Raw genomic sequence first — 144,179 nt, 5'->3', positions numbered from 1 at the left:
CATGAACAAAAGCCCTTTGGGGTCCTCAACAACTTTTAAATGCATAAAGAGGTCAGAAGACCATGAAGGAAGACCCACTGCTCTTTCGGATTTCCAGAACAACTGATACCAACCACACTGACTACAGCTATTGCTGCCCACCTCCTGTTAGGGAGGAGGATGCTGGAGCTCAGAGACAGGGCGACAGCCACCTGGGCTCACACAGCTGGTGAGTGGCGCAGCTGGAATTTGAATCCAGGCTGTCTGGCACCAAAGCACAAGCCCCCCACACACCCCCATCGCCTGTGCAGCAGGAATCCAGGGGAACAGTGAATGATGGCACAGCATCTGGCTTCTGTCACCTTCGAGGAGGAGGGAAGATGACGGGGATTGATTGATCTCAATGATCAGCTATAAATGGTCCCTACATGTGGCCATGTTAATCAGCTTCTACCAGCCAGGATCTGACCAGTTTGAAAGGTTTATAGCAACAATGTGGTGCTGATTTATTTCTCCTTAATAAAAAAGTGATCAAGTGAAACCTGCATCTATCATTCTATTTATCACCCAGGGTGATTTATTAACTAATTACACTTGCAGTGGCCGCTGGCTCTAAGTATGGGCGGCGTGGGGAGGTGGGGTCAGTGTGGCCATTGGTGCTGCCCCGGACATGCCCACCGCCCTCTGCTTCCGGCCTTGCCACTCACACACAAGCAAGACGCAGCTCACGAACGCGGGTGTCAAGGCTCCGAGAGGAGGAGGGGGAGAAAGGGAGAGGGGAGAAATGAAGGGGCTGCCTGGTCCCAGCCATTTACTCCTTGTCCCTGGAGAAGACAGTGCAGCAAGCAGATCTGCTTCCCCATCTTCCTCCTGGCTCTCTGGCAGGAATGGGAGCCTTCGGGCAAGATTCGGAGGGTACTGATGGTTTGGGAAGAGGAAAGATGAAAAGCCAACAGCTCAAAGAGGAGATCTCAGGCTAGTGGGAAGCTGCCAGAGGGCCCACCCCTCCTCCTCGCTTGCTGCCATGGGTGGGGTTGCAGGTAAATCATAAATCTGAATGAATGGGGCAGCCCCGGTGGCGCAGTGGTTTAGCACTGCCTGCAGCCCAGGGCGTGATCTGGAGACCCTGGATCGAGTCCCATGTCAGGCTCTCTGCATGGAGCCTGCTTCTCCCTCTGCCTGTGTCTCTGCCTCTCTCTCTCTCTCTCTGCATCTCTATGAATAAATAAATAATAAAATCTAAAAAAAAAATCTGAATGAATGTCCCAAAAAGTGGGGCACCTGGGTGGCTCAGTGGTTGGGCATCTGCCTTTGGCTCAGGTTGTGATCCCGGGGTCCTGAGATCGAGTCCCACATCAGGCTTCCCTCAGGAAGCCTGCTTCTCCCTCTACCTATGTTTCTGCCTCTCTCTGTGTGTCTCTCATGAATAAATAAAATCATTAAAAAAAAAAGAATGTCCCAAAAACATTCTGGATGTTCATGGATGTTCTGCAAAATCTGGCAGGCCCATCCCCAGGGCTTTGAGGGAGCCAGTAGGCTGTGCAGCTGACTAGACCTGCAAGAAATCCCAGGGTCAAGGGGCACCTTGATGGCTCAATCAGCTGAGTATCAACTCTTGGTTTCAACTCAGGTCATGACAGGGTTTTAGGATCAGGCCCTGTGTCAGGCTCTGCCCTCAGAGGGGAATCTGCTTGTCCCTCTCCCTCTGCTCCTCCCCCAGCTCTCTCTCTCTCTCTCTCTCTCTCTCTCTTTCTCTCTCTCTCTCTCTAATAGATAAATAAAGTCTTTAAAAAAAATCCAAGTGCCCAAAACCATGGCCAGCCTCATTCTGCCTACCTGTTCTCTGCTTGCATGTGTCCCTGGGGCCTGAGGGCCTTCCCCTGGGATCTCCAGAAGGCCATGACTTCCCAGAGCCAGTGGGCAAACCGTTCAAGCTTGCCAAGCCTTCTCTCTAAAATGGGGTCCCTCATCCAGCCCTGTCCTTCCCCAGGGGCTACACAGAGCTGGTGGGGCAGATGAGTCTGAACAGCTATGCTATGAGGGTCCATGGCAGCGGTGGGGCTGTCATGGGGCTGTCATGGGTAGGCTCCCACCCACTCTGAAAGGGACAAGTTCCTTTTAGTCCCCTTGGAGAAATAACAGCTATAACTCCAAACTGTTTCATCTTTTTTAAGATTTTTTAAAATTTATTTGAGAGAGAATGAGAGCAGGGGGAGGGGGAGGGACAGAGGGAGAAGCAGACTCTCCACTGAGCAGGGAGCCGGATACGGGACTCAATCCCAGGACCCCGGGATCATAACCTGAGCCAAAGGCAGATGCTTCACCAACTGAGCCACTCAGGTGCCCTCAAACTTTTCTTTTTCTTATCTTACCTGAAACTTTGGGTTTGTAGTGGGAAAAGTCAGAAGCTAAGTTGGCACAGCCTTTGTGGAAGAACATGGTGTAGTATTAAAACTGAAAATAAAATTAAAATTGAAGTGTAAGCCACGCGTAAAATACTGCCCAGCACAGAAGTCTCCGGTGAGTACTTGGAAGTCTATCAACCAACAACCAGCACTTTGGCTAAGCCATCACCCTCCCAGCTTCCAAAAAAAGGAATCATTCCACTCACACATGCTCTTGAACAAGGGCGCTCCATTAATCAAAAAAAAAAAAAAAAAAAGAAAGAAAGAAAGAAAGAAAGAAAGAAAGAAAGAAAGAAAGAAAGAAAGAAAAATTCAGAAGCTCTCTGAAAGCTGTCAAGATAGAATTGGGGAAGTGGACAGTGAGGTCATCAGACTTTGCTGAAGTAAAAAGAGAAAGAAAGACTCTACTAACCTGCCAAGATGCACACAATACATTGTTTTTAGAAGAAAACTACGTTGAGGAACATTCTAGAGCAAGGATTCTCAACCTCACCACTACTGACATTTGGGGCCAGATAACTCCCTGGTGTGGGGCCAGTCTGCGTGCTGCAGGATGTGAGGTGGCATCCTTGGTCTCCATCACATGGATGCCAGTAGCAGCTGCCCTGTATGTCATGATGACAAAAATGTCTCCAGATGCTGCCAAAGGTCCCCCAGGAGGCAAAGTCACCCCCTAGTGAGAACCACTGGTCTAGACAGCATCAGGAATGTTTCTGTGAACAAAAGCAAACACCTAAACTAGTATCTCTACAGAAATTTAGATAAGTTTCTGAGAATATACAGGAAAGTCTGGATGGCAAATTTCTGGAGCTGGATTTGCCTCTAGGGACTGGGGAAGGGGAGATCAAGGAGGATGTCACAGGATGCACATTTGTCCATCACAGGAGAGGAGAGAAGGAAAGGGAAGGTGAAGGGGGGGGGAAGAGAAGATGGGAAAGGAAGGGAGGCGGGGGAGGGAGGGAACCCCAGAAGCCAGGTCTGGCCGGGGGGGCTGTGGGACACCCTGTGCTGCTTGTCCTCTCTGAGGTCCTCTGTGTCCTCAAAGTGAAATGAAGAGCTGCAAAAACCCCCTGGCCCTCTTCAGCCAGCAAGCCCCAAGGTGACCCAGGCCCCTCCCTCCCGCACCCCCAGCAGTTTTCACAAAAGAAGCCTGAGGTCTGGCTCCCTCTCAGCAGCTCTAACTGATTGCACCTCCTGGGGGAGGCGGGGAGGACGGGGTCTGGTCAGCCACCCAGCTCCATGCTGAGGACTTGATCGGGCTTGATTAAATAATTATACAGAGCCCACTGAGTAATCACGCCGTCTCAAGAAGCGAGGAGCACCTTCGGAGGGAGGCCCCATTAGTGATGTGGGGGCGTGTGAGTTAGCATGTCTGTCTCTTGCCTATGATAAAATTATCATCATAAGACCTCATTTGCAAAATGCATCCATCTCCCCCATCTCATCGATTGCCTCCCAAACCCAGGGGTAGGGTGTAATCCCCATTTGACACACAGCTAAGGAAACTGAGGCTCAGAGGGGTTTGGGGCTGGCTGAAGAGCCCAAGGAGGGGTGGGACAGGGTGGGGGGCGAGGTCAGCTCCCGTGACCCAGGGCGCTGTGCCAAAGGCGATCATACTCCAGGAAGTCCGTGCAGAGCCAGCCTAGAGCTCAGGACTGGAAGATCCTAAGAGAGGTTTGGGTTTTGTTTGTCACTGTTTTTGTTTTGGTTTGTTTTGTTTCCCCACTAGGATTATTTCTCTCCTCTCAATTTTGGAAAACAAATCCCAAACCATGTGAGCCATGTGAGCCTTCCTAAAATCTGTTGCTGCCAAGAAAACCGCCCAGAGTCGTGGGGTGAGAGGAGGAACCCCACTGCAGTTGCCCACGCGCCCCCACTGGGGGGCAGAGAGGGGACTGCTGGATGGTGGGGGAGTCCAGGCCGGTCTGGGGGCTCTGCTCTCAGGCTGGGATCTCCCGGTCTCTGGGAGTCACTCCTTCTCTGGTATGGAGGCCACCAGCAGGCGTGGGCGGGGGAGACAGCCATTAGGACTCCAGCACCCTTTCCAGTCAAGGGTCTGGTTTAACTAGGAAGAGAAGCAAAGACCTAAAGCAAAGAGAGGTTACTTTCTTGGGTTCTCTGGCCCAAAGGGAGATGCCCACCGCCTACCCCTTGCTCCTCCGGCTACGTACCACCAGCCCCATTGGCTCATTTACACTGGAGCAGCCCAAATTCATTAATAATGATTACTCTCTCCTTGCAAAAGAAGTGTGCAATCAAAGGGCCATTAAAATTAAGTGCTGGAGGAGCAGGGCGGGAGCAGGGGACCGGGAAGGGGGAGGGGGTAAAGGAGGGGGGATGGGTAGGTGGAGTTGGGCAGGAATCTCCACTGGACTCCGGCATCTCCTTGCTGCAAGACCTTGGTTGGGTCACGTCTCACCTTACCACTGAGACTCAGTTTCCCCATCTCTGAAATGGAGGGGCAGTTGTGACTCTGATGTCAGTGATAATGAGCATGGAGGCACCGGGTAGAGAGGCATAAACGTTGGCTGACGGTGACATGAGGCTCAGGGCACTATGACATTGTTGGGGAGTTAGTGGAAGGAGAAGGATGACGTCACCTGTGAGGCCAGAGCCCTGAGCCGCCCCTTCTCACTGTCCAGCTGCCCTCACTCTCGTCCTGGGCACCACACACTGCCCACCTCACCCAGTCCCGACAGCCCAGGGCCTGGTCCCGGCTCTGTCCCTTCTTCTGGTCTCTGGATAAGCAGCAGAGGCATCCAGGGCATCAGGAGAGAGGAGGGAAGAGGAGGGGATACAGGGGGAGCCAGGACATCCCTCCCCAGCCGTTGGCAGGCAGTCGGCCCTTCGCTCCCCACCAGCCCTCTGGTTTCTGGGGAGGCCTCAGGTGCAGAGAGGAAGCCCAGGCACCCCTCACCTCCCAAACGACTCTCAGAGTGTCCTGGGTGACCAGAGAGCAGACACAGCCCTTGGAGGGACACCAGGGCATCCAACAAAGAGCCCCCCACAGGGCAGCTGGGAAACACACCCTTCTTTCTCAAGGAACAAAGAAAGGAAGCAAAAGAAGTAGCCTCTCGGGTCCACGCCTTCCTTGGGAGAAGGCAAGATGCCAAAACTCCAGATGTGCTGATCCCTGGGTTTGTGTGGACTTCTGATTCCTCTTGAGGACAGGAAATGAGATTTTACAAAGACCCCTCTCATGTGCCAAGCACTCAACCTTGTTACTTCACATCACAACCACAAGGACACCGCAAGGATGGTATTAGTCATTCCTGTTTTACAAAGGAAAAGCTCAGAAAGGCGTGCCTGAGCCCCTGCGTCTGGGACAGCTACGGTGCCAAAGCCGAGATTCAAGGCCAGTAGCATCACGACATCTGAATTGCTTCTTCTTCCCCTCTGCCCTAGACAGCCAGGCACCCCGCTCCAGGGGTCAGGGTGGCATGGATTGGAGGTAGCTTCGCATGGGGACACTGCCCCCACCTTTCCCCATGCGCCAGGCCGTGGTTCTCATAGGCTCAAGTCACACCATCCTCCCCAAAATCCCCAGGAAGCCAGGGCTCTCATACCCATACTCCAAGGTCTAGGGTGTCCTAGGGATATGGGACTGAACTTGACAGCCTGCAAACTTCACAGGGGCAGGGCGGGGTCTGGCCTTGCCACCCCACCAGGCCCCACTGGCACAGCGCTGGGACAGAGAGACCAATCAATAAATATATGATGGACGGAAAGGGGACTCGGTCACAGGAGGAAGGGATGACAGGTTACATAGCAGCGGAGGCTTGTCAAGAGGCTGCATCCACGGCCAAACTGCCAGGACTCAGATCCCAGCTTTGCCACTTTCTATGGGCAAGTTATATGTGTCCCTGTGTCGATTTTCTTACCTGAAAATGACAATAATCATAGTTCTTATCAGCTAAGCTCTTCAGAGCAGCAAGTGAGTCACTTACAGCCTGGCACCTTGCGAGCGCTCTATACCACCGTGGATGAGCGGAGGGCAGGCCGCACCGAGGCTCCGGAACGACCCACAGCACAGCCCCCAGGCGACCTCATGAGGCCACCAGCAGTGGTGAGACTCCACACATGCACAAGCCCAAGAGTGAGCCCCTCCTTCAACTTTGCACCCCTGGCATCTGATCTGTCTCACCCTAGTCCCCACCCCCATCTGTCCACCATGCATCTGAGCTCCCCAGTCCCCTCAGGTCTAGCGGTCCGCGCCCAGAGGACAGGGTCTTTCAGAGAGCCCCCCTGCAAGGGTCTCCAGCCTGGGGATAGTGAGCTCCTCATCACTGAGAGGTGACAGCAAAGGCCACCTGGAAACCTACAAACAGAATTCCCCCTGGAAAGCACGTTGCATCTTTGCGAATGATCGCAGCTCCACCTGGTGGTGATACGGGGGATGGCCCAGCAGGCCCCGAGGGCAGAGCGCCCTAGGGGCAGGGGAGGACCCACCCCCCATCCACCCCAACCCCCACACTTTGATGAGTTCTTTTCATAGCCTCAACTTCTCATAACACTCCAGAGACGGGATTGTTATCCTTTTGACAGATGAAGACGCTGAGGCCCAGAGACACAGAGTTACTTGCCCAAAGTCACACAGCTCGCAAGTGGCAGAGCCAGGATTTGAGCTTTACATGCCACAGCCTTCCCTCAGGGGTTCAATGAGAGAGAAAACAGATACATACAAGCCCCAACCCACCCCCCACCCCCAAATGTCGTGAAGCTTACAGCCTCACTGGGGAAGAGAAGTCACAAATTCATTTCTTAGGTGCCCTGTGGGTACTTGGTGCTGAGCTAGGTGCTGGGGATGCCATGGTGAAGAAGGTGGCCAGGGTCCCTGCCACCATCAACTTTGTGGGGCAGATGAATGCTAATCAGATGATCACACAAATAAATACACACCAGTGACAAAAGATGTGAAGGAATAGGTATAGGTTCTGAGACCAGATATCGGGTGCCTACCTGGTTTGGGGGAGTCTTCCCTGGAAAAGTGAGCTGAGATCTGAAAGATGGCCAGGCCTTAGCCAGGCAAAGAAGCAGTCTTTTTTTTTTTTTTTTTTTTTGCAAAGGAATGTGTTGTTTTCACTTTTTGCTACACATATATCAACCCATGACTAATATACTGAGTATATGCTTTTGCAACTTTCTAACTCCTTATTCCTCTTCAGATGTGTGCCTAACAAAACATAGATCCATTTGCTTTAACTAAGAAGGTGGTCATGCCATTGACATCGGCCACACGCACCACAATTTATTTACCCATGTCCTGCTGATGACACCTGAGTGGTTTCCAAATTTTCACTCCTACAAACAGCCAACATCCTCCGAGTGCGTGCGTCTCAAAGTGCGTGCATGTTTGAGCTCCCCTGCGGTATGTGACCGTATCTTTTTCAAAGACATTTCAACACCATTTTGATAGGATGGAGGAGAAGACAAGTTTCTATTAATGAAAAACGTAGACACAAATTCATTTACTACTTCATTTAGCCTGACTAAAGCCAAGTAAAGGTTCTGGAAAACATTGGCCAAAACATTTCTCATGTTTCTGTAGACCTCATTCTTTCTTCCCTTTCTTTCTATATTTTGTCCAAAACAGATAACTGCTTGGAGACATACTTACGGGTTTCAAATAATTTTTTAAGTCATTTGTTTCATAAACAGGATAACCTTTGTAAGCCTGAGTTCAAGATTTCAGCTGAGTACTGTGGCTTTCAGGTTGGCTGGTCTCAGGGTTGGTAGCACCTTCCTCCCCCACCTGCCCCTGCACCCCCCCCACTCCCCACCCTCTGCCGTGGCTGTACCACACGGCCTGCCCTCGGTGTAATACCTAGAGATAGGCAGTGCCTGAGAGGAGGGGCTAATGAATGGAAATTCCAGCATCTGCGTGTTGGACCAGTTTGCACAGTGCCCAGTCTGTAGGCAGGTACAGGAGAAAACCGGAGTTAACCGGCACCATACTTCCCCTTGATCCCCATCATGTGTTATGTCCCTTATGCGTGGCTCCAGGTGCCTGCATAAACTCCACATTGGAGGCTTCTAGAGTGTCAGGTGGGAGGGAGACCCTGAGACCATGGTGGTGAGGAGCGGGGTGGGGGTGGGGGGCAAAAGGGGGCGGGTAAGGGATGAGAGAGGACAGCCCCTTTTCTGCAATTGCCCCTGATTCTCAGAGCTGTGGTGCATCTGGGACAATATCAGACTATAGGGAAGGGTGGAGGAGATTCTGTGCTTAGGCCTTGCCACCTCCCCTGCCACATTCATTCTCTGGGCACTGGACTGTCTATTCTGTCAAGAGCTCGGCTCAGCTCCGCTGGGCAGGGCTGAACAGAAAGTCACGCCCCAGGAGACAGGACTTCTGATCCAGAAGCAGTTTCAAAACCTGCCACCAGGTGGAAGCACAGTTCCTGGTCCCGGACCTCTCACTGGCTGGGGGTCCACTGGGACTCTCAAATCTGCCCCCAGACCCTGCCTTGTGGTTCCACTGCCTGTCTCAGCTGTGTCATTCATTCTGGATCCCCCTGGCTCCATCACAAAAACCCTTCAGCTGAATAAGATACTACAGTCAGTTGAAGCACAGAGAGTCTTCTGTGTCCCTGAGAGCCTGTTCCAAAGGAGCCTGTTCTGATCCATCCCTTTGGAAGCATTGGGCAGGGCTCCCAGACAGCCCAGGAAAACCCAAGAGGCAACATGAGGAGGCTCACACCAGTGTGAAGCAGAGAGAGGACTTCCAGAGCCCAATAAAGTATCCCCTCTCCCTGCCCCAGGTTCTGTCCCTTAACCTGTGTCCATAAGGACTTAAATCTGGCTTGACTTCACTTTCACAAACAGTGGTGGTCTTCCCTGTGGCCCAGCCCAGGACCTGGCAGCCCAGCCTTGGGAGGTAGACAGAAGCCTAGAGGTCAGTTGTCTGTAAGCAGGTACAGGAGAAAACCTGAGTTAACCACATTCTGAGGCCTGCCTTCTTCTCTGCCCCTATCCCAGGCAGCTCTGATCTCACTGGCCTTAGACCCCTCCACCCAATGCACCAGCACAGAAGGGCCCATGAGAGGCTGTCTAGATTTCTGAATCAGCACAGATTCATCTGATGGCCACTGGGATCCTGTCTCTGGCTTCGCTTCCAGCCCTTGGCACCCCATTCCCCAGTCAGGCAGACTAGCCTGTATGGAAAGGTGAACAAGGGCTAGCCACAACCTGGAGAGGCTGGCCCAAAGCCTGACGTTGGGCAGGTTCGCAGCTGCCTGCATAATCCCTTCCTCATGTGCATGGTGATTATAATTCCATGACATGTATGCTTGTGTGATCTTTTACTGTCCTGTACCCTCCTAACCCATAAACTCCTTAAAAAAAATAAAAATAAATTTAAAAAAATAAAAAAAGGACCATGTTCACCTCTATAAGCCCTGCACTGAGCACAGTGCCTGGAACATAGCAGGTGCTCAGAAACTGTGAAATAAGTAAAAGAATCGATAGATGGGCACCCAGGTGGCTCAGTCAGTTAAACGTCTTCCTTCAGTTCAGGTCATGATCAAACCCCACAAATCCCTGCTCAGTGGGGAGTCGGCTTCTCCCTCTCCCTCAGCCCCTTCCCCCACTCATGGTCTATCTCTCTCAAGTAAATAAATAAAATCGTTTTAAAAAATAATAATAAATGGATATCTTCCCAGAAGGTAGCCCATATTTCCCACAGTGATCTCATCTCATTCTCCCCACCAACCTACTATGTAGGTGCTGTAACCACCCCCATGTTACAGTGTATTCATTCTCTATGGCTGCAAGGACAAATTATCACAAACTTAGTGGCTAAAACAACACAACTTTATAGTCTTACAACTCTGGAGGTCAGGAGCCCAACACAGGTACCAAGGGCTGATACCGAGGTGTCAGCAGGGCTTTGTTCCTTCTGGAAGCTCCAGGGGAGAAGCCACTTGCTTGCCTCTTCCAGTTTCTAGGGGATGCCCACATGCCTTGACTCCTGGCCCCTTTCTTCCATCTTCAAACCCAGCAACGTCCCGATGCCCTGGCTGAAGCCAGGAAAGATTCTCTGCTTTTAATGACTCGTGGGATTAGATCGGGCCCACCAGGATAATTTAGGATCGTCTCCCAATCTCAGCGCATCTGCAAAGTTATTTTTTTCCACGTGAGATAACATATTCACAGGTCCCAGGGATTAGGACACGGACATCAATTTGGGGGGCGGGGGTGCAGAGGGCGTTATCACTCCTAGCACACACAGGTTCAAAACCACAGGTGAATGAACTTGTCCACCCCCCTCCAGTTCGTGACTGGTGAAGTTGGGTTCAAATCCAAGTCTTTCGGGAGCTCCTTCTCCCCTTGTTGACTTTCTATGAAACCACCCAGTGTCTCTGAACTCCTTTTCAGGAACCAAAAGTGCAGGACACATCAGCCCAGCCCCTTGGAATAAATATGCATTTTTATTTATGGGTTGTTGTTGTTGAAGTCATGTTTGTCTAGGCATTGGGAGCATGTGTAAAAACTTTCGTTTTATTTCCCTTTATTGTCATCGTGTTAATATAAATATTTATTTTTTCATCTAGGGGAAGAAAGGATTGACCTACCTTATTGGCTGGGGTTGGGGGTTGGGCATGACCCTCCCACCACTGAATTTAAAGCGGCTTTGCAATTAAACAAATGGCCAGCAGATGGCGAGGAAGGCCCACAGCTGACTTCTCAGTCGCCAGGACCATTCCTTTTATGGGGTGCGGGGGGTGGCGGGACGGCGGGAGAGGGGCAGCTAGTTTACAGGACTTTTAAGATAGCCAGGTACCCTACATACTTACATACACATTTATTATTTCATCTCATCTTCCCTGTGGCCCAGCTTGGAACCTGGCATTAAAAATAGTGGACTGGCTGGGGAGATAGCAGCAATGCCAGCATCATTTTTGAATCTTTCCAAATTCCCACGTAAAAATAAGCAGGGCAGGGGTGCCCCCGGCTGGCTCAGTCAGTGGAGCATGTGATTCTTGGTCTCAGCGCTGTGAGTTCAAGCCCCACATTGGGCGTGGAGCCTACTTAAAGAAAAAAAAAAGTAGAGCAAATTAGGAAAAGCAAAACCCACAAACATTGACTCCAAAATTAGGTGGCAAAAGTGTCCCCATGAACACCAGAAGATGAGTGGGGGAGCACAAGCCCCCAGTAGCTGCCCTCATGTTATCAAGTTCCTCCGGGTTGGGGGTGGGGGTGGGGAGTGGGGGGTGGGGGGGTCGTTCCAGGTTTGGCCTCTGGCCCTTAGCTCTCCATCTGCTGGCCAGGGAGTATTTGATAGACCCAAGAAGATCATTAAAGGATGGTCTGAGAGCAACCAGGATTGCCAGGGGTTTTGCCCCGTCCTGCAGTAGGTGAGGTCACGAGTCCTCCAAAAGAAAAAAAAAATTTTTTTTAATTAAAATTAAAATTTTAAAAATTAAAAAAGAGTCCTCCAAAAGGACTGAGGGGCTGGAGCTCTTCAGCCCTATAAGCTGACCCACTTAGGTTCCCTTCCAGGACAGGGTCCCATACTGAGGGAAAATTGCTTGGAGAGGGATCAAAATGGAGGGGTATCAATCAACACAATCAAGAGAAAGGAAGGAGAAGATCTAGTTAAAAGTGGCAGAAGGAGATTGAGCTGGAAATTTCAGAATGCCAGCCACCATATGTGTGCACATCACGTAAAAATGAGGGAGCTCATGAGGTTAGAAATGCCAACCTGCGGGGCACTAGGTGGCTCAGTGGTTGAGTGTCTGCCTTTGGCTCAGGGCGTGATCCTGGGATTCTGGGATTGAGTCCCACATCAGGTTCCCTGCATGGGGCCTGTTTCTCCCTCTGCCTATGTCTCTGCCTCCCTCTTTTTTTTTTTTTTTCTGCCTCTTTCTCTATGTCTCTCATGAATAAATAAATAAAATCTTAAAAAAAAAAAAAAGAAAAGATGTCGACCTGAACATCTTCAAGTTTGGGAAGACTAATTTCACACAAGAGTAAACAACAGAGTAGTCTGTGTTCAGATCCCATACAAACTAAGTTTAAGCAAAAGAAGAATCATGAACAAGATGGCATCTCTACAAAGAATAAATGCATTCCAGTCAGACATTGCTTGGGAACAGATCAAAACCATAACCTTCCATTTCAAAATGACCTAAAAGGCCCTTTTTAATTATGCAAGAGATGAAAGGACAACATAAAACGGAATTAGGAAAATCTTATAAAGTGGCAAAAGTCAAGGAAGGAGCAGCCCTGGTGGCTCAGTGGTTTAGCGCCTGCCTTCAGCCCAGGGTGTGATCCTGGAGACCCGGGACCAAGTCCCACGTCAGGCTCCTGCATGGAGCCTGCTTCTCCCTCTGCCTGTGTCTCTGCCTCTCTCTCTGTGTCTCTCATGAATAAATAAATAATTTTTTTAAAAAGTCAAGGAATAATTAGAAATACAAGGAAATATACCTTTTAAAAACAAAGTCTAAAATAGAAAGACACAAGAGCAAATTAACTCACCCTTAAGATAATGACATTTACAAAGGTGAAACAGGAATATTTGAATCAACAAGAAATAAAGAAAGAGATGCTCTTAAATATTTGAGAGAAAGGGACAAATATTGAAATCAGGCAAAGAGGGATCCCTGGGTGGCGCAGCGGTTTGGCGCCTGCCCTTGGCCCAGGGCGCGATCCTGGAGACCCGGGATCGAATCCCATGTCGGGCTTCCGGTGCATGGAGCCTGCTTCTCCCTCTGCCTGTGTCTCTGCCTCTCTCTCTCTCTGTGACTATCATAAATAAATAAAAAATTTAAAAAAAAAAGAAACAGGCAAAGAAGTTCCAACAAATAAGGAGTCTCTGAAGAGAAAATCAAAGCAAGAGAACAATTACTAAAAACTATAATTCAAGAAAACTTACCAAAATGTTCAAAAAATTGAAATTACACTTTGGAAGAACATACTGCATCCTTGAAAATACCAACCCAAAATAATCAGACATATTCAAGACATTTTAATAAAATTACTGTACTCTGAGGAAAGAGATAAAAAAAATCTTTCAGTCATCTAGGCAAAAATACTACTACTACTACAAACTGACTTATAAGGAAAATAAATTAGATTGTTATCAAGTTTTTCAAGAGTAACGCTTTATACCAAAAGAAAATGAAGTAATGTATTTAAGATATTCAAAACAGGAAAATGTATGTTAATCATTTTATGTCCATCAAAACTGACTTGTCAGTATAATAGACTCAGACAAATTGTTAGACTCAGGGAATATTGTTTCCATCAGGCTTTAAAAAAAAAGATTTTATTAATTTGGAAGAGGGGGGAAAGAGAGAGAGCATAAGCCAGGGGAAAGGGAGCAGGAAAAGCAGACTCCCCACTGAGTGTGGAGCTCAATGTGGAGCTTGATCTCACAACCCTGATATCATGACCCAAGCCGAAATCAAGAGTTGGCTGCTAATTGAATGAGCCACCCAGGTGCTCCTCTCATGAGCCTTTCCTGAAGAATATACTGGAGAACAAGCTTCAGACAGCCTAATGACTAGAAAGACAAAGAGGGGGTGCACTGAATGTGAAATATAGTTACTGGCAAAACTAAAGCTAAACTGCGATAGAAAGAAGGTAATGGTTAGGTGCTCTAAGATGTAGCTACAAGACTACTATTGAAACACAGAGAGCAGGAATACCTGGGTGGCTCAGTGGTTGAGCGTCTGCCTTCAGCTCAGGGTGTGATCCTGGGGTCCCGGGATTGATTCCCACATCGGGCTTCCTGTGTGGAACCTGCTTCTCCCTCTGCCTGTGTCTCTGTCTCTCATGAATGAATAAAATCTTTAAAAAATAAAAATATTGGGATCCCTGGGTGGCGCAGCGGTTTGGCGCCTGCCTTTGGCCCAGGGCGCGATCCTGGAGACCCGGGATCGAATCCCACGTCGAGCTCCCGGTGCATGGAGCCTGCTTCTCCCTCTGCCTGTGTCTCTGCCTCTCTCTCTCTCTCTGTGTGTGACTATCATAAGTGAATAAAAAAAAATTTAAAAAAATAATAAAAATAAAAATATTATTTTTAAAATATTTATTTTTATTAATAATAAAATCTTTTTAAAATAATAAAATAAAATACAGAGAGCAGGGATACCTGGGTGGGTCTATCATGATTCCAGGGCCCTGGAACCAGCCCCACATTGATCCCAGGACCTGTGTCGATCCCAGGATCCCCACGTTGATCCCTGGGAGCCTGCTTCTCCTTCTCCCTCTGTCACCCCCCATGCTTGCATGCGTGCTCTCTCTCTCTCTCTCTCTCTCTCTCAAATAGATAAATAAAATCTTTTTTAAAAAATAGAGAACATGGAGCACCTGGGTGGCTCATTCAGTTGAATGTCTGACCCTTGATTTCTGCTCAGGTTATGATCTCAAGGTCCTGGGATCAGGCTCCATGCTCAGCAGGGCATCTGCTTGACAATTCTCTCCCTCTCCCTCTCCCTCTGCCTCTCCCCCTGCTCTCTCTCTCTTTCTCTCTCAAATAAATAAATAAATAAATAAATAAATAAATAAATAAATCTCTTTTTAAAAAAATACAGAGAGCATAGACCAAAAAAAAAAAAAAAACGTTTTTAACTGCTACCAGTAATTAGGTTGGTGGTGGTATTACTTTTGTAGTTTTGAGACTATCGTGTGTGTAATATAGGATAAAGCAAATAAGCAATTATGAGATATTCTAATTCTATTATCCCTAATACCCGAGAGCCCAATTCTCAGGATGGAAGAAAGGAGAGATGTAATACAAAAGACATTAAGTAAAACTCCTAAATCTGAACTGGAACTATCAGTATGAACATAGGGTTCTGTCCTCTGGGTTTCTGGCTGAAAGGTGTGTGTGGTCAAATATATTTCTTCATAACCAAATTATTAACAATATACATCTCTGGCACCAGGAGAGTGGTTGTGACATATCATTTTCCATTTCAAAAGTAACAATAAACAACCTTCTTGAAGAAAAAAACTGATTCCAGGTCTGGAGCAGAAAATGTCCAAGATAAGTCTGGTACATCCTTTGGTATAGAAAGCAAGGCAGCTCTCAGAGACAATAGGGTTATTTTCAAAGGACTCAAGAGCCACCTCGAAGAGGCTCTGCTGGCACAGTACAATGGAATGGGAACATTTGAGCTTCAAAAAGAATAATACTTGTAGTTGATTACAACCATCAAGTGTGTGTAAGTCCTAGAATTCATAATGATATTGAAAAGAAATCAATTGGTCTCCTTTGGAGGATGATAAAGAACTAATTTGTTCTCTTGAAAACTGATAAATAAAGGGAAAGAAAGAAGCACGTGCCCTGCCTCGCATGCCCTCTAAACTATACCATGGAGTAACAAAGAGTAAATGAGGGGAAGCATCTCTTTTCCAACAATCCCTTTCCAACAGATAAATGAAAAAGAAAGGATAAGACTGGAATGTTGCCACTTGCAACCCTCAATGAATTAATGGGCTAACTGATAATGAGCATCAACACCTGCCAAAACAGAAAGAGGACCACCCAACATTCTGTGCCATCAGATGAAAGAACACAAGGCCACTGAGAATCTAGCCAAAGGGATTGAACATGAGTCTGCTGAAGCCTCTGGGTCCAGCCGCCAACTTGCAGGAAGCACAGAGGATGGAAGAACATATTGAACTGCATGGTGAGGACCAAGTCAATAAAATCCAGACTGTGGGAAACTCTACAAGTCAGATAGAAGTCCTTCAACAAATAGCCTATAACGGAAAAATAAAATCAAAAGGAGTGGCCTGTGGATTAAAAGGCCTTAAAGATATATTGTTTTCTTTTCCTCTTTTTTTTTAGAGATTTATTTATTTATTTGAGGGGGAGAACACAAGTATGAATGTGCATGTGAGAGATTCTCAAGCAGACCCTCCTCCCATTGAGCGCAGAGCCCAATGAGGGGCCAATCCCACGACCCCGAGATCATGACCTGATCTGAAACCAAGAGTCAGATGCTCAACTGATTGAGCCACTCAGGTGCCCCTAGTTTTATTTTTTTCTTTTCTTTTTTTTAATATTTTATTTATTCATGAGAGACACAGAGAGAGACAGGGACATAGGCAGAGGGAGAAGCAAGCTCCATGCAAAGAGCCCGATGTGGGACTTGATCCCAGGAATCCAGGATCCTGCCCTGAGCCAAAGGCAGATGCTCAACCGCTGAGCCACCCAGGGGTCCCTAGTTTTCTTTTGTTTAAACAATAGTATCTAGGGATACGCACTTAGGTGATAAAACAAAGTACTGCAAGAAAATCAGTACAAAGTCAGGCTACTAGTTAATTGGAGGTGGAGGGGATGATAAAAGGGCTCCAATGGGGAAGAGGTATCTTGAGGGAGTGCTTGCAAAGTTCTATTTAGTAACTTGGGTCACAGTTACGAAGATGTTTGCTGGGAGATTATCTCATTAAGCCATATGTTTGTTCTATGTGATTTCCCGTGCCCATGTTTACTTTACAATAAAGAATTAAAGCAAAAACAAAAAGACCTAAATGACTGACTGAATGAACAATTCTGGAAGGTCTCACTGTTCTCTTTTGATGGATGACAAAGGGAAAACTCACAAGGGAAAGAGGTTTGCCAAAGACCACACAGCAGCCAAGCTGCGCAGCTGGGCTCCAAACCCCAGATAGTTTCACCTGTGCATTGACAGTTACAGACATTTGCTGAGTTGATTGCAAACAGCTGAGTAAAACAGCTGGCCTTGAGGTTCATCCCTTCTGCAAGGGAGCCAGCGAGGGAGGGAGTAGGTGTAGGGAATGCTGCTGGTCCTGGCACCTCGCTGGGTACAGTGGCAGCAGGCCCCAGGCCCCTCCCCTGTGCAGGGCCCACCTCCTCTCCTTCCAGTCTCTGAACAGGGAAATGGACATCAAATGTACCATCTGATGAAGTTTCACTTCTATTTCTCAACCCCTCCCAGGTAGGTCTGTCCCCTGGAGAGGAAGGTGGGTCTGGGAAAGATCCTGGCCTGAAACTAAGAGGTCAGCTTGACCTCTCCTTGATATCTCCTCTGGGGAGAGGGCCCCCAATGAGGTGGAGCCAAGGGGGAGAAGAAGAAACTATGCCTTCAGCTCTGCAAACTACATCCCCTCCCTTATCTCCCAGGCATTTAGCACTTGGTGTCAGAGAAAGCAGGAGCACAGGGTTGCCTGGGTGGCTCAGTCGTTTAAGCGTCCAACTCTTAACTTCAGCTCAGGTCATGATCTCAGGGTTGAGAGGTTCGGCTCCGTGCTGAATATGGGGTCTGCTTGAGATTCTCTCTCTCCTTCTGCCCATCCCCCCTCAAATTAAAAAAAAAACAGCACAGTACATGTTTGTTGAATGAGTGAATGAAGAATAAATTTGATAAATCACTTTTTATTTATTGCACACAGAATCCAATGCTCAACTACTACTTTTAAAATATATCATCTGGGGCAGCCCTGGTGGCGCAGCGGTTTGGTGCCGCCTGCAGCCTGGGGTGTGATCCTGGAGACCTGGGATCAAGTCCCACGTCAGGCTCCCTGCATGGAGCCTGCTTCTCCCTCTCTCTGTCTCTGCCTCTCTCTGTGTGTCTATGAATAAATAAATAAAATCTTTAAAAAATAAAAAATAAATAAAATATATCATCTTTCACTGTAAAGCCTACCCCAAGGGTCATTGGGAAGATTGAATCAATTAAAGAATGTAAAACCCTTAGACTAGTAGCTGAGTCTTCAAGACTAGTATCTGGTTTTCAATAACTTATTGTAAAATGAGAGAAGTTTAAGGTTAGGATACAGCCAATATGGGATTAGCCATCAGTATGGGACCAGGGTCAGAGGCCAGAAGGTGGAGAGAGCTAGTTTAGTATGAGGTTAGGATTAAAGGATTACTGTGGCCAGTAGGTGGTCAGATTTTTAAGTTAGCCATCTATTTGTTTATTTATCCCCACATTGTTCCAGAAGGACTTGCGACAATGTAAGGAACATGGACTAACAAATAAGGAGAGAGAGAGAAAGAAGTGATGATCCTGACCTGGGGTGTTCATGCTGGCACCCAGGGCCCTTTCAGCAGTGACCCACGACCAAGTGACTAAATTCTAAGACCCTCTGGCCACTCTGAGGTCCACACGGACAGCCTGGGGTTGAGCAGAGCCAGCCTCTCAGAGATCTGGTGAGAATCCCCTGAGTTAACCCATGCAATGTACTGGCACATAGAAAGTTCTGCATAAATGTTTGCTATTATGGTCAGACCCAGAGGGCCTATTTGGAGTGTGTAGTGAGCAGTGGGGAAGGCCACCCCAGCACGCCATTTCCCATGAAGAGCCCCCACCCACCAGCTCAGAGCCAGAAGAAGATGTTCAAAGGCACCAGGCTGAGCTGGCCCATCCACTGCATCAGAGCTGCCCTGAATAGCAGCGCCAGGGATGACGGAAGTCCGTCGGCTCTGACCCCCTCTCCCTAGAATGTAGCCATATGGGCTCTGCCAGAGAAACCCCAGCCCCCAGAGCACCTCTTTTCTGCATACTGCTGAATATACTCAACCAGATAAGAACTCCACGAGACATACTTAGTTTTTAAGATTTTGTTTATTCAGGGGAGACACAGAGGGGCAGAGATACAGGCAGAGGGAGAACCAGGTTCCTCATAGGAGCCTGTTGTGGGACTAGATCCCAGGACCCTGGGATCAGGACATGAGCGAAGGCAGATGCTCAACCACTGAGCCACCCAGGCATCCCCACGAGACATATTTGAAATGTTGAATGTGTGTGTTCCTGTGCACACACAGGGACCCATGCACATACACAAGCATACCTGGGTGTGTTTGGGGTCATATTAGTTTTCTGTGTCTATCATAACAATTTCATCTTAAACAACACACAGTATCCTATAGTCTGCAAGTCAGGCCTAACCTAAAATCAAGGTGTCAGCAGAACTGTGTTCCTTTTAGAGGCTGAAGGGGAGAATCTCTTCCTTGCTTCTAGCAGCTGCCTGCACCCCGTGGCTCATGGTTCTCATCAGTCTTTAAGCCTGCAATCACAACACGTGATTCTGATTCCTGTTTTCACATCCTCTTCTCTGACTTTGACCCTGTCTCCCTCTTATCAGAACCTTGCGATTATATTGGGCCCACCTGGATAATGCAGGCGACTCTTCCCATCTCAAAATCCTTAATTTAGGGGCAGCCCCAGTGGCATAGCAGTTTGGCGCCGCCTGCAGCCCAGGGCGTGATCCTGGAGACCCTGGATCAAGTCCCACACTGGGCTCCTTGCATGGAGTCTCTCTCTACTTCTCTCTCTCTCTCTCTCTCTGTGCCTCTATGAATGAATAAAAAAAATCCTTAATTTAATCACAAAGTGCCATTTGCATGTGAGGTAACATATCCACAGGTTCTGAAGATTAGGATGGGGACATCTTGGGAGGGGGGACACTTTTTGCTGCCTAGCACAGAAGCCTAGTGTTATAAACTACTAGGAAGCTGTGAAGCCCCTACTCTCTGCTCTATAGAGAGGGGGACTTTGGAACCAGGAGAGAAAAAAAGCCCTGCTTCTCAGTTCAAAGAAATGTTAGTAAAATATTCCATCAGAAGATTTATTTTTGTAAAGATTTTGTTTATTCATGAGACACACACACACACACACACACACACAGAGAGGCAGAGACATAGAGGGAGAAGCAGGCTCCTTGGAGGGAGCCCGATAAGGGACTCGATCTCTGGACCCAAGATCCCACCCTGAGCCAAACAAAGGCAGACGCGCAACCACTGAGCCACCCAGGTGTCCCCCATAAAAAGATTTAAAAGGGGAGGGTATGAATCCTCTATTTGGATCCTTCTAGAGTTTGAACAAAACATTATCCTCACTCCTGTGGTCCCAACATTCACTTGTGACACCAGCCAAGAGGCAAGAGTAAAGAACAGCAACCCAATATCAGTTTCCATCTGCTAGGGGAAGTCCAGGCTATGAAAGACTTCTCTGCACTTGTTGGCTCACTTACAGTTAGAAACATCAGTTCTTTACCAAATGACATGGCCCAAAGAAGCAATGGCCCAGGAACCATTCTGAGGCTACTTTCCAGCTCTGCAGAAAATGTAAACAAGGGACATCTGGGTGGCTCAGTGGGTGAGCATCTGCCTTTGGCTCAGGGTGTGATCCTGGGGTCCTGGGACAGAGTCCTGCATCAGGGTCCCCCATCCTGCTTCTCCCTCTGCCTCTGTCTCTGCCTCTTCTCTGTGTCTCTCATGAATAAATAAATAAAATCTTTTAAAGACAGAAAATATAAACCAGACCCAAACAAAGAAAGTACTGGCGTGCCTAGGGTCCCTGATCCATGTCCCATGTCATCTGACTTGCTGGCTCTGACTCTGATCTCCAAGTCACAGAGACAGTGAAGGACTGATGAGGCAGAGATGCTCAGGAGACCCTCCAGCCCCTAGGCTGTGAAAGCCACCACAGCCGGGAACAAATGAAGTATCCCTCTTGCAAAAATGGTCCTTTTAGTCACAAGTCATACATCTCCTCTTGTTAAAATGACAGGTTGATTGTTGCCTTTGCTTGCAGGGCACACATACATAGGAAGGTCAACCTTCACAGTCTGAAGGGGATAGTTGATCAAGTACCAAGATCAGAACCAAGTCTATTAATCACTGGTCAGGAGTGGGGAGAGAAGGCCATGCTGAGGAATGGAGACTCCCCCCACACCCCAGGACTCAGACCCAGGTTACAATCAAGTGTCATGCCTTGAAACAGTCCTGTCTCTACCTGGAAGGCTTGTACTCTGCTCCAAACAGATGGGGTTGACCCCTGCATGCAACTCTCAAGGAAAATCTCATTAGTCTCACTTTGGTGTTCATAAGGTGGCCACTTCACTGTATCCCTCAAGAACTGACAATTCAAGAGTAAAAGTTAAAAAAGGAAAAAAAGGGAAGGTGAAGAAATAGGAACAAAAGGGAAATAGGAAAAAGAAAATGAAGAGCAACTGGGGTGAGGTTAGTGCAGACAACACAGCTTAGAGTCCTAGTCACTTAGAAGGCGTGGGCCACAAATGTGACTCTGAGCTTCCTAGCAATCATTGTGAAAAGAGAAACAAGATCCATCACATGATTCATTAGACCTGTCAGCTAAAAGCAAAATTGTTCCCTCTTCCCCAAGGAAAATCTCTATTCCTATTATTAAAATAGAAAAGAAATTTATTCTGGAGTTCTCATGGAGAGGCCACTGTGGACAAAGTGAACACTGTCCTCAGCAAGATCCTCACAGTAAATCCAACAACTGTTTTCCTAGAACTGTTTCTTATAACTCTCCTTGATGAAGGTTTACAGCATAAAGCTGAAGCCCCATTTAGCAAAAACAGTACTTCCTGGTCCATCCTCTAAGGTAAAGGGCTACAGAAAACCTGTTCAGGTAAGGGTTGCTAAGAACAAGCAGTTAAGTGATGGAAGTGGCCCATTATAAGTTTACAAGTTTGGGAAATGTATAAATTTTTGCCTCCATGTTTTCTGCACATTGACAACTGGAACCAGAGGCTTGATCAGACTTAGGTTCAATCCCCTTGACTACATTCTCAGTGGGCTTGCAAAACACTAAACACAGATGTCTATCAACTATCAACAACCACCCATGGAAATATGGATAAATTTCACCAACTAATGTTGAGCAAAAGAAACCAGACACCAAAAGTATATGATATCAAGTACATAGAAGTGCAAAAGCTGACAAAGCTAAAATATACTGCTAGAGGTCAGGAGAGCAGGTAACCTTGGCAAGTAGTGACAGGAAGAGTATGTGAGAGCCTCAGGGAAACTGATAGTGTTTGATATTTAGAGATGCTTAGTTTGTGAAAAATCTTATGATATGGGCACTTTTCTCAACGTATGTTACAATTTCATAAGTTTTTGAAAGTGGTATCAGGTCATTACAGCACAAATTTAAAATCAGGGGTGCTGTTTTGGGGGGGACAGGGCCTCAGTCTGTGCCCAAGGTTTAGAGCTCATTCTAGGGCTGAAATCTAGGCTCAGCTGTGGTCAGGTTTAGCGTGGATCCAGGATCAAGACCCATCGACAGCTGGCTCAGGTGTCACATCCTAACCCAACTCTTCACTCCGTCTTTAACTTGACCACTGCCATTCCAGGGTCTGACCACTGGATGTCTCCACTTGACAGATTGCTAAATGAGGAGATGGGGCAGGACCGAGCTGCCTCGACTCATAATGACCCTGAGTTGGGAGAGGTTGGAGGCCCAAGCGCAGAGAATGCCTGGGAAACACCGGGAAATGCATCCAAGTCGAGCAGAGCTAGCCAGTCTAGGCCTGGGGTCCAGGTCCCATGGAACAGTGGGCAGCAATAGAGGCGACCACAGAGGCAACGCCAGCTCAGCAGGTCCCAGCTTTGTCCCCTACCTCAGTCAACATTATTTCATTCATTCATTCGTTCATTCATTCATTTACCATTATTAAGCTCCTGCTCTGGGCCAGGCATGAGGATTCAAGGAGACCAAATGTGCCATAGTCCCCGTCATCACAAAGCTCACAGGATACTCACACCTCCTCTCTCCTTTCCTGGTCTCTCTGAGCGCGGCTCCCTGCAGAGAACCCACAGTACCCTCCAAGTCCAGAAGAACTCCTAATATTAGCATCCACCTGCCAACCAGCTTCTCAGCTCCAACTACCCTCTTCTCTTCCTGTTTGTTGTGGGTCTATCCTATTGGGATACATGTCCAAAGGGCCGCGGCCTCATCTGTCTTATAGACAGACCCCCGTGTTCTCAGAGCCTGGCCAGGAGTAGATGATCGATAGATACTTGTTGAATGGAAATGATTTGGATGGTTTCCTGTGGAACCAAGCAGAACAGAGCAGGGGGGCCTCCTCTGGTCTTGGGCACCAAGCTCCTCCAGCCTGTGATTCTGGAGGAAGTCTCTGATAGAACTGTTTGTGGGGTGGGTACGAGCACCTGAACAGAAACGAGAGCTGGAGGTTTTAGGGCTGGGAGGGCCGCAGGAGAATAGTGCTGTCAGCCTAGCTCACGGACCCCTAGGGCAGTTCCACTTCCCCTTTTTCAAAAGTAAACATGGTGGGGGAGGGAAGAGACAGGCTTCCGTACCTCCTCTTGATAGGCCCAGAGACCAGGCTACAGGAACAGGAAATATGAGCTAGCAGAGATTAAGTAGGAGCCAGCTGGGGGTGCTCTGCCTCCCTCCACCTCTCGGGCAGCCTCCCAGACACTTGAATGCAGCCTCGGCAGATGATAAAGGGCAAATTGACCAGCTGGATTGGCGCCTGCGAGGATCCTGGAGAATGAGGCAGGGCATGACTTCAGGGGAAACAGGCCAGAGGGAAGGGGATGAAGAGCTGGAGCTGTAGGCAGATGCTCCCTGAAAGAGGGGGGAGGAAGTGAGGGCCTGAGACACAACCTTGGATGGCCGCATGGAAGTGGGCAGCTACTCTGCACCTCCAGATGGCCAGTTTGTGCCTGTTTCCCTGGGCATCGGAGATGGGGGCACGAGCATGGGGCCTCTAGCACCAGGGTCTTTATTCTACTGCCCCACACCCATCCAATCACATTTGCACATGGTGCTCCACGGGGGCTAGAGTCGGCCAGCACCACCCAATGATGAGCTTTTTGCAGTGATGGAAATGTTCTATAGCTAGGCTCTCCGGCATGATAGCCTCTAGCTGCACGGACCAGGGGCTACTGCACTGGCCAGCATCACTCTACACTGCGTGTAAGATAAGCAAAGCCATCTTTCTTCCTTCCCCCTGATTTCATTCTCACATTCGACTCTTTCTCTTGTGCCTCAAGCTCTTAATAACTATGTTATAATGGGTTTGAATTTCACAGGCCATGAGCAAAAACAAACATATGAAATAGTTTTCAATAATTGAACGTAATGGCTATCCAGTATCCATTCAGGCTAAATGCACTCAAGTGAGGGCTTCCTCCCTCTTTTCTCTGAGAGTACATCTCAGTGTCAGGGCAGGACAGAGCATATAGGTGGCATTCAAACCCCAGGAGGTGGGGAGGGGCGCACTTGGAGCCTGCAAGGCCCCTATCCATGCTGGCATCCACCTTCTAGTCCATGTATCATTCATTCAATCTGTTCTTTAATCTCCAGACTTCATCTCTGGGTTCTACTATCCCTACCACTGCTGCAGGGGCATGAGAGGCAGGTAGATGCATCCCAGCATCTAACCCAACTGTTCCTACCTGCCCGCACACTCTGGTACTTCCTATCCCTTGTTAAGGGTGATTGAACACCTCCTATATACCAGGCACATTCTAAGTACATCAAAGTATTTTCCCAGCAACTCTGGAAGGTAAATACTGTTATCATTCCCATTTTGCAGGTGAGAAACTGAGGCACAGACAGGTAGTATGGAAGAGCTCACGCAGAAAGTATTCTCGGTCTAGGACTTCAAAACCAAAATCCCAGATACACTTACCCAAAGACACTACTTCTAGGAATAGATCCCAAAAATACACTGGCAAAAACTTGAGAGTAACTAGGCATGCGACAGTTTGTTATAGCACTCTTTGTAATAGGAAATGTTTAGGAACTACCCACATGTTCATCAACAGAAGTGTAGGCAAATAAATCATGGTGCATTTACACAAGAAATACTTTGTGGCTGTAAAAAGAAATGAGAGTTATCTCTATATACTGTTATAGAGTGAACTTCAGAATGCAGTGTAATTAAATAAAAGAAGTGTATATGATATGCTACAAGTTTTGTAAGAAGGGGAGATATAAATATATGTATATATATTTTTTAATTAAAGAAAATAAAAACTTTAAAAAAGTGATTACCAGGGGATCCCTGGGTGGCGCAGCGGTTTAGCACCTGCCTTTGGCCCAGGGAGCGGTCCTGGAGACCCGGGATCGAATCCCACGTCGGGCTCCCGGTGCATGGAGCCTGTTTGTGTCTCTGCCTCTCTCTCTCTCTCTCTTTCTGTATGTGTGTGACTATCATAAATAAATAAATAAATAAATAAATGTTTTTTAAAAAGTGATTACCAGGAGAGCCTGGGTGGTGCAGTAAGTTAAGTGTCCGTCTCTTGGTTTTGGCTCAGGTCATGATCTCGGGGCCTTGGGATCAAGCCCCAGGATGGGCTCCCTGCTAGCTTGCAGTCGGCTTGAGATTCTCCCTCCCCACCCCTCCCTCCCCTGCTCCAGTTTCCACACTCTTACTCTCTCTCTCTTTCAATATAAACAAATCTTTTCAAAAAATAACTACCAGTAGGAGAGGAAGAGACTAGAGGAGAGGGAACAGGTATAGAAGCTACATTTACTTGAATATACTTTATTTTGAAGACTTGGCTGTGGAATGGTAAAAATGTTCTACATATTTTTTTTAAGATTTTATTTATTTATTCATGAGAGACAGAGAGAGAGAGAGAGGCAGAGACACAGGTAGAGGGAGAAGCAGGCTTCATGCAGGAAGCCTGACGTGGGACTCAATCCCAGGACCCCAGGATCACGCCCTGGGCCGAAGGCAGGCACTAAACCACTGAGCCACCCGGGGATACCCTACATAACTATTGAAGCCAAATAGATTTTTATTTTTTAAGATTTTATTTATTTATTCACGAGAGACACACAGAGAGAGGCAGAGACCGGCAGAGGGAAAGGGAGAGGCAGGCTCCTCACAGGGAGCCCAATGTGGGACTTCATCCAGGACTCCTGGATCATGCCCTGAGGCAAAAGCAGACATTCAACTGCTGAGCCACCCAGGGATCCTGAGGCCAAATAGAATTTTAAATAAAGGAACCCCTAAAACTTAAAAACAAAATGAAACAGATGTACCAAACTATGGTTTAAACTCATAGTATAAACACTTAGAGAAAAATTATTTCAAATAACTTTAGACACAGTAATTTGACTGTTGTCTATTCCCATCAGGATATACTCAAAGGACACAAATAATAGCAAAAAAGGAGGGGTATTTACTCTTCAAATGTTTTCAGTTATCATATTGTTTATTAATAAAAATTGTTATTTTATACATCAGAGGATAAACCAAATAAATCTTTTTTTTAATTTATTCATGAGAGACACACAGAGAGAGAGAGAGAGGCACAGACACAGGTAGAGGGAGAAGCAGGCTCCATGCAGGGAGCCCAACGTGGGATTTGATCCCGGGTCTCCAGGATCACACCCTGGGCTGAAGGCAGCGCTAAACCGCTGAGCCATCCGGGCTGCCCTAAAGCAAATAAATCTAATGTTATTGCCATTAGAAACCAAATTCTCTGGGCCTAGGAAAAAAGAAATACAAATATAAAGTGGAGGTGGTAAAAAAAAAAAAAAAAACCTCTAATCTAAATTGAAAAAAGAAATAAATAGTGTGAATTTAAGATCTCTTTTAAAAAATGTCTGTAGTCACTGAAAAGGCCTAGAAATAATTACCAATACAGTAGCTATGAGCAACCCTAGAGAAAAGAGTGAGTATGCAGGATCAAAATACTGTTTCCCATAAAAGAACCAGGGCTCCTTAGAGGAATGACTGACCAAAGTCTGGGGCAAAGAAATGTACAAGATAAACCTAGAACATCTTGTCATTGCAGAAAGCAAAGAAGCTATAAGGCCATGTCATAGGGCTCAGAAACCAATCGGAAAAGACTGTCACTGGCCAAAGATGAGACAATTTGAGCAACAATGTGGTTTAAAATCAAACAGATTTAAAATCCATAAATTCATACTGATACTCACCTGCCCCCCAAAAAAGAAGAAAGAAAACCTCATTGGATTTCTTTTGAACATGTTAACATGTCAAACTCATCATTTGAAAATTGGTAAAGAGGGATCCCTGGGTGGCGCAGCGGTTTAGCGCCTGCCTTTGGCCCAGGGCGTGATCCTGGAGACCCGGGATCGAATCCCACATCGGGCTCCCGGTGCATGGAGCCTGCTTCTCCCTCTGCCTGTGTCTCTGCCTCTCTCTCTCTCTCTCTGTGTGACTATCATAAATAATAAAATAAAAATTATAAAAAAAAGAAAATTGGTAAAGGGAAAGAATCAAGCATTTTTCCTACTTTTCCTATGTGCACTGAATCTCATTGCAACCAAATAATTGGTTAAAGAAAATTTCTCTAATCAAGGTGTTTCTGCTACTAAATGAAAACAAGATTTTAGGAATTAGAATTTTGTATTTTGCAACATTTAGCAAAACAGTGGACTTGGGCCATGCTCATCAATCACTAGGAATTTCAGCGAAAGACAAATATGTATTGTGTCTCCTGACAGAGGTATAAAATGTCACCTGTGACAAATTTTTGCTAAAATAAAAAAAAAAATTAACCTGACCCTATCAAGAGGCTGGTCACATGAAATAAAGAGGTTAGGGAGTATGTTACATGATACCACAGGGATGCAATTAGCAAAATCCAGAACTTGGGAAATACCAAAAGACAAATACCTGATTTATTCAATAAGTAAACTGAAGACAAAAGGAGACTCTCTCAGGGTCCTGTCTATTTCATTCCCACATATTCCACTTTAAAAAGAGAGAGAGGGAAGGAAAACCTATAGATTGAAAAGAGACTTAAGAGATATCAAGCAATGTAATGTATGTTGCAATGCATCATGTTTCAAACTTAGGCAACAATTGGGTATATTTCGACACTGACTGGATGCTTGATAATATGAAGAATTTGCTGTTGATTTTTTAAGTGATAATGGTGTTGTGGTTACATGTTCAAAGTTCTTCTCTTTTAGACATAGGAAATGTTTACAGATGATATGATGTCTGATACTTGCATCCAAATAACCCAAGACAGGAGAATAGATGTGCATCTAAGTTTCTCTCTGGGTTGTTAACTGTTGAACTGGGTAATGAGTCCCTGGAGGTTCATCACCTTCTTTTCCCTATTGTTGTATATACTTAAAATTTTCTGTAATAAAATGTTTTTGTTTGTTTGTTTGTTTGTTTGTTTGAGAGAGAGAGAGAGAGAGAGAGAGCACACTCAAGCAGGGAGAGAGGCAGAGGGACAAGCAGATTCCCTGCTGAGTAGAGAGCCTGAGTGGGACTTGATCCCAGGACCATGAGATCATGACCTGAGCCAAAGGCAGATGCTCAACAGACTGAGCCACCAGGTGCCCCCTAAAATAAAAAGTTCTAAGGAAAAAAAAAGTAACATTAATTTAAGTTTATTCTCTCTGGATTTCTTCTGTCAAAACTATATCCAAGGCCAAAGGAACTAGTCTGAACCTGAGAAAAGTAAAGAAATAAGAAACTTTATACAAAAAAAAGAAAGAAAGAAAGAAAGAAAGAAAGAAAGAAAGAAAGAAAGAAAGAAAGAAAGAAAGAAAGAAAGAAAAAGAAAGAAAGATACTGGTTAATGCTCCAAACTATTTTTTAAATTGAGGTGGAGTTCACTCAAGATACAATGAACCAGGGCCCGGGTGGCTCAGTGGTTTAGCACCTCCTTTAGCCCAGGGCATGATCCTGGAGACCCAGGATCGAGTCTGGTGTCAGGCTTCCTGCATGGAGCCTGCTTCTCCCTCTGCCTGTGTCTCTGCCTCTCTCTCTCTCTCTCTCTCTCTCTCTCTCTCTGTGTGTGTGTCTCATGAATGAATAAATAAATAATTTTTTTAAAAAAATACAATGAACCATTTAAAAATAGGCAGTTCAGGGGCACCTGAGTGGCTCAGTTGGTTAAGCATCTTAACTCTTGATTTCCACTCAGGTCAAGATCTCAGAGTCTTGAAACTGACCCCCACACTCTGCACTCAGCAGGGAGTCTGCTTGAGATTCTCTCTCCCTCTGCTCCTCCCACCACTGGCACGTTCTATAAATAAATACATACATATATACAAACTACATACATGAATCTATCTTAAATATATATATATATATATATATATATATATATATATATATATATATATATAATTAAGCAGCATTTAGTATATTCACAATCTCATACAACCATCATATCAATTTCCAAAATATTTCAGCCCCAAAAGGACACATTCACTAGGCAGTCCCTCATTTCCTCCCTCCCCTCAGCCATTGGCAACAAACTGTTTTCTGTCTCTGTGGATTTACCTATTACCTATTCTGGGTATTTCATATACATGGAAATATATATGACCTTTTTATTTGAAACTGTGTCCAGCCACACATTTCCTGAGCTCTATTATGGACCAGGCACTAGCCAAGCACTAAAAATAAGAGGGTGGTGAAGACAGACATGACCTCTGCCTTCGTGGGGCTTACCAGACAGCCATTACTCAAGTAAATACAGTTAACTGTCTCACTAAAAATGTGCAAATGCTGCAGAGTTGAAAAACAGAATCTATGGGGCTGGTAAAATGACAGGGACTGATCTACTTTGAGGGATGAAAGAAAGCTTCTCAGAAGTGGCATTTACACTGTGCTCCCAAAAGTAGCAGGGAATAAGCCAGGGGGCAGGAGGACCAAACCTTTGTAGGCCAGATTGGAAGGGCAAACATTGGAAAATCTAAACACAGGAGTCATGGGGCACCTCGGTGGTACAGTGGCTGAGCATCTGCCTTTGGCTCAGGGCATGATCCCAGGCAGGGTCAGGGATCGAATCCTGCATCAGACTCCTTGCAGGGAACCTGCTTCTCCCTCTGCCTATATCTCTGTCTCTCTCTGTGTGTCTCTCATGAATAAATAAATAAAAGCTAAAATAAAATAAACAGAAGAGACATGAAACTTGATGTGTCTGTTTTTGTGGGGGTTTTTATGGGCTAAAGTCCATGCCGTACATTCAGGTCCACTCTGCATTATATAGTTTGTTGAGTTTTGACCAATGTGTAACAATACAGGTTCAGCATTACAATATCATTCAGAACAGTTTTACTGCCCTAAAAATACTCTGTGCTTGACCTATCCATCCCTCTCCTGCCCCTCCCCCCACATCCTCCCTCTCACTGCCCCCACAGTCTAGCCTTTTCCAGAATGTCATATAATTAGAATCAGATAGTATGTAACCTACTGAGACTGGTTTCTTTCACTTAGCAATATGCATTTAAGGTTCCTACTTGTTTTTCCATGGTTTGGAAATTTATTCTTTTGTGTGTGAGGGGGGGTATAAAATACACATAACAAAGTTTATCATTTTAACCATTTCTACATGTACAATTCAGTGGAATTAAGTATATCGACATTGTTGTGCAACCATCACCATCATCTATCTCCAGAACTTAACTGACTCTTCTTTTTTAAAGTAGGAACCAACGCAGGGTTCGAACTCATGACCCTGAGATCAAGACCTGAGCTGAGATCAAGAGTTGGACACTTAACTAACTGAGCCACCCAGGTGCCCCATAACTCACTCCTTTTTATAGCTGAACGATATTTCATCGTATGGTTGTGCCACAGTTTGTTTAATGTTTCATTTATTAGAGAGATATTTTGTTTTTAAATAAGACCACTGACTGCCACGTGGATGACTGGCTGGAGGAGGCTAAGAATGGAGACAGCATTGGTCCATTAACCAGAGCTCCACTAACCAGAAATGGTTAATGCTGTCATCCAAGCGAGAGATGGTAGTGGTTTCCACTGGGATAATCTCCATGGAAGTGGAAAGAAGTGGACAGATCTGAGAGAGTGAGCAGGGTAGAAGTGGAAAGACTTGAGGATGGATTGACTGTGGGGGTTTAGGGAGAGGGAGGAGTTAGGGATGAGGTCCAGCCTACCAGTTTGGGTGACTGGGTAGGAGGGGGATTGAGATAGGGAAATGAAAAAGAAAAGGATGGGTTCAGGAGAAGATCAGGAGTTCAGCTTTGGGGCTGATATTTTGAGTTCCAAGTGTCTGCTAGATTCCAAGTAGAAATGTGAAGTTCCCCATTGAACACGTGAGTCTAGAGCTCAGACTTCTTTCCTCTCCCTTACCAAACAATACAGCCAACTGGCCTTAATTCTATTGTTGAAGAGGCCAAGATTCCTCCAGCCTCAGGACCATGGTGTTGCTGCTATTCCCTCTGCCTAGAACACTTCCCCCGAAATGGCCCTACAACTAGCTCCTTCTCAACATTCCCATCTCAGGTCAAGTATTACCCAGTCAGAGAATCCTTCCTCGGATCCAAGCTAAAGTCAGAGTGAGGAGTGAGCTAGGTATCCACATCGGCCAGGTTTTGGTGCAACAATGCTCCACAAAAAAACAGCTTCCAGAAACTCAATGTACTCTGAGAAACATTCTTCTCTCACCCAGGGGTCTGCAGGTCAGCCGGGGTTCATGAGGGCTCCCTTGGCTGAGTTGAGCTGGGCTCTAGGCTGCTTCACGTGTCTTCTCATTCTGAATCCAGGCTGGAGTAGCTGCCAGTACCTGGGACTCACAGTTCTCATGGCCGAGGACAGTTGCTCAAGATGGGCAAATGGAAATACTCGGTGTCTTGGGGCTAGCCTCTTCCACACATACTCTTTTAGCCAAAATAAGTCACGTGGCCAAGTCCAACATCAACAGAGTGCGGAAGTATAATCTTCCCACTCTGAGGACGGCTGGAGGAAGTAAATATTTGCTGAACAGTAACACAATCTACGTAGGACTCAACTCTTTTTCCCCCTAGATGGCCATGTTTACTGAGTAATCCCCTCACACTCTTAGAAAATAAGAGGGTGTATAAATGAATAAACCATTGAATGAATGGATGAAGAAAGTACCTTTCAAGGCAGGAAGAGTCTCCTTATTCGGTGAGGAACCTGAGGCGCAGAGAAGGGAAGTAATTTGCCCAAGGTCACAGAAACTGCCTGTGGTAAGACCAGCCCGCCTGGCTCCCTAGGCTCAGTTCCCCAAACAGAGGGAGTATGGTCTTCTCAGGGGCATGGGTGGTATTACCCATTCTGCCCTCTTGCCAACTCTTGCCCGACAGGAACAGAATCAGGGGGCAGATACGCCAGAGGGTCTTGCAGATTCAATCTCAGTTCTCTCTCTGAAGCCAACTAGGACCTTGATTCGTCATTTCCGGATCTCAGAGCACCGAATGTTAAATGCGTGCTAAGAGAATGAGTCATGGGTACAATGGTGGCTTTAATTGCTGATTAAGTGTTCCATGAAATTCTGTGGCCCGCCCCAACTGTGCCCGCCCCTAAGGTACAGACAATCATCTCCATTCTGCGGGGGCCCTGCAGTGTCTAACATGGAATAGAGTGGGCCCCACAGCAGAGCTCAAAAACTAGGCGTAGGCATAGGAAAAGTCTGGAAGGACATGCCTCAGATAAACACTAGGCACCCCTTTTGAAGCAGGATTCCTTAGGACTTTTAACCCTTCTGCCTTATATCTTTATGTAACATTTGAAGAGGCCACAGTGAGAATAAGTTTCTTCTACAATGAGAGAGAGAAAAAAAAGAGTCTGGAAATATTTTAAGTGTGCACTAGCGTGCAAAAAGCCATCACTTGCCGGTTGGTTGGGAAACTCCTGAAAATCATCTTCCTTCGGAATCCTATTCCCACACGTTGTCAGAAGCCTGTTTTCAGAAACACTGAGTCAATTCCCAAGCACTCCTCCTGTCGGCATGCCAGTAAGCGCCCACCACACGTGGAGGGCTGAGCGAGCCCCCAGGGCGACTGGTGGGTGACAGGCTGGGGAACAGGTGGCAGCCAGAGTCAACGAGCTCTGTGTCCATGCCTCCCGTAGCTGACATGGATGGAGCTGGCCCATGGGCCAAGCACTGTGCTAAGTGTTCCACATGGATTATCACATTTAATCTGCACAACAAGTCGATGTGGTAGAAGCTATTATTAACCTGTTTTACAGCTGTGGAAAGTAAAATGCAGAGAGGTGAAGAAACTCACCCAAGGTCATATAACAAGCAGATGGAGGAACTGACATTTAATTCCAGAGCCTGTGCTCTGAACCACTACCCCACCCGGCCTCTCACTAGGAACCTGCCCAAATTCCACAGGCAGCAAGTGGCAGAGTCAGAATCCAAACCAACGGAGTTCAGTCAGCCTCCAAAAGATATGCTCTTTTTTATTTTTTAAAGTTTATTTACGTAATCTCTACAGCCAATGTAGGACTTGAACCCATGATCCCAAGATCAAGAAACCACCCTCCTCCAATAGAGCCAGCCAGGTGCCCCAAAAGATATGCTCTTTATTGTTAGGATGTCCTTTCTTTCCTCCATCTTTCCCCATTTCTGGATCCAACGCCAATACATTGAGTGACTTGGGTCACCGCCCTGAGCCTCAGTTTCCACAGCTGGAAACGGGAAGAACATTGCTTACCCTGGGGGTATGGAGAGTCTTGTGTGACAGGACAGTTTTTTCTGGGGAACATTGTGGTAGGCACTTAGTAAAGATATATCTGTGCTGGTCCTGCTTTCCAGGAGTTTGATGCAGTTGGCCAAGAGGGCACAGGAGCAAGCCCGTCCCATGAGCTTCATGACCAAAGGGTGCATTTGATGCTCTGGGGCCAGAGGCTGGGCACTGGATGAAAAGTCAAGGGTTACTGTGTGTTCAGAAAACTCAGCTGAGGAAAAACTGGAATAAACAAGCCCCAGAAGGAGGGGGGTTTAGTTCGTCATCCTTCCTGTTTTCCCAGCCTGGCCCAGTCCCAAAGCCTCTTCTTAATCTTGTCAGGATTTTGGCCCTTTGCCCCAGGAAGGAGCCGCCAGGAGGCCCACAGTGAGCCAAATCTTCAAGGAAGTGATGTCTTCTGTGGGTCAAGAGAAGGAAAGAGGCTTTCTGGGAGCAAGAAGGCAGATACAGAACCAGAGGAGGGGCCAGCTGATAGGCTTCTCCTTGAACCCATAAAGAAACTGGAACTTAGCATACAGCAAGGTTTATTGGTTTGCTGGGCAGGGTGGGGGCCAGAAGCCAGTACAGAGTCTTCATTTCACACAACTGACTGCTCAGTCCCTTACAACTCTAGGGCTACCCAGGGAGGGCAAGCTACCTTCACTCCCTATGTCCCCAACTTTTTCCAGCAACTTTTTCTATCACTAGCATTGAAAACTTCAAAAACTCGGGTGCAGGCCCGCGGGTACTGGAGAGCAAAACGATAGCTACAAAGTCCTGATGGGCTGGATCCTGTAGGAAATGGGGATGATGGACCATCTGAAACAAAGAACCAATATTCTCTAAACACTTCCTGTGAGACTGTGCAGTACCAGGCACATTCAACACACTACATCATCTGCTCATCACACTATGAGAAGTGGATCACATCCCCAGTTTGCAGATAAGGAACCTGAGGCTCATAGAGGAGATGTTTCTTGTCACCCTCCTTCACCATGAAACTGTCTTCTGAGCTCAGACCTGGAAATCCACTTTGCCTTGAGCATGCCCATCTGTATACCCCATATGCTTCCCAAACCCAATGGAATGATCCTAAACTCACCACCCTCCCTTCCCACAGACTTCTGTGCCCCATCGCAGCCTTACTACTCAGAAACTAGAATATCATCCTTGACTCCATCCTCTCCCCTGGTCCCATCAAGTAGCAGCCTGGACCATGGTCCCAACTCTGACCCTCCCTCCCAGACACTGGGTTTCCGTAATTCCAGGATTTGTAGCATTGTCCAGACCGTTATTGTGTCCTTCCTAGATAACTCCAATAACTTCAGAATCAGCCATTCTGCCTCCAGTTCTATCTCTATACCCATCTATGTCCCATCCTAACATCAGGGGGATCGTTCTAAAATGCAAATCTGCCTAGCGTCACCCAACCGAAAATCCTCAGTGGCTTCTCAGTATCCTCAAAAGAAATCTCTTACTTAAGCTTTCCAGCCACCCCGCCCCCAACAAATCTTGGCCCTCGCTGCCCTCTCTGGTCTCATATTGGGTCAGTCCCTACCCTCTGCCCCCATGCCTCAGATGTCCTGGAATACCCACAGTTCTTCTTTCACTTCAAGGTCTTGGCACATGCTATTTTTGCTGCCTTCCCCAGGCTAACTCCTTCTCATCTTTCAGGTCTCAGCTTAGTCACCACTTCCTGACCACCCCCCTTAGGCTTCATGAGCTGCCCCTTCAATGAATTCCCACAGTTCCCCTGTACTTCCTCCATGACGCCACCAGCCCCTCCCCTGCATGTGCCCCCGTGTAGGCCAAGTTAACCTTAATGACAGGCAGAGAAGGCTGGGGCAGCATTCTCCAATGGAAATATAATGCATGCCGCATGGATAACTACACATTTTCTAGTAATCCCATTTTCAAAAGGAAAAAGAAACATATGAAATTAATTTTAATAATACATTTCAACCTGGTATTTAAAAAATACTCTTGGGGCAGCCCAGGTGGCTCAGCAGTTTAGCGCCGCCTTCAGTCCAGGGTGTGATCCTGGAGACCCAGGATCGAATCCCACATCAGGCTCCCTGCCAGGAGCCTGCTTCTCCCTCTGCTTGTGTTTCTGCCCTTTTTCTCTCTGTGTATCTCATGAATAAATAAATACAATCTTTAAAAAAAAAAAAAAAAAGAAGCCCATTTCTTTAAAAAAAATTAAATTAAAAATAAATAAATAAAAGTCTTTAAAAAATAAAATAAAAAAATAAAAATAGTCTTCTTCCCCCATATAATCAATTTAAAGTTATGGATGTTTAATTTTCTTTTTGTACTAAGACTTCAAAATCTGTATATTTTACATTCACAGCACGTCTCTGTTTGGACTAGCCACATTTCAAGTGTTTGATATCCCCACGTGCTGGTGGCTGCCAGATTGGACAGTGCAGTTTTTGGAGGATGCCTAAAGCTAATTGGCCTGTGTCCTGTTCTATGGGACACTAATCCTGAGAAATATTCATAGGCATTCTATAGAAAAAGGATTCTAAGTCAAATAAGTCTTGAAAACATTGACAAAGTGAAATAGGATTTCTATGCTTCAGAACCTCCCAGAGTCTTATCCGAGCTAAAGTAAGATGTGATATGAGAAACAGACCAAAGAGTATATAGAATTTACCCAACTCATTTGAGCTCAGAGCTCTATTTTCATAAAGTATTTCTGGGGATTAGCATCCACTAGAATGTTCTTTGGTAAATGTTAGTTTAGCCACCTCCCTGACTCAATAAATCCCAGGGTCCCTACAGAAAGAATTCAGGATGCTGGAAGCCCACCTCATGCGCCTCTGAGCCTGGCACAGAGAAACCACCCAAAGCCTGATTATTGAATTAACTAACTCTGGGAGGCTACAGAAGACAGGGCTAGAATCCATGATCAAAAATTTATAGCATATTTGAGCTCAAACAAGAAAGTTTTCCAGGTGTGTGTGTGTGTGTGTGTGTGTGTGTGTGTGTGTGTTTAAATAGTTTAAAAACTAATTTGTCCGGGGGCACCTGAGTAGCTCAGTGGGTTGGGTGTCTGCCTTTGGCTCAGGTCGTGATCCTAGGGTTCTGGGATCGAGTACCACATTGGGCTTCCCTCGAGGAGTCTGCTTCTCCCTCTGCCTATGTCTCTGCCTCTCTCTGTGTGTCTCTCATGAATAAATAAATAAATAAAATCTAAAAAACAAAACCTAATTTGTCTGATCTGCCTGGAAAAAATAGTTTTAGGAGATCATGATTTCTCCACCACTAGGAGTGATCAAGGCTGGAGTTCTGGAGCACAGAGTGTTTTCTAGAGTCTCTAATTTCACTCCTTCACAACTAAACAGAAAAAAAGAAAAAGAATAGCAGTGGACATGAGAATTTGAACTATAGAGAAAGTGATCAGATGTACATGCAGACATGTGTTGGGCCCTTTGTTAAGAACATACTTTGAGATTCCAGAGCCCCAATAGAAGGTCAGTTTATAGCTAAAGGCCCTTAGAGGCTACAGGCCCTTGGTTCAATTCAGAAGATTCTTTTTTTTTTTTTAAGATTGATTGATTGATTGATTGATTTATAGGGGATGGGAGAGGCAGAGAGAAAGGGAGAGAGAGAATCCCAAGCAGACTCCCTGCTAAGTGTGAAGTACAATGCAGGGCTTCACTGCACAACTCTGAAATCATGAACTGAGCCGGAATCAAGAATCACATGCTTACCTGACTGAGCCACCCAGGTGCCCCTCAATTCAGAAGATTCTTGATCCATTTGGCATATAGTTGACATCTGGTCAGTCACTAACTGAATTGATCAATCCTCAATCAATCAAAATATGTGCTGCAGGGTAAACAAGAAGATGGTCCACTTCTTTTAAAATTGCTTTTGGGGGGATCCCTGGGTGGCGCAGCGGTTTAGCGCCTGCCTTTGGCCCAGGGCGCGATCCTGGAGACCCGGGATCAAATCCCACATCGGGCTCCCGGTGCATGGAGCCTGCTTCTCCCTCTGCCTATGTCTCTGCCTCTCTCTCTCTCTGTGACTATCATAAATAAATAAAAATTAAAAAAAAATAAAAAAATTAAAAAAAAATAAAATTGCTTTTGGGGGAAAAATTAAAAAATAAAATAAAATTGCTTTTGGGGGATCCCTGGGTGGCTCAGCAATTTAGTGCCTGCCTTTGGCCCAGGGTGGTCCTGGAGTCCCTGGATTGGGTCCCTCCTTGGGCTCCCTGCATGGAGCCTGCTTCTCCCTCTGCCTGTGTCTCTGCCTCTCTCTCTCTCTCTCTCTGTCTCTCTCTATGTGTCTCTCATGAATAAATAAATAAAATCTTTAAAAATAAATAAATAAAATTGCTTTTGTGTGGGACTCCTGGGTGGCTCAGTTAGTTAAGTATCTGACTCTTTTTTTAAAAATTTTTATTTATTTATGATAGTCACACACACAGAGAGAGAGAGAGGCAGAGACATAGTCAGAGGGAGAAGCAGGCTCCATGCACCGGGAGCCTGACATGGGATTCGATCCCGGGTCTCCAGGATCGCGCCCTGGGCCAAAGGCAGGCGCTAAACCGCTGCGCCACCCAGGGATCCCAGTATCTGACTCTTGATTACAGCTCAGGTCACGATCTCAGGGTTGTGAGATCAAGCCCTGCATCGGGCTCTGAACTCAGTGTGGTGTCTGCTTGAGATTCTCTCCTTCTCCTGCCTATCCCTACCCCCTACCCCCGTGCACGCTCTCATTCTCTCTCTCTCAAATAAATAAACAAAATCTAAAAAATACGATTGCTTTTGTAGACAAAACCAGGCAAGACCAATGTGTGCTATTAGAAGTCATCAGGACAGTGGTTACCTTAGGGTAATGATAGGAAAGGAAGCACTAAGGGGGTGTGGGGTGCTAGCAAATTGTTTCTTGATTAGGTGGAGGTTACACAGATGTTCAGTCAGTGAAAATTCAGCCAAGCTGCATAGTTTTGATATGTGCATTTATTTGTATGTAGACTGCATTTTGATGAACAGTTTTAGAAATTGCTTTTGTGATGATATACTACTTTATCACACTAAGAACAAAAGTGTGACTATGATTAACACAACTAAAATTATCCAGCTGTTCTAAGATTTGAGCTGAGGAGGAAGATGTTAATCAACAGCCAGGTGTTTCTCGGATAGGGTCTGAACAACATTTTTGCTGGCTCAGCTGGCAGCTGGATGCTAGCCATGCTGGAGACTCTTAGCCATCCATAGACAGGTAGCAGATGGATTCAGATCAATCATCTTAAAGTCTCCAGGTTGCTATCAATAGGATACCTGGAAGAACCTGGAAGCTAGGGCCTTTATAGATTGGGTTCAGTGTCCCCATGCCAAGCACGGGCCTGGTACAATGTTGGTGATCAACTACATATGCCCTCCCTTCCTCTTACCTGGATTTTGGGTGTGGCAGTCCCAGAAGAGCCAAGGCCTTCTGTCAGAAGTGGTTGTAGTGTCCCATTTAGGGCCAGCAAAGATCACAGAGACTGGCACAGCTGGGCTGAGAGTGGGAGGGGAAATGAAACTTTTTTCATGGCTCACATGTGCTCAAACAACTGCAAAAAAGCCACCTGTGGTCAGTTGAAGCCGTGGATGGATAGGGGAGAGAGAGGGAGTTTCAGAGGATTGGGGGAAGTGATAAAAAAAAAAAAAAGTGGAGTAAAAAAAAAGTGCTGGTAAAGATGTGGAGGTAAAAAACCAGAAACCAAAACTAACCATGCAGCAGTTAACAAAAACATGCAACACATCATGGGGTGGGGGGTGGAGGTAGGCTTCATATGGTGGAAATAGGAGAGGTCAAAGTAAAGAGCAGTTTATAACAAATAGGAAACACCATGGGGCAGAGGAAAGAAACCATAGACTTAGAGCTGGGGGCGGGGGGAGATTGGCAAACCATAAGACCAAGCAATTCTCTCATCTGGAAAGATAGGACAATAATAGTTCCTTCCCCTTGGGGTTGTTGAGAGGGTGAAATTGGGTGATGCGTGAAAAATGTTCAAATCTTGTAGCTGCTGTTAATAACAATAATGGTATTGATAATAATATGGTAAGGAGAAGTTTCTGCTTCTGAAAGGAGACTGGGTAGATTGATTTGGAAGCCAGCGACAACCAGAAATCTAGAGGGGAGGGGAGAAGGAAAAAGAGATCATCTAAAGGAGGAGTTCTTAATTGGGATGTACTTGAACACCCATACAAAATGCTGCATTTAGGAATATACGTGTTTTTTGGAAGGAGAGAGCCTATAGCCTACATCAGTTTCTTTTTTTTTTAAGATTTTATTTATTTATTCATGAGAGACACAGAGAATGAAGCAGAGACATAGACAGAGGGAAAAGCGGGCTCCATGCAGGAAGCCTGATGTGGGACTCAATCCTGGGACTCCAGGATCACACCCTGAGCCAAAGGCAGATGCTCAACTACTGAGCTACCCAGGCGTCCCCCACATCAGTTTCTGAAAGGTGTCTATGACACCTCCCCCACATTTGTTTAAGAATTACTGATCTTAGGAACACCTGGGTGGCCCTGTGGTTTGGCGCCTGCCTTCGGCCCAGGGCGTAATTCTGGAGACCCGGGATGGAGTCCCGCGTTGGGCTCCCTGCATGGAGAACTGCTTCTCTCTCTCTGCCTGTGTCTCTGCCTCTCTCTCTGTATCTCTCATGAATAAATAAATAAAATCTTTAAAAAATATATATCTTCTTTAAAAAAAAAGAATTACTGATCTTAGAGAATGGGAAGCATGTGGGAGAAGAAGCCCACAATCATCCACGGATGGAGCGAGTCATCTCCATGAAGCTAAGACATGGGTTTGGGGGATGGAGGAGAGTCTAGAAAGAAGAGGCAAAGGAGAGACTCAGAGAAAACCTACTGAACTCACAGTGGGGTGGGGGTAGGGTAGGTAGTTGGCTCAATTACCCCCGTGGCCTGGAGAAGGTTTGCAGAGGCTGTTGGCTAAAGGCTGGGTGAGTGGATGGATGGGCAGGCAGCCCAACCCAGCAGCTGAAGTTGGGGAAAATTGTGTGGCAGACTGCAGATGTAGAGGGTAGGAGGTGGAACAAAGAGAGCTTGACCATGTGTCTAGGGAACTGCAGAGGGATTGAGTGGAGAAATACTTTCCATTTGCCTGGTGTGATGGGGAAAAACTGTCAGCTAGTGTACAGTGTTCTCCATCTGAAATACTTCTAGTTCTGTGGTTAAGGATGTACAAGACAGGCACTCTTCCATGGGAAGGGAACTTAGCTGTTCTGTAGCTGTCTTAGGAATATCCCAGGGTAGAGTGGGGTGAGTAGAGACCTTGCGATCTGACAGTTGAGGGTTTGTGTCCTGATTTCATTCATTCATTGATTCATGCATTCATGCAACAAATATTTCTTAAGCATCTACTATGTGCCCAGCGCTCTACTAGGTGCTAGAGATGCAAAAATGATTAAGAGATGGTCCTTGACCTCCAATGCCTTACATCTGTCCAAGGAAATGGTCCAAGACAGTGCAGAATGATAGTACTAGGGACATGCACAGGTTGCTATGGGAACAGGGAGGAAGGACACTCATACTTCTCCAAGCTTCTGTCTCCTTATCTGCAAAATGATAATCATGTTGCTCACTACAAGGAGTTTCCTGGCACATTCCAGGCCCCTGTTTGACATGTGCCAGGAGCTCATTGCAGCCCAGGATTAATTAATTTATTCAACAAATATTAATTGAGTACCCTATGTGTGCCAGGCACTGCTATAGATGCTAGACATTCAGTACTAAATTACACAAACAAAAAATCCCTGCCTTTGTCAAGATTATATTCTAGGAGGAAAAAACAATAAGCAAATGAGTAAAATATTTGGTAGTTTAAATGGTGACAAGTGCCTTGGTAATAAAGAAAGTAGAGATTAAAAGTGAGGAAGTGATGAGAGGAGGGGGTTGTGATTTTAAACAGAGTAGTCAGAAAAAGTCTCACTGAAAAGGAAATTCGTTACTAAGGATCTGAAAGAGGTGGGCAGTAGGCCGTGGAGATTTCTGGGGGAAGGATGTTGAGAGCAGAAAGATCCTCAACTGCACAGGTGCTGAGGTGGGAGGGTGAGTAGTATGTGATAGGTGTTGCAAGCAGGCCAGTGTGCCTGGAGAGGGATGGTCAAGGTGAAGGGCACTAGCGGATGTGGTCAGGGGGCGATGGAGGGAGGCAGGCAGGGTAGGGCATTGGGGGCCAATGTAAGGTTTTTGGCTTCTATCCAGAGATGGGAGCCACTGGAGAGGTTTGAGCTTTGCAATGACAGGCTCTCACATTTTAAGAGAATCTTTGATCTGAGGATGTTCCACGGAAAGACAATGTGGAGGCTGGGAAACCAGTTTGGAGGCTCTGGCACTAAGCCAGGTGGTGATGACGAAGGTTCAGCTAAAGTGGAAGCAGAGGGAATGGGGAGAGATGTGTAGCATCTGGATATTTGAAGGGAGTGTCCACTCGATTTGCTGACAGATCAGCGATGGGAGTAGGTGGGTAAGAGAAAGTCAAGGGTGACTCCGAAGGCTTGGTCTGAACCATTAACTGTGATGAGGGAGACCCAGGGTGGGACAAATGTGGGAAGAAAGATAGGAGTTGGATTTGAGGTGTGGGTTTAAGAAGCCCATTGGAAATCCAAACAGCGATGCTGGGTATGCTGCTGGATAGGCAAGTCCAAGGTGGGGCGGGGCGTAAGGTCCTGATTACAGGTATGAACTTAGGACTTCTCTGTAGGTAATTTCTATTTAAAGCCAAAGGAATGGGTGAGATAGTGAGAGAAGGAAGGGAAGAGGTGTGAGGATCAAGTTCAGGGGTCTTTCAACATTCAGCAAGGGTGGCCTCTCTCGATTTTAAGGTGAGGGTTCCAAGGCTAGACTTGGACATTCTGTAAGGTTTTATGCAAATATTTTCCTGACATTCTGCCTCTCAGTTCTGAAGACACATGCTCCCCAGAAATGGAAAAGTCTGAAGAGGAAAAAAAAAATCAGTTTGAAATAGATTATGTTGCCATTTCCCCCCAGGCTCAGGGTTGGTAGAGACAGTAGAGCTTTCTGCTAGTTTCTGCCAATCAAACCTTTGAGGTGGGGCTCCCATGGAAGAGTCTACCTGGCTTCCCAGCGCCAAGGACCACCTTATAAAGCTCCCAGAACACTATCTTGTGATTGATGCTTTATTTACACATCTCCTCTTGACTGTGCTTCCTCTAGGCCATCACAGAACTACCAGAGCCTAGCACCAAACAGGTACCTGGAAAACTTAGTAGAACTTAATGGCATCATCATAGAAACAGAGAAGCAACAGTCCATCCCCTGAGCTGTGGGTATCTTTCTCTAGCTCTATCACCAGAGCTCCTATCCAGCAGACCACTTCCTCAGTACCTGCAACAGAGTCCTGGAAAGGTAGAGATAGATCATGCACGACTGGACCCTGCCCGTTGGGAGGAGAATATCCCCAGGGGCTTGGATGAGCCATCCTGAAAAACGAGTTCTCTGAGTCAATCCTCCTGTGAGTTCTGGTGGGAATGGCTCCAGAATATTGAAGGTGAGGTTTGAAGCAGCCTATAGCTTCTGAGAGGCAAAAAGAGGTGTCTCCTCCAAAGGGACCTGCCTCCTTATCTCACCCAGAAAGATAAGGAGGCATATCAGTTTCACTTGTGCTAGCACTTTGTCAAAGGGGTTGGGAATGATTCAAAAGACCCTGAACTGGAAACCAACAGACTCTTTTATTAGTTATGAGTATGTAGTGCGCATCATAAAACAGACTAACAGGGGCATCTGTGTGGCTCAGTTGGTTAAGCGTTCAACTCTTGGTTTCTGCTCAGGTCATGATCTCAGGGTCCTGAGACTGAGCCCCGTGTTGGGCTCAGCACAGTCATCTTGAGTTTCTTTCCTCCTCCTGTTCCCTCCCTCTTTGCTCCTCCCCCTGTGCTTTCTCAAACAATCAAATAAACAAAAAAAAAAAAACAAACAAAACCCCTCTTAACCTCAGGTTATTCTAATTACTGCATTAGGTTCCTCCTCCGGTTTATAGCTAAACCTCTTGAACAACTTGTCTAAACTTGCCATGCTCTACTTCCTCATCTTCTATTCACTTCCTAACTCAGGCACATCCCTAAAATAAGGCTTTTCTTCTAGGCCCTTCCTGGCCCTCCCAGATGATCTCATCTAGTCTAATGACCTCAGGTATCATCTCTATGCTGACACTCTTCTGAATTCCAAACCCATATATCCAAACGCCTACTAGACATCTTGACTTGGTTAACCTTAGAGTGAATGTACAAAGCTGAACTCATCATCTTTCTCCCAAACCATTTCACCCCCAAGTGTTCCCTGCCTTTGTGAATGACATCTCCATCCATATCCTTGATATACCCCCTCTGCCTTTCTCTTACATATAGTCAATTGTTGATACAGCAATCCTCTGTCATGAATATCCCTCAAATACATACACTTCTCTTTGTCCTCACGGCCTTTTGGATGGGAACATCATCAACATCATTTTTGCCTATATGACAATATCAACCTTCTTACTATGGTTTTAAAAGCCTCCAATCTTGACTACTTCAAATCCATTTAAAAAAATTATTTATTTATTCATGAGAGACAGAGAGAGAGACAGAGAGAGAGAGAGAGAGAGAGAGAGAGAGAGAGGCAGACATAGGCAGAGGGAAAAGTAGGCTCCCTGCAGGGAGGCCGATGTGGGATTCAATCCAGGGACTCCAGGATCACACCCTGAGCCAAAGGCAAGTGCTCAACTGCTAAGCACCCAGGCATCCCTCAAATCCATTTTTTATATTGTAGGTAATATTTCCTATAATGCACATTGACTATGTCCCTCTGTTGCTTGAAACTCATCAGTGATTCCCCATAGCTCTCAGGATAAATTCCAAACTCCTTAACCAACACAAAACCCCCTGCATGAGTTGGGCCTTGCTTACACCTCCAGTCCCATCTCTCATCACTCTGCCAGACTCTGTTCCTCAGCCACCCTGAATCATCAAAAGCTCCTCCAGTGAACCATACTCTGCCTAATTTCCAAGTCTTTGCCCACCTGTTCCTCAGTCTCTAGTGCTTATCTCCACTTGCCTTTTTTATCCTCCCTAACCTTCACTTGATCAACTTCTGTTCCCACCTTCAGGCCTCAGTTTAAATGTTTCCACTGAGAAGCCTTGCCTGTTTCCTCAATACTGGGATGACAACTCCTCTAAAGGGCTCCTAGAGCAAACATACTGTACTTTAACCCCAAAGCACTTATTGTAGTAGATGGCAATTACTTGGCCTCTTGTCTGTCCCACTTACCAGGCCCTGAGGGCAGGGACTACATTGTCTAGTTCATGGCTAAATCTCTAGCAGTAGGCAAAGGAACTGACTTGTAGTTGGAGTGTGTGTGTGTGTGTGTGTGTGTGTGTGTGAGAGAGAGAGAGAGAGAGAGACAGAGAGACAGAGAGAGAGACAGAGACAGAGATGAAGTGAAGGGGCAGGTGACATGAGGATCGTGGGGAATGAGAGACAAATAATTATAGGTCTTGGCCAATTCTCAGAGGTTGTTTGTAGTCATTAATGGGATGTGGAGGACAGTATCAATTCAAGAGGCTCCCAGGCTTTGAGCCTGTACAAGTGGGAGCAGGTGGAACTATTTCACCAAGCAGTGACCATAGAAGGGAAAGGTAGGTTCAGGGAAAAGTTGAACTCAGGAGCAGGGGACTGTGAGGGCTATCCAGCATGCAATAGGCAGATGGGCAGATTTTTCTGTAGCTCCGAAAAGAAGTCAAGGCTAGAGATACCCACTTGAGAGGCTATCTACAGAAGTCGATATGGAATCTGTAAAGCTTCTAGGAGAAGGGTGTAGGAGAGAGAAGTTTGATAGCACAAGCCTTGGGGATGTTTACAACGCACTGGGTGATGAGGAAGAGGTCAGAAAGTGGCATTTGCAGAGGTAGGAGGACAACCAAGAGAATTCGTGGTTACTGGAGCCAGAGGGAATGGGCCCAGAGAATGGGCCCATCCATTTCACTGAGTGCTGCAGTCTCTCTGTGACTCTCTGTGACCGCTGTGCCACCCAGGGATCCCTGATCTGCCATGATTAATGAAGCTTCTGAAGCACCTGCATCGGGCTCACCTGGCCTCCCGACTTGACTGTCTCCAGGGCCAGCTCTGCCAGACTGTCCCCACTCTGCTGCCCCTGGTTGTTCTCATGCCTGCTCATTCTGAAGTGGCTCTGCAGTCACTGGGAGAGGCCTCTCCACCTTCCCAGCCTCCTCCCCTGGTGTATTTCATGTGCACCTTTTGCTTCATTCTGACCACAGCTACTCTCAGGCCTATGACTCTCTACCTCTGCATAGCTTGCTTTTCTGGCTGCAATACCTTCCCTTCTATTCCACAGGCCAGTCCCTCCTTCCCCTTCCCCTCATCTTTCAGGAATGGCACACAACTGGAAGCCTTTCATAACATTACCCCTACCACCATCCTGGTGAGGTGGATGTGCTTCCCCCACCCCAGCATCCCCATAGCAACTGGTGCCTGGCCCCCCTCTTCCTTGTTCTTCCCTGTACCTTATGGTAACAGTTGGGGAATATGTCTGTCTCATTATCAGACTAGGATCTCCTCCAAAATGAGGATTAGGTCTTATTAATATCTTTATTCCCAGGGTATAGTGAATTCCTATCTACTACGAAGTCCCTACTCCTACATTCTCCATGGCGTAGTGGTTGAATGCATAAATGTCCTCATCACAGAATGGATGTCTTCTAGAGGAAGATAAAGGGAGTACGTGAAAGCGGACTCTCCTCTTCATCCCGAGCCACATGGCCAGGCTCCTACATTCTTATTGCTGTCCTATCATTCTGTGGCTCAAGGGTTGCCAGTTTTCCTGTTAGTTCTTTTCTTTTTATTCCACAAATCTCGACCTTTGCTGAGCCTCTACCAGCAGGCAGAGGTGTTTCTGGTTGGTACTGGGACTGCTAGCCTAAGTCTCCTTTCTGGGAGATTGTTAAGCAGACTCTTTTCTGAGGGTGTCCAAATTTCAAAAGGGTAGCAGGGCCTTAGACAAGGTGCCACAGGCAGGGAGGACTTCCAGAAGATACTGCTGCCTAAGAATTGGTGGAGTTGAGACTATGCCAACTTCCAGGGTCAAAATGCTGGGAAGGGTGTCCAGGTGCCATAACATCAGGGATCCAGAGCTGGGGCCAAAGGATGACAGAAGCCTTGACAGTGCCCAGAAGTTGAATGTAGGTTAGGACTGAGTATTACTCAGGGTTCTTGATTTTAAGTGACTTATTGGAGCCTAACTGAGCAAAAGGGGGAATTTATTCAAAAGTGCAGGTATGGAAAAAAAAAAAAAAGTACAGGTATGGGAGTAAAATGAGGCCTGAGGAGATAGGAGGAACCAGAGTCCTGAACTCCATCAGGGTCTTCTCCTCCTCCTTTTCTTCCCCTTCCCGGGGTTTCTCTGGCCCTCTTGATAGAAAATACCACCAGGACACCTCCCCAATGTATATACTATAGATCCATCCGTAAGAACAGAGACCAAACCATTCTCTCCCTCCCAGTTCCAAAGTCCCAAGGAAGTTTATCAGAGTGACTCATCTTGAGTCAGCTGGGTCAAACAATTGTAGCCAGAGGGACAGCAGCATATTTATACATATGTGTACAATGTGCAGAAGGATGGTTCCCTGAAAAGCAGAGGTTGTTCAGACAATCCTATGGGTGTTCAGTTCTGGAAGCCAAGAGTTGGGGCCGAGGTGATAAGAACAATCCCAAGAGACTCAGAAGCAAATGAATGCAGGCTGGATCTTGGGTGACAACCTAGATCAGGTGGCCTGAAGTCTGGTCATTCCGAAGAGCCATGTCTCAAAATGTAGTGTGGAAGAAAGGGTTTCTGAGCCTACATACATTTTGGAAATGTTGCATGCCATGTCCTTCTCTTTAAGATTTACATATATATTGCGCATATTGAACAAATCTGAGAAGTCCTATGGGAAAAGGCCCGTTTCACTTTAAATCATAACGATTTATGTATTTGTGTATAGAGCCTTTCTTTTATTGGAATATCTATAAATCATCCACCTTTCACAGTGCATACTTTGGAAACAGGCCTACAACATCAGCTGTCATCTGCTAGTTATTTTTATAGGGGTTGGGGTGGTCCGTGATCGAGCAGTCTTGATCTAAAAGAGTGTTTCCCAAGCCTCATTTATTTGCCTATGACCTTCCTGGAGTTTGTCTTATATGTTCCCTCTGTGCTGTTGATATTTTTATTTAAATCAGATGACCAACTTTTTTTTTTTATTGGTGTTCAATTTGCCAACATATAGAATAACACCCAGTGCTCATCCCTTCAAGTGCCCCCTTCAGTGCCCGTCACCCAGTCACCCCCACCCTCCGCCCACCTCCCTTTCTACCACCCCTTGTTCGTTTCCCATAGTTAGGAGTCTCTCATGTTCTGTCTCCCTTTCTGGTATTTCCCACTCATTTTTTCTCCTTTCCCCTTTATCCCCTTTCACTATGTTTTATATTCCCCAAATGAATGAGACCATATAATGTTTGTCCTTCTCCAATTGATTGACTTATTTCACTCAGCATAATACCCTCCTGTTCCATGCAGGAATTGACCAACTTTTTAAAAGCCTCATCTTAAATAGTTATATCCTTAAAATCATGGATTTGATGTGGTGATTAAATATTTTTTCCTCATATACATGGAAATATATATGCAACGATCAAAGTAAAAGTGTTTGTTCATGTACTACCTATAGTCTTCTCAAGTACTAGGGGTAGATGGACTACATTTCTAGGACACTGGTTTGAGACATTCAGAGTCAGAGTGAGCTAAACGGGAGCTAAACCATGTGGGCTTGGGTAAGTCAACCAACCTCTGTGCACTGCCAGCCACACATGCTGGCAGAGAAATTCAGCCTGTGATAAGATGCCTGCACACCTACAGGTTTGAGTAGGTTTTGAGACCACACTTGCTATGCCAATTTGGTCTGTGACCTGTTTTTATTCCTACCCAGATTCATCCTTGGTGGGACCTGGAAATTAAATGCAGATTCTCTCTGGGCTTTGGGGGCTGGCAGTAGAGTAGTGCTAGGAGTCCCTGTTATTCCTTAAGGCAGTCCTTGAATTCTCTTGGCCTAACTGCAACAAACAGATAGGATCAAAATGCCTCACTTGGTAGCCTGGGACTGATTCTGAGATGGGAAATCTATCAAAAGACAGTATTATTAGCAAGGTGAAACTGGTTCTGGCAGATTGCTTCAGAGAAAGAACATAGCGTTGGAGTCAGGGAGACCTGAGTTTAAATCCAGAATTCTGTACTTACTGGCTGTGTGTTCTCAAAGACACACATGGCCCTGTGTTTCTTTGATAGTCTAATAACATTACACCATTATCATCATTGTCCAGAGGAGGAACCAGGCTCAGAGAAGTTAAGCAACTTGCCTGAGATTACACAGCTAATAAATAGCTAAGCAGAATTCACACGTAGGTTATTTTGACTTCATATGTGCGCTAACCACTGTATTATCCTGCTTTCATTGATTGATTGATTGCATCCCTCTTCTGTAACTATCTGTTGCTGGGTGCTGGAGGTGAAGCATCAATGGAGATAAGCCTTGGGTTCAACAGAGGAGACAGACATAAAATCACTGACTACTTCCCTTAGATCTGGGTGAGGAAAGGAGTCAGAGAATGTGGGGATGGGGGTCACTTTGAGAAAGCAATATTAAGATTGAACTTTGAAGGATTCACAAGAAGTAACGCCAAGATGTTTACGACTAGATATGACAAGAGACAGTTTCAATGGTCCATGGGTGGACACTTTCCATACTTATTTGTAAATGATTTCACAGACATTGTTATTTTATAGATATTATTACTTAGGAGGAAGCTAAATAAAGTAGGGGATTCGTTAAAATATTAAGTAAAGGGCAGCCCCGGTGGCCCAGCGGTTTAGCGCCGCCTTCAGCCCGGGGTATGATCCTGGAGACCCGGGATTGAGTCCCACGTCGGGCTCCCTGCATGGAGCCTGCTTCTCTCTGTGTGTGTCATGAATAAATAAATAAAATCTTAAAATAAAATACGAAGTAAAGTAGTGGAAGTGGTAATAGATATGACAAAATTCACAAAGATCACACTTGAATGATGCGGGTTATGTAGCAGGGCTCCCGTAGGTACTTTAAGAATCGTGCACTTTACACCGAGAGTGAAGGGGATGTTAGACGGCGTGTTGAAAGGGCACTCGGGCTACTTTTGGCTAGCAGCTCGTGAGAGGGCCAGAATGGAAGCAGGGGCCGTTGTTAGGAGTGCATTGTGATAATCCACGCAAGAGATAATGCAGACTTCGACAGATGCGTGGGCAGAGGAGGTAGATGGGTTGAACAGACGCAATCAACTGGACTAATTAGAAAGGAAGGAGGAAGATGTCCAGGGTGGAGCTTTTCTAGCTGGGTGGAGGTGTTCTCTGAATCCACACCACAGCTCCGTGGAGGCTATTTTATCAAACTGTGTCAGGGTAAGTGACCTACAACCTCCTGCCTGACATCTACATCCGAAGAACTAAAATCTTAGAGATCAGAGCACACAACACAGTCGGCGCCCCATTAACGGCAGTTCTTTTGCCCTGTTTATCCCCAAGGTCCCATTTCCTTTGGCCCTTTGCCACCACCGTTTTTTTCAGCGTGATTCCTGGTTTACGGGAGATGCTCAATGTTACGTTCATCGAACGAACGAATGAAATTAGGGCTCTTGTGACCGGGACTACACGTACCCGGCAGAAAACGGGAGCTAAACCAGACCTTTGGTTGGTTAAAAAATTTTTTTTTTTTTTTTTTTTTAAGAAGCGGAGTGAAATAATCCAGCACGTTGGAAGGCCTAGACAAAGGCTAGGGCGGGAGCTCCTGCCTGCAAGGCGGCATCGGGGTCCGCTTCACGAGCGAAAAAGCGCCGGCGAAAGGTCTGGGGCCCCGAGCGCCCCAAGTATTTGCAGCGGCGAGCGGGCGGCAGCAGGGCGGCAGCTCGGCCACGGGCTCCCGCGGTCCCGCCGCGGTCCCGCCGCGGTCCCGCCGCGGCCTTTAAAGGCCCACCACGTGGCCCGCGCCGCCGGCCGGGGTCCGGGGGCGGCGTCCGGGCTGCGCCTGCGCACTGCCTCTCAGAGGCGTACGGGGTTCCGAGAAACCGCGCGGGGAGAGCAAGGCAAGAGAGCCCCGGGGGGCGGCCGTGGGCGGAGTCGGCTGCTCATGCAAATCACGGCGGCGCGCAGGGGCTTGGGGGCGGGGCTTGCGATGCAAAGCCGGGTCCGCCTTGGGAAGCGCAGGAGGGCGGGGGGGGCGGGGGGGGCGGGGGGGGGGGCGGGCCGCGCAACCCTCGGCCTCTTTCCGCGAGTCTCTGACGTCGCCGACGTCTCGTTTAAAAGCGGCCGCGCAGGCGCAGTGAGGCGAAATGCGAACTTAGGCTGTTACACAACTGCTGGGGTCCGCTCTCGCCGCCCGCCCGGCAGTCAGTCCGCGTCGCCGTCGCCGCCGCCGCCGCCGCCGCTGCCGCCGCCGCCGCCGCCGCCTCAGCCGTTCGGGGAGCGTCAGGCCCGCAGCCGCCGCCGCTTCTCCGCGCCTCCGGGAGCCTCCGGGGGCCCCCGTCCGCCCGCACAGGCCGGCCCCGACCGTCTGCGTCTCCTCGGCGCCCCTCGCCGCCCGCCGCGCTCGCCGCTCCGGCCGACATGAGTGGGGACCATCTGCACAACGATTCCCAGGTACGGCTCGGCCGGGTCCTCCTGGCGCCCCGGCCCCGCCCCGCGACCCCCGCGACCCCCGGCGCGGGCCCGGCCGCTTTGACAGGCCGGAGCCCCCGGCCAGGGGCGGGCGGCCGGCGGGGCTGGGCGCGCTATAGGCCGCGGGCGGAAGCCGCGAAGTTAGGGACGGCGGGGGGCTGCCCCTTACGGCCGACCCCGGGGCCCCTCCCTCCTCCTCATCCTCGGGCGCGGGCTGGGCTAGGCCCCCGGCCCCGCGCGCTCGCCGCCCGCGGGCCGGGGGGAGCCTGTTTGTTCATACTGCCTCCTTTTCTCCCTCCAGATTGAAGCGGATTTCCGACTGAATGGTGAGTGTGGCCCCGGCCCCGGCCCCGACCCCGGGGTCCCCGCCGCCGGCCGCCCAGCCCGCGCCGGGCCGGAGCCGGGCAGAGGACAGACATGGCGTCCCAGAGACTAAGTCCCGGCTCCTCGCTCACCGGCCCCATTGTTCCCATCGGGCCGCCTCTGGACCCCCTTTCCGGGGACCCCAGCCCCCCCAGATCGCGGCCTTCCCAAGAGGGGGCAACGGAGACCCGGGGTCGCCCGCCGCCGGGCTTCGGGCAGCCTTTGTCGGCCCGGATTCCTCCCGGGAAAGTCGCCTTGTCGACAGTCGGGACTTAGTCTCTGCGCCATTTTCTTTTTCTCCTCTCCTTTCTGTGCCTGTGTGTCTCTTTCTCTCCCTCCCTCGGCTCCTTCCTTGAGCTGCCCAGAAAGAGCTTTCTGCAGAGCAAAGCCGTGGAAATCACAGACCTCACCGGGGAGGGAAGGGTGGGAGACTGAATGGTTACTATTTTTTTTCCCCAAGGAGAACTTTATTTTGGGGGGTTATTGCCTTTCTGCTTCTCGTGTGTTTCCTTTTCTGTTTCCAGAATGAAAGATACCCTTCGGCAACTGTTGATTTGGGGGGCGGAGGTGGTGGTGCTGGCGGCGGTGGTGGTGGGGGGGGGGAGAAGGTGAAGGGTGGGGGTGTAAGAATTTTATGATGGGAATTACGGTCCTAAAACTAAAGCCACCCTTTGTGGAGTTTCTCATATTTTGAGGTTGTTTATCCCCCAAGTTGTGTTCTTTGCAAAGGTAGTACTAGTACCTCCCTTCACAAAGTTTGCAAGTTCTCCGTGGGCCCCTCCAATGTAAACGTTGGACTCGGGCATATAGATTCAAAAAAAAATTTTTTTAAAGTATTTCTGACTAGAACTTTTCGTGGTGGCTGAGGTTCCTAATGCAGTGTTTTGTTTCTGTTTTCTTGGTTTTTGTTGTTGGGTTTTTTTTTTTTTTTGGCTTTTTTTGTTTTTATTTTATTTTACTTATTTGTTTTTTTTTAAGGACCTCAGTTTAGTGTACTTGTCAGGAGAAAAGGTTGTGGAGCATCTCATCTGGACCTGGTGTGTTGGCCTTTTCTTTCAGGCCATGGGAAAGAAAAAAAGATTTTATTTACTGAAACAAAGAGTAGTCCGCATCCACCCTTGTTTCCTGTTCTTTTTTCAGGAGCCGCTGTTTTTCAGGAACCAAGAGCTAGCTTGCTTTTCCTAGATCTTTATGCTTTTGACCCCTTTTCAGCCATATCAAGGCATTTATTCTTTGAGTATTTCCACTTCAGTTATTCAATGAAGATTCCCCCAATAAAAAGCTCACCCCTGCGGGCTTTTCAACAATCTTATTGAAGGAGAAGGTACCCTCTGTTGTGTGCTGGGAATTCCCACTGATTCTGATGGTACATAATCCTGCTCAATTGAGTTCGGGTTCCGGGAACCTCTCCAATGGGAGAAGCTGATGAGTAGATTTTCTGATGTTGTAATCAGCAGTCCATCGTGTTAGCCTGCTCTATTGAGAGCAGCCTTATGTTCAGATTTGTAGTGGGGCATCTAGCAAGAGATGTGATTCTGCAAGGAAGGGTTGTAGGTTAAATTAAAGTAGCATTTCTTGAGCACCTAATATGTGCCAAACACTGTGTAATGCTAGAGCTGAACCTTGGGTCACAATGCTTCTCTCGCCCTCAATTCCGTCTGCTGGGAGAGACATAATTAGTTAATTATAAGGTAGGTGCTGAGGTATATGTATACTCAAAATGCTTTGAGAAACTAGGAGAATTAATTTTGTCTGGGGGTGGGGAAATTTCTTAGAGGAGGTGACTTCTGAGCTGAGTGTTGTGCAAGACTAGGTGCTGAGTGTCAGGGGTTGGAGTATTTCTTAACTAGTGTTTAGCTAACCTATCAGGATTTTGAAGGGGCGATGAGTCCTCTGCAGTTCAGAAAACCGCAGAGGTATAAATGTTTCCTTGGGATGTGGAAGCAAAGAATGGATGTGGCAGATGAGGATGTAAGGAGTCCTTTTGACCTCTCTTGGAGGAAGGTAGGTAGGAGCTTAACACAGAAAAAGTGTTCTTTTGACTTTAATATTGGGCTGAGTAGGTTGTGTATTTAGCAGTGAAGCAAAGTTTAGTTCTTTCTCCTCAGAAAGTTAATCTCCATGGATCTCACTTAAATTATGCAAAGGAACGATTGAATATGTGATGATTGTGGGCTGGGTAAATTATTGATCTTTAATCCCATTTTTATAGAGACCAAAGGAAACTGAGTATATTGACTTTTATTTTGTTTTATTTTTATTTTTTAAAGATTTTATTTATTCATGAGAATACACAGAGAGGAGAGAGAAAGAGGCAGAGACACAGGCAGAGGGAGAAGCAGGCTTCATGCAGGGAGGGAGCCTGACGTGGGACTCGATCCAGGGTCTCCAGGATCACACCCTGGACTGCAGGCAGCACTAAACCGCTGAGCCACCAGGGCTGCCCGTATATTGACTTTTAGAATGTGATCACTTGTGATTGCAGTTATTTATTGAATGCTTACTGTCTGCCTGGCATGTGACAAATCTCAGCTCTTTTCATGGATCATCTAATTTAATTCATGGAAGAACCCTATGAGTTAAGGTACTATTATCTCCATTTTATAGATGAGGAAACTGAGGCTTAGGTATGTTTACTAGCTTGCCCACAGGCAGTGAGTCTAGCATTCCAAAGCTTCCAAGCTTAAGTATGCTATATATATGATTGCAGTATGACAAAATTAAAAACTGCACATCTCTACTTTCTTACCGAGATGAAAAATGTGGGAGGGAAGGATTTGATAGTTTGTCATTTGCTTACTTTTTAACTAAACCTACTCCTTCAAGAGAAAAAGCACTTTAACTGCCTCCTCACCATCCTAAGTGTCTGACACTGCAGTAATTATCTTTGTAAATATTGTCTAGAAGAAAGATGTAGCGTTAGTAACTGTGTGCTTGTTCTATTAAGTAATAGCCTGGTAACTAGTGATTGATTTATTTAACTATGAAAGACAGGTTTTAAAAAACAAAAATCAGTGTTTAATTATACTTGGACATATTGTTATTGATCTTTGTATTAAGAAGAGTTTGCTTAAGCATGATCTTAAGTGGACTTAACCCGACTTACAGATTAACTGTACAAATTCATATATACAAACCTCCCTCATTCTACCTGCCTTCATTCCTTAAGATCTAAAAGATTTTTTGCCCTTTGAAGCTCTTTCTTTACAATAGTTAAAACTGTTGGTGTTCATTGGGAATTTAAAATGTTCTGGCCCATATGCAACTGCTGGGGAAATCTTATTTGTGAAGTGCATTTATACTTGAAATACTGGTGATGAGCTGGGAGTTTCAGGAGCAGAAACCATAACCTTTTTCCTAATGTTTTACTTACCTCTTTCCTTTCTAAGTGTTGGTAGCACTAACTATAGTGGGGCTGAGTCATTTTTACAGTACTGTGCAGACTGCCAAGCTATCTGTAGAGTTGATAATGGTAATGTCACTTTGGGGGTTAGTGATCTTCTGCTGTTTCAAGGACTTGAAGTTTTTGCCTATCTACTTTGGATTTGTGGGGTTCCTCCCTCCCTGGGATGAGCAGAGTATCAGAGTATAATGCTTGATCCTATCAGTGACTGATTAGTCTTAAGTAATGTTGTATGGGGTCGTAGTTTGACATCTTGTCCTGTTGATTGGTTTAGCTTAATGGATACAGATTGTATGGGGGATTTATTTATTTAAAATTTTTTATTTATGTATTCATGAGAGACAGAAAGAGGCAGAGACACAGGCAGAGGGAGGAGGAGGCTCCATGCAAGGAGCCTGATGTGGGACGGGATCCCAGGACTCCAGGATCACGTCCTGGGCCGAAGGAAGGAAGGCAGGACGGCGCTGAGCCACCCAGGGATCCCCTGTATGGGGGAATTATATATATAATTGTTTCTGATGCTAACAGAGTTGTATTTCTATGCTTTAGTTGCAAGTTGAGGTGGGTGGTGCTAAGACTGATGGTATGGCTATCTGGAAATACCCCTCACGTTTTAAAACTGGAAACTGATGGCACCTTCAAATGAAATCTGGTGCATATACCTGCTCAATCCAGAAACACTTAAAGCATTGGACTCTGGTGTTTTCTTTCCTTCTCCTACAACCAAACTCCTTGGGGCACCTTTTCAGAATTAGTGACTACTGTGGAATCTTTATATTACACTTAGACACAAAACAAAGTTGCTTTTTAGGCTACTAGCATATCAGAACTCCCAAACAAATTTTAGATTCTACTGTTTCTGATAAAACTAGAAAATCCAGGAGTTATTAAAGGAATCAGAAATACTAAATAGTTTGAAAGGTGAAAACTAGGTAATATTGACCATCTCTAGCTCATAATTTTCTTTGGTAAGTAGATAAAATGGAAAACAAACCCAGAGTCAGTCCCCAAATCTCACTTTAGCCAATAGTAGCAAAAACAAAAAAAAAAAAAAAAAGAGAGAGAGAGAGAGATTGTCTTGCTTTTTTCCTTTAACATCAGCATAAAAATGAGGAATTGTGAGAGCTTGAAAGAGTGATTCATTAATTTGTTCTGGGTCTTAGTGAATTTGTATCAATATACAGAGCCAAGAATTCTTAACATGTGTTAAATCTTATATTCCAAAATTAGGCCATTGGGGTTTCTGCCTGTTTTCAGTATGGGAGGGAGTGAAAAAACTGAGCCTTTTAAATCTGTAGATATGTTTGGGAAAGCTTTGTGTGATATCTTAATTATAGTAACAGTTATCTTCTGCTGCTAACAGTATGAGAAATGATTCTATTGTACTTTATGGATAGATTTCATTTTAGAGGCCTTTGGATTATAATGAAATTGTGCATGTTATTTCATATTAGTTGGGTATGAATGCATATGTATGTTACAGATCTTTAACAATATTTGCCATAGTTTAAGTGCGAAATAAAACTAATTTTCTTCAAACACCTCCTTTCCCCAGAGGTGTATTTTTGTGAGAGATTTCATACTTCTCATATGAAACTCTGTTGAACTCCAGTGAAGTTCTAGCTTTCTTTGGAAAAAATGGATTCAAATGTAATTGTTTATTTTTAAATGAGGTTATGGAAATGCTTTAAATGAATATTTGATGTGGGACCTGGAGGGTTAAAAAAAAAATAAAAAGGCCCTCTTGAAAGAATAGTAAAATACAGTCAGTTCATTGCATTTGTCTGTGGGAGAGTGACTTGAGTGACTTTTCTGTGTCCTATGGTTTAGATAATCTCCTTAATTATTTTGAACCATTAACTTTGCATAATGGCTTTTGGGCAAACTGTTGAGAATTTGGCTTCTAAAAAAAAAGATGGGAATGGGAGAAGTTCCTGGCTGGCCCTTAAAAGGTGAATGAGGTATTGTGTTTAAAGGAGATTGTGTTTAGAGTAGTAATCCTTGGAACAAGTCTTTTCTCTGTATTTCCATGACTTGTAAATGAAGTTTGAGATGCAGCTTTCCATCCCTATGGCTGCAGTCCAGTCGCTGATGTGGGAAATCTACCAGCCCCTGCCCTTGCCCCACAACCTGCCTATCTAGGTGTGTGTTGTATGCTCTGTGTTGATAGCACCAGTGCCTGGGTACTGTAGAGGGGGATAAAGATGGGAAGGAGGGTGGGTATCATGGTAGTGTAGACTTTATTATTAAGTGGGAAAAAGTTTATAGAATATGCTAGATATCATTGGTATTTTCAGTAGGGCTATAGGAAATGACAGTATGCTGAAATAAGAGCAAATAGATATTGCCATTTATTTATTTATTTATTTATCTTATTTATTTATTTATCTTATTTATTTATTTATTTATTTATTTATTTATTTATTTATTTATTTATTTATTTATGATAGAGAGGCAGAGACACAGGCAGAGGGCGAAGCAGGCTTCATGCACCGGGAGCCCGATGTGGGATTCGATCCTGGGTCTCCAGGATCACGCCCTGGGCCAAACCACTTCGCCACTCAGTGATCCCTAGATATTGTTTAACATGATTTTTATTCTGTATATTCAGAAAAGACAAGCATTTTTCATATTAGAAGAGAAAGGGCAGCCCAGGTGGCTCAGCGGTTTAGCGCCGCCTTCAGCCCAGGGCCTGATTATGGAGCCTGCTTCTCCCTCTGCCTATGTCTCTGCCCCTCCCTCCCTCCCTCCCTCCCATAAATAAATAAATAAATAAATAAATAAATAAATAAATAAATAAATAATCAATCTTTGGGGGAAAAAAAGAGAAGTGATCTTGCTAATTATCTCAAGTATATCTTAGGGTATATAATTTGTAATATAATCAAGCTAGAACTGTATTGTCTTTATCTGTCATCTCTAGGATTTAGTAGAAACTAAGGGAGAGAGGCAACTTTTTTAAAATTTCTCTGTTGGACGATACTCATTTTATTTTATTTTTATTTTTATTTTTTATTTTTTTATTTTTTTTTGATACTCATTTTCAATTTGTTGGCTTAAGTTTTTATATCCGCTCAGTTATCTCCCTGCCACCTTTACCTTTGTGTACTGCTCTTGAGAATTTTTCTGAGATTTATAGTAGATATTTTTGTTTATATCTCCTTCTTGCCCTCTTCATTAGATTTTTTTAAAATTATTTATTTGTTTGTTTGTTTATTAATTAATTTATTTATTTATGATAGTCACAGAGAGAGAGGGGCAGAGACACAGGCAGAGGGAGAAGCAGGCTCCATGCACCGGGAGCCCGATGTGGGATTTGATCCCGGGTCTCCAGGATCGCGCCCTGGGCCAAAGGCAGGCGCCAAACCGCTGCGCCACCCAGGGATCCCCCTCTTCATTAGATTTAGGGTAGAGGTAATCTCTATGGGGCTGTAATTCCTCTCTAAGCCTTTGAAGTTAATTTTGTTTTTGTGGATTTAAGGAACCCAAAACTCCTTCATTAGCATTCCTGTGATACACCTAGATAGGCTCCAACAAAAGGTGTTAAAGCAATCAGCATTATTGGGGACTTTAATTTTCTTGTCTTTGTTGTTGATGTTGTTGAGAACAAGTTTCATAGATCACTGGGTATTTTGACTTTTTTTAATATTTTTAGAACAAAAGTCTGCCAACTTTTGGTCTCAGTATTCTTTGTATTTTTCTTAGCACAGCCTAGCAAAAATAGAAGTCTGGGATCTTTCTTGGAGGAGATATTCTTGGCTATTTGGAGTTTACCTGCCCCCTAAAAAAGTTTTAGGTTGAAGGTTAGTCCTTCACTAGAGTACACTAGAAATGCACCCTTTTGCCTCTTCTTAAAAGCCCAGATTTTAATCTTGTTGCTATATATATGAATGCCCAGATTTATAAAGGTTTCTGAACAGAATACTGGGTGGGCAGAAGACTTATTAAACCTAGCAGGTTTCCGAATCAGTGGATTAGGGGATCTCATTTGCTAAGACTCCTTTCTTTACCAAACCAACTCTGGTGAAGTAGCCTCTTCATTGGTAGTCCATTATCTGAGCTCTTACTAAGCAGTAGAAGGGGAAGTGGGAGGAAAGGAACAAATGTTGTGGGCTTAGTAAACATCACATTTTTATATTCATGAAATCTGAATTTAATGGAATAGTACAGATTGCGTAGGTTTATAAGGGAGAACCTGAGACCAAGAACCTGAAAACTTGGCCTTTTACATCTTCTCAACTCTCCTATTTAGTAGCTTACTGCCTGGTCTAGATTCCAGAAATCCCAGACTGTAATTGGTAATTTTTTAATACAGATGTTACAGCCTGCCCTTTTTTTTTTTTTTTTTAAGATTTTTAAAAAAATTTATTCATGAGAGACACAGAGGGGCAGGCTCCCTCTGGGGAGCCTGATGCACACAGCCTGCCTATAATTATGTCTTGGTAGAGATAGCTTAGACCTCTTAAACATCTGGAGGGGTAGGTCTTAAAGAGATGCTTTGGTTTAAGGCTGGAACCAGGTTGATACTAAAGGATATACGTGAAAGGGAGGCTGTGGGGATATAACATTCTTGAACATCTGTGGTAAAGTAGAAAATTGGAGTAGAAAAATCTAAGTCCCTATTCTTAGTATGAAACTTAACCCTGGCTGTGAAACCTTGTTTTGTCATCTATAGATGGAGATGATATTTCTATGCTTTACAAACTATTGCGGATTAAATAAATATACAGAGTCCCTCTTTGCCTACATTTTAAAGTTTAAACTTTGGTCAGGGGCATCCCGGGTGGCTCAGCGGTTTAGCGCCAACCTTCGGCCCAGGGAGTGATCCTGGAGACCCGGGATCGAGTCTCACATTGGGCTCCCTGCGTGGAGCCTGCTTCTCCCTCTGCCTGTGTCTCTGCCTCTCTCTGTGTGTGTGTGTCTCTCATGAATAAATAAATTAAAAAAAAAAAACTTTGGTCAGACAGCTTAAGATGTTATTTATTTATTTATTCATGAGAGACACAAAGAGATAGACAGGCAGAGACACAGGCAGAGGGAGAAGCAGGCTCCACGCAGGGAGCCCAATGTGAGACTCGATCCCGGGTCTCCAGGATCACTCCCTGGGCCGAAGGTTGGCGCTAAACCGCTGAGCCACCCAGCTGTCCAGACAGCTTCTATTCTAAAATAGATCCTTATTTTAAATATTAGGTTTCAGGTACTGATGTTGGTGATTCCTTCCTTTGCTGGTATTCCCTGATAACCTTTTAAATCTTTTGACATTTACACAGTGAACGGTAGCATATAACTAGAGTCGGTTAAGTCTTTACCTCACTAAATTTCACAGCCTATATTGATCTCTTCTTTCTATTAAGAAACCACTGGAAAATGAAAGGTAGTGTATCTGTATCTAGGTTTGGGCTAAGTAAGAGCCAAATGTGTATCTGGTTCCTGCTTTTCCAAGAATAAGGCAAGATTGTCATTTCTGAAAGAACTTTTTCAGGGGAAGGTGGGCTTAGAAATGAAGAAAATATATTGCTGTGACTAATTTCTCAGCCCTTTAATAGAACTATGGGTTTTCTATTAAAGATACCCAGAACTTAAATGTCAGTTAAATCTCAATTTTTAGAAAAGGTACCCAGAGCTTTGTCTTTATTAGATGCATTTAGTAAGTGAAATGCCAAGGTCATTATTGGTGTGTGTGTGTGTTTTAAACAACAAAACTCAGTATGTCTTGTGTCAGCATTTTTTTTTTTTTAAGATTTTATTTATTCATGAGAGACAGAGCGAGAGAGAGGCAGAGACACAGGCAGAGGGAGAAGCAGGCTCCATGCAGGGAGCCTGATGTGGGACTTGATCCCGGGACTCCAGGATCACACCCTGGGCCAAACGCAGGCGCCAAACTGCTGAGCCACCCAGGGATCCCTCCAAAACATGTTTAAACTGAGAAGACGCAAAGCATCGGAGAGTTAACTTTAATTTTTCATTTATTCATATATTGCTTAAAGGGACCAACTCAACTTCCTGTGAACTAGGAATTCTTGACAACAAGAATGCCTTAAATAATAAAGCTTAGGATTGAGAATTTAAGTAGGAAACTCCATATTAAAAGATATGCATGAGTATAGGCATTTGGGAGATTTCAGGAAAAAATTTAGTAAGCAGAAATTTCAATAATGGCTCATAAGTCTAGCTAAGGCTGATTATTGAATTGCCTTGAATTTGTTATTTGGAAAGTGCAACTCAAACCAAAATCAGTTGCGGATATGTTTACTAATACCATTAGGTTAAGCCCGGTGGATCTTAGTAGATATACCACTGATCAAAAGGATTATCACAGAAGCATCACAACAGGAGCAAACTTCAAACATCTATTCATTTAAAGATGGGCTAGAGAAAATAATTTTATAGGAGATGAATTACAAAAATTGGGTCTAATTTTAAAGAGTCTTCAAAGATAAAGTTTTCAAAAGATAAATGTCTCAGGAACGTATGGTTTGTAAAGTACATGAAAAAAAATCCTGTGGGAAAGTGAATATTTATGAATACTGTGTGGCTAATTGCCCTCAGTGAGAATGTCGAAAATTGGACTTAAAATCTTGAAAGCTTAGAAAAATAAATAAAAATCTTCAAAGCTTGCATCTCTTTCTCTTACCTTTTTTCTCTGATTCAGAATGTGAATAGTTGTGTGTGTGTGTGTGTGTGTGTGTGTGTGTCCTGGCCAAATCAACCATGATAGAGTAGAAAGGACAGATTGAGTCAAGGGGATTTGAATTTGAGTTCTTATGCTTCTGCTCAATAGCAAGGTCTTTGAACATGTTAATCTCTAAGCCTTAGTTCTTTACCTGTAAACTAGACCTAATACTTTACTCACAAGATTGAGGATTAAAGAGCATGTGAGCATCACTCTAGGAAAGGTGAAGCTTAGTACAGAATTTTTAGTTCCTTGCCAATTCTTTAAAAAAAAAAAAAAAGAAACACAAAAAACCTTTTTCTGAGATTGCTTTTTTAGTGTTTTGTATAAAGGAAACATCTTTAAGGGCAGCCTGGGTGGCTCAGCAGTTTAGCGCTGCCTTCGGCCCAGGGCGTGATCCTGAAGACCTGGGATCGAGTGTCACGTTGGGCTCCCTGCATGGAGCCTGCCTCTCCCTCTGCCTGTGTCTCTGCCTCTCTCTCTCTGTTTTTCATGAATAAATAAATAAAATCTTTTTTTTTTTTTTAAAAAAAAAAAAGAAACATCTTTAAGTTTTAAATTTGGGTATTGTGAGATTTTACCCAAGGGGGAGGGTCACTAGGGAACCTTGAATATGATACTGTTGCTGTGGGTCCAGATAGGTGAGACCCAGGATGGGTAAGACTTTGTGACTGTACAAACCACTCTGTTTCTCATAGTTAAATTATAGTTTAAGAATCTTTGGCAGGCAGTAACTTTTCCCCCTTTGCATTTGGGATGGTGCAATATTTATAGATCCACTCAGGAAACTAAAAGTTTCATGTTTAATTGCAAATGGAAAATTTAAGCTGTCATATTCATTCAAACATTGAGAAAGTAAATACCAGTAACGACTATACACAGATGAACAAGACAAATCCATATGGTTCTCAGAACGAACATTTTGAAGTTAGTACTTGTAGGTCTGTACACTCACTTCCTCTGTTGAGATTCCATATTTTTCATTGGGCTTCAGTACAGAGGCTCCTGACATACCAGGTAGAATGGGGATGGAAGGTACTTTTTGGCAGTTAATACTTTACTGTCAGTGAAAGAGTGATGTTGCCATTTATTTCTGATCTGAAAGGGTTTTTTTTCCTCCTTGCAAAAATTGGAAACCTAGGACCTTATTACAACTCCAAAGATGTCCAAACTCCTAACTGTTCTAGAAAAAAGATTTTTTTTTTTTTAGGATACCTGTAAGCTTATTAAATCATTTCACATGGAATAGAAAAAGTTTCAAGTTCTGTATATTTTTGATGATCCTTCTGTATCAGACAACAATATTGTATGAATTTTAGAAAAGTGATTTTCAGGTTTCCCTGAATAGGTAGATTTGTCAGTGACTAGCAATGTTCACAATCTGTGTGAGAGATCATGTGACAATAGCCAGTTCGAGTGTTTGCTGGAAATAGTTTAAGTCCTTGAGCTGAATTGCCTGAAATAAGGAGTGTAAGATCATCATCTTCATAAATTTGAAGAACTAAAATCTTAGAGATTAGATTCAGTACTTACAATCCTGGGAAACTAATTTTGTGAAGCAGTTTAACTATATTACTCCAATCCATGAAGTGTCTTGGTATGAGAACTACTAAAGTTAGAGGAAGGCTCAGAGTAGGTAGTGATATTCCAGTGATTTGAATATGGAAGAGTGATTGAAACAAAATGTTAGAATGAACATACCTTACTCTTTATTAAAGATTCATTCATTCATTCATTCATTCATTCATTCATTCATGAGAGACAGAGAGAGAGAGGCAGGCTCCTTGCAGGGAGCCCGATATGGGACTTGATCCTGGGTCTCCAGGATCGCACCCTTGGCCGCAGGCAGGCACCAAACCGCTGAGCCACCCAAGCGTCCCAGAACATGGTTTATTCTTATAATCAGTGGTTTTTCACAAGAATAAATGCAATGTCTCTAGTTCTTGCTATTTAACATCAGAAAGGAAGAAACAAGAGTCTCTCAGGGAATTGATCATCCCTCAGGATCTATTTCTTAATTTTACATGGTTTCAGTTAACCAGGAAACAAGCAGTGAGGAGGAACATAAGTTGTCTAGTCTTTGTAACTACTGGCTTGTTACAGTTCCAAGCAGAAAGCTCATCAAGGCCAGACCCCCAGCTCTGAGAGGTCTCCCAGTTAGTGCCCTCTGTGCATGCATGTTCAGCTGGTGGTTGTTTGACAATAATTACTACTTTTTTCCCCTTAAAAATCAAATCACCTCCTTTCTTCCTTGAATGCAGTGTGATATAAAAATAGGCGCTTCAGCAGAACTTTATAGTCCTTTACAGGTGTTGAGCACCTTCCTAATCTCAAGAGTGTCAGGAAAATTGTCTTTTAGCAGGAGTATGCTTGTTTTTGCTCAGTAGAAAAACGGATTCTTGTTGGGCACAGAAGAAGCCAAAAATTTTCCTTTTAAAGTCTTGAAAAAGCTATAGAAATTCTTTAGGATTGGAACTAATCTGTGGAATTTAGGTAGCATACAGTGTTTGTATTGAGCTCAAGTTTTTAGGGCAATAAAGTTACAGTACATTATGATTCAATTGGGTCCATAAATGACTGAAAACAACCGAAGTGTTGTTATAAGACTACCAGAATCCATACTGATGGCACATATGCAAATAGGCATACCAGTAGGTGCTAAAAAATTATTTTGTTAAGTGTACTTACTGAACTTGATTTAAAAAAGAAGGTCCAGGGGTGCATGGTTGGCTCAGTTGATTAAGCATCTGCCTTTAGCTCAGGTCTTGATCCCAGGGTCCTGGGATTTAGCCCCAGATTGGGCTCCCTGCTCAGTGGGAAGCCTGCTTCTCCTGCCTCTGACCCTCGCTCTACTCCTGCTCTCTCTCAAATAAAATTTTTATTTAAAGGTCCTTCTGCAGTAACTCTATTTCCAAGAAGTAAAGTTTGGTGTGTCTCTTCTTCTCCCACAAGTCTGTAGTCATTTTTTTTAATTTTTAATTTATTTATGATAGTCACACAGAGAGAGAGAGAGAGAGAGAGGCAGAGACATAGGCAGAGGGAGAAGCAGGCTCCATGCACCGGGAGCCTGACGTGGGATTCGATCCCGGGTCTCCAGGATCGCGCCCTGGGCCAAAGGCAGGCGCTAAACCGCTGCGCCACCCAGGGATCCCTGTTTTTTCTTTTTGTATTGCTTTTTACCCTGGAGTACTGCTTAGTCTTTAGAATTTGGTACAGTTTGGGTAACTATACTCAGTACTTCTCCATTTAACTATCTATTTAGGAAAATGCTAAGTATTGTAAACTCCTTGGGAGTTAGCAACATCTCAGAGCCTATTTCAGTACTGAAGGCATAGTTACGGATATCCCCCTTCCATTTTCATGTAGTCTGTCTGCAATCACCACTTAATCACAAGTCAGAAGCAACCTCTTTTCTCTGGCTTTGAGTTTCTCTTGTCCTCTTCTAATTTTTCATTCTGGACTGGAGAAATTTAAATGTTTTGCTTACTAGGAAGTGTGCAAGAGCAATATCTCATCCTGTATGGATACTACAGATGCATTCAACAAATGTTTAAATTGTGAAATGGGAACCCCTCTCTCTTCTAGCTCATTAACTGGTTGAAAATCAAGTGAGAAAAAATGAGAGCTTTATACTAAGTTTTCCTTTTCTTTTTTTAAGATTTTATTTTTAAGCAATTGCCATATCCAACATGGGAGCTTAAGAATCACCTGGGAGTACTAGGTCTACACCTTAAGTTGATTCTGTAGTGGCAAAGGCCGAGAAATCTGCACTTTTTTTTTTTTTAATTTTTTTAAAAGAGAGCAAGAGGGGCACCTGGGTGGCTCAATTGGTTAAGTGTTCTGCTCAGGTCATGATCCTGGGGTCCTGAGATTGAGCCTTGTATTGGGCTCCCGCTCAGTGGAGAGCCTGCTTCTCCCTCTCCCTCCCGCTCTGCCTACTTGGGTGTGCTCTCTCTTTCTGTCAAATAAGTAAATTAAAAAAAAAAAAAAAAAAAAAAAGCATGTGTGGAGGCAGGGGAGGGGAAAAGGGCAGAAGGGGAGAGAAAGAATTTTAAGCAGGTTCCTTGCCCAGCTCAGAGCCAGAAGGGCTTGATCTGATACCATGACCCACGCTGAAATCAAGAGTGGGACATTAAACCAACTGAGCCACCCAGGTGCTCCAGAAATCTGCATTTTAAATATATATTTAACAATCCTGGATGATCTGATTAATATAGGTGACCACAGATCAGCTTTGGAGAAACTGATCTATCTGGACTTTACTATTTTACTTGACTAAGATGTGTGTTTTGCTTTGTGTAAGGTACTCCATTGGTTAAGCTATTAAGTTTATGGTTTTTGTTGTTGTTGTTGTTTTTTTAAGGACCAAAACGGTATTTTTCAGTATATGTTAAAAGAAGCTTGGGCAGCCTAGGTGGCTCAGCGGTTTAGCGCTGCCTTCAGCCCAGGGTGTGATCCTGGAGGCCCAGGGTCAAGTCCCATGTCGGGCTTCCTGCATGGAGCCTGTTTCTCCCTCTGCCAGTGTCTCTGCGTCTCTCTCTCTCTCTCTGTCTCTCTCTCTCTGTCTCATGAATAAGTAAATAAAATCTTAAATAAATAAATAAATAAATAAATAAAGCATGTTTATCCTCAATATCTACCTTTCAATGAGCATTTACCTAAATAGTAGAGATAGTTAACCGCCTTTGCAACTATTTTACCATATATCTCATCAGATTTCTAATCCTTTCTCCTCCTTCCATGTTTAACAAGCCATTATTTGATTCTGATGTCATCTTTTAGGATTGGATAACTAAGCAGAGCACAAAGAGCAAGTGGTTGTTTTAATTCTGATATCCCTAGAATGGTTAAGGCAGAGTATTAGAAGGTAAGTGGAGGTATTGGCACAGTTTAATGGTATGCTAAAGATCTTCTCTATGAAGGTCCCTACCTTGAGATTAAATTAGGGGTCTTTAGCTACTGATGGCACTGATGGACATGGGAGGATTTGAATGGAGCAGTGTTTTTTTTTTTTTTTTTTTTTAAGATTTTATTTATTTATTCATGAGAGACACAGAGAGAAAGAGAGTGCCAGAGACATAGACAGAGGGAGAAGTAGGCTCCGTGCTGGGAGCCCGATGCAGGACTTGATCCCGGGACTCCAGGATCACGTCCTGGGCCAAAGGCAGGTGCTAAACCGCTGAGCCACCCAGGGATCCCCTAGAACTAGTTCTGTAGTAATTCAGTCTCTTAAGCAATATTCCTTGTTTTTGTTTTGTTTTACAAGGTCCATGATTAGGCCTCAGTACTTGTTCAATTAACTTATATACTTCCTTATAGTTTTGAAGTTGGAGTAATTCATAATTGGAGCATAAAAAGGAACCTGTAAAAAAAAATAAAAAAAGGAACCTGTTAAATGATCAGCACCAAAAAGGCTTCTGAAGAACATATACATGTTTGGGCTTACTCTTTCTCCTGCTAGTTGCCCAGAGAATGGCCCATGCATTTCAAGCACTGTCAGTAGTGATAACTCTAGATGAAGAGGGCCCCTTAGTTGAATTACTAATAGGATGCATGAAACTGCATCAACACGTTTGACTCCTATATGGCCAGACAAGGTGTAGACTTTGGGGACATTTGAGGCCCATGCTTTGTTGAAAGCAAGGACAGCTTAGGCTGAGCTGTGGGTTTCTATGTAGCATAGACAAGAGATTTGTAGTCACTTTCACTATTTCCCAGGGATTAAGGGCTCACTTAATAGAAGCAAAGGAGGACAAGCTGGCAGGAATGGGCCTGTCCTAATTGAGCTGGCCTGAGAAGGTACATTTTCAGGTTAGACCAGTCCTTTTTCCCTTTTAAGTTCTGCCTCCTGGGAAAGAAGCGTTTTCAGTGCAGGGATGTCCTTGTGAACATGAGTCACTGCAGAAGAGTATATGAAATATAAATGCCCATTTTAAGGTCTTGTAACTGGCTAATTACTACAAGAGGCAGGAGTAAAACATTCTAACTTTGTCTTCTATTTAGGAACAAAGGTGAGTTGGTTAAATGGGATTTGTTTGCCATACTCATGACGCTTATGGTAATTGCTCTATCTGGGTTTGACTTATACCTCAGTGGACTAATATCTTGGCTGCAGTGTTCTCTGGGAAGTACTCCTTGAGGCTCTGATTCTCTAGGGACTGCAGAAGTGGTCTGCTTTTGAGATGGCCATTTTAGCCCGGAACTAAAGGCCTTAAGGAACTACACAATATAGTGCCTTGCCATGTAGGGAAAAGGCCCCTGACTGGCCTCTAGCAGGGAATTGGTGGTGAGGTGGAGAATCAGGACAAGAGGAGTCTTAATCTTGGCTTTGCCAGTTGTGGCCAGAGTGAATCATACAACATGATGCCTTATGTTCTCCCTATCAGTAAAAGGAAGATGTTGACCTGGTTCCAAACTTTTCAATCAGCACTGTCTTGGTAGAACTTTCTATCATGATGGGAATGAACTTTCTATCATGAATGGTAAAATAAATACACATATAATACATATATAAATATCACTCCCAATCTATTACAATCTAACAATCCCCATATTAATCTATCCCTCCAACAAAAACAAAACCAACCCTAATACCATTCACTAACATTTCCCACACCTAACTCACCCAAACTTTCAATTTAACTCTTAAAACTCTCCTCAACCTCCTTTTCTATACATTCTCTTTCACCTCTACCCATCCACTATTACATACTTTCTCAATCAAAACAATCCTATATACACCATCCCCCCCCAACACATAACCACAATTCAACACACAAACAAACCCCAACCCTATTCACATCTCCCCTCTCAAATTTAAACTAAATATTCCAAATTTCCCTAATTTTCCAAGTACCTACCACACCACCCTCACTCTTATATATCAAACTATCTAAATACTAAACCTATTAACCATATACATATCAACACCATTAATAACTTCATAATTTATTAAACACTTTCACAAACAACATAACTCCCTCTTTATATACCATAACTACATCTATGTCAAAATATCTCAAGCACATACATCACCCAATTTCCCTATTACCCATAAATATTCATCACAAGAGCTTAGTAACATATATAATTACCTTTTATTGCAATACTCATTTTCTCTATCCGCAGGCCCCCTCGGATAAAAAATATCATATCACCCTTTTCTGTCACCACTTGGCACACCAAACACTCCCCAAAATCTAACCCATTCCTCTATCGTACATACCCCATTAAGGAATAAAAAACCATTTTACCAATGAAATCGACATTATCATCATTTGCGAATTATGCAAAATTAAGAGTGGTGTAACCCCTTCTTAGTCTCTAACGAGGGTTAATTCGTATTCATCAAATTACAGTCAGTAATAAGTCTGATTATATGTGGTAGAAATGTCTGATTATAAGTGGTAGAAAATCTAAAATTGTATTAGGCAGGCGTGCCTGGCTGGTTCAGTGGGTAGAGCCTGTGACTTGATAATGGTGTTGTAAGTTTGAGCCCCGTGTTGAGGGTAGAGTTTATTCAAAAAAACAAAAAGAAAAAAAATTATATAGGCACACAAACAGCACCAAGAAGTTAACTCATCCAAATGTTGCTTACAGTAAAAGCAGATCAGAACTGAGTTTCTACAACTTATCTGGGGTCATCCTCTCATTTTCCTGCTCATGGTGAATGTAGACTGCATCTCACTTGTAAGTACTCTGGTCCATAATTAGCCAGATAGTATTAGTCTGGTGGCCTAAAATGGGACTGTAGCCTTGGCTGCTATGAGGACAACTGTCACAGTGGATATGGAAGTCTCAGAGAACAACTTGGGTGAATTGCTTAAAGACCAGGAACAGATCCATTTTCCTCCAGTTTTAAATTATGGTCATTTATTTTAGGAGTAGGAAGAGGAAATGGACTAAGGATGAAAAAATAGCAGATAATATGAACATTTACTATTTCCAGTTTACTTTTGAAGAAACTGAGACTTCAGGCTTTGTAGTTTGTATGAAAACCACAGAGCTGGGAGACTAATCTAATCTAGGCCTATCATGCCATATCCTGAGTTCTTAAAGGTAACCTAAAACAAGGTAAAGGGAAACCTGGATGACTCAATGGTATCCTAGGAATTCTGGGCTATAGAAGAGCTACTCCTATAGTATCTGACTAAGGGCTCTCAGAGCACTCACCTTCGTTAACAGTGGATCTTTACCAGACTAGTATTATTGATTAGTAGGCTCTGCTGAAACTTAAAGTAATGTGTAATCCTTTCCCTATTAAGGAAAGTCTGCCTGTCTGTGTAAAAAAAAGACCCCAGAGTAATTTATTTATTTTTATTTTTTTTAAAGATTATTGATTTCACAGAGAGAGAGAGAAAGATTGCATATGCAGGAGTGTGGTGGAGGGAGGAGCAGAGCGAGAGAGAGCAGCAGACTCCCTCCTGAGCCAGGTGCCCCATGGCCACTCAACCCCAGGAGCTAGGATCATTACCTGAGCCTGAAGGCTGACGATTAACCTACTGAGCCACCCCAGTGCACCAGGAGTAATTTATTTTTCAGCAATTCAGCTTGTACTTGGAGCCAGTTATTCGAGAAATCAGTAAAACTTCTTTTTATCTGAGTACTCAAGAAAAAGGATCTTCTGGTTAACTAAGGATTAACTAGACCCTCCCACCTCTTTATTTTAAAAGGATCTCTGAAGTCTGCTTATTTACAAAGGAAATTTCATCAGAGTTGGTTAGCGGTATGTGAACAAGTAAGATGTTGTTCCCACCTCAAGGGGATAAATAACAAATTTAGCTTGCTGCTTAAGAAGCAGAATTAGCAGTGGGTTCAGCATTGGCCTCCACTTCAGAGTTCTCATTCATGCGATTTACTTTATCTAGTTAAGCAGAGCAGAAGTAGATTTTAACTACTTTTAACTTATGTTGATTAATGACCATTCACGGCTTCTTTGAAGGAAGGAGAATGGTGGGAGCTGGTCTTAGTGTGAATATCATTTAGGAGAAAAGCTTAGGAATTAGGAGTCATAGGTAAAGGTAAAGCAGGGAGGGTATTCTTCACTTACACACTACACTGACCTTGAGAAAGCTGCCTATCTTCACGGAGTATATTGGGGATAGTTTCAAAAAGAATGTTACTAAATACAGCAGAAACTACTGTTACATGTCAGTTAAAGGTTATTTTTTGACACAGGAAAATTATATGAAATTCAAATTTCAGTATCCATAACTAAAATTTTATTGCAGGGTGGCTATGCTCATTCCTTTACATATAATCTGTGGCTGCTTTTGTGCTACAGTGGCAGTTGAGTACCTGCTGCTACCATTCAAATTATGAATGGGCTGTAAAAACTAAACTACCTACTACCTATCCCTTTACAGAAAAATGTTGCTGACCCTTGGATTGGTGAGTAGTGCCAGTTGCTTACCTGACTGAGTGGTATTTGTATGTATCACAGGAAGCTCTCAAGACTCTATATTACTTGGTAGCCTCTAGCTCCCAAAGGAATCTGTATAAGCCAAGTGTCAAAAGTTTACTGTGAGCTTGCAGTTTCATTGAGTCTTAATCTATTTTTTTCTTACTCATTTTCCCAACAGAATCCTACTGGCCAGACTCAAATTACCTGTCTCTCTAAGTATGGCTCTACCCACTGATGTCCAAACAACAAAGAAAATTTGTATTCTAAAGAACTTGACTACCCTGCTCGTTATCTAAGCTGTGTTACCCCTCATGTAGCTCGTTATTCTTTCTCTCAAATAGGGGCTGGGTGAGTAGCAGATGAAAACAACCTCTTTACTTCCTCAATTGTAGAGACTCAACATTCTCAGCTATTTAAAAAAAAAAAAAAAAAAAGTCCCCAGGGACTGACTCAGCACCAAGTGCCTGCCTTTTAAAGGAACAGAGACCCAGTTGAAATAGAAACTGGAAATAAAATCAGTAGCCTGTCCATTTTTGGAGATGGCTGGTATTTCATATTAATTTTTTTTAGAGATTTTATTTATTTATTTATTCATGAGAGACCCCGAGAGAGGGGCAGAGATATAGGCAGAGGAGAAACAGGCTCCCTGTGGGGAGCCGGTTGCGAGACTCGATCCCAGGACCTTGGGATCACAACCTGAGCCAAAAGCAGACGCTCAACCATTGAACCACCCACGTGCCCCTATTTGGTTATTATTGGTTAAAGGACCAAGAAACAACAAGACAGAGTTTTTCAAAAGACGATTCTGGACAGTGTAGTTTATGGTCACCTGGAAAGTTTTGTGTTAAAATACAGATATCTGGGGATGATCTAAGTCCCAGGTGTCAGGAAAGCTTGAGAACCACTGGTCTCAGGAATTTAATTTTTTTCTTTTTAGTTTAACCATTTTAACTTTGACCTAGAACAATTTTTTTTTCTAAAGATTTTTATTTGAGAAGGGGTGGTGCAGAGGGAGAGAATTCTCAAGCAGATCCTCGATGAGCCCAGAACCCATTATGGGCAAAGATTGATTTTATTTTGTTTGTTTAATTTATGGAGCGGGAGCAGGGGGAGGAGCAAAGGGGGAATGAAAGGGAGTGAAAATCTGAAGCTGACTCCACACTGAGGGTGGAGCCTGATGCAGGGCTCCATCCTGCCATCTGAAGATCATGACTTGAGCTGAAACGAAGAGCCAGATGCTTAACTGACTGAGCCACTCAGGCACCCCTGAGTAAAACAATTTATAAAGTTGAATTCTTTTGACTAGAAGTGTAGGTGTCCATAGAGGTCATTTTATGGATTGGAAAACAGACCAGAGCAGAGAAATAAATTAACTAAGAACCCCATCAGATCATTGCATAAAAGACTCAGAGTTGCTCTAAGGAATTGACTTTTAAAATATGTCGTTTAGTTCTGGCATGATAATATAACAGTGAGCAGCCTGTGCTGAACCCTAATAGTGTGTACAAACTATAGCTCAGATGACCTGATATTTATAAACTAACATTTTTTTGAAGACAATTTGGTGGTCTCATCCCTGAAATCTGAGTTCTTTAAAATTTTTTTATTTTTTTTTATTTTTTATTTATTTATGATAGTCACACAAGAGAGAGAGAGAGAGAGAGAGAGAGAGAGGCAGAGACATAGGCAGAGGGAGAAGCAGGCTCCATGCACTGGGAGCCTGATGTGGGATTCGATCCTGGGTCTCCAGGATCGCGCCCTGGGCCAAAGGCAGGCGCCAAACCGCTGCGCCACCCAGGGATCCCTCTTTAAAAATTTTTAATGTAATTAGTCCCTGGGAATGAGAACCAAGGGAAGGGAGGAAGATGAACTTGAATTTAAGAGCATAATGGAGTAGGATGAGAGAGAGGATTGTAAAATAAGTTAAAATAGGGTGCGTAGACAGGAAGAGGCTGAATGAAAAGACAGATTAAGGTAATTGTAGTGTTGTAAAAGCATAAAAGGAGTCCAAGAAATTTAAATGCGGAAGTAGACTGACTGGAAGAGAAAACATCCTCTGACCATTAACCCTTTTTTTGTGTGTGTGGGCCAGTTACCTAAAGTAAACTGGTTGGCTGCTTCATTTATGTCTTTTCATCACAAGCTCCTTAGAGACCACTATCCCAGAATTGCTGATGCTTAAGAACCATGGTAGGTTCTCTTAAGGGATGCCAATTTGTAGCATTTCTTTCTTTTTTTTTTTTTTAAAGATTGATTGATGGATTAGAGAGAGAGAGAGAGGCAGAGACACAGGCAGAGGAAGAAGGAGGCTCCATGCAGGGAGCCCGACGTGGGGCTCGATCCCGAGACTCCAGGATCGCGCCCTGGGCCAAAAGCAGACTCCAAACCGCTGAGCCACCCAGGGATCCCCTAGTTTGTAGCATTTTTTCTGAACATGTAGACACTTGGACAATGTGACAGGTTTAGAGATTTGAAGTTGTGTTGTAGAGCTGATAAAAAAAAAATTGAAAATGCTGGGCTTCTATTTTTGAGCAACTTTGAGTTTTTTTTTTTAATGTAGTGTACCTACAAGTTTCTGATGATGAAGTCTTTATGAAGTTTTGAATATTGAGGAGAAAGACTCAAGCAATTTGCAAAATAATTGTCAAGTTTCATTCGATTAAGTTTGACCCTTTCTTTTCACTTGGCCTCCATAACTTCTTATGAGGTCTTCTCTGGAACTTCACAGAGCCAAGTACAGGGAAACCTGGGCTGTGAGGGAGACCCTTTTACCTCCTCTCTTTCCACAGTGACTCATTTAACAGCTGTTGCTGTTGGGAAGGGTTAAAGTGTTTATTATACTCTTCATGGAACTTTACGAGGGCAGAGACTTGGTATTGTTCGCTGTTGTATTCCCATACCTAGAACAATGCCTGACACAGAGTTGATAATAAATATTCAAATGAATGAAAATTGTAAGCCCCAACTTCCTTAAGGAGTGAAGAAGAAATACACTTCCAGCTGTCATCTTCTCAGCTGGAATTGGGTTTTATCAGCTTAAGAGTACTAGGTCTAGGTCCCTAAGGGGGGAGCCCTATTATTTTCGATATTAAATGAGTCTGTTGCTTATATACGGTACACATTTGGAGAGAACAAATGATAATTTTGTCTTTAAAAATTGGAAATGTTACTAGTCCCTTCCCTCATTCTTGATTTTCTTTAGAACTGAATCCTCCCAACATTTTTCTTTTAAATTCCAGAGCTCTTTGAGCTTTTAGCCAGAACACCATCTGTCCTGCTTACTTTGAAAGGCTCTTAACTATGACCTGGAATTTTGGAAATGTGCTCATTGAGAATTGCTGTAAAATAGTGATAAGGACTCTTCTGTGGGCTACAGATTGAAATCGGCCGCTATTAGTATGGATCATGGTTTCCTAGATTGAAACCGATCACCATTGGTAAAGTCCGAATTTAGACAGCTGTGGTGGGAGAGAGGGAAGGGTAGAATTCCTGTACCCTTCAATCAATTTCCCTTCCAGTATTGGGCTTTCAGGCTTCTAACTGCTTTTAGTTTGGCATTGAGTTCCTGGGGAGATTCACACACCCCTGGTACTGACCACATTCCCGGATGCTAGTCTTTTATCACCAAAACCAGCTTGGTATCTGTCCTAGACAAAAACAGCCTTCTTTAAAGTGTTAGAGCATACTGAGGGGGCTCCTGAATGGCTCAGTCAGTTAAGCATCTGCCTTTGGCTCAGGTCATGGTCTCCGGGTCCTGAGATGGAGCCCCATGTTGGGCTCCCTGCTGAGCGTGGAGTTGGCTTCTTTCTCTGCCCATCCCCCACCCATTTGTGCTCTCTAATAATCTTTTAAAAAAAATACTTGGTATACAGTGTTAAGTAGAAGTGTTGATTTTGTTCAAACTCCAGCTTCTGGGAATCTGGTATTCATGGGTTTGAAAGTCAGGGAGCAACGGAAGACACAAGAATTTATCCCAGTAAATATGTTTTAATAAATGAGCAGCAGGTGATGAATATCTTTTTTTAGAAAATTAATTTCTTCACCTAGCGCTTTCACCCGAATGGTACCTGTGCCCACCTTACTAATGTAGTAGTTGTGTATTTATGTGTCAGAGATGAGCAGAAGTTATCTTTGACAAAGTTGCCTCCTTGGGGAAGGCTGCTTTTGATGGATAACTATTCCTTATCCCCATCCTTCATATACTTGATGACTGTCTTTGAAGGAGGAGCCTATCATATACAGCTGTTTTAAGTCTCCAAACTGGTCATCACAGGTCACTGTAAGTGAGGTCTGGCTCAAAACATGGCAAAGAGCTCTTTTATATCAGAAAAGTCTCTGCATTTGTTTACAAAGAAGCAGGGGGTTCTTCTCTCATGCTCTGATCTGATTACCCTAATAGTTTGGGAGAGTGGTGGAGTGGCAGAAGATCATGGAGTAGGTGATAAAATGGTCAGTAATCTTGGCCAATTCCATAGCCTGTCCTCAAAGTGTAAATGTTTATGCTTGGATTGAATAGCAATTGCATTAGAGACCCTGAGTAGAATAAGCTTGGCAATACTGTTAACCACTTACTGATTGCTGCTAAACTAATGCAAATGTTTCTTGGGGCAGGGTGCTGACTGTTACCAGTGCATCCCTTGAAACTTGTTTTTTAAGGCTTCTGAGTATAAAGATCATTAGAAGCAAGCCAGTTCCACTTATAAGTGCTTTTTCTTCTGTATCTGCAAACAGGTAAGAATATCAGATAGGCTTTTATTCGTCATTGGCTTGTTGGGCGAAGTGAATTGGCATGGTTGCTGCTTTAAATGCGTGTGTGGAACCTGAACCTGGAGTTATTTAGAATGATTGGGTAGGGTTGATCTTTTTTGTATGTAAATTAAACATGAAGAGAGTTCAGTAATAGTTGTACTTTATTGACAGTTTGTAATTTTGTGAAGGTTAGCTGGGAATTCCAATACAACTACACACAAGGAATTTGACTTTTGAAATAAAATTCTTTACGATCACTTAAATATTCTCTTTTCCTTTTAAAAAAGATTTTATTTATTCATGAGAGACACGCAGAGAGAGGCAGAGACACAGGAAGAGGGAGAAGCAGGCTCCCTGTGAGGAGCCTGATGTGAGACTCCATTCCTGGATCCCGGGATCACGACCTGAGCCAAAGGCAGATGCACATGCCCAGCCACTGAGCAACCCAGGTGCCCCAGTCACTTAAATATTCTGAGCCTAGGACGCCTGGGTGGCTCAGTGGTTGAGCGTCTGTCTTCCGCCCAGGGCATGATCTGGAGTCCCAGGATTGAGTCCCACATCGGGGTCCCTGCATAGAGCCTGCTTCTCTCTCAGCCTGTGTCTCTGCCTCTCTTTTTCTTTCTCTTTGTGTCTCTCATGAATAAATACATAAAATCTTAAAATATATATATATATATATATATATTCTGAGCCCTAGTTTCTTCATCTATAAGAGAGGTGAGTTTACTGAGGTCACAAATATCTTAAATTAATGAACATAGATTGAAGCTCTTAATCACTGATCTGTGCCTTCTTATTGACCCAGTAGTTAAGTGACTTTTACCCAAGGTCATACAGTAAGTGAACAAGAATTTGAATCAGGTATTTTTCACTCTCTTGAAGCAGTCTGCTTCCACCAGCTTCCTTCAGAAGCCTTTCCAGCATTCTTTGCTAATCTGTGATGTCTGTAATCAGTCATAGGATTTAGCCATGATCTTTTGTGCTAACTGCATCATTCTTGAACATATTTAACAAAGTGTTTGGTTTCTTTTTTCATATGATATGTGTGTGTGTCTGGTGTCCCTAATGGGAAATGAATTCTTCATCTTATGCCTGGTTTGACACTGATTTGGCTACTTGGAGGACTCTAGACCTGGTTTCCAAACCTGCAGCTTCATTGTGAGCCTGGGATTAAGCCAGGTTTCAGGGACTTCATAACAATTGGATTGAGTTTTGCTGGATTTATTTGATAGTTTTTTATTCTTTGGAGTTTTGCTTCTCTTCTAAGTAGAGAATTACGACTCTAAAGCTTCATTCAAGGAGTGGATCTATATCTTTTTTTTAAGAATCTGCTTTTGGGATACATGGCTTTAGAAAGTCTAATTATAACTTTGGGATCTTATTTTTTTTAATGTATCCCTTACAAGCATTAACACTACCATTTCCTAGCTGGCAGAAAGTATATATCACTTAATTTTACTCAATTGTGAGAAGATGAATTTTTCAGCAAAAAAAAAATCAGTAATAATTGACGGTTTAATTGCTCATCTGCCAAGAATGCCCTCTCTTCTACTTTGCTAACTCTTGCTTTTGATAAGACTTAGTTTTTTTTTTTTTTTTTTTTTGCTAAGACTTAGCTTAAACACTACCTCCTTCAGGGAGCCTGTGTTCACTCCTCACTGACCTCTTGGATCTAGGCTTTTAATTTCTTGTTTTCTGGTGGAATCAGTCTGTTTCCCCTCATCATTTTACTTTTTACTTGGAAACAAAGGAAGCATTAAGCTTAAATTATTTTTAGTCTTTTCATAATGTCCATAAATTAAGTAATTACACTGTTTTACTACCCTTACAGAAAAATAGCAAATGGACAGAAAAGTAGAAAATTCTGCTATCATGTAAGAGATGGAGGTCATGACACCCATATGTTTCATGTGTAGACACCTGGGGAAAATATTACCTTTATAAAAAGTTTGTGTAGTTTCTGAATATAAGAGCATCATGATGCAATAAAAACATTGTTACTTTAATGTTAATCATTTGACATTTAAGATTTTGGGGCTAGGAGAGGAATATTAATCCATTTGAGCAAGTCCAAACTTAAAAAGATTTCTTCTCGGGATGCCTGGGTGGCTCAGTGGTTGAATGTCTGCCTTCAGCTCTGGGCATGATCGAGTCCTGTATTGGACTCCTTGCTGGGAGCCTGCTTCTCCCTCTGCCTATGTCTCTCTGTGTGTCTCATGAATAAATAGATAAAATCTTAAAAAAAAAAAAAGATTTCTTCTCTGTTGACTTAATTTTTCTCTACCTTCACATATACATACATGGAGCAGCATAAATTTTCTGCCTTGGAAGTATATCTTCAGGCTGAGTTCCTACGTGTGGATTGCTGGGTCAAAAGAGATTGTGTTTGTTAGTTTTGCTAGACTTTGCTAGTTTTGCTAGACTAGTTTGCCCAATTCCCTCTCCACAGGGGTTGTATGAACTATATGAACTTTGTCAAGATACATTAAAAGAGGCAAAAATGTGTCTCGGATTTGATGAAATGGGCACCACCCAGAGTTGTGGAAACCAGATACCCATTGACACATACTACATTGTGCAAAGTATGCACTATTAGTAGGAGATAGCTGTTACTATTGTCTTTTTGTGAAATAGTGATATTTCTTTATCATATGAGTGGTAAGAAAATTAAATAAGACAGCATTTTTAAGTAGTCCAGCATGGTTCTAGCACATACATTAGTGCCCCTTTTCTCTTGAGCACCTTGGGGCATGGCTGTTTGGTTTCATAGCTTATTTACTTTTCTGGATTGTAAACTCTGAGGGCTGAGTTCACGTCTGATGAGTCTTTAGCAGGGCACTCTAGATTTAAGAAGCTGTTAAAAATGATTGTAAACTGAGTCAACCCTAAGCATATAATTCTGAATCCAAGTAGTAAAAGATTTCCTTTTCTTTCGTACATTAACCATCAAGTCCTTATGTTATGCTAGCCAGCATCTTTTCCTCAGAATATATCCTCAGGAAATACAGATACTTTCCTCTCTTGTCATTTGGAAGTTTATTATTTTTTAAAAGATTATTTATTTATGAGAGACACAAAGAGAGAAGCAGAGACATAGGGATAGGTAGAGGCAAGCTCCCTGCAGGGAGCCTGATGTGGGACTTGATCCCAGGATCATGACCTGAGCCGAAGGCAAACCCTCAACCACTGAGGCACCCAGGTGTCCCTGGAAGTTTCTTTTCTTAAAATTTTTATCAACCTCAAGGAACACTTTAGATGATAGTGACAAAACATGTTGAAATCCTATTCAAGCTATTTATCTACTTAACCTGTCCTTATGGAATAACTTCAGTTAGAGTCAAAGAAATTAGTTGTTACATGTCTTCTGTTTTCTCAAGGCTGCCTTATTTCAGGGGTCTTCCTCCCATGTCTTCATCTCAGATTTTTTAATGCATGCATTTGGAACAGTTGTCAGGTTATTAGGTGACCTGAATTCACAATGAATGAGGTTTTCTGATGATTTTATATGCAGTGGTGTGCATCTTTCATTTCTAATCTATCAGTTAAGTTCAACACAGTTCTTTTTGAATTAATAGATGCTTGAAGTAGCAAGATCCTTTCTCCAAAAACATTTTAACAGTCTATTTTTAGATAAATTCCAGTTAAGAGGAAAGGGTACATACTTACTTGAAGTAATCTTTTAAGGCCATTAGTCTTCTGTCTATAAATATTTTTACCATAAGAGTTATAGATCAGTTTGCTCTTACTGGCTTCACTTTCTCACTTACTGGCTTCTCTTCTGACCATCTTTATTAGATATTCTGCTGTTCCTTTAAGTATAATATATGACTTCAGTTAGTTTCATCATTTCTCCATCCCCCTCCCCCCCACGCTTACAATCTTTATTTTGCTCAGATTTCCTGAGTCTGAAAGAACCTTGTTCTGCTAATCACTTGGACCCAAAGGCTTTGAGTCGTCTTTGATTCTTCCTCTCTATTTATTATACACAGCCAGTTTATGAAGTTTCCTGGAAGACTGCTTAGAAAACCACTAGCTAGGGATCCCTGGGTGGCGCAGTGGTTTGGCGCCTGCCTTTGGCCCAGGGCGCGATCCTGGAGACCCGGGATCGAATCCCACGTCAGGCTCCCGGTGCATGGAGCCTGCTTCTCCCTCTGCCTGTGTCTCTGCCTCTCTCTCTCTCTCTGTGACTATCATAACTAAATAAAAAAATTTAAAAAAAAAAAAAAAAAGAAAACCACTAGCTAGTTACTTTACTTTTACCTTTTTACTCATATTGTCCTTCCATTAATCTTAAGTATGGCTTTTACTTTGTTCCTTTTCTGTTTGCTGTGGCTCCCTGTCATCCTTAGAGTTGGCTCCTTGGGTTATTGTTATCTATCAAAATTTTTCTCTCCCTTACTGCTTTTTCTTTTTTTTTCCTTTTTAAAGATTTTACTTATTTATTCGTGAGAGGCACAGAGAGAAAGGCAGAGGGAGCAGGAGGCTCCCTGTAGGGAGCCCAATGTGGGACTTGATCCCAGGATCATGACCCGAGCCAAAGGCAGACGCTCAACCACTGAACCACCCAGGCATCTCATCTCTTACTGCTCCTTAACACAAATACTCTCTTGGACTAAGCTGTATCCTTATGTAGTAAGAAAAAATAGAAATTGGAAGGGAAGAAGCTTAAAGATAGTGTTTAACTTTTGTTATTAAAAGTTTCAAATATGAACAAGAGCAGAGAGAGTAGTATAATGAACTCCCCTTATATCTTATACCCCCATTTCTGTAACTGTCAACTTTTTGCCAATCTTGTTTTATCTTTCCCCTTATTCCCTGGATTTTTTTTAGGGGGGGTGGTGGTGCTGAGGTTATTTTAAAAGCAAATTCCAGACATCATTCATCTGGAGGTACTTTTGTATGCATCTGTAGAGGTTATTTAGTGTAGATCATTTCTACATTTCTTTATCAGGTGATAATTTCATTTGTTTATACAATATTGGTGTTCTGTAGGCATCCATTTTGTTTTACCTGTCATTTTTTTCTTAGAGAGCCCAGCGTGCTGTGTGGAGATATACTACGGGCATTCAAGTATTTGGAGTTGTCATATATTAAACTTTTGGGGGCCTGTCACACCACACATAGCACAATTTGAGTGTATGATAGACATGTATTAATTTCTTTTGAAATTAAGGGCACCTGGGATTCAGATTTTTGACAGGTCTTATTTGTATTACTGGAATTACTTAGCTCTCCAGCCATAAGTTTGTTACCAGATGTTTTGGTTTGAGGTTTTAGATTCACAATTGCTTAAAAGACTTGGGGATCTCTCTCTCTCTCTCGCTCTCTCTCTCTCTCTGTCTCTCATGAATAAATAAATAAAATATTAAACAAAAAGAAAGACTTGGAGGCCTGGCTCTAAAATCAGTTTTGAAGTTTTGTGTCCTTAAAAAGATAATGTTAAGAAAAATAATAGGGATGCCTGGGTGGCTTATTTAAACACCTACCTTCATCTCAGGTTATGATCTTAGTGTACTAATGTACTAAGATCGAGCCCCACGTCAGGTTCCTGTTTCTCCCTTTCCCTTTCCCTCTCCCTCTTCCTCTTCCTGCCACTCCCTCTGCTTGTGCGGGCATGCACAGTCTCTCTCTCTTGTCAAATAAATAAATGAAATCTTTTTTTAAAAACTTAAAAAAAAAAAAGATGTTCTTGGCAGACTAGTTATCCGAAACCTAGAATTACTCTTAATTCATCACTTAATTTCCCTTTTCTTTAAATTTAATGCTTTTTAGTGAATTAAATCACCTTTTCCTTGTGTACACAAGTGTTTGCAAACACTTGTCAAATTTTGGTAATTTTTAAATTTTTTAAAAAATATTTTATTTATTAATTAATAGAGAGAGAGAGGCGCAGAGATACAGGCAGAGGGAGAAGCAGGCTCCATGCAGGGAGCCTGACGTGGGACTCGATCCTGGGACTCCAGGATCAGGCCCTGGGCTGAAGGTGGTGCTAAACCCCTGAACCACCAGGGCTGCCCTTAAATATTGTTTGTTTTAAAGATTTTATTTATTTATTTGAGAGAGAGCACCAGAACTCGAACAGGGGGCAGAGGGAGAGGGAGAAGCAAATATCTCAGGTTGTTCATAAATTTACCACTCACAGATAACTACTTTTAACACTTGGATATTTATCTTCTAGTCTTTTTCAGTTTATATGTTTGCTGAATTATGCACAGAGCAATTAAAAAAAAATACTATGTCCCTGCCATACTCTTGGGTCATAATAGCACATCCTAATGTTATGTTTCTTATTTGTTAATTATGACCTATAAACAAATTCAAATAACATGGACTTCATTCCAGGTTGTGGTGCTGGTGGCATGTGTTTTGTTATTATTATGGTTTTGATCTAAGTCCTTAGTTTGGAGCAGATGTAATGTGGGTATTTATTACTGTTGAGTGAATAGGGGCCGCCACTTCTGTGTATTAGATTGACTTAGCATTTTATAATTCTAGACTTGAGACTTTCATAGAGGTTTTATATGCTACATGGAAGATTGGGTGTAAGTCTACTTTTTTTTTTTTTTTTTTTTTTTTTTTTTTACACCATATGATTTTATTTTTCCCATCTCTGTGGGATGAGAATTTCTTATGGCTAGGGACATGGTCCTCAAGTTTTTGTTTCTCTGGGGTCGGTCTGGCACAGAATAATAGATGTTGAGTGGATTATGTCAAATGTGGCTTTTTTTTTTTTCCTTGTGAGTCAGGAGTGGGATGAGCACATACATTACCTAAACATTTTTTAAATTAGTTCACTGTTGCACAGAATGTGTTACTCCAAAGTTTACAGCTTGAAACAACAAACATTTGTTTTCTCATATAGTTTCTGTGAGCCAGGAATCCAGGAGCAGCTTCAACTTCGTAGGGTGGTTTTGGCTCAGGATTTGACATGAGGTTACAGTTGTCTAAAGACTTACCTAAAACTGGAGGACCTACTTCCTAAGTCATTTAACCACGTGACAGTTTCTTACCACATGGGCCTCTCTAGTAGGGCTGCTTGAATATCCTAACATTATGATACCTGCCTTCCCCTAGAGCAAGGAGAAGAATGCAGCCCCTTTGATGACCTGGTGGCAGAAGTCACATACTGACATTTCCATCTTAATCCTGTTTTTTTTTAAGGAATGAGTTACTAAATCTAGTATGTACTCATGGAGAAGAAAATAGGCCACACCTCTTTTTTTTTTTTTATAAATTAATTTTTATTGGTGTTCAATTTACCAACATACAGAATAACACCCAGTGCTCATCCCGTCAAGTGTCCCCCTCCGTGCCCGTCACCCATTCACCCCCACCCCCCGCCCTCCTCCCCTTCCACCACCCCTAGTTCATTTCCCAGAGTTAGAAGTCTTTATGTTCTGTGTCCCTTTCTGATATCTCCCACACATTTCTTCTCCCTTCCCTTATATTCCCCTTCACTATTATTCATATTCCCCAAATGAGTGAGAACATACACTGTTTGTCCTTCTCCGATTGACTTACTTCACTCAGCATAATACCCTCCAGTTCCATCCACGTTGAAGCAAATGGTGGGTATTTGTCGTTTCTAATGGCTGAGTAATATTCCATTGTATACATAAACCACATCTTCTTTATCCATTCATCTTTCGATGGGCACCGAGGCTCCTTCCACAGTTTGGCTATTGTGGACATGGCTGCTAGAAACATCGGGGTGCAGGTGCCCCGGCGTTTCATTGCATCTGAATCTTCGGGGTAAATCCCTAACAGTGCAATTGCTGGGTCGTAGGGCAGGTCTATTTTTAATTCTTTGAGGAACCTCCACACAGTTTTCCAGAGTGGCTGCACCAGTTCACATTCCCACCAACAGTGTAAGAGGGTTCCCTTTTCTCCGCATCCTCTCCAACATTTGTTGTTTCCTGCCTTGTTAATTTTCCCCATTCTCACTGGTGTGAGGTGGTATCTCATTGTGGTTTTGATTTGTATTTCCCTGATGGCAAGTGATGCAGAGCATTTTCTCATGTGCATGTTGGCCATGTCTATGTCTTCCTCTGTGAGATTTCTCTTCATGTCTTTTGCCCATTTCATGATTGGATTGTTTGTTTCTTTGGTGTTGAGTTTAATAAGTTCTTTATAGATTTTGGAAACTAGCCCTTTATCTGATATGTTATTTGCAAATATCTTCTCCCATTCTGTAGGTTGTCTGAGTTTTGTTGACTGTATCCTTTGCTGTGCAAAAGCTTCTTATCTTGATGAAGTCCCAATAGTTCATTTTTGCTTTTGATTCTTTTGCTTTTGTGGATGTATCTTGCAAGAAGTTACTGTGGCCAAGTTCAAAAAGGGTGTTGCCTGTGTTCTCTAGGATTTTGATGGAGTCTTGTCTCACATTTAAATCTTTCATCCATTTTGAGTTTATCTTTGTGTATGGTGCAAGAGAGTGGTCTAGTTTCATTCTTCTGCATGTGGATGACCAGTTTTCCCAGCACCATTTATTGAAGAGACTGTCTTTCTTCCAGTGGATCGTCTTTCCTCCTTTGTCGAATATTAGTTGACCATAAAGTTCAGGGTCCATTTCTGGATTCTCTATTCTGTTCCATTGGTCTATGTGTCTGTTTTTGTGCCAGTACCACACTGTCTTGATGACCACAGCTTTGTAGTACAACCTGAAATCTGGCATTGTGATGCCCCCAGCTATGGTTTTCTTTTTTAAAATTCCCCTGGCTATTCGGGGTCTTTTCTGATTCCACACAAATCTTAAAATAATTTGTTCTAAGTCTCTGAAAAAAGTCCATGGTATTTTGATAGGGATTGCATTGAATGTGTAAATTGCCCTGGGTAGCATTGACATTTTCACAATATATTCTGCCAATCCATGAGCATGGAATATTTTTCCATCTCTTTGTGTCTTCCTCAATTTCTTTCAGAAGTGTTCTATAGTTTTTAGGGTATAGATCCTTTACCTCTTTGGTTAGGTTTATTCCTAGGTATCTTATGCTTTTGGGTGCAATTGTAAATGGGATTGACTCCTTAATTTCTCTTTCTTCAGTCTCATTGTTAGTGTATAGGAATGCCATTGATTTCTGGGCATTGATTTTGTATCCTGCCATGCTACCAAATTGCTGTATGAGTTTAGCAATCTTGGGGTGGAGGCTTTTGGGTTTTCTATGTAGAGTATCATGTCATCGGCGAAGAGGGAGAGTTTGACTTCTTCTTTGCCAATTTGAATGCCTTTAATGTCTTTTTGTTGTCTGATTGCTGAGGCTAGGACTTCCAATACTATGTTGAATAGCAGTGGTGAGAGTGGACATCCCTGTCTGGTTCCTGATCTTAGGGGAAAGGCTCCCAGTGCTTCCCCATTGAGAATGATATTTGCTGTGGGCTTTTCGTAGATGGCTTTTAAGATATCGAGGAAAGTTCCCTCTATCCCTACACTCTGAAGAGTTTTGATCAGGAATGGATGCTGTATTTTGTCAAATGCTTTCTCTGCATCTAATGAGAGGATCATATGGTTCTTGGTTTTTCTCTTGCTGATATGATGAATCACATTGATTGTTTTACGAGTGTTGAACCAGCCTTGCATCCCGGGGATAAATCCTACTTGGTCATGGTGAATAATTTTCTTAATGTGTTGTTGGATCCTATTGGCTAGTATCTTGTTGAGAATTTTTGCATCCATGTTCATCAGGGATATTGGTCTGTAATTCTCCTTTTTGGTGGGGTCTTTGTCTGGTTTTGGAATTAAGGTGATGCTGGCCTCATAGAATGAGTTTGGAAGTATAGGCCACACCTCTTAAACAGGAATATCAAAGAATCTGTTGGATGGATTTTAAAACCACCACACATATGTTGGGTACTTCGAGTTGATTTGTATTTAACACTGAGGAACCCGACCTCAGTGAGCCACATTTTTAATAGGTTCTTGGGATAATTGTGATACACCAAAAAATGTAAGAGTTATTAACATAAATATGTGGAGAGAGATACCATGTTCATAGATCAGAAGACACAACAATGTTTTTATGTCCTTTTTCTCCAAATTGTCCTATGAATACAAACTTCCCAGCTGGCTTTTTTTTCCTTCTTTTTGGAAATTGGCAAACTGAACCTAAAACTTCTATGAAATGCAGAAAACATAGAATGATCAAAACAGTTTTGAAAAAGAACAAAACTGGGCAGCCCAGGTGTCTCAGCGGTTTAGCGCCACCTTCGGCCCAGGGCGTGATCCTGGAGATCCAGGATCGAGTCCCACATCGGCTCCCTGCAGGGAGCCTGCTTCTCCCTCACCTGTGTCTCTGCCTCTCTCTCTCTCTCTCTTTCTCCCTCTCCCTTTGTCTCCCTTCCTCTCCCTCTCCCCCTCATGTATAAATAAGTAAATAAAATCTTTTAAAAAAAGAACAAAGCTAAAGAACTTTTATAACCTGTTTACAAAACTTACTATGGAAAATAATTACCATAAAGCTATAGTAATCATAATAGTATATGTTTGTGTAAGGATAAACTCCAGAAATCGAATTATACGGCCACTTCATTTTCAGTAAATAGGCCAAGCAATTCAGTGGGGGAAAAGGGCCGTCTTTTCAAAAAATGTGTGCTACAACAACTAGACAGCTTTATAATTTTAAAAATGTGCTCTATCCTTTACTTCTGTAAAACTCCTAGAAAAAAAAATCACAATATATATATCCAAAAAAAATTGTAATCTAAAGTATATAAAGAACTCTTACAAAACTCAGTAATAGGATATTTTTTAAATGAGTGAGAGATTCGAAAAGACTAAAGAAGATACATGAGTGGTCAATAAGCAAATGAAAAGATGCCCATTATTTAATTAGGAAACTGAATTAAAACAACGAGATACCACTGCATACCTGCTAGAATGGCTAGAATTAAAGATAGATAATACTAGGTATTAGAGAATCCATAGCAGTTGGAACTCTAATGCATATTGGTGGGAATGTGTAATAGTACAACCACTTTGGAAAACAGTTTGGCAGTTTATTAAAGTTAAATTTGAGGATCCCTGGGTGGCTCAGCGGTTTAGCGCCTGCCTTTGGCCCAGGTCGTGATCCTGGAGTCCCGGGATGGAGTCCCGGGATCGAGTCCCACGTCGGGCTCCCGGCATGGAGCCTGCTTCTCCTTCCTCCTGTGTCTCTGCCTCTCTCTCTCTATGTCTATCATAAATCAATCAATCAATCAATCAATCAATCTTTAAAAAATATAAAATAAAGTTAAATTTATACTTTCATATGATCCAGTGATTTCACTGTTAAGTATGTACCCAAAAGAAATGAAAAAAATGTCTATACAAATACTTGTATGTGAATGTTCATAGCAGATTTATTCCTAATAACCAATGCCTAGAAATGACTCAAATGTACGTCAGCAAGTGAATGGATAAGTAAATTAGAGTGTATCCATGACTGTGGGATTCCACTCAGCAGTAGAACCTTAACTACTGATAACATCCAGCAGCATGGATGAATGTCAAAAATAACATGAAGTTAAGAAGTCAAACAAAAGAGTAAGTCCTGTATGATTTCTTTAAGTAGAACTTTAGATAAACCTAATAATTGCTGGCAAATTATTGGTTGCTTTGGGTGGGGGTAAAAGATGGAGATGGACTGGGAATGTGCATAGGGCAAACTTTTTTGGGTGATGGAATTGATCTAAATCTGGACTATGGTGGGGATTATACCTGTATATATGCTTGTTAGACTTACCACACTATATCTTTGAATTGTGTATATTTTACTACATAGAAATTATACTTTATTAAAGTTGATTTAAAAACATATCTCTTAAAGATCTCTCAAGGTTTGGATTTTCCAGAACTTACATAGATAACCATCTGATTTTGATGGTGTTCAAGATTTATCCTTTTGTATCATTTATGATTTAGTCTCAAAATAGTACCAGACCTAAGGAGAAGAATGCCTAACTGTTGCTTCCGTTTACAGTAGAACTGATTTCCCTTCTGCCTTCATGTTTGTAACACTTGTCTTGGTTTTAGAGGCAAGGTAATGGGATGCTTTGTCTGAGTGCCTTTGTGAAATCTTTCCTTCCAGTGGAATGTGCTGTTATGGCTACCTTGCCATTTGAATCCTGTCATTGTGCTTCTTGACCAGCCTGTCAAGGTAGGTGAGCAGGAACTAGCTTATGACTCCTCCTAATTGACTCATCTCTTACGGTTGCAGATTCTCATAAACACAAAGATAAACACAAAGATCGAGAACACCGGCACAAAGAGCACAAGAAAGACAAGGAGAAGGACCGAGAAAAGTCCAAACATAGCAACAGGTAAGGGTTAAACCAGCAAGTCCCTCATCATTTGGCAGTGGGTTGGCTGGCTTGGCTTGCCTGGAATGTACCTTAAACTTGAGCCGCAGGTAAACAGCATGGATAGCAGAGTAAGCAGAGACTGTATTTGATTCCAGAGTTGCTAAGAGTATAACCTTGATCATTCAGGCCTTAAGGGGGATGCTCTTGTTCAGATCAAGATGTACAAAGCAAGTATGGTGAATTTTCTTTCAGTACATAGCTGACTAAGGTACAATTTTAGGGGAGGGTGCACCTGGGTGGCTCAGTCAGTAAAGTGTCTGCCTTTAGCTCAGATCACAATTTTGGGGTCCTGGGATAAAGCTCTGTGTCAGGCTCCTTGCTCAGTGGGGAGTCAGCTTCTCCCTCTCCCTTTGCTCCTCCCTCTGCTCATGCTTGCGTAAGTGCTCTCTCTCAAATAAAAAAAATAAAGTTTAAAAAATTGGAGGGAGGGGCACCTGCTTGGCTCAAATGGTTGAGCGTCTGACACTTTTTGGCTCAGGTTATGATGTCATGATTGTGAGATCAAGCCCTGTGTTTCTGCACTGGGCGTGTAGCCTGCTTAAGATTCTCTGCTCCTCTTCCTCAAAAATTTTTTTTATTTATAATTTTTAACTAAGTCAGTTATGGATTCATTATAACAATCCAGAGACTTGCCTTGATAAGAGGCAACTGGATTGGTGACTGTGTATACATATGAAGCTGTATATATGAAGCTTCATATCTTTCTGTACTTCAGTGGGTATAAATTAAAAACTCTTACCCTGTGCTTCCATTGTCTGTAGGCCCCTAGAGTCATATGTAAAAGGTTAGGTGATGAGATTTTCCTAGAGAGAGCATTCCTAGTTTCATCAAATTATCAGAAGAGTTCAGCTCTCACAGAAGCCAGTGACCACCAATATCCATGAAATTCAGTAGTGCTGCTCTCAGGGATTCAAGCTTTGGTAAGATGTTTTCTTTTTTGTTTTGCTCCCATTTTTTGGTGTAGGAAGCACAAGTTGTTAAGCCCAAAGACTGACCATATCTTTGGATATGAGACCCCTTGTTGAAAATAAGGACTTAGCTTCCATTTTGAGTTAAAGGCATATGATGGGGAGAATGCTATCTGACATTCCCAGAGTGGCCTAAGTTTTGTTAAAAGGGAATATAAAGATTAGTCGTGCATTGGAACGAGTGCCTCCAGCCTAGAGTCTCTTAGAACTGCTTCATTAGTTTAGCTTATTGTCTGCAGACAAGTTAAAAGTGAGAATTGCTTTCTAAGACTGTTCTTATGAACCATTAAAAATTTTAAGATATAGCTAATGAACTCATGAATAAGTCTTTGTGAATCATTAGAATAACCAGATTTTCTCTAGTGGAGACATTACTTTATGTATATCTACCACTTCTGTGGTGCCCCCCTCCTTCCAATTAACTCATTTCTTACTACTTGATCATCTAGTTTCCATTTTCATTACTCTGGTGAATTTAATGTCAGTAGTCGAATCCAGTCTCAATTCATATGTATCTTTTTTTCTCTAGTTTATAGTTGTTCAGTCTACATTAATATCTACCAAAGTATTTTTGAGAGCAAAGATTATTGCCAAGAATAAAGTTCATTTCAGAAAGATAAAAAGGAACCAATTAGGAGGGCATAAAAACTATAAATGTTTATATACTAATAGCAGAGCCTTAAAGTATATGAAGTAAAAATTGATAGAACTACAAAGAGAAATAGACAATTTATAGTCAGATTTTACTACCTCTTTCTCAATTGATAGCATAAGCAGAGAATCATTATGATGTAGAAGACTTGAACATAACTAACTAACTTGATTTGATTGAAATTTATCAAATACTCCACTCAACAACAGCAGAATAGAGATTTTTGGCACATGGAACATTTGCCAAGATACACCATATTCTGGGCCCAGTCCTCCTTAAGACCAGCTTCCCTTGCCTTTCATGCCTCTGTCCTTTTCCACCTTTCTTTCTTTTTCTTCTTTTTCTTTTTCTATTTTTTTAAGAGTTTATTCATGAGAGTCACACAGAGAGGCATAGACACAGGCAGAAGGAGAAGCAGGCTCCCCACTGAGCAGAGAAGCCGATGCGGGACTGGATCCCAGGACCCCAGGATTACGACCCAAGCCAAAGGCAGACATTCAACTACTGAGCCACCCAGGTGCCCTCTGGCCACCTTTCTTATTTCCTCCTTCCAGTGCACATGGCAATTCTGTTTTTGGCTCTCTTCTGCTAACTCTCTTGCCATTTACCCTTCTCTCACATTCCATATCCAGTCTCCTGGAACTTCTTATTTGCTCTAACACATGTTTTCTGATACTTCTAGGCCTTAAAGCATGCTGTTACTGGTTCCGGAGTACTCTATTGCCCTCTTAATATCATTCTTTTAGTTGCAGCGTAGACCTGACTTCTTACAGGTATCTTTTCTGCCCACCCTCCACATATTGAGTGCCACTTCTGTGTGCTCTCTGGCACCTTGAATATGTTCCTATCATAGTAATTGCCGTGCTACATTGGTGTTGTAATTGTGTGTTTATTTCTCTGTATTCCCCAACAGACTCCTAAGGTCTCTGAGAGCAGAGTTGAAGTCTGTCTTACTCCTTTTATATTCTCAAGGCTTAGTATAGTGTCTGGCAGATTACTTAACTAATCTATATTTATTGAATCAGTGAGTACCTATGGGTATACCATTTACCATCTTCTCTTTTCATATAGTCTTACTCTTCTACAGGATAGTTCCCTCTGGTCTTCCCATTTTTCAAACAAGTTTTTTGTGGGTTTTTGGTAAAATATCAATAACATGTTTTGCTGGGGTTTTTTGTTGTTTTGTTTTGCCTTTTTGAAGTGTATTCACAGTATTGTACAGCCATCATCAGAACTTTTCATCATCCCAAATAGTCTCTGAACCCATCAAATAATGGGTTCCCATTGTCTTCCCATCTCCCATCCCTTGGCAACTTCTACTTTCTGTCTCTATGAACTTGCCTGTTCTAGTACCTCATATAAGTAAAATCACAAAATATCCTTAATTGTGTCTGGCTTATTTCCCTTAATCTAATGTTTTTAAGGTTTATCCATGTCACATATCAGCATTCCATTTCTCTTTTATGGCTGAATAATAACTCCCATTGTGTGTCTACACCACATTAAAAAAAAAATCTCTTCCCATGTTGATGGATGCTTGGGTTGTTTCCATCTTTTGGCTATCATAATAACACATATTGGTTTGGTTATCATAATAACACAGTGAACATGGGTGTACAAGTACTTGTTTGAGTCGCTGCTCTCAGTTCTTTGGGTAAATACTTAAGAGTAGAATTGCTGGATCACATCAAACAAGTCTTTTTATTCTGCCTGCCATGTGCATCCTGTGTTAATTGATGTGAAGTACCAAAAAAAATGAGGTAGTCTTTGACCACAAAGAACTTCATCACCTGAGGAAAATGCTTATAAAGAAATGCTAATTTGGGGGCACCCTGGATAGCTCAGTTAAGCATCCAACTCTTGGTTTCAGCTCAGGTCATTTCTTGTGGTAGTGGGATCAAGCTCCTGGTGGGGCTGTGCTCCGTGCAGAGCCTGCTTCAGATTCACTCTCCCTCTACCTCTCATTCTCTCTCTCTTTTTCAAATAAATACATAAGATCTTCAAACAAACAAAAAAAATGCTAATTTCTTTGTTGCCATGATCCAAAAAAATTTTTTTAAATAAAGGTTAATATTTAAAACATAAACTTTTTTTAAAGATTTTTATTTATTTATTCATGACAGACATATATATATAGAGAGAGGCAGAGACACAGGCAGAGGGAGAAGCAGGCTCCATGCAGGGATCCTGACGTGGAACTGGATGCCAGGTCTCCAGGATCATACCCCGGGCTGAAGGCAGCACCAAACTGCTAGGCCATTGAGGCTGCCATAAAACAAACTTATAAAGATTGATCCCTTTTTCTCTGGAACACCTGATTTCACCAATCAAAATTTATCATCATTTGTGGGGAAAAAGATTAGGTGAAAGTGGCATAAAAGACTTTGGGGCATCAGTTTGGCCTTGCTCTTTTATCAAAATCTTTTTTTCAAGAATAAAGGAAATGGTTTCGGTGTCATTTTTCTTGGAAAGTCCATTGTAGCTTAATCGCTTTTGTCTAGAAGGCAGCCTCCTCCTGGTCCATCTGCTTAGGTGTCACATGACTTTGGTTGGGTTACCTAACCTTTCTCAACTCCTCTTTTCAGTTCCCGCATATTAATACACACTTTAGAGGGAACCTAGGGAGTTAGTAAGTATAAAAAGCTCTTTAACTGTTTCACAAATATGAGGAGGTGGTATTTTGTACCTCTGTCAAGCATACTTTCCTGAGATTATACATAGGCAAATTCAGGAATTTGTTCTAACATAATTTTGTGCCTTTTAATATTTTCATTTCTAATCAAAATACTTAAGAAATAATAGCCTGTTTGTCAAGAGGCATTGGAAAAACCTGGCCTGAGTAGCTGTTTACACATGACTAAGTCTAGCTCCAGATCTCTAATTCACATGTGAGTAAGTTTAAGACAGTTTAACCAGTTGATGTGCTGTAAGCTGACTTTTAAATACTTCCTGTTTTGACCTCTGCCGACACACTACCTCTTTGCAGCAAAGCAAGTATATTGGTCATATATCTATATTTCAGTACAATCCTATACACTGTGTTCCTTTTTAAGTGACTTCTGATCTTTCTAGTAGTTTTGGGCTTCTTTACTTTCCTTCTGTAGTAGGTTAAAGAAACTTTGAAAATTGTTCAAGCACCTCTGGAGCCCAGGATAATTAAGGTTAAACATGTTCTCTTCAAAAATGCTTAATCTTAGGGGTGCCTGGGTAGCTTGGTTTTAAGTGTATACCATCGGTTCATGTCATGATCCCGGAATACTGGGATAGAGCTCTGTGTCAGGCTTCTTGCTCGGGGGGAGGGAAAGGGGGGCACATCTATTTCTCCCCTGGCATCACCACCCCCATGTTCACGCTCTCTCTCTTGCTTACTCTCAAAGGAATAAAATTTTTAAGAAAAATGCTTAATTTTATTCCAGTATTTGCTAATCAATTTGGCATGATTTTGTTGGTATTACGAGGAAACAAGTTGTATACTAATGTGTTTCTAGGTCTTTCCTCCTCTGCTAGATATTAGCAGCAGTCATTTCTCAATTAGGCTACACTTAGGACCCAAATCCAGGAGGCATCTTTCTCCCATCTAGTAACATATGCTGCATACTTGGAATGTCTGAAAATGGGAAACCAGAGTTTTTGCTGAGACAGAATGGGATATGGACCCATCCAAAGAGATTCTGTCTTATTCATATACTTTCTTTTGTATTGTTCTTTCTTAAGGTACAAAATAAGGGAGAGGGTATTAAAGATCACTCCATCTTATCTTTTTGTGTGGTCAGTTGTCAGAAGTGACATGCCCAAAGTCACATGGTGGTGTGTTAGCAGAGCAAGGAGGAGAGACCAGGGCTTCTGAGTTATTGTCTGTTTTTCTCCACTACATTATTGCTTTCAGTAAAAAAATCTTCCCTAAGGAAGGTTAGTTGTGTAGCTAAATTGTGTACATACAAGTGCCTCTTTCTCATATGCATGTGGTTGGCAGCTCAGATCCTTTCGGGCACTGCCTCTTTCTCTTCAGACCCCAAATCACTGAAGATTTCAGCAAGAGAAGTATTAATCTCATTAAATTCTGACCCTGTGAAAACCCCATCTCCAACTAATAGATTTTGGGCCTATAATATTGTAGGAAGAGTTTATACCAAAGTCAAAAATAATGTCTTCGATTATTTGTCTCTGAACATAACATTCTTTTTTTTTTTATTTTTTTTTTAATTTATTTATGATAGTCACATAGAGAGAGAGAGGCAGAGACACAGGCAGAGGGAGAAGCAGGCTCCATTCACCGGGAGCCCGACGTGGGATTCGATCCTGGGTCTCCAGGATCGTGCCCTGGGCCAAAGGCAGGCGCTAAACTGCTGTGCCACCCAGGGATCCCTGAACATAACATTCTATTAACGTTAATATTTAGCACTTCAGGTCCTTTTAAAATATATATATATATATATATATATATATATATATATATATATATATAAATCCTCACGGAAGAACAGGAATATTCTTTCTAGATACTAAGGAATCACTCGGCATGGCTTATAGGATCTCACCAGGTACTTTTCTTGAAAAGTTGCATTCTTAGCCACAAATTATCTTTAATACTAGACCTCTTATATAAACATTATTAAAAGCAATTTGGGGGGGATTAGAGATAAAGGATTGTCATTTGTGGAGAAAAAAAAAACAAAATTCTTCCTGCCATGCACCCCCCCCCCCCCCCCCACTAGTTTTTGACTGTGTGTCTCTTGCCAGTTGTAGGCCTGGCACTCAGGCTGGAGTGACAAATGTGTAGAAAGCCAGGGAAGACAGAAAGCACTGCTGTGAAATAGTAAGGGAAGTGCTTTTCCAGCCATGTTGGCGGTGCTGATCTGTACAGTCAATGTGAGAAACATCTGAGGATAAGGATGCTTTTGGTTTCTGCTTTCCCTTCAGTTCTAAATTCTACCTGAATTAAAATTGAGAGAATGCAGGATCCTAGGAAAATGCACTGGAACTAAGCAACCAGTTCTCAGGGGAAGTTTTTAACAGAATCAAATTTAAAACATTTATGAGCTGCTTGCCAAAACCTGTCATTTATCTGCACATCCCTGTATCAACGTATCTGGGGGAAATGGACGGTTAACCTAAGGAGGTAGAGAAGTTGGGTAGTTTAGCAAGGAGGAAACTGCAGTGCCACCACCATTCACATGGGAGTCCATGTGATATAGTGAAAAGCACACAAAAATAGAAGTCAAGAGTCTAGGCTCTGTTATTTGCTAAATAAATGTGTCCTACATTTACTAGTTGTGTGTCCTAATTCAAGTTGTTTAACTTCTGGGTCTTGTTTTCCATTTTGGTCAAGTGTTGATAACAGTACTGGTCTGGCCAAGCTTTTAAGTTTGTTGGGGCAGAATTAAGTGGAATTCTGCAGATGAAAGCTCTTTGGAAACTAACATGTTAAATAATTGAGGTGGTGGTGATTACCATACATACTAGTAGAGTATCATTCAGATAAATCAGAGCTGTCAATTTTGGTAGTCTTTGGATTTAATTTTTTAGTAGTTCCTTATTGATAACATCAATTTGGAGCCCTGGTTTTCAATTATATCTAGCTATATTATGATGATGAACTATAATCTTTTTTTTCCTTTTCCTTCTTTTTTTTTTAAAGAATTCATGGTAGAAAGGGTATTTGAACTAGCCACTGAAAGATGGTTAAGATCTTGACAAGGGAAGATAATGGCTGGAAAGATGGCATTCCAGACAATGAGAAAAGAATTAAAAAGACATGGACATTCTGTAATGTACTTTGCTCTGGGAAGAATCCAGTTACGTGGACCCTTGATTAACAGAAGGTGGGATAGAAAATGGGGTCCAAAAAAGCAGCTTGAGGCAGAACTATGGAATGTAATTTCAGAAAGCTGGGACGTGAATCTGAAGGTAGCAAGAAGCCATTGAAAATAATTGAAAAAGGTACACAGAGGATCTAGCCACCATTTGATAAGGGGCCTATAAATAATTTGTAAAATTCCATTCCACTCAAAGTTTTGATAGTTCTTGTGATTTTGTTTAGTAACTATTAGGAAATCTTTGTTTCTATTTAGTAACTATTAGGAAATCTTTGTTTCTTAGAGCCTTCCAGAAACTATGTTCTTTTCACAGAGATAGCTTTTGAATTTACCTAGAATTTTTTATTTAGCAAATGTTATTTAAACCATAATTGCTTCCTTTCCTTGAAGGGGCCATGAGTCTCCTCCCTTCACAACTTTGAAACTCTCTAGGCTCTCCGATAGGAATCCCCTATGATTCCATTGGTTTGCACTCTGCCGGGCTCTGCTGCCCTGAAGAGTGGGCCTTGGTAGCCAGAATGAGTTTATTCTCTTAGCCATTAGTAATTAAGTCCTATTCTCAGAAGACAGCTTCCTTCTCTCTCTGGCAGGGTTTCTTTGTTTTGTTGAAAAGTCACGTAACAGAGTGGTTGAGTCCATGACTCTCGAGCTAGGTTGCCTGATTTAAATTCTTGTTATCTCTTATTAGAGGTGTTTCCTTAGATGAGTTACTTAACTTTTCTGTGTCTCAGTATCCACATCTAGAAAATGGAGATACTGATACTTGCTCAGAGTTTTGTTATGAGAATTTAAACTGCATAGAAGAGTCTATGGCTCTTAATGCTATTCAGGTATCTGTTAAATATTTTTATTGGTGATAGAAGACAGATCGTTTTTGTTTTCTTTAACAGATTTAAACAATTTCCCACAATCCGCATCCTAGCTTCCCAGAATATCAGACACAGGTTTGTTGTTGTTGCTTCTCCTAAAGGGGTAGCAAATGCCCTCCCAGGCAAAAAAAAATCCTTTTCCTCCTAGTTTTCTACTACCCTCTCCCTATGTCCACACTTCTGCCTCAGTGCCTTACAGGTCAACCTTTGTTGTCTGTTCAGCTCTAACAGAACAGACCAAAGGTTTCACTATCACTTTTTCCTTAGTGCAACTTAGCTAATTGAAGCATAAGACAGGCATGAACATTCTGGAGATGTGGCTTTGACTCTTTTGTTCTCTTTGGCATTGACTTTTGCTTGTCCAGGCTTTGCTAGTGTGGTGGATCTTATCCCCAGACAAACACGAGCCCTGAGCCAAGGAGTCAGCTTCTGAACCTGGCCAGTAATTGGTGTTTTCTCTCCCAGAGTTCTAAGGATGAAATTCATACTTCATCCAAAAATGTGACCATTACAGAGGCTCTAGGAATGCTAGCTACTATCTGTATTTGGCCTTCATTGTATCCTCAGATTATACTCATTCTTAAAATGTATATTTTCTTCACATGTTTAGGTTTCTTCTTCTTCTTTTTTTTTAATATTTTATTTATTTATTCACAAGAGATACAGAGAGAGAGAGAAGCAGAGACACAGGCAGAGGGAGAAGCAGGCTCTATGCAGGGAGCCTGATGTGGAACTCGATCCCGGGTCTCCAGGATCATGCCCTGGGCCGAAGGCGGCGCTAAACCACTGAGCCACCCAGGGATCCAGATGTTTAGGTTTCTTACTGTGGTCAGTAGTAAGCCTTTTTTCTGGTTTGTTCTCTTGTAGCCTCACTGAAGCTTTTCTAGTGCTTCCAATCATCTGTGCGCTGCCTTTGAACTGGCCAGTGTTGTAGCTTCCCGTTTTCCTGAAGCTTATTTTGTGACTTTGACATATTGTGTCGATTATGTATGGAAAAGTGGCAGGATCAGAAAAAAAGGGTAACATCTCTTAAAACAAGCAGTCAACATACAAATTCTTCTACATTGGTCAGAATTTCTGTCAGCTCACTATAAGTGGAAAAGATGCTGCTCTTTAAGTCACGATGAAAGTCATACTAGTTTTAAGACTTTTGGAAAAAGATTTCCTAACCTCCAAGTTAGGAAATCCTGAATGATGATGAGTCAGTCTAAGTGGTCCCAGATTGGCTCCATTTTCTACTACTGGCCAACTCCTGCATCAGACCTACCATGGCTCAGCTTTAGACATGCTTCTGTATCATCAGACTTTGTCCCCCAAATGCATTTGCCACTTACTTCAGGTAGATTTCTTAGGAAAGACTGACACTGGGTCTTAGCAAGCTTTCTGCCAGTATGGGAGTTATGGATGAGGGGGTAGGACTCCCAGCACTCTGTTCTCTATTTCTGGAGGCAGGGACAGGAATGCACTTGACAAGTAGACTTGTTAGCATCATGTTCAGAGCTCCATTAACCCAAATTTTTAACAGTCTACAATGGGATACTTTCTACCACAAGGTGTTCTCAATCCTGAATCCTGGTCACTTAGTATATAAAAATTCATACCTATCCTCTTATATCTAAACAGTTGGGAATAGAGGAGGAGACTATGTTTCCTTTAGAAAGTCACTTCAGTAGTTTGTCTCATTCTGGTCTTTGATTAATTATGACCTATAAAAGGGTTACTACTCTAGCAGGAACTTTGAATTTCCTGAGTAGATTTCTCTCTGGTTAGTAAGCAGAGGAACTATCATTGACTTTTTTCACTTTCCTGGGGGTGGCCTAAGTACTATCTCATTGCTTTGTCATTTGTTGACGTCTTCTCTGATCTCTGTTTGGTGTGATAATGAATGGCAAAGCTGAAAACTGGAGTGTGTATATACTTAGAGATAGGTGCCCCAGAAGACCAGAGAGCCAGTTGCTAGTGAAGCAGTCTTATGTCCTTTCTAGGAATTGCTTTCATTGAGAAAAAGAACAGAGGAATGTTAGAACAGAGAGGAAGATTGAGCATTCCTAAACTTCTGTTCCTGAATCAACCATTTATAGTTTCATGGGAAGAGCAGCTATCCCAAAGGTTTTATCATTTCAGATACCCAAGGCCTCTCTTCTAGGAAGTTACTACTTAATGGTAAAATAAAGTTTTGACCTTCTATATCAAATCTCAGACTGGCCATGCATTTATTTGTCTCTAACATCTGTCTGCTTTAAGGGGTAAGGTATCAATTTCATGGACATGTGATGGTACTGATTTCCTGGAACGTGCTCTGAACTTGGAGATGGAAATACTGAGTTAAATCCAAATCCCAACTTCCTTTCTTTCTAACATTGTAACTTTGAGTTAGACTTTGAAAAACTGGCTCCTCTCCTAAATCAGTTTAAAGGGACAATAAAATCTATCTCACAGGAGTGTTGTGAGGATTGAATGAAATAATGTATATGAAAATACCAAGCACAGTGCTTGCTTAGAGTGGGAGTTTTTCTTATTGTGTCTGTGGGGAGATATTCATCCCTAAGTATTGTCGATGTAATTATTCCAGGTTTTTGTTCTTGGACAAACACTTGTGTAGATGACCAGTAATTCCTCTTACAGTTAATGTTTAAAAAGCATTAAAACTACAATGCTTGTATAATGAAATAGTAAGCTCACATGCTTTGCTGGTAGTAGGATTTCATGGGTGTAAACCATGATCTCATACGTGTAAACTTCTGAAGAATCTGTTGCAGTCTCTGCAACCTTACTGTTTCACCAGTCATTCTAAAGCCGGAGAGCTTAATGAGAACTGGAAGTAAGAGTGCTAATGAAGTTGGGAGCCATCTTTGTACAAAGTAAAGGACAATTTTTTGATAAAACACTGCATTTAGGTAAAAACGATAACGAGAACACACCGAGTGAAGAGTGACATAATTGTGTGCTGAGAGCAAGGAGCATGGTGGGAAACTTGGTGACCATGTACCTCTACGTACGCTGAAACTAGGTGCAGCCCTAATGAGTTAAAAGGAAATGTTCACTCATGGAGAAACTTGTTGCTTCATTTTGTGGCACATCTAAATAACCTAATGAGAGCAACATGGAGGAGTATATAAATAAGAAAAAGTGGGCATTGTTATCTTTCCATTTGACAGTTCCTGGATCTTCCCAAACCTGTAGTCCTGTCTCTGCTGGTCCCTCGGTCCTCCTGCTTCTGCTTATTTATTACCCGAATGCCGGTCTTGAGTTGAGGCTCTCTTCATGCACAGAGATGTGTGTGACAGCAGATGCGTTTCTGACCGAGGTTCTATGCTCTCCCCTACCTGGTTGCCATCATTGGTTGCTCCCTCTCTGGCCTTTGATGGGCTCAGGTGTGCTGGCAGAATCTTTAGAACAAACTCCTTGGGATGGACACAGCCTAACGTAATGAGCTCGTTGCTGGTAAAATCTACTTTTTCTGGACTGAAGGCTAAATGTGGCAGATGGGAAATGCAGTCTGGTGGTGGGGAAGGCTGGAACCACTCTAGGTCTGTCAGCTGAGGTTGCTGCCAGCTGTCTTGTGTCTGGGGTGGGCTCCGCAATTCATAGCCCTTGAATTCAAGTCCTTTTGTTAACTTGTGGAATATAGTGGTTGGTGCAGTGAACAAGGTTCCTAAGCTACCTGCCCAGTGCACTGAAGAAAATGGTCCTTCCGTGTTTTGCTACCCTAAACCGTAGCTTGTAATTTTTGCTTATTGCCTCTTCAGTCCCCGTGCATGTTTTTATATAGTTGTGGTGACTATATATTCCTGTTTCTTATGTGGCCATAAACACTGTCCATGTATATTCATAGGGCTCACAAACTATAGCATAAGGGCTGTGTAATTTGATACAGCACAGGTTCCTCCTTTGTTCTTTACTAAGGTTTTATCTTTTTTTTTTTTTTTGTGGTTTTTGTTTGTTTCTTTGTTCTTGTTTGTTTTTTGTTTTGGAAAACATCAAAATGGAATATCATTTGTGATGTTATTTTCCAAAGAAAAACTTCTAGGAGCTAGATCCTAGGGTATGAACATTTTAATGGCACTTGCTTTGTAATGTCATATTTAGTTTTCCGGAGGAGCAATGCTTACCAGTATATCCACAAACCCTTTTAAAAGTAAGACTTTTAAACGTTGAGGGCTGGATATGTCTTTACTTTTAGCTGGATCTTTTCTTACTGTAAAGGAAGGACCAAGGAGGGTTTATCAGCCCCATATAGAAATGACTAGCTTTTCCTAGTTAAAGCTAGCAGGAAACATTTACTGTATTTTTGGGCTGTTCACTGCGCAAAGCCACGAGATGCATATTTTGTGAATTTTTACCTTCTCACGTCAGATGTGAATGCTCAATTTGGAGCTTTCATCCATCATAGTTTTTGCTGGTAGAATGTTGTAGAAATGGTGGGCTTACTGTATGTTCTTAGTCACTTAAAAAAAAAGTCCTGGTATGTTTAGAATAACTACCTTTCTCTATTTGGTTTCTTTGCCCCTTCAAAAAAATAAAAACATCAAACAAGATAAAGTCCAGTAGCCAAGCGCCTCTACTTGAACCTTCTTTCAGGACTGTTTATTTAAAGCATTGTAAGTTTCCATGGTTTCATGTTATCTTAGAGTTATCTTGTGAGTTGATCTTGTGAAATGAACCCTTGTGGTCCCTGCTCTGGGCTAACTCTGTGGTTTATTTATTTTTTCTCTACAGTGAACATAAAGATTCTGAAAAGAAACACAAAGAGAAGGAGAAAACCAAACATAAAGATGGAAGTTCAGAAAAGCATAAAGACAAACACAAAGACAGAGACAAGGAAAAACGAAAGGAGGAAAAGGTACAGAACTTTCAGTGGGGAAGGAAGAGCAATGGGATGTACTTTTCATTTTCTTTATCTTTAAAAGCAGGTCCTGAAAGTACCCTTATTGCACAGCAAGATTCTTTAGCCTTTGAGTAAAAAGGTCTCTGTCAGGAGACTTCAGTGTCAGTCACAGTCTTAAACTATGAAAACCAAAGCCCTTTACCGCTGAATTTCATAGGACCAAATCTATCCATGTCATTATCTTACTTTAAATGGCAAATGGATAAATTAAGAATGTAGGGTTTCTGGAAATGCCAGTTTCCTTTTATGGGGAAAATTAATTCTGGTCTTGGGAGAAGGCCTAGTGCCATGTTGGCCTTCTCTTGAATGAAGGGTCCTTCCTGAGTGAAAACTTAGTGATGTTGGTGCTTTTGTGGCTTTCGGTTCCATCATAACCATTATAAGCCTTCTCAAAATCTCTAGGCTCATCTGGCTGCAAATGAGAAGTACTATGTATAGGGATGCCTCGGTGGCTCAGCGATTGAGCATCTGCCTTTGGCTCAGGGTGTGATCCCAGAGTCCCGGATCAAGTGCTACATTGGGCTTCCTGCATGGAGCCTGCTTCTCCCTCTGCCTGTGTGTCTCTGCCTCTCTATGTCTCTCATGAATAAATAAGTTCTTAAAAAAAAAAGGTAGTACTATGTATAGATTTTTTTTTTATTGTTTTGGGGTGCCTGGCTGGCTCAGTCAGAAGCGTCTATGTGACTCTTGATCTCAGGGTTGTGAGTTCAAGCCCTATGTTGGGTGTGGAGATTACTTAAAAAACCTAAAAAATTTTTTTATTTTTAAGTAAAAAAAATAGTTATTTTAGTTTCTGAGAAAGTAATTTTGGTACTCAGTAAATTCAGGAAATCTAAAATAGAGAATACAATGAAAAGTATATGTTTCTTGGGGTACCTGTTGATCTCAGCTCAGGTCTTGATCTCAGGGTCGTGAGTTCAACTCCCACATTGAGTTCCATGCATAGCATTGGAACCCACTTAAGAGAGAAAAGAAAATTACACCTTCTGGGGCACCTGGATGGCTCATTTGTTGAGCATCTGCCTTTGGCTCAGGTCGTGGTCCTGGGGTCCTGGGATCAAGTCCTGTATAGGGCTCCCCACAGGGACCCTGCTGCCTCTGCCTGTGTCTCTGCCTCTTTCTGTCTCTCATGAATAAATAAATAAAACTTTGAAAGAAAAGAAAATGAAAATTACACCTTCCTTTTCACCCTTTGCTCATTGTTCTTTTTCTCTTTTGGGGGGGCAACCACTATACCAACCATTTTTCTGTGTTCTTCCAGAGATATACTGTATATATGTGTGTGCACATATATGCACACATATGTATATGTATCATTTTGTATGTGTAAAGATTTTTGAAAGACCGAGAATGTCTGGGAAGGGAGGGGTGTGTGTGTGTGAACATACTCTGCCTAAATCAGAGAAGGCAGGAAACAGACTATTTCGTTTTGTTATTTTCTCTGCGCACTGCCAAGGGCAAATCCTTGAGAGAGTATATTTATTGAGGGAGGGGGACTTGCTATCATTTGAATGTAAAAAGCTGCCATTTTGAGGGGAAACATTTCTTAGTAAATTGGATGATTCGCCCTGAAGAACTGTAAAAAATGAGTCTTAGGAAAATGTCAAGACCTTTAGTTCACCTGTTCAGTTTTGCTAATAATAAGAGTCTGTGATCAAGATGCTCCAAGAATTGAGGCCGAATGTTCTCAAATAAGAGAGAGGTTTTTTCAAATTTAGTCCTTTCAAGGTACTAATCAGTTACTATTATTTTCAGGTTAGAGCCTCTGGGGATGCAAAAATTAAAAAGGAGAAGGAAAATGGCTTCTCTAGGTAAGACTCTTCTGCTACCTTGGCTGCTCTTTCTCTTGGCCAGCTGTGTATGTTGTAGTGTTGTCTGAACTTACCTAAATTGTACTGACCAGGCCACCTGTTGGTTTCCAAGGAGGTTGGCAGTGAGGGGACATGATCTAAGCTAATTTGAGCATTTCTAAAGTGTCATTTAGTGAAACTGACCAGCACATTTTCCAGAAGGCTATTTTGAGTTGAGAAGATAAGACAGGAAGAAATTGCTATAAAAATTGAGTTATAATTTAAATACCGTAAAATTCACCCTTTGAAAGCATACAGTTTATGGGTTTTTGGTGTATTCACAAGGTTGTACAACCTCCCCCTACCCCACTATCTTAATAACAGAACATTTTCATCTCCCCCAAAAGAAACTTCATAGTCCGTTAGTAATTATGGAGTTTCCTGAAAAACCCCTATTCTGAATTCCTCCTTAGTAGTACAGTAGTCTACCACCCTTATCCACAGTTTTGCTTTCTGTGGTTTCATTTAGCCATGGTCAACCACCGTCAGGAAGTAGGTGGTGATCTCATGAAAAAGAGACATGGTCTCATAAATTTTATTACAGGGTATTATAATTACTCTTTTTATTAATATTCTCTTGCTGTGTCTAATTGACAGATTAAACTTTAACATAAGTATGTATGTATAGGAATAATCATGGTATATGTAGGATTCAGTACTTCTCATAGTTTAGGCATCTACTGGAGGTCTTGAAGTATATGCCCTGTGGATAAGAAGGAACTACTGTATTCTAAGGGTCATCTGTAGAAACTTACTTGGTCTGCATTTTAGGAACAGGTGTAGAGTTAAGTAGAATTACTTTATCTGGGGCACCTGGGTGGCTCAGTCAGGTAAGTGTCTGCTTTCGGCTCAGATCATAATCTCAGGGTCCTGAGATTGAGACCCACATTGGGCTCCCCACTCAGTAGAAAGTCTGCTTCTTCCTCTTCCCCTCCCTCATACACTCTCAAATCTTTTTTAAAAAAAAATCATCTTTTCAAGAAGAGGAAAATGCATACAATCTAGAGATTGGTTTTCCTGTACTAGTTTTGTCATTTTGGTTCTGTTTTCCTCATCAGCCTCAGGTCCCTAAAAAAAAAAAGCCTTAAGGTCCCCTCTAGTTTGAAATAAATAAGAGTTTTTGATCATATAGTCTCACTCCATTGAGTGACAGAATGGATTTCCTAGGAGTTGTTGGAAGGGTTTGCATATTGACTGGAACAAAGTGTTGGGGAGTTTCACTTCCTTGAAACTTTGAACTTTCAGTTTCGTTTGGGAATATTTTTGAAAATTCTGCCATGAACTCTGAGTCCCTAGGCTAGGAGAAGCAGGTGCCCTCTTCAGGCATGTTTTGTAACTGTTCTAGGAATGCAGAATAATACAATGGAAGAAGTGTTAGAGCTGAAAACTTACCCTAGGTGTAAAGTGAGGATAAGATGGCTATTTTCTGCCAGGAGACCATCTAGGACTTTTATAAATTAACACCAACATATGAATAGACTCTGGTTGTGGTGTGTAGTCCAGGATTCAGTTTCAGACTTTCCATGATTAGGAACGCAGGCTTCCAGGCAGTGGTCTCTATATCCACCTTCCTGGACCACCTGCTAGCCTGCATATTTGTCTTTGTAGACAATCGAGATGCTTTACTGGGTGGAACACAGTTTTCTGATAAATTGTTTTAGAAGTTCTTCCTTCAGGCCTAGTAATCCTTCCCACATGTTGTAAACTTCACCCATGACAATACTAGGATCTAGCATTTACTTAACTGGTTGGGTCAGCGGCGAGGTTTCTTTCCTTCTGGTGCAAAGTATTTGGAGATACTGGACTCTTGATGCTATGTTAGTGATTTCCATGGTGAAGGGAAGCAGCTGTAGAAATTGGCATTTGAGAAACGTGCAGAAGTAAGAAAAAGCTAATCTCTTTTAAAAAAACATTCAGATTCTGTTACAAGCAAAGGGATCCAGTATGCTTGGGGAGTGTGGGGGGGTGGTGGTAGCATTGAGACCCCATGAATATCTTGACTGTCCTTGGCAGCTGAGTCTGGATGCTTATCCCTTGAACCCCTTAGAGACAGATGGTTTCATGTTGGGAGGCTTTTTCTGTAGTGAGTTAGCTTTGTAGGTGCTTCTGGCTGTGAACAGTGAGGTTCTGCTGAGATGTGTCAGGCCAGGGAACATCCCAAGGCTGTGGTGATTGCTGGTCCCATGGTTTTTTTGTTTTTTTACTTTTATATATTTTATTTCATTTTTTATTTTTATTTTTATCTTTATTTTTTATTTCATTTTTTAATTTAAATTCTATTAGCCAACATATAGTACATCATTAGTTTCAGATGTAGTGTAGTGTTCAATAATTTATCAGTTGCATATAACACCCAGTGGTTGTTTTTTTTTTAATTGTTCCTTCCTCTTTCTGATTCAAAATAGTTGCCTAATAGAGTCATTTTATTCAGAAGGCAAAAAGTCTTAACAAAAATAGGGCAAGGCACTCTTCTGTGTATAGAGTAAGTAAACCAGCGGAGGAAGTTGAACAATGAATAGATTTTGTTTGGAGCCTCTTCTCTCATTTAGCACATGCCCTTCTTTTGTTGTAATGTCAGCTTAGTTATTTTCCCATGTAACTAAGGGTAGTTTCCATTACAACTTTAAGGTATAAATTTGGAAAATAAATTTTTACTCCCTTCCTTGCAAAAACTATACTTAGCTTTTGGAATACTTAATCAGCTTGGATCATTCAAGGGTTTAAATATATAGTAGATTCCTTGTGCCAGGTGAGGGAACAATTTAGGTTTGTTCCTGTTGTGGTTTGGGTCATGCTGGCAAAGGCAGCTAAGCTGCAGTAGAAAAGAATATTGACTTAGATTAAGGAGTCCTGATCTGAGGTCTTGATATTACCTGTTCATCTATAAAATAAGGATAGTACTATCTATCTCATGGGGTTGTAGTGGAGATAATGAGTGAAAAGAAGTGGTTACAGAAAATTTTTACAATATGTACAAATGCGTGTTGTTATCCTTATTAGCTCCTTATCAGTGAGATGATGTATCCCTATTTTAGATTATTTAACATAATGTAGATGTTCTCAAACTTACTAGTCTTTTTTTTTTTTTTTTTTTTTTAGTCCACCACGAATTAAAGATGAACCTGAAGATGATGGGTATTTTGCTCCTCCTAAAGAGGATATAAAGCCATTAAAGAGACCTCGAGAAGAGGATGAGTGAGTATTTTTTTTAATCCTTTGAGTTTGAAAACAAAAAGGATTTTTTAAAGAATAAATGTGATGTAGATCTCCCCAGTACACAGAAAAACTGCATTAATTGACTTTAGTCATTTGGAATTTGTGATTAATGGACTGGGCAACTTATTATATTTGAGTTATGAGTTGCAATAAGTAGTATATCTGAGGCTTAGAGAGTATATGTTTATATTTTTATTTTCATATTAAAAAGATAATACCTATTATAAGAATTGCAAATAATACAGAATTCATAAAGAATATTTAAATTATTTAAGTTATTTTAAATTTATCACCTACCACAGATAATTTTTTACTGTTAAAGCAATTTTTCCTAGGATCTGTGCCTGTCAATCTATCCTAAGTGAAGTTTCAGTGTATAGAGATAATAAAATTGCTCTTACTTAAAATGGTTGAGACCTATGTGTACCTCTTTCTCAGATTCTATGAGGTTAAGTTCTGTTCCTTATGTACAGTCTTGTATAGTTTATCATACTTTAGGAATCTACAGAGGATTTATGGTAGAAAGTGGATGGAAAGAGAGGAGAGAAATACTTGGTGAACTCCCTTGTCTTCATTTAGAATGTATATGGTATTTATTTCTTCCCCTTTCCAGCTGGATATTGCCTTGTGGTAGCCATTGCGGCACTGTTCCTTTGGTTCCCAGACTTTGATCTTCTAGTGGTGTCTGTTTCAATAGATAGCCAGCCCTCCACTCCCCTTCTCTTCCAAGCTTATGTCTAGTATAAATTATTTTGTTCTGTGTAGGACTGTAACTGTTGGTCCTTGGTCAGGCCTTCTTTACTTTTTCCATTCCTGTTCTGACTATAGAATGTCCAGCCAAGAATAATAGTCATGACTGCATTGGAAGCCTCCAAGAGGAGTTTGGAGGTCCTTATCCTGTTGGTGAGAACTATTGTGTCAAAGTTGTTAATTGCTTATTCATGTTCCCCTTTGTAGTGCTGATTATAAACCTAATAAGAAAATTAAAGCAGAAGATATCAAGAAAGAGAAGAAACGAAAACTGGAGGAAGAAGAGGTTAGTAAAGAGACGGTGGCCCTGGGAGGCATGGGTTTGGAGTAAGGAGTTGTCCATAAAACAAGTTTTGAAGGCAGATGAGTTTTAGGGAGTATATTTATCTATGGTAGAGGAAACGCTGAGAAAAACTCATACATGTGTAACAGTGGCCATGGCACTGTGAGTTTTAAGATCTCTTAGCCTTCACAGGTGTCTACCCGTAGTTGTGCTGCCAGCTGACATTTTTGGAGAAACTACACCATCTTCACGCATGTGGAAGAAGTGTTAACAAATCATACTTTGGATTACAACCGGGAAGAGTTTTCCTTAAGAATGTTTTTTAGAGCTTTCTTATATCTTAGGAAGCTTTCTCATCACTCACTTTGGGTAAACTCTCTTGTGTTTTAAAGGCCTTTGATTAGGTGTCCCTTGGACATATGATGAAAAACCCAAGCTCTTTACCACTACTCTTCCCAGTCTGAGTGCATCTGCATCTGGTGCCTCCCTTCATCTTGCGCTTCTTCTCTAATTTTGCTTATTCCAGCCATACTGGCCTCCCTTGTTTCCTTTCCACACTGGATTCTTTTGTGCTTCGGAGCTTTATGTAGCACATGCCGTTCTTTCTGTTGGGAACACACATGCTCTTCCTCCCTTCTTTTGCTCGTCACCTTCCTTAAAATCCTTAAAATCTCAGCTCAACTCAAGTATTTTTCTGGGGGCTCTACTTTATGTTTGTGGTAGATTTAAAAATACAATAATATGGTTCCTTTTGACATTTCCTATTTCTTGTACTGAAGAGGTGTTAGCAAATAATTCAAGAGAAGGATGTCAGAAATTCACAGGAGTCTTAATCTTGCACTCTCCTAAGAGAAAGGGTTGAGTGAATTCTTAGCCCTTATGTTGCATTTGTGGTTAGCCATGGTCATGGGCAAAATGAATTCACAAGTATTAAGTCAGTAGCTCATCAAAGGATGAGCAGTAAAGATAGCGATAGTAGGGAACAATGAGTTTTAAGAATGTAATCTATTGTAGTAGTAGTAGTAAGAATGATAATCATAATTAAAATTAAATGTAATAGGTGCTTACTGTGTGCCAGACACTATTAATGCTTTATATGAGTCATTTCATTTAATCCTTACAACAGCCCTTAAGAGGTAAATATAGCCACTATCTATTATCTACATTTTGCAGATGCAGAAACTGAGGTATAGAGAGAGGCTGAGATCATTTGCCTGATGTCATACAACTATGGAGTAGTAAAGCCAGCATTTGATCCCATGCAGTCTGATTCCAGAACGAGTACCACTAGCTACTATGTTATCCTGTCTCCTGTGTGACTTTGCTGATGCTTTAACTCCGCAGAAAGGGAGAAGGGTCTTTAATGAAATCACATTAAAAATAGTAATGAGTAGGTGCCCACAGAGAGATGATGGGGTCCTAGATTTAAGAGAAATGGGCTTTTCTGACTGGTCTGTTTTTGGCAGTTCAAGTTTATGAGTACCAACTGAAGGAATTAAGAGTAAAATGTTGAGTGATTATGTAGTGACTCAACTTTTATATAGATGATCAAGTGCAGATTAATCAGTTAAAAAATGTAAAACTTTGGCTTTCTGTATTGCCTTTATCCCTTTGTTGAATTAATGTAAAATAATACCTTTCTCTGAGTTTGGAAGGAGCTAGTAATAACTGTTTTATTCTTTTCAGCAGCCCTCTCCCTATAAGGGGAGAAAAAAAATGCGGCTGAAAGACCTAGAATTAATACTCAGTCTTACTATGCCTGGGACCTCAGATGGCAGGAGCAGTCCTGAAGCCTCATTCATTGGCTGTGGTTTTTTTCATTTCTGGGAATTGTTCTAAAGTTTCTCAGTGACTGATTATCCCATTTTGAGGCTTGAAAACATACAGTATAGCCAGTAGTTTCCTGATGGGACCATCTGTATGCCTGCTCAGAAGCTGTTCAGAGAATGTCTTAACTAAAAAACATTTCCCTTTCCTGTGGTGTGTTTCAGGCTAAAATGATAAACATTATCTGAATTAATATGATTCTCTAGTACTTTCTCCTCCTGAACATACTTCTACATTGATATCCTCCATTCCTGTATTAAAATATGTCTGGTGTTGTAGTCTTTCCCTTCCTCCTACGGTAAAGATCATTTGCTTTAAAATCCTGAGTTTATCTTGATTGCTGTCCTATCATGTAGTGCTAGGATGTTTATATATTCCAGTCATTCCCATGAGTCACACTATGATTTTTCTGGTAAACTTGGGCTCTCATCATGGTCAGTAGCAGCTAAATGACCTTGAACAAGTGAACAAACTTCCATTTCAGAGTTTTCCTTAATTATAACTGGAATATGTCAAACCAAACTGTCTTTTTTAAAGGTCTTTCAAGCTCTACCATTCTATAAATGATTTTAAGATGACTCAAAACCACTTTTCATAGCTACACTTGTTGAATAAAAAATGATCTTGGTGGGATGCCTGGGTGGCTCAGCGGTTGAGTGTCTGCCTTTGGCTCAGAGCATGATCCTGGAGTCCCGGGATTGAGTCCTACATTGGGCAACCTGCATGGAGCCTGCTTCTCCCTCTGCCTGTGTCTCTGCCTCTGTCTCTCTATGTCTCTCATGAATAAATAAATAAAATCTTTATTTAAAAAATGATCTTGGATAGTTAGGAAAAGGAAAATATTCTTTAAAAGAGTTCAGTTCCTGTGAAGTAGGACCCGCACTTTTTGAATAGCACATTTTTGTGTGTGTGTGTGTGTGTGTGTGTGTGTGTGTGTTTGAGACTTACCTTCCGTATTACTGAATTTTATTTGTTTATATTTGTGCCACAATGACAGTTCATCTGGGGTGACAGTTCAAAGAAGAGCCATAAAGAAATACAATATAGGAATTGATAATCATTTTAGGACCTCCTTGACATTTGTTTACTGCTTCCTGACTTTGTGTATGTAGGCAACAGTGATAGGAAGTATTTCCCCACAGCCCCTCTCAGACTCAATCAAGATTTCCTTTCAAATAAGTATCTAAATACAAAGTCTCCTATAGCTATTATTTGATAGTGTTGGAAGAGGTTTAAAGATGAGTCGATTTAAAACAAGTGAGCATAATACATTGGGACTATTTTCCATAGCAGTGCTTTCCCAAACATTCCTCTGAGGCTAAAAAATATAGAATATCCTAGGCTCTCTTCCCATGCAAAATGAATGTTTTTAACTACTTTCTCAGGTAATCATTTGTCAGGAAGTAATCATTTGGGAAACATTACCCTAGAGAAAAAGACCAATAAATTTTCATTCATGTATCAAATTTAGCTTTAAAAACCTCTCCAGTTTTGATATTCTGTGATTCCTGTTTTTCTTCCTAAGGGCCCCTCACAACTACTGCTTAAATGTGATTGGTACTTAAGTGCTTTCTCACCATGTTTCTTTGTAGGACGGTAAATTGAAAAAACCCAAGAATAAAGAGAAAGAGAAAGATAAAAAAGTCCCCGAGCCAGATAGCAAGAAAAAGAAGCCGAAGAAAGAAGAGGAGCAGAAGTGGAAATGGTAACATTGCAGCACTGGGTTACAATGTCACCTCTCGGGTTCCACAACCTAATTAAACAAGAGTGTTATTGAAATTTAATAGCCTGATGTTTGGAGGAGGAGGGAAGTACTTAGAAAAATCTAAAAATCTCTCTAGAATGGCATTCTGAAGTAAGTTTTCCAGGTTCTAGTGAGAGAGAGTGTTAACTAGCTCTCAGCCTTTTAGATCTAAAAACTAGGTCCCATCCTGTTGACCAGATTGAACTAGGAAGGTGTGTGTGTATAGGAATTTGGCATGTGAAGAATGTTGCTTTTAAAATGATAGGGAAAAATTAAAAAATAAAATGATAGGGGAAAGATAGATTATTTTATAAACCATGTTCAGGAAACTCTCTGTTTGCTTAAAAAAATCCGCAAGGATGGGATCCCTGGGTGGTGCAGTGGTTTAGCGCCTGCCTTTGGCCCAGGGCATGATCCTGGAGACCCGAGATCGGGTCCCACGTCGGGCTCCCAGTGCATGGAGCCTGCTTCTCCCTCTGCCTGTGTCTCTGCCTCTCTTTCTCTCTCTGTGTGTGACTATCATAAATAAATAAAAATTTTTAAAAAATGCGCAAGGAAATCTGGATGACTATTTTATAATTTAGAACAATGAAGACCTTTTGAAGCAGGAAGTATAATAAGAGCCGTAAGGAAAAGCTTTATAAAATTGATACGTCAAAATTAAAGTTTTGTATATGGCAAACAAACTCATGCCATTAAAAAAAATGGGAAAATATTTGCAGTACAGAGGGCTTAAAATTCTTAATGTGAAAAAAAGTCTTGAAAAGAACAGGGACATCTGTGTGTGGCTCAGCGGTTGGGCGGCTGCCTTCAGCTCAGGTCCTGATCTGGGATCAAGTCCCTCGGCCTCCTATGAAGAGCCTGCTTCTCCCTCTGCCTAGGTCTCTGCCTCTCTCTCTCTCTCATAAATAAATAAAAATCTTTTTTTAAAAATGAAAGAAACAGTCTTAGAGAAGTGATTAGTAAACATCTTAAAACATAGGCAAAGAAAAATGCCAAGAAAATAATGATACGTCTTTTTGTATAATGTCTCTTAGGTTAGGAAACATTAATGAGTATCAGAATATCTAGGGTTGCGACTGAGAGGAACAGGCTTCCTCCTCACTGGGAGTGAAGAAGAGTCAGTCTTTATGGAGGAGAATAGCAATAGCAGGTTACTTTTGAGATGTGTGTTTAAGTGGGAAATTTTAGTTTTTATTTGATAAGTTTTAGTGTTTAGAATTTTGAATACTGATACTTCTTAAAACTTTGTACGATTTAGCTGCTGTACCTATTATACATGATTTGTATTTGTGTTGAAAAAGAGTCCAATGATGCAGGAGGTGTACAAGTTAGGAAAAAATGACTTCTTTGTCTGATTTTCGGTTCTCCTTTTCAGCTTTGAGGTAACCACTGTTCATAATTTGATATGTAGAGTTCCAGACCTATTTGTATGCACTTACTGTATGGCTTTTATAATTTAGAACTGTAAACTCCTCAGCACAGCATGCCTGAGGGGAAGGGAGAGATCAATGACCAGGGAGATAGATGCCTTGAGAGGAGCAGAGCTGCAGTGGCAGAAATGCTCAACACAACTATGCAATTGGCATTGTTGGTGTGACCACATATGGGGTTAAAAGGAAAGTTTGGAAAAAGAAAATTGCAGAGCAAAGGAATCCTGGGCCTTTCAAAGGTCAGTCAGGAAACAAAAGGATATGTGTTTTTATTTTCTTCTTTTTTTTTCCTTTGGAACTAATCAGAGTTTTTCAGAGTTTAAATATTCACCTTTAATAAAACAGTTTTAAGAGATTTATTTATTTTTAGAGAGAGAACAGAGAAAGGGGCAGAGGGAGAGGGAGAATCTTAGGCAGATTTTACACCTATCAGGGAGCCTGTCATGGAGCTCCATCTCTTGACCCTGAGATCATGACCTGAGCCGAAATCAAAGAGTCACATGCTTAACTGACTGAGCCACCCAGGTGCCCCAAGATAAAATGAAATGATTATGTATATTAGGGGCTATTAGGAATCATGAGAATGGTGGGTTAGTAATTCATCAGCCCTTTGTGTCTGTCAGGCTTCTGTGGTGGGTGCTCAGTAAGTGTTGAATAAACAAGTTCATTTCCTTGTCTATACCAGCTCCCTCCTGTCTTCCCCCTTCCTGTGGAGCTTTGGCTCTTATTGGACCTCAAAGCAGATGTACTCTTATCCTGGTCCAACCTTGTGTGTGTGTGGAAATTCGATGCCTTAGAAGGATCTAATAACCTAATTTTGCTTTAGATTGAAATCCTTTTCAGTGTTGCCACATGTTAATTCCGAGTGATCGTGACTTTTGATTTTTATTCTTAATTTTGGTTTAAGTGGGATTGGTTAGTCTTTTTTTTTTTTTTTTTGATTGGTTAGTCTTCAACTGAAGATGGTTGGTTTGCGGGTAAGCAGTCAGCCTCCAATGCATGCTGTCCTCAAGTTAAATTTTGTGCTTTATTAAGCACATTGCTTAATGTCACACTGTAAGTTTTTAGAAGTAGAGAACAAGAATGATTGACCTCTTAGCTGATAGTTTGCCCTTTCTTCTGTCATGGTAAGCTGCCTACTGTACTCTGAAGTCAGTGGTCCAGTTCTCAGTGACCACCACTGACAGCCTAGTCAGGGGTTAAATGGCGGATATTGTCATTTTTTTTTTTATTATTCCTCTTGCTCTCCCACTAAAAGAGGCACACTTCATCAGTTTGGCAAACGTGGAGACCTTTTGCTTCCCCCTAAAGTCTTAGATTTTGTTAATGTTGCCAAAAAGCAGCAAAACTTTGATCTTTATCTTCTCTTTGGTGATTAGAGAGAAGGGGAAGGTTCAGATCCTCTCTGAGTTTCTTTATTTTTATCATATTTTCCCCCATAGAAACAGTGTTCCAAGTGGTGTTAAGTGGTATGTTCAGGTTTGTGGGAAAACTTACTTAACTGAGATCCCCCTGTTTTTAAGGGTGACTCATTGTGTAAACATTTGTGGAGTTTCAGTTATGCTTTGAGTTACATACACTTTTGTGTCAGGGCTGAGCTGACCTGGAACAGAAGTTGCATATTTATTCTAAACAGACAATTCTTCACAGAAAGACCTAGAAATTAGAATGTTACATTGCTGTGTTAGGTAACTTTAAATGAGGATTTCAGTCTCTTTTAGCAAAAGTAAAATGAGTTAGGGTTATATGTAGAGAACAATGTTGAAAGACCAGACTCACAATCAGTAATAGTGATAAGAAATGTATGGCATATGGATTGATATTCTCCTCAAACCAGAGAAACTGCCTTTGATTCTAAAGATTATCTTTAAGAAAGCTTTAGTATGTGTGCTTTAACTTCTGAATTTTAAAAATTAAATATTCATTTTACAATGTACTGTGAGGTGCTTGTTAACTGCAAAGGAGCTTGATTTCAAACAGCATTATGGGTGATTAACTCACATTTCTAGCACTTTCCCACCTTCCCCTTTTCAAGCATATTCTACTGTCAAATTGATAACTGCCTTGAATTTATAAGTCAGGCCTCCAGAAGTCATTTTGGTGTCTAAACATGTGTTTTTCTTAATTTTGTTGGTGAGTGCTAGAAGGGCAGCACTACTGTTTTTATTTGTATAGTAATGGTTGTCGATCCATTATCAGCCTCTTAAAGGATATGTTCTCTTTCTGTGAGGTTTAGTATTGAGTGATTGACTGAATCTCTTATTTAGCTTAAATGGTATGAAAGTTACTGTGAGTCCTCAGGATGAACATGTTGGAATAAGAAGAATTTTAAAAATGGTTTGGAGTCTTAATTAAGAATCACTGACGTTGATGAGAGGAATGGAACCAAGTCCCAGTATAGGAGAAGACAGGGTACTCTGAATCTCCTCAGTTACTGTGACTGCTTCAACATAGACTTCTTATAGCTACTCTCACATACATGCCAACACACCTCATACGTACATACATACATGCATGCATGCATACATACATACATGTGAGTTTTCTCTGATTTGGAGAGTAGTAGACTCTGGGATTTGGATGGGTCTCTCTGCATCCAGGCCTTTCCATGCCAGTGTCTAGTTGGGAGATCCTGCCCATTTCATATGTAGAGTGATAGATTGGTTATGGAGCATCTTTAATGCTCCTTCTAGGTTTAAGATTTTGTTAAATCTTGACTTTCAGGTTTTTTTTTTTTTAATTTTATGTTGTAAACATAAAAACAAAATTTACCGTATTAGGGGATCCCTGGGTGGCTCAGTGGTTTGGCACCTGCCTTTGGCCTGGGGCGCGATCCTGGGGTCCCGGGATTGAGTCCTGCATCTGGGTTCCAGTGTGGAGCCTGCTTCTCCCTCTGCCTGTGTTTCTGCCTCCTTCTCTATGTCTATCATGAATAAATAAATAAAAATATTTTTAAAAATTTACCATATTAATCGTTTTTAAATATGCAGTTTAAGTGTATTAAGTACATTTGTATTGTTGTATAACCCTTACTACTACCATCCATCTCCAGAACTCTTTTCATCTTATAAAACTGAAACTTTTAAGTAATTCTCCCTCATTCTCCGCTTTCCCCCTTTCCCCCAGACCTTGGTAACTATCCTTCTGCTTTTTGTCTATGAATTTGGTTTCGTGATGTACCTCATCTCATGTAAGTGGAAATACATAGCATGTGGCTTTTGTGACTCGCTTATTTCACTTAAGAACATATTCTCAGGGTACATCCATGTTGTGGCATGTGTCAGAATTTCCTTCTTTTCTAAGGCTGAATAACACTTGTATGGAGAGACCACATTTTATTTATCCGTTCATCTATTGATAGATACTTACATTTCAACCTTTTGACAATTGTGAATAGTGTTGCTGTGAACATTGGAGAACAAGTATTTGTTTAAATACCTACTTTCAGTTGTTACAGTATATTCCTAGTAGTAAAATTGCTGGATCATATGGTAGGTAGTTCTGTGTTTCACTTTCGAGCTGTATTGATTTTCACAGTGGCTGTACAATTTACATTCTCACCAGCAGTGTATAAGCATTCTAATTCCTCCACATCGTTATCAACACTTGTTACTTCCTGGTTTGCTTTTGGTTTTTATAATAAAACATCCTAATAGGATGTGAGCAGTGTTTCATAGTTTTGATTTATATTTCCTAATGATTGGTGATGTTGAGGTTTTGTTTTTGTTTTTTTGTTTTTTTTTTGTTTTTTTTTTTTGGTCTTTCTAAGATTTTATTTGTCAGAGCACACAAGCAGGGGGAGTATCAGACAGGGAGAAGCAGGCTCCCTGCTAAGTAAGGAGCCCCATGGGATGGGATGGGGTGCGGTACGGTGCAGTGTGATGCAATGTGATGTGCGCGATGCGCCACAATGCGCCCTCCAAGAACCCTGGGATCATGACCTGAGCCAAAGGCAGATGCTTAACCTTAACCCAAGCACCTCCAGGCATCCTGAGTATTTTTTCAGATGCTAACTATCCATTTGTATATCTTTGGAGGAATGTGTACTCGAGTTCTTTGCTGTTTTTTTTAATTGGGTTGCTCTTTGGTAGTTGAGTTGTAGTTCTTTATTCTAGATCTTAATCCTTTATCAGATATATGCTTTGCAAACGTTTTCTCTCATTCGTGGGTTGCCTCCTTACTCTGTTATGTCCTTTGATGTACAGTTGTGGGTTTTTTTATGTACAGTTTTTAACTTTGTAGTGCAGTTGATCTTTTTCTTTTGTTGCCTGTGCTTTTTGGTGTCTTATCTAAGAAATCATTGCTAAATGCAAAGTCACAAAGCTTTTGCTCTGTGTCTTTTTTTGAAGAGTTTTATACTTTTTGGTTTTACATTTGGGTCTCTGACCCATTTTGAGTTAAATTTTTTTATATAGTATAAGGTAAGGGCCCAACTTCATTCTTTTGCATGTGATTATCTAGTTTTCCCACCTCCATTTGTTGAAGAGATTTCTTTGCTCCATTGAATGGTCTTGGGACTCTTGTCAGAAACCATTTCACCATCTATGTGTACTTTGGTTTTATAGTGATGCTTTTATTACAGCGTTTGATATGTGTACTTTTTATTTAATATTTCTGAACTTTATTTTAAACATTGGAGTTAGAAAAAAGATACTGGAGTTAGAAGATGGTAGGAAGTAATAGAGTATGCATAATTAGCTTTCAGAAGGATTCTGTAGAACTTTAGGGCTTTTAATTTTAAGGTAGAAATAGTGGAGATTAAAATCTATGAAGTTTTAAAATATTTTGTATGTAAAAGACAACTGACTCGAAAGAAAATCGTGCTGATGGTGAGAAGGTCTAATTCCAGAAAAAGAAAGACTTAGCCACCTATCAACCAATTGTAGCGCATGATCCTTAATTGGATCCTTACCTATAAAATACATTTTAAATTTAATTGGGAAGTTTTTAATAAGATCTAGGTATTACAATGATGCTAATTTTGTTAGATGTGATAGTATTTTAGTTATGTGAGAGGATATCCTTATTTCTATAGAGATGTTTGCTGAACTATTTAGAGATGTGGTATCATGTCTGCAATGTACATTGCTGAAATGGTTCAGCAAAAAATTAGGAAACTTAGCATAGTATTAATTGTTGAATGTTAAGTGATGGTTATACAATGTCCCTTTTAAAGTACTTATCTAACATTCGCTTATCAGTGTCTGTTAGATGGCTCTAGGTAACCCTTAAAGTTTAAGTCCCTTAAACTCAGTATACCCCCACTGAATTATTATTTTCCAGTTTTCTCTGTTCCATCATGTACTTTCTTAAGGATTGTTTTTCCTTGTACCTTCATCTGGCATCTCCACTCCCAGGTGGTCTTTTTCAGTGTTATCAATAGCATAATAATACCTCTGCCATGTATACCATTTTAAAGGTTTTATTTATTTATTCATGAGAGAACACAGAGGCAGAGATAATAGGCGGAGGAAGGAGCAGGCTCCTTGCAGGGAGCCCAGTGCGGGAGTCAGTCCCAGTATTGGAATCATACCCTGAGCCGAAGGCAGACACTCAACTGCTGAGCCACCCAGGCGTCCCTCCCTTGTATCCAGTCTTAGAACTGCACTACGGAACTGTATTTTCCTGTGTTCATATGAGTATTCCATTTTATTTGTTGTGAGTGTTGGCTTTTTCAAAGTGAAGAATACTGGTTATTTTGGTCCAGGCCTTGAATCTGGGGCCCAGAGTTATTCTAGCACACCAGTCAATTGAGCAGGTTAATTATTTGGGCATTTATTAGGTAATCACTAAATGAGGCTCTACTTTTTTAAAGGTGGGAAGAAGAGCGCTATCCTGAAGGCATCAAGTGGAAATTCTTAGAACATAAAGGCCCTGTATTTGCTCCACCATATGAGCCTCTTCCAGAGAGTGTCAAGTTTTACTATGATGGTGAGTTGTTCCAAGGTTGTCTAATTCTTGGCCAAGAAAAGAGTTTGCTTCTATTTAGAAGAATAGAAAATGAGAAAGGATCTTGTGCTATATAATCCTTTTTGTTTATTTCATTTTGTCGTATTGTCCTTGTGTGATTTGGGGGAGGGTTATCCAGTGTTTATTTCGCTCTTAAAGGCCCATTTGGTGATGAAGAAGTGCCTTGACAAAGAGACTGTTAACATTTTAACTACATGGTCCCAAAAATGTCCATCTACATAGCTCATAGCACTTGGTCCCCACGTTAAATGTTATTATCTGAACTTCATTTCTGAGGAGCTTCTTTGGCAAGATTTATTAGAAAAGCCTTACTCAAATGATAATATTTTAGCAATATAATGCAAACTGACAAGCCACTCATGGTAAGAAGTAGTACTAGTATTTGATTGAAGATTAATTAGTCAGCTATCAGCCTCTAGGTAGGGCTGATAAGTGTCTGTCACTTACTCTATGCAGCACAGCTCTATGCCTTTACACTGTGTGCAATCAGATTTCGTGGCCTGCTGTGAAGAAGTGCCCTGTCTGGTTCTCTGCGAACACTCAGAATTGTCCATTAACTACCATCAGTATTTTCTGTCCTTGGGTAGAAGAATTTAAGCATCTGTGTCTTTGACATTCTTTCTTTGCAATGTAGCACTATGTAGATGGGATCTCCCTCATTCCAAGAGTTCTATCCAGAAAGAGCTGGAGCATTTTCCCCCAAATCCTATGTGCTTAAGATTTACCAGGTGGGTCTGGGCTCATTTAATAGATGTGGAATAATATTGGGGATGCTTCTAAACCAAGTGGTCTGCTGACCAAACAGTGAGAAATACTAAATACTGGGCAGGAAGACTGCTAAAAGGCACCAGTGGTAAATGCTTAAGAGAATTCTAGTGCATCTCTTTGTCCACCAGCGGTGGTTAGGGCCACAGATACTTAGTAGTTTATACTGAAAGGCTGGGTCTCGCAAGTGGGAGGCATGTCAAACCTGGCAAGCTGGAATTCATTTTTTTACAACACTGTTTACTCAGTATGTCTGTGTTGGACACCAAGACCCAGCAGGGAACTATATTGGCTAATCCCTGTTTGCATGGCCTTAATGACAAATGCTTGCATCAAATATTCTGATTGGTGTTGACTAGAGCACACAGGACAGAGTTCTATTAGCACTCAGAGTTGGTCATTCCTGGAGATGTTTGCATATGACTCCAAAGCCAAACTCCAATGAGGAGAAAGAGCCCAGAACTTCGAAGAAAGACCATCCTGAAAGTCCATGTATTCTGTAGCTCAAGTCTGAACTTACCAAAAGGTTTAGGAAGCAGAATGAGTAAAGCCCCCCACTTTGAGGCTCAAAATGATTTGAAGGAAAGCTAGATTCTCTAGTCTTTGGATTTCTCTTTTCTTCTTCTTCTTCTCTCTCCTTTCCTTTCCTTTCCTTTCCTTTCCTTTCCTTTCCTTTCCTTTCCTTTCCTTTCCTTTCCTTTCCTTTCCTTTCCTTCCTTCCTTCCTTTCTTTCTCCTTCCTTCCTTCCTTCCTTCCTTCCTTCCTTCCTTCCTTCCTTCCTTCCTTCCTTCCTTTTTCTCTTTTCTTTTTTCTTCTCTTTTCTTCTCTTTTTTTCTTTTCTTTCTTTTTTCTTTTCTCTTCTCTTTCTTTTCTTTTCTTTTTCTTTTCTTTTCTTTCTTTTCTTTTTTCTTTTCTTTTCTTTCTTTCTTTTCTTTTCTTTTCTTTTCTTTTTCTTTTCTTTTTCTTTTCTTTTCTTTTTTCTTTTCTTTTCTTTTCTTTTCTTTTCTCTTTTCTTTTCTTTTCTTTTCTTTTCTTTTCTTTTCTTTTCTCTTTTCTTTTCTTTTCTTTCGAGGAGGGCAAGGGAGTAGGAGAGAGAGTCCCTAGCAGACTCCATGCTCAGTGTGGAGCCTGACACAGGGCTCGATCTCCCAGCTCTGAGACCATGACCTGGGCCAAAATTAAGAGTTGGATACCTAATCAACTGAGCCACCCAGGCGCCCCTGGGTTTCTCTTTTTAAGATGGGAAGCCAAGCCCTGAATCAGTCATCACTGGTTACTATAGTCTCTTCTTCCATTTTGCCCAGCCCTCCTATTATAGGAACTCCAGCTATATCATTTTCTCAGTTGGGTTTCTCACTGGGATTTCTTCCCTTTGATTGTGTAAACTCCCACTCTGTAGTAAGTCAGGATGTTGTATTTGAATTATTAGTCCAAATTGATACTGTAAGTCTTGCCTACTCTCTAGGGAAGGAGTTCTCGGACTCCTTTGAACGTACCAGGGAGGTGGGGCACAGGCTGGCTGAAGCAGTGACTTGTCTCTGCTGAGAACCTCCAGTTTACAGCTCTGACTCAGCAGTTTCTTCTTCCTGGAGCTCAGCCTTTTCCACAAAGTGCTCCCTTTGCCAGGAACCTTCAAGTCATCCTCCTACCACTCTGCTGCTGGAGAGCTGTCATTTCCTCTTTTGACAGCTCATCTAAAACAGGAGGCATCAGAATTGTTTCCTCTATTGGTACAAGAAGAATTCAGTAAAATTGGCCAAAGAGTCTCCATTCTTTGATTTTCAAATATTTATTGATACCAGTTTATGCCAAACAGACCCAAGAACATTTTACATTCTTTCTTGCCATGTATTTTCTTTTTAATGACTTAAATTTTTCCAGAAGCATGTTACAACTTTAGTGGCAACTATAGTTCAGACCTGAGTTGAGGCGATCTGAAGAAGTGCAGGAATCTCTTGAGAGCTAATAACCCTGTCTCCCCAAAGTGTCTTCTTGCAAAGGCAGAAGCTTAGAGGGGGTTGAAAGGGGAAAGTGGTGCCACCTGTTGGCCTTTTGAGTTAGGATTTCAAGCAGGTTCTTTCTGTCTACCCTAACAATTTCAATTTTGTGCCACAGTTACCTTCATCCCTGCAGTTAGGGATGATAACTTCCCAACTATCATGAAATGAGATGTCTTCTGAGTTTTGAAATGAATGGATTTCTGGTTAAGTTTTAGTTTTCTATAATTAAAGTGAAAATCCTTGGTGAATTATTAATGCCTATGTAATAGTAAGGAAGTGGAATGGTACTTAACCTCATTTTAGGAATAGTCAAGTTATTATGCCATGGATTAGTTCCAGATGGTGCTGTATAGTTGCATATTCAAGAAAAAAAATGGAAATTGGCCCTGAGAGTACTATTAAAAATACTCTATCTGAAAAGTAGATTAAACTCCCAAGTACTTTCCTTTATTGCTTTATTACTAATTAAGGTATACACAGAACCCCTAGGGCTCATTCACATTTACTTTACAAGTTAGCAGTTTCCGTTGTGTAACATCAGGATTCTTTTAGAACAGCTTTTACTAACATGTGCACACTACCAAGAACCCTAGTCATCCCTTGTGCTCTGGATAAGTCTTACTTCCCTGAAAGAGGCAACCTCATAGTGCTTGTGTTCAGAGCAGTCATCTCTCAAACTCTAGTATATACATAAGCCACCTGGAGGCCTCTTAAAATGCATTTTCTGAATCTGTAGATCCGAGGTTGGGCCTTAGATTCTGCATTTCTTTTTTTTCTTTTTATAAAGATTTATTTATTTGAGAGACCACATGGGTGGGGAGGGACAGAGGCAGAGAAAGAGGGAGAGAGAATCTTAAGCAGACTTCTTCTTGAGTGTGGACCTCAAGTTGGGGCTCAATCTCATGACCCTGAGATCATGTGACCTGAGCCAAAGTGGACAGTCGGATGCCCAACTGACAACACCATCCAGGTATCCCAGAGATACTGCATTTCTAACAACTCCCACGTGATGCTAAAGCTGCTGGTCTGTGAACCACATTTTTGAGTACAAAAGTTCTAGAAGAAGGTCTTATTTAGATTTTTCATGTGGGATATCTGGGCTTGCCTGCTATGGATATATATTATTTTATTCATATTCCACCCACCTAACTTTAAAGTAGAAAGATGCCTATTTCTTTTCCCCCACAATTCCTTTCTTCCACTCCCTGCCCTATCCCTTCCTCCCCTTCTTGAACAGAGGCTGCTTAGCTTAGCAGTGGCAGGAGTCCCTCTGAGGATTTGATTTTTAAAAACCATTGAAGAGGTGTAAAGGACCCTGCTTGCTGAAAGGAAAAGGAAGAGTGGCTGGGCCTCCCCCAGCTCATCCCTGTCCTGAGCAGGCACCTGGGAACAGTTTACTGGCATAGTCTCCAGAGAATGACCCAGGTAAATATCTGCTAAAGAGAAGGAGAATTTATACAACTAGATATAAATCAGTGTATTGTCTTTGTTGTTATTGTTACCATATGTCACCAGACCTTTGTGTACCTTGGGAAGGTAAACCATTAGTTAGAAGACTTCTCCAGAGCTCAGTATTTATATTCAAAACATAAACTATACAGCTCAATTTTTGGAACTGCTTTTTCCTCTAGGTAAAGTCATGAAGCTGAGCCCCAAAGCAGAAGAAGTAGCTACCTTCTTTGCAAAAATGCTCGACCATGAATATACTACTAAGGAAATATTTAGGAAAAATTTCTTTAAAGACTGGAGAAAGGTATTGTTGCCCATGTATTAATATCCTAGCACCTTGCAGAAATATTAATCAAGTACTCAGTTAATAAACTGTTACTTTACAAAAAGTTCTGTAATGTAAAATTTGAGCTTTATGAATTTTATTATATGCGAAGTTTTTCTTTTTTCCCTATTCATTCAATATATTATGTAAGGTTTCTATCCAACAAGAATACTTCTATGTCTTTCCTTCCACACACTTACGGCTGCAGGAGGGAGTTTATCAGGCCAAACAATAAACCTCAGCTCTGCCTGAGCAGAGGAAAGTTTGTCTCTGCAGGACTGCCTGTCCTCTGCTTTTGCAAAGAGAGATATTATATTAATGTGATGTCCCATTCCCTTTGATTCTTGCTTATTTACTTTTGGTACTTTCTGCTCTTGAAATCGCATTTCCTATATCTGTCTAGGTGATTTTAAACAATCTTATTTTCAATTTGGATTGTGTGGACAGAAGTGAGCTGAAGTTTACCTTCTGAATAGTTCTGGAAATAATATTTAATAAGTGAGTAGGTCAGGGACAATATTTTTTTTTCTTTTTTTTTTTTTTTAAGATTTTATTTATTCGAGAGAGGCAGAGACACAGGCAGAGAGAGAAGCAGGCTCCATGCAGGGAGCCCAATGTGGGACTCGATCCCGGAACCCAGGGATCACGCCCTGAGCCAAAGGCAAGCGCTAAACCGCTGAGCCACCCAGGCATCCAAAGGGATAATGTTTCTCAGAGAGAATGAATATAGAAATATTTCTCTCATTACTAAAGCAAATGATATATATTCATGTTTTTCCAACTGTGGGATGATACATATGCTTGCGGATGTGGCAGTGTGTAAGGAGCCCAAGAAATTACATAAGAGTTCTATAACCTTTTTTAAAGGATACATCATGTAAAGCTTTTTTTATTTTATTAAGTATTTTATAATAGAACAAAGTAATAAAATTGTGGTTTGTTTTTTTTTTTTTTCAAAGCTCATGAATTTAGATTGCCTACCTCTCTAGACACCTTTGGCTGAAAAAAAAAATACTTTGCTGTAATCACAAAGAAACCTGTGGAATAAACTGCATATTTACCTTTTTCTTCTGTCTTCACCCTTTTCTTAACTAGGAAATGACTAATGAAGAGAAGAATATTATCACCAACCTAAGCAAATGTGATTTTACCCAGATGAGCCAGTATTTCAAAGCCCAGTCAGAAGCTCGGAAACAGATGAGCAAGGAGGAGAAACTGGTACTACAGAAGTTCTTAAATCCCTGGAGGATTTTGGAAGTGTTTAATTCATCTAATTTTCTTCTTGGTTCTTAACAATATAGATTTCACTTTAGTAATTTCACATGGTTCTATACTAAAGATAAAGGATTCTTAGGATAGTAAAGTTTAAGTTTTCTTAGTTTTTACACAGACCAAAAATTTTGAATAATAGGCATTTTATTTAATGGCTCAGTATAAGAACCTAGTGCTCTTGGAACCTAAACAGTCAGTAACTCCAGTAATACAGTATTTAAGTGTGGGCAGACCTGTACAGTGGCTCCTGGATATTAGGGTTTTAAGACAGATACTATGATACTGCCCATGTACCTCCCTGTTCTTGATTTATTTTACCCTGGGATCTAGCCATGCTCATCCATCTTCATCTTTACTCCAGAGGAATCTTTCTAGTATCCAGTGGGATGTCATTTTCTTCTAGATTACCAGTAGGCAAACTGTGTAGCCTGCATATTTTTATTAAAAAGTTCTTTGGAACACAACCGTATCTACTTGTTTACATATCATTTGTGGCTACTTTCATTTGACAGTGGCAGGGTTGAGTAGTTCCAAAAGAGACTGTATAGCCCGCAAGCCTAAAATATTTTCTGTCTAGAAAAGATTTGCCAACCCCAATCTAGAGAAGTCCAGGCTAGAGTTTGTCTTGTCTGCCTGCCTGCCTGCCTTCCGTCCATCCTAATTGGAGGTCCCTAAGTTAAGGATTTTAAGGAATTTTGAAACTCTTTAGTTTCAGTATTTTAAAGGACTTGTGTGTTTATAAGATTTAGGCCATTGTATTTATTATATAATTCATTGTCTGATGGTGCCTATTTGAGTTGTAGTTTAAAAATTATGACTTACTATAAAAACGATAATTGCATCAGACTTTTCAGTCTCAGTTTAGTCTTCTAAATGTTCCAAATTAGTGAAACTTGGTTTATTCTTTGAGCGGTGTTTTAAAACTTAAAAACCACTTTTGAGCTTTGTTCTTGCCAAGTAGTGATCCAAAGATTAAGGAGGTTTCAGAAGTATCACCTTGTCAGAGCCCTGGCCAAAGACACCTGCTGCCAGGTTCTGAATCTCTTCTCACCCACAAGGCAACAGGACTTAGTTAAGTTGAATTTCTAAGTATAATATGAAGATAGAGTCAACAGAGGGTAAAGGAGGCTCCCAAGTTCCACTCCCACACTTTTGGATCAAGAATCACAAAGTATATAATGTATGTGTACCTATATACCTAGGAAAGAATCTATGACAGGTATGTTTAAGCTTGAAAACCCATCTGAAATGACGTTTAACTAAATGTGCCTGGAACCTATTAGAGAACATGGAGATGTTCTTTATGAGGCCTATCATAGACTCTTCCCTGTCTACCATTTTGACACTACTCAACAAAATGTTAATTTTTAAAGTTACTTTTAAAAATACCTAGGTAACATGTTCACACATAAGTTCTTGAAGATTTAAAAAAAAAAAATCAGCTTTGGATCTGTAGTCGGGGTCAGTCCTCAAAGGTAGATATTTTGGGGAATTTTGTTATATTTAGTTTAAAAACACTTTTAGAAGTTATCCTTATTTGCATTTCTTTCTCTTTAAAAATTTATTTATTTATTTATTTAAAGTTTTACTTATTTATCTCTGCACCTATTGTGGGGCTCAAACTCATGACCCTGGGATCAGGAGTTTGTATATGCTCTTCTGACTGAGCCAGCCAGGTTTCTGCATTTGCATTTATTTCTTAATGATTTTTAGACTTTTCTGTACCTCGAACTGTTATCGAGTAAGAGGTAAAATATGAGTGGAAAACAGCAATTTGAGCCCATTTTGAGTACTTCCTTTCTGTGTTCCAGAAAATCAAAGAAGAGAATGAAAAATTACTGAAAGAATATGGCTTCTGTGTTATGGATAACCACAGAGAGAGGATTGCCAACTTCAAGATAGAACCTCCTGGGCTTTTCCGTGGCCGTGGCAACCACCCCAAGATGGGCATGCTGAAGAGACGGATCATGCCTGAGGATATCATCATCAACTGTAGCAAGTGAGCACAATTCATTGTTTGGGCCAGAAATCAAGTCAGGGGCTTCCTTTGTTCTTGAGAGTACGTTGCTGGAGGTGTTTTCCCACACTACACAGGACTGTTGGGAACAACATGGTATTTCCATGTACAGATCTCCAAGTATTTTTCAGTTACTGACTGGTAATGAGGAAACATGAAAATACATACTTGAAAGATTTATCCACGTTATGTCATGAAAGGTGAAAATGTCCCTCACTTCTCATTCCACTGCCCTCCTGCTTTGTTATTTCCACAGAGATGCCAAGGTTCCTTCTCCTCCCACGGGACATAAATGGAAAGAGGTCCGGCATGATAATAAGGTTACTTGGCTGGTCTCCTGGACAGAGAACATCCAAGGTTCTATTAAATATATCATGCTGAACCCCAGTTCACGAATCAAGGTAAGGAGTAGCTAAGAGCTGCACCACTTAGTGGGGCTGATCTCTTTTTATTGAAGTGTAGTATTTTTTTTTTTTTAATTTTTATTTATTTATGATAGAGAGAGAGAGAGAGAGAGAGAGGCAGAGACACAGGCAGAGGGAGAAGCAGGCTCCATGCACCGGGAGCCCGACGTGGGATTCGATCCTGGGTCTCCAGGATCACGCCCTGGGCCAAAGGCAGGCGCCAAACCGCTGCGCCACCCAGGGATCCCTGAAGTGTAGTATTTTTGGTCTCTAGAATCACTATGACAAATTACAAACCCTCCACATTTGGTCTCTGGGAAGCCAGGAAACTTGCCCACAGTCCAATAGTTAGTAACTCTGACTTAGATCTTTAGCCTTTTGGTGCCTTCTTGTGATATCCTACTGCCAATTTGTGGACAGCCTTAAGCATCTTGCTAAAGAGACTGGTCGAAGTTCTACATCTGGAGAGCTATTGAAGGGCTTTGAACAGAGGAGGGTCTTGAACATATAACCCCAACTTCAGTAAGATTTACAGGCTTTGTATGCAGTCACACCGATAAACAAATTCTTGTAAAAGATGCGAAGATGGGGATCCCTGGATGGCTCAGTGGTTTAATGCCTGCCTTCAGCCCAGGGCATGTCCTGGAGTCCTGGGATCAAGTCCCACATCAGGCTCCCTGCATGGAGCCTGCTTCTCTCTCTGCCTGTGTCTCTGTTTCTCTCTCTCCGTGTCTCTCATGAATATATACATAAAATCTTTAAAAATAAATAAATAGAAGATGGAAAGAAAAAGTGCAGGGGTACCATGTGAGAGTATACCAGGGCATTTGATTCTGGCCTCAGGTTCAAGGAAGGCTTTCTGAGGAAATGACATTTACAATAAGACAAGACTGAATAGGATTTATCCATGGAAAAGATAGGGGAATGGGTCTTCCACAGAAAATAGCCTTTTGAAATCCTTGAGGAGAGAAAGTGTTTGGTGGTCTTGAGGCCTGAAAGAAGGGCAGTGCAGTTGAGGTACAATGTGAGCAAGAGAGGGGGCATGAGGAGGAAGCTAGAGGGGATGCAGGCCAAATCTTCAGGCTCTTCCTTAAAGTTGTTTATATTACCCTAAATCCAGTGGGAAGTTACTGGGTTCTAACAAGGGAAATACCAGATTCGTGTTTTAGACACCTATGACCTAACTGATCATTCTGAGTGGTAAATTCTGTGGAGGTTGGATTGGATACACACTAGAAGTAGGGATACCAATAGGATGCTGTTGTAGTCCTCCAAGCAACAGATGGTGATGGCTTGGACAAGATGATGCCGGTGTGGGTGGACTAGAGGTGAACAGATCCAAATACATGTATACTGCAATCTCTTACACCTGGCATTCAAGCAGATTGTAGGAAAGCCTCCAAGGCTTGAGATCTTTGTTGTTGACAGACCAGGGGGAGGACCTCCAGGGCTAGGAGCCACTAATTTATTCCTGACAATATCTGCATAACCCCCATATACTGTAGGAATTTGTGCAGGTTTCTGAATGATGGTTATGGTAGTGAATATAGAAGTCAACCACATGTAGGCCCTGCCTAGAATCTTATACACAGGACAGAGAATCTACTCAGCTGGGTTGGGATCCAGAATCAGGCAGATGGTTAAGGGCTTTTCTCTTACTGTTGAGAGAAAAATCTGATTTCTTCAGCTCTCTGCCGATACTTGACTGTTTGCCCTCAGAATAGTAAGGACTCACTATTTCCACTACTTGTACCATGTACTACTACTACACTACTTTTTTTTTTTTTTTTTTAATAAGAGGGAGATTGGTGGGGCTGGAGAGGTAAAGGGAGAGGGAGAAAGATTTCAAGCAGACTCCTCACTGAGTGAAAAGCATGACAGAGGGCTCAATCCCACGACCCTGAGATCATGACCTGAGCTGAAATCAAGAGTTGGATGCTCAACCAGCTGAGCCACCCAGGCATTCCTACCTCATACCTCTTTTGCTTTAAAGTTTTACTTTTTATTTTCAAAGAATCCATCCATAAAATCCTTAATCCTCTCTCTTTTTTTTTTTTAAAGATTTTATTTATTCATGAGAGACACACAGAGAGAGAGGCAGAGACACAGGCAGAGGGAGAAGCAGGCTCCCTGCAGGGAACCTGACGTGGGACTCGATCTCAGGACCCCAGGATCATGACCCGAGCCAAAGGCAGACACTCAACCACTGAGCCATCCAGGCACCCCCTTAAATGCTCTCTTTAGTCAGCAGTTGTCACAATGAGATATTTGATTAATTTCTGTACTCAATACCTTCCCTCTAGGTTTACTTTTCTTGTTAAAACACACCCATTACTATATGTTTAGTGAGGATCTATAGTTGGCAAATTCTCATTTTGTTTCACTGAAAATTTCATTTTCATCCTCATAATCTATCTTTTCTCTAGTAAAGAATATATCTTTATGTTTTCTGAAATAGCAGGAAAATGGCAGTTAGCCTTTGGGAACCAGTAGCTTTAGTGAAGCTCTCTGATCCCAAGTAAACCATAGATCCAGAGGTTACAAAAGGACTGTTTGTTACGGTACTCACTCCTAAGTTCAACCCACTGTCAAGGTTGGAAACATTATCTAGTCTCATAACCTATAAAGTAGCCCTTGATGAAAGTGAGGTTCTTCAATCAGTCTTAACTTTATGAACAAAATTTTTCATTTTTTCTTTAAATGTAAAGTACAACAGACTTTGTAATCCATTGTTTACATTACATTGTATTCAATCCTATTAAAATATTCTTAGGGTGAAATCCCCATTTCTTGCCGTTTCTGTCTTTAGAGCTTATAATTCTGTGAGGTTTCAGAGATGTATGTACCTACAACCTTTTAAATGTAACCATCTAGATGTTAAAGGGCTGAATTGAAGGAAAATGTCCTAATAAAACTTTATATTCTTAGGAAGCTCTGATTTTGGTGAGTTTTATTAGAAAGCAAAAGTAAGACACATTTATTTTTTAAAAATTCTGAGCCTGACATCTTTTGTAAATTCTAAAGTACAAGAAATAAAATGCTAAAACTTCTAGATGGTATCATGGTAAAAACACTTTCATGACCTTGGTTATAGGTTCCCTAGGACACAAAATAAACACTAATGATAAAACAATCGACAGTGGACTTCATTAAAATTAAAAACCTAAGTTCGGGATCCCTGGGTGGCTCAGCGGTTTGGCACCTGCCTTTGGCCCAGGGCGTGATCCTAGAGTCCCGGGATTGAGTCCTGCATCGGGCTCCCAGCATGGAGCCTGCTTCTCCCTCCTCATGTGTCTCTGCGCCTCTCTCTCTCTATCATAAATCAATCTTTTAAAAAAACTTGAGTTCAACATAGGATACTGTTACTAAATACATGTTACTGGGAGAGAATATTGGCAGCATGTATATCTGATGGAAAACTTGTATTCAGAACACACAAAGAATTCTATAACTCCATAATAAAAGAAAGCAAGACTCAAACGGATGCTTTACAAGATAGAGAAATGGCCAATAAATAAGCACATGAAAGAGTTCTTGACCTCACTAATTATCAATGGAATGCAGATTTAAACCACAATGAGGTGACTAATTCCAGTTCTAGGTATTTTTACCCCAAATAAATTGAAAACCTGTGTCCATAAAAAGATCTGTACAAGAATGTTTATTGCAGCATTATATTAATGCAGGTCTCAAATTGGAAACATTCTAGGGGGTCCATCAACAGAATAAATACATGGTCTGGTCAGACACATCAGGGATAGTCATAGATTATACCATATATACCAGCAGTTGGATGAAGTGAACTAATAAATGCAGCAACACGGATGAATCTTTTTTTTTTTTAAGATTTTATTTAAGGAAAAAAAAATTATTTAAGAGAAGGAGCATAGGGGGAGGGGCAGAGAGAGGGATAGGGAGAGAATCTCAAGCTCAGTGCAGAGCCTAATATAGGGCTCAATCTCACAACCCTGAGATCGTGACCTTGAGCCAAAATCAAGAGACACTCAAACCAACTGAGCCACCTAGGCACCCCAACGTGGATGAATCTTAAAATACATGTTGAAAAGCCTAGACACACAAGCCTATACTGTATGATTCTGTTTATATAATACTTTAAATTAGGCAAAATCTAATCTATGATGATAGAAATTAAAGAACAGTGGTTGCTTAGTTGGTGATTAACCAGAAAGGGGCATGAGTGAACTTTCTCTAATGATAGAGAATACTCTCTCCCGGGATCCCTGGGTGGCGCAGCGGTTTGGCGCCTGCCTTTGGCCCAGGGCGCGATCCTGGAGACCCGGGATCGAATCCCACGTCGGGCTCCCGGTGCATGGAGCCTGCTTCTCCCTCTGCCTGTGTCTCTGCCTCTCTCTCTCTCTCTGTGACTATCGTAAATAAATAAATAAAAAACCTTTAAAAAAAAAAAAAAAGAATACTCTCTCCCTCTCTCTTTTTTTTTTTTAAGATTTTATTTTTTTAATTCATGAGAGACATGCAGAGGGAGCAGGAGGCTCCCTACGAGGAGCCCGATGTGGGACTTGATCCCAGGACCCCTGGATCCCGACCTGAGCCAAAGGGGAGATGCTCAACCACTGAGCCACCCAGGTGCCCTGAGAATAGTCTGTGTCTTAATAGGATGTAGGTTACATGGGTTATGAATTGTCAAAACTGATCAAACTATATAACATAAAGTCTTTTCTAAAAGATTCAGAATAGGGACACCTGAGTCCTGTATAATCAAGTTAGATTCTTATCCATACAAAAGTTTGGGTAGGGGAAAATGGAAAGGGTTAAAGGCAAGCTTCCTATTGTGGATACCTTGTTTTACTGAGACGGTTTTGATGATGACCTTATCTGGAAGACCGAAATGGGTATTTTATTTTCTAGTAGTCTGAAAAAGCTTGTTCAAGTGTAATTTACTGTCTGCTTAGAGAAACTTCGAAGACAGCAGGGATAAGCATACTTCCTGGAGCCAGCCTTCCCCTAGACCTAGACAAGGTGGCATCTGCCCCCACCCTCCCATCTTTGTATCCTTATTTGAGAGACTCCTGGATCCTTGCATCAAGAGCCCAGCCATCCTGTGAAGAAAAGTTGATCTTGTATCCTCTGTGAATAACTTATTTGTTGCGTTTTTCTAAACCTTGTTTCAGTGGCATGACTAAGGAATTGGGTAAATGTAACCCCTATGGGACTTTGAAGACTTGGAGTAAGGCTTTGGTTGGCCTGTGTGCATTAGAGTGATGGCCAAGAGCCCGCTCCTTAACTGGAGACTATACTATTAAAGATGAGTCTTTGATGTCGTGTGTGTGTGTGTGTGTGTGTGTAAGTGTATAAGGGAGAGAGAGAGAAAGACATGATTGTCATGGAAATTTATTACTGACTCGTACATGAAGACAGCTGGTATCACACCTTTTTCTTCACCCTTTTAAATGTCAATATGTACTAAGAAAAATCTGAGAAATTTTAAGCTTCCCATTGTCAGGAAATAGAACTTAGATATTTCTTCTTAGATATTGTATCACCAACTGCTTAATTGCCCACCCACAACAACAAGTAGTTACTGAACCTCTTATTTTATAGCCAAACAAGTACATACAACTTGGCCACACACAGTTGTGGGAGAGTGCTGATGAATCCTTAGCATACCCAGGTGAGCTTGCATTTCTGAGTGTTGTTAGAGCTAGACGTAGAAGATATTTCTCACTTACACATAAGCTCACTTTCCTGCATGCTCAGAAGGCTAATTACCGTGACCATGGTTATTATACTTCAAGGACCAATGTCCCATGTCAGATGGGAACTAAGCATATGTGGGTAGAAATCACTATCCCTCTCTCTTGTGGTTGGGAGAATTAAGAGCAGAGATTCTTGGGTTCTTAAAATCCATCCTTGTTGGGGATCCCTGGGTGGCTCAGCGGTTTAGTGCCTGCCTTTGGCCCAGGGTGCGATCCTGGAGTCTCAGGATCGAGTCCCATGTCGGGCTCCCGGCATGGAGCCTGCTTCTCCTTCCTCCTGTGTCTCTGCCTCTCTCTGTGAAAGGAAGGAAGGAAGGAAAGGAAAAAGGAAAGAAAGAAATAAGCAAGCAAACTAGCTAGCTTAAAAAAAAAAAAATCCATCCTTGTAGTCATGTCATATAATTTGTTTTAGGCCTTAGAATACTCCCTGACCCTCTTGGGATTTCATGGATGTTTCTCCCCCCTTTCTTACCTTTCTCACTTGACATTAGTATCAGTCCTTGCTTGTGAATCTTGTTTCCATTCAATATGGTAGCAGAAATAATCTTCTGTCACTATTGATTAGATTCAGTCTTTTTATGCCCTTTTAAAAACACTTCATTGGCTTTAGAATAAATTTTTAGAACTTGTACCAAAAACTAATGTTTTGAGAAGAAAAAGTCTTCTCAGTAACATTGTTTCCCCTCAATCTAATAAAAAATACTCTTAAATGCAGAAGTTAGAAAATGGTGAATAATTACCCCTGTTCCTGGAAGTCTTTGTGTTCCTTAGTAATTAATGTGTTGTGTCATCTTTGGTTCTGCTTCTTGACAGTCCATCAAACTGAATGGTTGTCTTGGATTTGTATTTAATGAAATTCAGTCCTAGCAGAAAACTGTTGGGTCACAGACTCTATAGCAGAGCATTGATGCTGATGTGGGGATGGGGATATTTATACCCTTTGTATTGATAGAAGTCCATTTTGGGGACGTGCCATTTGGGCTTTAACATAACCACTTTACAGAATGAAAGCCGGAGGCTGGCTTAGTAACTAGACAGGGGCCAGTTGTGCTTGGCAGTGAAACGAGACTAACATGAGTTCTCACCAGGTTAGATACTCTAAAATTTCTCTTCAGTACTCTTTTTCTACCTTGCTTATGCTCAGGTTCCTTTGGTTCAGAGCTCTGAGCTTGAATATTCAAAGTCTGTTTTTACTCTACCATCCCTACACAATCTACATAGACCTTTGGGTTTGGGTCTTTGCAGGGTGAGAAAGACTGGCAGAAATATGAGACTGCTCGGCGACTGAAGAAGTGTGTGGATAAGATCCGGAACCAATATAGAGAAGACTGGAAGTCCAAAGAGATGAAAGTCCGGCAGAGAGCTGTAGCCCTATACTTCATCGACAAGGTGAGCATCTTCCTATCACATTGCCTAATACATTGAGCTTACCAAATATGGGATTGTTTACATTTCCAGGCCTTGTGCTAAGTACTAGAGCAGTACCCATCTCTGGTCCAATAAGGAGGGTAGAAGTGGAGAAAGAGGCATTTGGAGTCTGCTGGTCTCTAAATCTGAATCTTCTGCAAATACTATGACATTTTCAAACTGACTATATATAAGCCACCAAAAAAAATTTTTATTTTACGTCATGACCCAACACACATAAATATATTTGTAGTTGTGTGTAACTGGAAAGTTGCACAAAACAATGTTTAGCCTTTCTACAAGCAATAAATTCTGACATTTTAATTTTTTTCTTGTTTTTAAAAAGAATGGTTATAACCCTTAAAATTGGTTAAACAATCCATGAATGTTTCACAGCTATACTTTGAAGGACCATGCTCTAGAGGAGATGAGTTTGTCACTACCTTTTTGAAGATTTTGGTTTCTTTCCCAATTTTGCACTGCTTATCACAAAATAGAAATTATCTCAAAAATTAAACAAAATTAGGAGACTACTGAATCTATCACCCAGAATAGGAATACTCTCTTGTTTGCTGCTTTGTTGTTTTTTTTTTTTTTTTTAATTTCTTCCTTTCCTCCATTCTTGAGAGAACAGAGTAAAAGCTTGGTTTTATGAGAAAGGGTAATATCACTATGATTCTCTGTACTTCATTTTATAGAGGAAGGAGCATATAGAATCCAGAATTCCCAAGCCTTGCAGACTGATACTCTATCCCCAGAGTTAGGAGACTTCTGATTTGGGTTTCCTCGAGATCGTAGAAAATTGAAGTTTTTTCATTTGTTCTCATTTCTCCCTACTTCCTGGACAGCTTGCTCTGAGAGCAGGCAATGAGAAGGAGGAAGGAGAAACAGCGGACACTGTGGGTTGCTGCTCGCTTCGTGTGGAGCATATCAATCTGCACCCAGAGTTGGATGGTCAGGAATACGTGGTAGAGTTTGACTTCCTTGGAAAAGATTCGATCAGATACTATAATAAAGTCCCTGTTGAGAAACGAGTAAGTTACACTTTTGCCTGTGCACCCTGGCCTGTTTTTCCTTCATTTCATTCGTTCGTTCATTCGTTTGTTCATTCATTCATTCATTCATTCATTCATTCATTCATTCATAAAGCAAGCATATATTGAGTGCTTTTTGTATGCTCTTCACTTGCTGGACACTAGGTAAATAGTTTGAAAGAGAGGAGAGGTATTGGTTGTCCTGTGTACTCCTTTTAGTCCCTGTCCCTCACCTACCACCCTGTGCTACACCTTCCTGGGAATGAGGGCATCATGTCCTAAAGTAACAGTCAACAGTGCATGCTGTAGAGAGTTGGCCCTAGTGGCAAACTTTAGCATAAGATTTAACTCACCTTACTGTAATGATTCAACCACATTTCCGTATCCCCGGTCTTGTTGCATATTTGTCATTTTTGTAGCTTTGCTCAACCTCTCTCTGAACTCCTGACTGAGCCAAGCAATAGCCCTTTAGTCCTCAAATCTCTGAGCCCATACCCAAAGAGGGCACTGCAGCTCCATGTCCATCCGTCCCCCCCACACACAACTATTGGGCTTGAACCTGTCATCTAGCCCTTTAAAAGTCTGATATTTAATCAGTCATTAGGCTTTGTTGGCTGTGGCAGTGGTCCATACTAAAGAAGTGCTAAAGACACATGACAACTAAATGTAATACCTTAGACTGGATTCCATCCTGGAGAAGTAGAGGACATCATTAGGTCAGCTGACCAAATTGGAATATGAACAGTAGATTGAAGCATAAATACATGCAAATTTATGAAGCTGATAAGTACTGTGTGAATGCAAGGGAATATCTCTATCCTTAGGAAGTTCTTAGGAAATACACGGAGATATTTAAGGATAAAGGGCTCATAAATGATTCAGGACAAACAGTTGTGTGTCTACACACATGTATGTAGAGATGGAAGTGAGGCAGACATGTATTGTGCAATGGTGAATGTTGTATAAAACGTTAATGGTCAGTGAATCGGTAAAAGGATGTGGGTATGGGTATGCCTTATGCTTTTTTATTTTCAAAGTTTTTGTAAGTTTATAATTATTTCCAAAGTAAAGGCTTTTTAAATAATAGGTTCTACTTAATTTCCTTTAGGTTTTTAAGAACTTACAGCTATTTATGGAGAACAAACAGCCTGAGGATGATCTTTTTGATAGACTCAATGTGAGTGGACAGATTGCACGGGTTGAAGGAGGGGCCCAGCCGGAGCCTCCTCACAAGCTCCTAAAGGAGAGGTTTGCCTGGGGGTGACTTGGACTACTATCCCTTCAGTTTGTCCTGTGGCATCCTATACACTGTTCCTTCTGCAGGCACACAGTGAATCCATGACCAAAGCCCTCAGACAGGTGGACAGACCCTACCTTTTATTCTCTTCTGGCTCTTGCAGTCTTCTTTTGGCTGGATACCCAGCCATCTCTGAGACTGAAGGCCTCTCCCTATATCTTATCAGGGAAGATCTTAATGGGGGAAGGACAAATTTGCTTTATTGGCCTGCTTAAGATTAACGTACTTCATAGGGAGATATCATGCACCCTATGTTTTGGAATTTTTTTCTAACTTCCCACTGGCAGGGCAATAAACTTGGCAAACTTGAGATTACACTGGTATAAATGTCCTAGGGCTTGCCAGAAGGGGCAGAGTGGTTTGGCTTTTGGATAAATCCCAATATCCTCTCTGTGCTTTGTCTCCTCCAGACTGGTATTCTAAATAAGCATCTTCAGGATCTTATGGAGGGCCTGACAGCCAAGGTGTTCCGTACATACAATGCCTCCATCACGCTACAGCAACAGCTAAAAGAACTCACAGCCCGTAAGTACTGGTTGGCCAGACAGGCTTGCACACTTCCTATGTCCATTGCCCTTGCTGAGCTAAGTCCTAGATCTGTTCTGCTATTCTCCTTAATATTATCACTGGAAACTTTTCCTTCTATACCTCTAATAGAGAGCCAAGGCCTAGTTGTATAAACATAAAATCAGTGTAGTTTCCCCCTTCCTACCCCAAGTTCAAGATTTATTTTCCTGGAATGCTGACAGGAGCTTTCTGAAGGTACCTACATTTGATGGTTTATATGTATGTTTTTTGAAAACTCAGAGTGAATACATAGTGCTATATGATGCTTGGTTAAATTGGAGAGAATAAGGTTTTCATGGTTATTTTTTAAACCAGGAGCACATCCTTCCCCTGAGGTTTCTGTCACCCCCCCCCCTTAAAATAGTAGGTAGTATTTTCCTTAAAACCAGGTGTAGAAAGTACAACCAAGATACACAAGCTTTTTTTCCCTAGAGCCCAGTCACTGCTAAATTCTACCTATCCTCTAAAAGTACATCAAACAGCTTTAGAATATAAGACTAAAAATCCAAAGAGGATGTTTTGAGAGCCAGTATTTTAGGGTGGGATAAAGGGTGCTATGTGACATAAGTAAAATATTCCTCATGCTTTTAATCTTTCTGTGTAAAACACATACTGCCTTGTGGTTTTAAAATATAAAGCTTGTGATCCTTTTGTCTTACCCTCCTCTACAGAACTTTTCTTTCCCAATTCCACATTTTCTTCAGGCTACATTGAGTGGGGGAAACAGCCTTTGAGACAAGCAGATGACTCTTGACTCTCAGGTTTTGACCTTGTGTCTTGGGAGAGCTTGATTATTTGAGTGAGTTGAGGACCAGCAAAATCATGAGGAAGAAGCACTGGGGAAGGCATGTTGTGTATTGTTGTTCTTGTGTATACATACTGACTCTTTTACCCTTATGTTTCTTTCTTCACAGCGGATGAGAACATCCCAGCAAAGATCCTATCTTATAACCGTGCCAACCGAGCTGTTGCAATCCTTTGTAACCATCAGAGGGCACCACCCAAAACTTTTGAGAAGTCTATGATGAACTTGCAGTCTAAGGTATTGCAGATCTAGATGGTGGGGTAGCAAAATTAAGGGAACCCCATCTGCTGTGGATAATCTGCAAGTGAGATGCCTTCTGGGCTGGGATATGAGGAGGCCAGTTCCAGTTCTAGGTCTTTCTGGAAGATATATCCATGCTAAAGATAAACATGGTAATATAATAGGAGTTATCCCTGATCAAGGTACTGAGTATCAAGTACCCATTGTTTAGGAAGTTTCCATTCTGTGAACAGAAGTCTTGCACTGGTTGCTTCTTGTTTTGAAAAACTAAGTTTGATGTACCCTCTTTGAAATATTGCTAATTATTGTCCTTATTATAAATGAGTATAATAGATACAAAGAGAGTCTTCACAGTTCCTTGTCTTAGCCCAGAAATACAACTATTTCTAAATTAGATTGTTTCAAATTGAAAAGATGATGAAACAATGATATTTAATTGCCCCCTAATCCTAATACAACTATTTTTATTTTTACACATTCCACATGAATCATATTTTTATGTAGCTCATCATCAAACATCTGTTGAATACTGGCTTTATGCCACAGTTGCTGCCCTAGAGGGAGAGACTGACATGCAAACAAATAGATGCTGTTCCTCCTCCATGTGCCTCTCCTCCCTACAAATCTATCTGCCTGGTACTGAGCTTGTAAGTCACAAGGCACTAAACATTTGGGCAGTTGGCATTTATGTGTTAGCAATGGCTTCATAAACCCATTTTCAATGCGCTGAGTATAGAATTTTTAACATTTCACTTGAGAGCAGACACACAGTGTCACAAAGGACCAATTATCTTTAAAATTTATTTGGTAAGTATGTTTCAAGTCTTTGATGTGCTTCCTTAATTATAAAATCTTAAGGCAGGTCAATAATGACTAAATTTCAAGCGTAGTAATGAATGTGGAAGTTCTACTTCAAGGTTTCTGCCACAGTGATATGGAAATATCTGTACATATATTGGTGAAGTCCTAGGTACTACTAGTGTTACTACGGTTTGTTGCCCACACTCATAATTAATTGAAGAAGAAATGGTGAATTTCAAACAGAGGTTAGTGAACTTACAGATGTAATTCTTTTCCATCCACATCCACAGAATTCTGTATTAGAACAAGTGAAGTTTAAAAATGACTACTATAGAGTGAGGCTACATACACATTTCCAGGTCCACCATGTTTTCCTTCTGTTGAAATTTCTTCAAGATAAGTACCTAGTAGTAGAAGTACATCTGGGTCAAAAGATATCCACAACCTACAGTTCATGCTACAGGAGTCATCTGGTTTTCCTGAAGGGATGCACTTGTGCACAGTAAATGAATATACATCCCTAGACCTCTTCAGATCTTTAGACCATATGGTTGGCAGGCAAAGAACCCTACAGACCACTCTTCGTAGCAGCTCCTATTTGCTCCCTTGCTCCCACTCTATTAAATGATGGTCATCTGGTATTATTTACTCTCCCCATGTTATTATGCTAAGCCAGAAATAAAAGCATGAATATTCAGGTGCTGTTGACCCAATTCAGACCCCACCCTAGAGCATGAGGAGGTATTTTGTTGATCTTACTCTGGAACCACTGTTTGGGCAGCCCAGGCTGTCTGCCAGGCGAGCCCTCCAAGCTGAGGAACCCTCTCCTGTGTGCCCACAAAGCAAACACACGCCCCTGTTTGCCAAGTGAATCAATGGAGTCTTTGATGCTTTGAGAGAATTTGAAACAGCCTGCCAATTTAGCATTCACAGAAATGGTTAAAAGATTGTGGTTTGTTACATTTCTAGCCTAAGAAGAATCTGGCTAGTGGTGTCTGTGACGCTTTTGTGTATAGAATCAGTTCCTTCAGCCTGACTTTGGACAACATAGATGTTGGACATAAGCCATTCATAGTAAAATGCATTTAATGATTCTCTCACAATGGTGGCCTCTGTTTCCAATCTTGGGCTGCATGTGTATACCTAACAGACAATTCTGGGCTGAGAATAACAGCCCAATGTGCGTTAAATCAGGCAAGTATTTATTTACTCTGCAGAGGTTCCCTTGACCTTGCAGGTTAGCAAGGTAATAGCACATCTGAGGTTCTGCCCCCAGCAGCATGAGCTGATGGCTCGAACTCTAGTTTCATGATGTTGCCTGCTGCTGTCCTTAAGCAGGAACTAAGAACTTGGGCTTTCTGGAGGTATTGGCAAGGGTTAAGCAAGAAAGGCTGGAATTGCCGTTATTTTCCTTTATGGAAAGTGCTCTATAACTAAAAATGTTTTCAGACCTTTGTTTTTGAGTGATAACTACTTGAATTTTCATGGCGTCGTAGCTCTCTCTTCTTGAAAAATAGAATGCCAGAGCCAGGCCATGCCATGCCATGTATAGGTTTGAACAGACGGGCTGAGCTGTTTGCTTCCTGGGTACTTCAGTTGCCATCTTTAAGTCTCTTAGGTATTCTCTTCAGTGCATCCTTTTTTCTTGAGAAGCTGGCACTCCTTCCCAGAGTACTGACAGAATCTGAGGATAAGCTGGGTTCAGTAGATGGAAGGATCCTGTCTCAGCTTTATAAGGAGTTCTCTCCTTCTGTATTCTTAGATTGAAGGCTACACCCTGACACAGTATCCATTTGACAAACCGCTTTCATCTCTAGTCCTCCTCTCAGGTATTTAAGCCAAAGTGTCGTATGACTGAAAGATCAGCACATTCTCAGTTCTTGCGGGTTCTTTAACCTGAGCTTCTGGATTAAGGGGGCCCTGGGTCACTACCTTAGAAGGATCACTTCTTTCTTGAAGGATCAGTGAAGAACATAAATGACCAAATAGCAGTTGAATTCAGCAGTCACTGTACATCTACTCTGTGCCTTCATGAAGCTACGCAGCTGGGGGTTTTTACCTGGCACACCACTGACAGCCTGCCTGCCTAGTGGAGACAACGTCTAGGTTTTATCTCTGGTGGTGCCCGTGGTTTTTTTTTTTTTTTCCCCCTCTCTAGGCTGATTTTCTTAAAGCTTACTGTTCTTCCCCACTTAGATTGATGCCAAGAAGGAGCAGTTAGCAGATGCCCGGAGAGATCTGAAAAGTGCTAAAGCTGATGCCAAGGTCCTGAAGGATGCAAAGACCAAGAAGTATGTACCTGGTGTTATGCAAAGTTGGGGACTAGTTGAGAGAAAACTGGGGATAGTATCAGAGGCCCTGGGACCCCAGCTTTTCTAAGGTTTAAGTGGTATCTTTAGAAAATCTCTGTATTTAGGGCTTTCTTGCTTTTGCTGCTCCTGCATGGCAGGATGGGTTTGCAACGTTCTTGTCCAGAGGCTAGGCCTGGTTCTTGATGCCTTCCATTCTTCCAGGGTGGTAGAGTCAAAGAAGAAGGCTGTGCAGAGGCTGGAGGAGCAGTTAATGAAGCTCGAGGTTCAGGCCACAGACCGAGAAGAGAATAAACAAATTGCTTTGGGAACCTCCAAACTCAATTATCTGGACCCAAGGATCACAGTGGCTTGGTAAGCATTAAGCTCTTCTTGAGTTCCTGTTGCTAGCTTGAAAAGGGTAGTGGCAGGGAGGGGTGGGTTTAAGAGCATTGTTGGCCTTCACATGCCATTCCTGCACTTCACACTTTAAATCCTTTAGGGGAACCCCTGCCTTTCTGTTATGCATACTACAAATGCCCTAGAACATCCTGAATGGCCCTAAATGGTCAATAATATTATGCTGCCTTGGGTCAGGGGTTCTATCCAGCCCTTGCACCCTTTTTGCTCTTTTTGCCCTGGTGGGTGCTAGAGGTTGGGTTAGCTTGAGGAGGGGCAGTATGTGCAGTGGTTAAGAACATGGACTTGAGCCAGACAGCTTGGATTCGGTTTTCAGCTCCATGCTCTCTAGCTGCATGAGAATATAAGCAAATTACCCAACTCTCTGCCTCAGTTTTTAATGTGTATCTTTTTCATTAGTATATCTGTAGTAGCATCAATTTAGAGGTCACTCTAATGATTTAAATGAGCACATGATGCTCTTAGAATATGCCTGGCCACTCTTAAAACTCATTCTCACCAGATGGACATTCAAGCCTGCTGCCCTAGGTGTGGGCTGTTGCTCCCTGAGACACTAATCCTTACCCTCTTTCTTCTTTGTGTGCAGGTGCAAGAAGTGGGGGGTCCCAATTGAGAAAATTTACAACAAAACCCAGCGGGAGAAGTTTGCCTGGGCCATCGACATGGCTGATGAGGACTACGAGTTCTAACCAGTCTTGAGGGGCAGGGTTCTGTGAAAAGGAACAGTGTGGTTTGGGGAAGATGGATAAACTGTGAGCCTTGCTTACCCTCACACCTGAGGGAGAGAGGCGGCAAGTCTTAACAAACCAACATCTTTGAGAAAAGATAAACCTGGAGATATTATAAGAAAGAGCTGAGCCAGTTGTCCTATGGACAACTTATTTAAAAATATTTCAGATATCAAAATTCTAGCTGTATGATTTGTTTTGAATTTTGTTTTTATTTTCAAGAGAGCAAGTGGATGGGAATTTGTCAGAGTTCTGCCAGGCAAATTCACTGTTTCACTGAAGCATTTGGATTCTCTTAGCTACTGTATACGAAGTCCGATTATATTGGTGCGTTTTTACAGTTAGGGTTTTGCAATAACTTCTATATTTTAATAGAAATGAATTCCTAAACTCCCTCCCCTCTCCCCCATTTCAGGAATTTAAAATTAAGTAGAACAAAAACCCAGCGCACCTGTTAGTGAGAGTTGTCACTATCTATTGTCATGGGAATCAATTTTCATTAAACTTGAAGCAGTCGTGACATCGGCAGTGTTTTGGTTCAGACACCTGTTCACAGAAAAGCATGATGGGAAAATATTTCCTGACTTGAGTGTTCCTTTTTAAATGTGAATTTTTATTTCTTTTTAATTATTTTAAAATATTTAAACCTTTTTCTTGATCTTAAAGATCGTGTAGATTGGGGTTGGGGAGGGATGAGGGGTGAGTGAGTCTAAGGATAATGAAATAATCAGTGACTGAAACCATTTTCCCATCATCCTTTGTTCTGAGCATTCTCTGTACCCTTCAGATATCCATCTTTTTCATTTTAAACCCAGTCTTTCACTTGAAAGATTTTATTGTGTAAAAAGTTCCACAAGTCAATAATTTAGAGGAAAATGAGTATTTGGTCCAAAAAAGGAAAAATAATCAAGAATTTAGGGCTTTTATTTTTTCTTTTGTAATTGTGTAAAAAATGGAAAAAAAAACATAAAAAGCAGAATTTTAATGTGAAGACATTTTTTGCTATAATCATTAGTTTTAGAGGCATTGTTAGTTTAGCGTGTGTGCAGAGTCCATTTCCCACATCTTTCCTCAAGTATCTTCTATTTTTATCATGAATTCCCTTTTAATCAACTGTAGGTTATTTAAAATAAATTCCTACAACTTAACGGAAACCTAGTGTCTGCCTTTTTGTTACCCAGGGTCCCTGGCTTGATTGGGGCCACAGGGCTGGGTTTCTGTGTGTGATGGGGTCTCACTGCTCAGCTCAACAACAGTGGCTCCCTCTCCTCTACAGGAAGGAGCTGGGGCTGGGCTAGGTGTGGAAGGGGCTGCACCTGTCCTGCTGCCAAGGGATAGATCAGAGGGGAGCCAGAGTCCACATCTCTTGCTAAAAGCAGACCCAGGAAGTGAGGTAGTGTATAGAAAATCTGTAAGAATAAGTTGGGTACAACAACTGTATTTGGAGCCTAGGGTAGGTAATGTTTATTGAGCAAGATGGAGTGAACATAGTATTTGGGAGGCAGATTTTCCACTTTCCATGTGTGCTGGCCAGAAGCAATGGGGAGCTTACTTTGGGTTTGCCTGTGTGGCTAAGCTTACAGTCAGGATGACAGGAATTAAGAGTACTAAACCAATATCTAATCCAGTACCCACGGGATCCCAGAGGCCCAAATGCAGACTTCTCCTTGCAATGATTGGTTAATTTTAAAAAAAGGGAGTGGTATTAGACCACTCCCAGTGCTCCTGTACCCAAGTTGGTAGGGTCCCTACAAAAATTGTTCCTTTCCTCATCCTAGGTTACTGCTAAGTCTGGAATTCAGGGTGGAGCGTGAGCTTTCCTGTCCAAACAGCAGGGAGCTGGAAGGCCAGTGGTTAGAATTGGTCACTTAGCCCTAGGCCCCCTAGGCTCACTAGTGTGCACAGGTATATTCTGGGAGGAGAGCCATCTCCTTGATGGTCTCTTAACTCACTGGGGGCTGGGCTGGTGTTGACTTAATTGCAGAGAACCCTTGGAAGGTCCTTCTTGGCAGCCTGCATTTATTTCATTGGCCAGTGAGGGAAGTAGCCTTCACGCCAGGGAATAAAGGAAGTTGCGTAGCCATCAGTGCTTTGGAGGAGATTACAGCGAAGTTTTGTAAATTCTGTGATGGTTAGG

General features: G+C 42.1%; 1 protein-coding gene across 1 annotated transcript; it reads left to right on the top strand.

Moving 5' to 3' along the window:
• The first annotated feature begins 50,983 nt into the window (after window positions 1-50,983).
• On the top strand, window positions 50,984-143,196 carry TOP1 (DNA topoisomerase I). Its single transcript, XM_055345296.1, has 21 exons — window positions 50,984-51,277; window positions 51,597-51,621; window positions 88,078-88,180; window positions 101,247-101,370; window positions 103,171-103,226; window positions 106,365-106,460; window positions 107,439-107,517; window positions 110,934-111,046; window positions 118,334-118,449; window positions 122,885-123,006; window positions 124,123-124,245; window positions 126,111-126,298; window positions 126,573-126,717; window positions 133,701-133,844; window positions 134,711-134,896; window positions 136,005-136,073; window positions 136,604-136,718; window positions 137,675-137,802; window positions 140,803-140,897; window positions 141,120-141,269; window positions 141,901-143,196. Exons 1-21 carry the CDS (start codon window positions 51,245-51,247, stop codon window positions 142,001-142,003), a joined length of 2,313 nt encoding a protein of 770 aa, XP_055201271.1. The 5' UTR covers window positions 50,984-51,244; the 3' UTR covers window positions 142,004-143,196.
• The last annotated feature ends 983 nt before the right edge of the window (window positions 143,197-144,179 follow it).

This window comes from Nyctereutes procyonoides, unplaced genomic scaffold (assembly GCF_905146905.1).
Source record: "Nyctereutes procyonoides isolate TBG_1078 unplaced genomic scaffold, NYPRO_anot_genome, whole genome shotgun sequence".
NCBI lineage: Eukaryota > Metazoa > Chordata > Mammalia > Carnivora > Canidae > Nyctereutes > Nyctereutes procyonoides.
This window is presented reverse-complemented; position numbering and strand designations above follow the sequence as displayed.

Coding starts and splice junctions, on each gene's coding strand:
- TOP1 (XM_055345296.1), top strand. CDS start 51,245: ATGAGTGGGGACCATCTGCACAACGATTCCCAG. Junction 51,278..51,596: donor ATCTGCACAACGATTCCCAG/GTACGGCTCGGC, acceptor TTCTCCCTCCAG/ATTGAAGCGGATTTCCGACT. Junction 51,622..88,077: donor AGCGGATTTCCGACTGAATG/GTGAGTGTGGCC, acceptor TTACGGTTGCAG/ATTCTCATAAACACAAAGAT.